General features: G+C 45.7%; 2 protein-coding genes and 1 long non-coding RNA gene across 10 annotated transcripts in view; 2 read left to right on the top strand and 1 right to left on the bottom strand.

Moving 5' to 3' along the window:
* The window catches only part of Dscam (DS cell adhesion molecule), a 578,367-nt gene extending 564,675 nt beyond the window's left edge, over positions 1-13,692 (top strand). For 5 of the 7 annotated variants that reach the window (XM_087575369.1, XM_087575370.1, XM_087575373.1 and 2 more), the window contains 2 exons: positions 2,376-2,438; positions 7,756-13,692. In XM_087575369.1, the coding sequence (XP_087431495.1) occupies positions 2,376-2,438; positions 7,756-8,111 (419 nt within the window). In that variant the 3' untranslated portion in view covers positions 8,112-13,692. 7 annotated transcript variants of the gene reach the window in all.
* Positions 13,693-73,568: 59,876 nt separating this feature from the next.
* Positions 73,569-134,584, bottom strand: Pcp4 (Purkinje cell protein 4). Of its 2 annotated transcripts, NM_001270538.2 has the most exons (4): positions 134,510-134,584; positions 105,445-105,496; positions 75,494-75,620; positions 73,569-74,012 (listed from the first exon to the last, which is right to left on the bottom strand). In NM_001270538.2, exons 2-4 carry the CDS (start codon positions 105,472-105,474, stop codon positions 73,885-73,887), a joined length of 285 nt encoding a protein of 94 aa, NP_001257467.1. In that variant the 5' UTR covers positions 105,475-105,496; positions 134,510-134,584; the 3' UTR covers positions 73,569-73,884. The 2 variants fall into 2 exon arrangements, with proteins under 2 accessions (NP_001257467.1, NP_037134.1); NM_013002.4 differs by lacking the exon at positions 75,494-75,620.
* Positions 83,614-87,273, top strand: LOC148002561 (uncharacterized). The gene is made up of 4 exons (XR_015633031.1): positions 83,614-83,713; positions 83,834-83,921; positions 85,650-85,804; positions 86,151-87,273. It is a non-coding gene; the product is annotated as an uncharacterized LOC148002561 (long non-coding RNA).
* Positions 134,585-144,179: the final 9,595 nt, after the last annotated feature.

The following is a 144,179-nucleotide window of genomic DNA, read 5'->3' as shown; positions in this document are numbered from 1 at the left end:
TGACTGACCTTCCCATGGTCTTCCAGGAAGGTCAAGCTCTTATGGGCTGGCACATCGTAAAAGGTAGTGCCCTACACAGGTTGAGTTTAGTATGTCCCATACCGAATTGGAAGGTAAGGAGGGCCTGCTTACAGTTTTGTGAACTTTTGCCATTCACACTGAGGACTCCTAACAGCAATGACATCAATACTTCAGGCAGGGTAGTTATCTGTGGTACTGGGGTATCCTGAACACCCCGTACACTTTGACCCATAGATGCTAGCAACATACCTCCCTGCTCCCCTCCCCCATAATAATAATGTCACATATCCCCAGGGGTGAGGTCAACCTCAGCGACTGGCCAAGATCAGCTACTGCTGACTGTGTGGTATATGACAACTGGTCATGAGGTCAGGGGACAGGGACGAAGTGGGTAGACCGATTCCCGCTCCAGGGTTTTGTAAGCATTCTAATGGATTTTGCCCTCCCCTTCCCAGAAATGACACACTAGTCTTTGTGCATGAGTCTGAATACATTGAGAAAGCTCAAGAAGTTTTTAGCTAAAACGAGGCAACATTTGCATACAGCAGCCTGCACACCATCAGGACACACAGGGCCTGGCTGGCCCCTTCCTTGGCGGAGGATGACAGGGCTCTGAGCCTTAGGTGCTGATGGATGAGAGGCTGTAGTAGCAGGATTCATGTCTAGGAAGGGTCAGGGAGGCAGTAATTACATCTGTATGCTGACTGGTTAGGGGAAGGGAGAAATCGATGCCAGTTTACTTAATCTGGACTTTCAGAAACATTACTGTCACTGAAGGTCCCCAGAGGGCTACGGCAGGGGATGAGAAATGAAACATTGTATCAGAAAATAACACATAGCACTGAGTTAATGGCTAAATTGCCCTCCTCCCTCGAGATGTGAGTCAAATCCAAGGCCTGGGCTCCTCCCAGAAGGGAGGTGGTAGGTGCCATTTGTCATCTGTAGCAAGACCCAGGGGAAAAGGCTAAGAAAGAATGCTTAGAACAAGTGTGTATCATTCCAGTGGGTCGCACAATATCTTTGAGACCGAGAAGGGAGTCTTCAGTGAGTGTAGTGCACAGGTCTATCATACTCACCTCCCTCATGTCCCCTGAGTCACAAGAGGCTTGTCTTCTCCACATCTATTCTCTACCTTTCATTTTCACCTCTCGATGGCTGCATTTCCTCTTCTTGCCCTCTGCTTCCACCTTCCTGCGTGTATCCATCTCTGATCTCTGACTTCCACTGTTCCTTCACTCCTTTGGCTGTCTCTCATCCCGTCCCCGCTGTCACCCCGCTTATCCCACCCTGCCCAGCCTCACGTGCCACCATATGCTCAGCATCTGTACCTGTGCCTCAGCGTCCTACTGTCCTGTGCTTTGCTGACACAGAGGCGTGGCCTCCAAGAGCAGGGAGCAGAGGGTCTTGATCAATTGGTGTGCAGATGCCTGCTTCAAAGTTGCCTGAGTCGATAGCAGACTGTGTTAAGGCCCAGATGAGAACTCTATCAAGCCTGCATTCCTGCTCGGCTTGGGAAGGAGGCATTCTCTGGGTTAAGGAAACTTAGGGGGAAGCTAAACAGGCAGGCAGTGGGGTGAGCAGAGAAAAGGGGATGGAGGATAGAGAACAGAATGCAGTCAGATGTTCCTCTTCACCTAGGCATGGGTGTTTTCCCACGTTCCTGATCTTTCTGTAAATGACTAACACCACTTACCCCAAAGCCACGCTGCAGACTACAGCCTGTCTCTCTGCAGATAGCGCTTTGACTCTAAGGTTTGTGCAGCACCAGATCCCACACACGGGCTGCCCAGGGTGTGTGTACCTGCCAAAGGTAGCCTCCGGGTATACAACCCCTGGTAAACATGGCGTTCAGAGCAAAGGGCTCTTGCACTGCTGACTGCTGGTGCTTTGAAGTATGGGCAACACAGAGGCTCCTGGCTGACCAGAGTGGGGTCCATTTCCTCTGTGGAGCGAGAGGAGCTGCAGGAAGTCAGATCCAGTAATCCTTCCCTGCCAAGCTCTGGGTTGTCTTTGGGGCCAGATCAACAAGGTCTGCTTCTGCAGGGTGCACGCAAGGGGCTGCGGCTCGGGTTTGGCAAAGGAGGAAGGAGGGATGGCAGATGGCACCAGCACCAGCTTCAGCCGAGCCTCTCTGGGCTCCTAGCATTCGAAAGAACTTTCTGTAGCTTCTTTAACCCTTTCTCTTCCCTTGGTTGGTGGAGGCAGAAATGACCAATGGGAAAGAAGGGGGCGTGCCTGCTGACGGGGAGACCCTAAGCCCGGCACAGACAATAAGGAAAGGTATCAGTTTCCCAGGCTTGCTGTGACAAGTCAACACAAACTTGGGAGCTTAAAACAGATTTATTCTCTCGCAGTTCTAGAGACCAGAAGTTCAAAGTCAAGACACCAGCTGACACATGTTCCTCTGAGGGCTCTAGGTAAGAGCACATTCACGGCCAACCCCGGCTCTGCTGACTCCAGGTTACCCCTGGGCTTATGGCCGCACCACTCTGGCTCTGCTTCTATCCCCTCATGGCTCTCCCTCGTGTCTCTGTGCCACCCACGTTCCTCTGCCTGGCTCTTTAAGAGACACACATCACCGGATTTAAAGCCCATATTAAATCCAAACGTTCATTTCTCAGGTAACTAACTTCATCCCATCCGCAAAGGCCACTTCTCTGGACGAAGCCACACTCAGAGCCCTGGACCCATGTCCACAGGGGCTGCTAATCTGCTCTCTCATTTAGAGCTCCACCTCTAAACTCCTGCTCTGTGGTGAAACTTGCATGTGAACTACTTAACGGTTGCCTTGCCACAGCCCCCCATAGTGGATACAGCATTCCTATCTTAGGGACAGGGCAACCTAGCCCAGATCTACACGAGTCATGTTCGGAATGTCCCCCCAAGCTCCAGGATACACTTAGTCCACTGGAGTCAAGAATGAGTGTCTCCCATATGATACAGACAGGTAGGGGGCAGGACAGGAAGTATGTCAGAGTCCAGTAGTCACCCCCTACCCCGAATTCTTCTCCCATCTCCCAATCGGTATTTAACTAGTGTGTGGGCTTAGATTTCAATCGACATAAAATGCTGACCATAAACACAGCTCAGTGTTTCCTTGCCCGGGTGCTTCCTTCCCCATAAACACATGCATTATTAAGTATGTCCGTTTTATGCACTCACACAGCTGAAAGAGTCGCTCTGACCACTGATTAGAAAACACACTCTACATTTAAGGGGGCAGGGGGAGCCAATGAGATGGTAACTCCTGTTCCTGAAGAGATATTAGATGTCCGGAGCTGCTTTACAGACCTTCAAGGAGACCTGGCTCTGAAGATCTTTACAGTTAATCATGAAAGATCTGCATTTCTAATATTTTTTAACCTATATATAAAAAAAAAAAAACCCTTTTTAGGTTACTATACCGAAAGAGAGAACTCTGATGCTACGGGCAGAAATCTCAGGCACCAAGTTTTTAAAATATTTATTTACATAATCATTGTGTGTGCATAAGTGTGCATGTGTAGAAGTCAGACAACAACTTGTGGAAATCCTTTCTCTCCCTCTGCCACATGGGTCCTGGGAATCCTACGCAGACCTCCAGGCCAGGTGGCAAGTGCTTTTACCTGCTAAGCCATCTTGCCAGCACGGGACATTGTGTCCTCACTTCAAACACATTTGTCTCCATCTTCTCAATCCCAAAATAAGAGCAACCTGTAATCTGCTTGGGACTGAGACACTACAAGCTTGTTAGGGTCCGTGACTGCCTGGGACTCTGATGCAGAGTGAATGGGTGAAGACCAAGACCCAAGTATGTCACAGCACATTAGAAATATCCCAGGCACACAAGATAGAGTCAGATCTCAGAAGCAGTCACAGATCATCTTAACCTGGCCCTTCAAACAACCCCGAATAAACACCCAATCTTAAACACTGGGACACCGGGGTAAAAATAACCACACAATTGAATAAAAGAGTAAATCAGTACAATTTGCTCACTGGACTCCTGGAATAAACATTCACTTTTGGGGAACTAGATAGGTAAGATTTTACACATATCAAAATTGGTCCAGTGGCATGTGTTGATTCATAAAGCAAGCATCCCTCACATTGAGAAATAATCTTCCATCTACTTCTGTGCATGCGTAGGTTTGCGCGGTTCGTGCATGTGTGCATGCTATGCTTTCACTCTCCTCCCTATTCATTAAGGCAGGATGGCTAACTCGACCCCAGAGCTTGCCAGTATGGCCTAGTCCTGCCAGCCAGCTTGCTCCAAAGAGCCTGTCTCCATTGTAAAAGACTCTGGAATTACAGGCAAGCAGTCGCACCCACCCAGCCCCAATCTGGATGCTAGAGATCAAAACTCCAGTCTTCATGCTGACAAGTGTAACAAACACTTTTTCCACTGGACCGATTTCCTAGCCATCTGTCTCACTTCTAAATGGCATGTCTGTTAATGGTTTTCTATTTGTTCCTACATAACTAGTCCTTTGACAGAGAAAGCTGAAGAACAGATACATTACCATAATGAAGAAATGAATCTAAGACCATAAGGTTTCCTTTTTTTAAGTTAAATTCTTGTATTTTTACAAATTTTAGCAAATTCTATCCTTTCACTTAGTGTCTGCAGAGGTCACCTCTGTCTGAAGCAAGTACCCAAAACCCTGTTTGGAAGGAGAGTAAAACTGTGTCATTTCACTCCACCAGAGGGTCATGGTCAGTTTACTGAGTGTTGGGACTAGACTTCCACAGGACTCAGTCTTATGTGTGAAGTCAGTACTGAACACTGAACTCTGTTGAATTCCATGAGCCAAACTCAGGGAGCTTGGCCAGGGCATTCAGGTGACTGACACATGGTGGTTCTCAATGATTCCATGTAATTCCTCCTCATCTGTCTCTCCACAGTCCTTACAGGGAGGGCAAAGACAGCCTGAGGGAACCAATGAGGGAATGGAATCTTCACACGGCCAATACCATGCCGTTGTGACACTCAAAGGAATCATTTGGCAAATTTCCGAAGAACAGGGTCACTCTTTCTCACATTCTAGGGCAATCTTAAAGAGAATGGTTCGTTTTGAGGAGAGGAAATGGTCCTCTAAGGTGCTTTTCAGTGCTTGCCTTGGGTTTACCTCTCCCTAGAAGCCTTATGCCATGGACTATGGTCCCTAACATCCTGCTGACTATTCAGAGAGGAAAGCAGAGAACTTTCTGGGGTGCCCAGTTTAACCCTGCTATAGACAACCTGGATGGGGACCTTGAATTTACGGAAGATGAGGAGCCCCAGAAATGCTTTGAAGCAAAATAAGTGGGAACTTTTCAGCCATTTTAGTCAGAAAGGAGAAGCTGAACTGTGCTAGGGTTGTTACGAGAGAAGCCCAATTCCTCCAGATTCAACATGTCTGGTCAACCCACCCTCTAACCTGCCATCTTTTCCCTGTACAGCATTTCGTGATCAGTGGTTTGTGTTTGTTCAATTCTGTTAATGCAACAAAATACCAAAGGTGGGTTAAATTTATGAAGAAAATAAGTTGTTTTAACTCAGTGTTGAAGGCCTAACCCACAAAAAACACAATGCCGGCCCATGGTGGACAGTGGAAATGTGACCAAAAGGTCACCTCTTACCACAGGAAGACAGTTCAAGGCTCAGATCCCTGTATCTCTTCCAAGGTCCTAAGACCCCACACTAGACCTGAGGCCCAAGCCTCCAGTGTATGAACACATACATACCACAGCGCATTGTTTAATACACATCTACTATCCACCCTCTCTTCTGAGCTTAAAACCTAGAGGGAGTTGCACTGGACTCACCCTTCCCCTGCCCCAGTGCTGCATCCTTCATATCTCAGTGCTACTGTTCTCTTACATGCCATAGCTGCTCCCACCCCAAGAGCAGGCCATCCTGCCTCTCCCATCAACACATTCTCCTCAGCTGGAGAACCGCATACACCCATCATACTCTCTGACTTGAGCTGCTCACCTAGTGTGTGAGCCAAGACACTGAGTTCCTGAGGCCTCAAGATAGGCAGGTGACTCTCGTAGGGTCCTCTCAACCTGCTGCACACAGTCCTAGTCTAGATGGGCCTTGAATGGAGAAAAGTAAGATGCGTAGATAGGCTAGAGAGTGATCAATGTGTCTTCCAGGATAACAGAGGCTAAATGCCAAGGTGAGTCCAGCTCAAGCTACAGAGCATGGCTACCTTCAGAAGCTTACCCTAGTGCACTGTTTGCAGGGGTTTGTGGGATGGACTAATGACTCTACCCAAGGTCATGGAGATGGAGGAAAAAAAATCAAAAGATACTATTAAAATAGAGTAACCAGGAAAGGAAAGTGTCACAAAAAGACAGATTTTAATGTCTGAAAAAAAAATGCTGACAACATTAGGCAATGTTGGCCACACAGGAAAAAAATGGGGGTATTTAGGGTCTGAGAGGCCCTGAGGACTGGTCTTCCTGACCTGGATTTGCAGACTGCAGTCTCTTATACTCAGGGGGGGATGTCTATGTGCACGAAGCTTCTCAAGTTTGTACCTGGGACTCAGGAGATCACAGACAGGAGGATTTATTGATAGCAGATGGCACACCTGGAACTCCCAAACGAGGCTGAGGAGAGTTCTGTGTTGTGAGGCAAAGGAGATACAGTAGAGGAGAGTTAAGAGTGGCAGCCAGAGTCACAGAGGTAGCTGGGAGAGAAACCACAGAGCTGAGGCAGAAGAGTGCGGATAGCATCGAACATTGCCAGGGTTGAAGCAATGACAACTGGAGGCTGGGGGTGACCTCCAGGACAATGGCTCCTGAACTTGAAAGCTGCAGATGTCATGTCGGACAGTTCAGAGTCAAAGGGAAATGGACGGCAAGGCAGATGAGGCACAAGGGGTTTCCTGGGAAATTCTCCAGGGGATTAAGAGAGAAGACCAAGGTAAAGGAAGGAAGGGTGCAGGGACCATGATACAGATCTAGAGGAGCAGAAGGAGGTAGAGAGAAACAGAGACCTCAGTATTTACCTCAGAAGGTAACCAGGTAACAAGACATCGTGGAATAGAAGGGGACTGTGAGGAAAAGGCCACCAGGCTAGCCTTGCCTGTTACAGTAGAAGGATACCAGAGGAAAGGAAGCCTCCACAAGTGGGGGTGTCAGTGAAGGCTAGCATCAGGTACCCCCTTTCCCTAAAGCCAGTTCCCTTGATGAAGAAAGGAAGGTGTGGTCTAAGCTGTTCTGATCTCCACCACAGCATGGCCAAGACAGAGGGGGAGAAGGAGACAGAAGCCTTGGTGAGAAGCTGGGGGCTGGACCATTTTCACCTCCATCCATCATGTGCAGTGGCCCAAGGTCACGTGGCTCCATACATAGTCACACAGTCAAGAGTAGAGCCAGTTGTCCCTTTCTTCAGCATCTTTGGCTCTGCCCTCCAGCCCCTGGACCCCACACTTTCAGTCACATGTGGGGTTTGGTCTGAAAGTTCATATCCAGCAGACATGTTGCCTCTGGTGTACACTGATCTTCTGGCGCGGGTGTCCAGACCCTGTTAGCTTCATGCCTCAGGCTCTCCTACTGCAGAACTAGTATTCTGTGACCAATGGGAATGAAGCCTGAAGACTATGGCCCGTGCCTCTCTGAAGTGCACTCGAAGGAGGTGTCTTAAGAAATGTCGCAACTCAGGGCGGACTTTTTGTCTAAAGTCCCCACCGTAGGTTTCCAAGGTGATCTGCCCTCTTAGGCAAAGGAGGAAACCATCTAACTGTCTGTGTTTGTCTCCAGGCGACCTCATACACCTGCCTCCATACCTGCGAATGGACTTCTTGTTAAACCGGGGCGCACCAGGCACCAGCAGGGACCTGAGCTTAGGACAAGCGTGCTTGGAACCCCAGAAAAGTCGGACCCTGAAGCGCCCCACGGTCCTTGAGCCCACCCCTATGGAGGCTTCCTCCTCCACCTCTTCCACGAGAGAAGGACAGCAGTCGTGGCAACAAGGGGCCGTGGCCACCTTACCTCAGCGAGAGGGTGCAGAGCTGGGACAGGCAGCTAAAATGAGCAGCTCCCAAGAGTCGCTGCTGGACTCTCGGGGCCACTTGAAAGGAAACAATCCCTACGCAAAATCCTACACCTTGGTATAACACATGGCGCGGCTGGACAGCGGTTGTAAATACAATTTAAACGATCCAATCAAAGCTACCTTTTTTTTACGGAATTCCAATATTTATAATTAAAGAAAATTGCCAAAATATATTAAAAAAAAAGAAAGAAAATACTGAAACCACAGACAGCGCAAAGACTACTCTGCTTTTTTTCCGTCTGAGTGTGGGCTCCATCTGCCTGGGCATCTGAGTTTTGGGGAAAGAAGTCCAGTTTTATGATTTTCACAGGCTATAGCATTTTTACCGATTTTCTACAAAGTGCATGGGGACTCATTAAACCTTCTGAACAGAAGAAGTTCTAGCACACAAGAGTCAAAAAAGGAAATGGGGGGAACTAGCCTATTTGTGAATCGAGGAGGGACGTTGACGTGGGGGCAGGGGACAGCTTCCGTCACCTCGCACACCTTTCCTTCCCACTAGGGACCTGGCCCTCGGTTTGATTTTTCTGTTGTTAATTAGGATGAGTGCTGTCAGTGAGGGGGTGGGGGTGGGAACCCATTCAGTTTTCTTTTCTGTTTATCTTTTAATTTGACGAGACACTCTTTGCATTTTGTCTAAGCGAAATAAAAGAGAAAAGGTGGTCTGCCTTTATTTGCATGTCTGCTGAAACCTCCTATCCATTGCTCGGGCCTCCTTCCTGCTCATACTGGTGTCTGTGAACAAAATGGCTGGACCTGGTGCCCAATCTAGGAAAAAAGATGCTAAGTTCTGAAGAGCTCAGGTGCCGCTGGGAAGAGACAAGAAGATACAACATGAACTCCATGGACGGAAACCAAACCAAAGGCAGCCTGGTCTCTGTCCAGTGTTCTAAGCCCTTCACAGGACTCGGGTCCTTGTCAGCTGCAGGACCCGCTCTAACTCGTTAGGGTCAGCAGACCGTTTCCAAATCCAGCGCACTGATCTTTGTCAATAAAGTTTTATTGGAAGAAGTCCAAAGGCCCTACGCTCCATGTGCATTATCTGTGGTTGCTTTCATGCTGTGATGTCAAGTTGAGTGACAGTGTGTCACGCAAAGCCAGTATTCTCTGGCTCTCCGCAGGAGATGCTTGCACAACCCTGAAGTTGCTTTAGTCCTGACTTGTCTGAGAAAGGAATGGATGCTGTGTCCCACCTTCCCTGCCCTGCCCTGCCTCCACTGTGACCGACAGATTCACAGCAGACTATCTTCAGATGTGGTGCCTCCGATCCTCTCCTTGGCACCCAGAGAAAAATCTGGGTCTGTATATACCCAGTCTGTGTACAAGGGTGTTCCTCCAAATCCCAGGTTTTTATTTTCCTTTCTCTGTGTCTAAATGCACTGTCATGGGGCTCACTCAAACATAGAGCCTACCAACAAACAGGAGGTACCATGTTCTACATCCCTTGGCTCTTCCACAGTGTGCCTTAGAAATAACCTGCCATCCTCTAAGGCAGAAAAACCCCATTCCAGACACCTTCCCTAAGAGGGAAGGAGAACCAGGCCTGTTGCTTTAGTTTTGGCACTGACTGGAAAAAAACTGAGCCCACTTCCATAGCTCTCCGCTTCTGATTAACGACACACACAAGTACCTCTTAAGACCTTCCCTACGTGTCCCCATGAAGGCCACCAGCCAGAACCCTGGTGTAGTCATTACTATCTAGAACTCACTTACAGCACTCCATCCCCCACTTCCTGCCTCTCTTTTTCATCCTTCCCTCCTCCTATCGTCCAGACAGACTTTATACCTCCTGAGCTTCAGATGCACAGAGCACAGGAAGGGCCAGTACAAGACTGCGTCACAGCCTCGAAACGGCTCTGACCTTAGGGTTATGTGACAGTGAGGTGTGTGTTGCCTGCCATGGTTTCAGAGCACAGTTTATTCTTGACGTCCTCATGGATGCAGAAGGATCAAGTTGCAACTTTCTAGAGACAGAAAAACCGTAGCATTCACGGGTCTGAAAGTTGTAGAGCTCCCACACTTGGAAGTTTATTCTTTTTCAGTTTTTTTTTCTCCCAAGATGTACAAAACAATAAAAGATTTGATGTGTTTGCCTCTGCAATGGATTGCTTGCAAGGTTTCTGCCTTAAAAATGCCCATTAAAGTGAGTTCCACATGCAAGCACTGTATCAACCCACCCCCACCCCAACCCCCCGCGCCTCAAGTAGGGTCTGACACTGTCTAAAAAGGGATTGTAGAGCTGTGAATTAAAAGACCATCACTACAACAATATCAGTGAGTTTTCCTCTGTACCCTCCTGTCTCTATTCTGGTTTGTTCGGGGGAGGTGAATGGATTATCTGTGTCCCCACATAGGACTGAGAAAAGAAAAGTACAGTTCCATCCTGGAAAGTTTTACTTTCCTTTTCTAAAGAGTTCGTCCCAGGGATTACTCCAGTTCTCAGACCAACAAAATTTCTCTTAGATTGACTCAGATTACTTCTTTAGCTGCTGCCTAACAGTTTGGGGGTAAATAGGGAAGAATTAGTGGCTCCGTAGGACTGGGTATTCTTTAATCCATCCAAATAGCCCCTCTATAACATAAGCAAGTAGAGGTACTTATGAACCTCATGGTGTTCTCTACCTCTGCAGTCTCCAGATCCTGGGGCTTAGCACCCATGTCTACCTGATGCTTTTCTTATAGTCATGTCCACGCAAGGCTAAGAAAAGAGGATGGAAGATCTGAACAGTGAAATAGCACGATGCTGGTCCCACGCAAGGCCGGCAAACTCTGAGGCCACCCTCTTAGATTGCTGAGAAGGCTCTTGAAACAAGCAAACGACTTCTCTCTTAAGGTCTTTCTGACCTGGTGCTATGATATATGAGCAACTGGATTCCATTTTAAAACAACCAGGACAGCATCCTGGGATGGAGAAGCCAGGCACTAGTTTGCCATACTCTAGTTTTAGAAAGGTCTAAAGGAATTGAACAGTGGGCCAAAACCGGAAAATCTTAGTTTAACTTTCTAAAGAATATGATCCAGAGGTGATTGTGGCTCTTAGATAAACACACTAATACTCAGGGCTCCAGGGACTACACAGCTCCTCTTCTCGATTATTGGTCCAAAGTGACCAGCAAAGCATGAGGCAAATGAAATGGAGGGAAAGGTTTCCCCTATTTTTCTCATAAATCAAGTAGTTGCCGCATTTAACAAGGGCTTAAATCAAGAAGGAATACAAAAGACTATTTTTGTCAAAATGCTGAAGGAGAAGCCACGAGATGATCAAGATGGTAGCTATAGATATAGGACCCTACTGACTGAAAGCAGGGTGGGTCACAGCTGATAGGATCATCCCAGGTTCATCAAGCAGGAGCTGGGATTATGTGCTAGAAGGCATACCTCAGTACCCTGTCCCATGGGCACCCAACAGTCAGGAATGTCTTCCCAGTAGGGGCTTTGGGTAACACTTATTGTTCAATGAAGTTTGCATAGAAAGTGACCTTGAAAGACAGGGTCAAGTGTGTCCTTGATTAGTGAGGGTGGGTTTTCCTGTAAATAATGAAAACAACTTCTCCCTCTGAGACCAAGCCCTGGCAGGGTCTCCAGATGCCCCATTCAGACTTAGCACTGCCTAGATAGTAGACAAAGTCTGAGTTCATCCCTTCACTGGTCTCCGAGATCCAGGAGGTCAGGGAGCATCCCCTACTTTCCAAATTCAGTCCCAGCTTACCTTCTCCACTGGACCCCTGGTGGCCCCATGTCACACCACAGTGTCCCAGTATCCCCGTCTACACATGCTTGTTATATCTTCTGACTCACTGTGCAATCTGTTACCTAAGATGTTATCAGTTCTCCTGCCTAAGCATATATGCTCCATTAGGAGAAAGATTTGTCTTCATTGCTTTTGTCCTCACTTTCTAGAAGGGAGTGTAGCAAGCACCCTAAATCCAGAGAGGCTCAGCTATAACATGAGCTCTCTGTCCACAGAGCATCACACAGACTGCTTGGCAAACTGGCAGCCCCAGCTCCTGCACCGTGCACCCTGTAGAGACAAGATGCAGCTCAGACCTACAAGGGACCTATCCATAAGTGTTTTGACTTTGGAGAAATTGTTAGTCAGTTTTGTTGTTGTTGTTGCCTTGGTTGTTCCCTCTCTCTTTTCGAACTCTAACTTCCAGTCAGAGCAAATTCTAAAACTTGGGGAAAGCGACTTTGAGCACCTGGCAGGGCGCTTGCTTCATCTCCCCAAGCAAAGCCTGCGAGCCTTTGTATCCTGGAGACTTCAAACAAACTGTAAGAAAGATGTGTTTTTCAGTCCTAGCTCTGTGTCCCTTGAGAGGATAGGATTCTGTCTCAAGGAGACAGCCCTTTTGTGGAGGAAAACTTGTGTATGGGGCACACAATTATGTGTGCATCAGTGGCTGGGCAGTGCTTAGGAGGGTCACTGGGCACAGCAGGGCCTGGATCCATTTGGTACCACAGAATCAAGACAGAGTCTCTAAGCACAGTATGTAAAGAAACTGGGTTGTACTTCCAGAATTGAATTATGCCGAGGGTCCCCTAGTGCTAACCTCTGTAAGAGGACCCACTCCTAAATACAAAATTAAACAAGTCTTCTGAAGTAACACTTCTTGAGTGGAATAACAATGGCTCTACATTGCGACCCAGGATTCAATGCCAGGCAGATGGAAGTCTGGCCTTACCTTACCTTGAGAAGGTCTAGTTCATACAGCCACCAACAAACTCAATCCAACCAAGCAGGTATGCATGCCTTCCACCACCACAGCCCTCCAACTATCCTCCATGTTGAGATGTCAGTGTGTTAAGCCAGCACTGACTGGACATGGGATAGGACAGCATCCCTTTCTGCTGGAACTAACCCCTCCAGTTGGTTCTCTGTGAGGCTCTTCCATGTCTCTTGGATTAGAGCACAGCACTTCACATGTGTAACAAGAGCTGACACTCAACGTCAAGGTGCTGATATTCTCAGTGAGAAGACACAGAGCTATGCTGTGAACTGAGAATCACGACAGCGCTTCCGTAAAGGCTTCTCAGAGCATTAGATTAGGGAACTTCACCACTGCTATGTCGCTCACTGTCCATGCTCATCAGAGACCTTTCTGGAGCTTTGTCTCTGCTTGCCTGCCTCTCGTGCCCACTCTTCAGAACACGGCAGTTGCATGGAGACTTTGAGCTTTCACAAGGTCCACCACATCACAGTAAAAGAGACCTGGTACACTTCTGGATACCCGGCTTTGACACCAGCACCAACTCTTCCAGAAGCTCATCATGGGATCTCAAGCAAAGTCAACCACTGGCTGTGGACACCTGTGCACAGGTGGCTAGACCAGATCTTCAAATTCTGCTGACTCCCAGGGCATTGGATCTCCTCAGTATCTATCTCCCACAGCGGATATGTGAAAGTCGTCACAGGGGCAATACTACTCCTCATTTGTTCTGTTTTTCTGTGGTTTGGAGTTCTTTTTTGTACTCCTTCTTACACTCTTCACAAGCAGCAGTACAAGCAGGCAAATGCTTTTAGGGTTCATTGTGAAATGAGGATGGGGTGCAGGAGAATTGTGGGATGTAAAATGGTAGTCTAAATGTCCATGAGCCTGGTGTAGAAAGCAGATTTTAATCTTTTTAATAAACTTGTAAACTCAGCTTGTCATCACGTTCATTTGTTTGCTGGAGACAGTGTAGACCCAGGCTGGCCTCAAACTTTTAGCAAACCCTTCTGCCTCAGCCTCTGGAATACTCAGATTATAGGTGCAAGTCACCAAACCCAACTTCCATGTTTGTTCTTTATTGGGGAGGGGACAGAAAGAAATAACAACAGCTTTGGCTTGCAAGCTAAAAGCTCTAGAGTCTATACTATGGGTTGCATGAAATCTCACATGCTGGTGCTGTGGCCACCTTCCCCAGGGCCTTGTAAATAAAGGCTGCTCTTTAGTCAGGGCTCTACTCAAACATTACCTTATCAGTTCTTGCTGGCCCTGTATGTGATCGTCAGTAGAAGAGATTGAAGTTCTTGCTGGCATAGTAAAAAGACACACGGTCTGTCCAGGACGGTGATGTCCCTGTTACTCCCTCAGTCCATGGCCCCTGTCAACAATTATTAATTCTCCAGTCTTGTTTAGTCTACTGAAACCTCTTTCTGAACCCCAGACACCTGTTCACATTCAGTATTTCCTAGTGACCAACACTAATGTTTGCTTTCTTATTCTAAATACTTTGTATATTTTAGGTCATATAATACATATAACATATAATATATACTATAGTATATTACATAACTATATAAATATTTCGCATATTATATAATATACAGTATATAACATATTACATATACTATAATATATTAATGTATAACATAGAGGAGATTTGATTTATTAGAGTGTCTTCCAGGATGTGGTCTGGTTAGTCCAACAGTGTTTATCTCCTAAGAGAAAGGCCATGAATCCAATAATTGTTCAGGTCATGAGCTGGGATGTCTAGGAGGCTCCAGTCTAGTGCTGTAGGATTTCTAGAGAGCTGCTGGTCTCGGTCTATCCTGGAATCCTGAGAAAGTGTATTCTAATAGCAGAGAAGGGATGGATGCCTCAGCAACAGGAGAGATGAACCTGCTGGCAAACAGGCAAAAAGCTTCGTTCTTCCGTGTCCTTTACGTGGGTTGCCACCAGAAGATGTGACTCAGATAGAAGGTAGATCTTCTTACCTCAAATGACCCAATCAAGAAAACCCCTTGGGTTTTGGTTGATTCCACAACTTGACAACCAACATTAGCCATCATTCGGCCATCATCCCTCATGTTTCAGTACCCAGATCCTCAAGCCCCATCTTACTTTTCCCAGTTTCTGCATACTTTTCCTCTGGCGTCACATCTACAGCTTCCTCTGGTAGACTATATGTCCTTATATATACATTCCTAAAATGCCTAAGAGCTAACATATCCCTGGAGAGATCATAGCCAATAACTGACATGTACAGGAACAAACATAGAAGCCCATCCCCTTTGCCTCAAGGTAGAGCAAAACCCAGGACTCTTTTTCAGGAGCCACCTGAAGTCATACACTTTTCAGACACTGTGCCTTTACTGAAGCCTTTGAACCGATCTCACCCTCCAGCTTTCTGCTGCACATTAGTAGTGCACACCTCACGCTGCATATCTGGAGAATTCTATATAAAGCAAATTCTTCATTGTATTCACCCTTGCAACCAACCTAGTGCCCAGAATGTGCCACATGTCCAATAAATATTGACAAGGAGCAAATCAGTAGTGGAATAGATGAGTAAGAAAGTATAGGTAGCCTCACAAAGGTCGATACCTCATTTCTTCTTTCTCCTCAGGTGCGATTTATTCAGAGAGATGTCTGAGATTCTCAATGCATGATGCAAATAAATCTTCACTAAGTGTAAGGAAGACATAGGGTCATCTCCTCTTTAAACCACAATCTCAGCTGTGTTTTAAAAATGGACTTGGAAAACTGCTCCAGTTACCCACAATGCCACGGGAAACACTAGAGAGGCCACTTGACTCTACAACCCAACAGTCAGGTGGAAACATTGCCCTGGGTTCAGATCATAGAGAAGGGGAACTGTCCTGTGCTGTCAAAGCAGACACTCAGCAAAGGGTTGTTTCTTTTTATCTCTGTGGTTGGGTTTGAGGGAAAGTAAACCAGAAAACAGCTTTGAAACACAAAGAAGGGCAGTCATTTGATTTCTTCGGCAGGGCTGGAATCAGCCAGGAAGCATCTGTTTTTAGCACTGTCTTTGATGACAAAAATCCATTTGGGGCTTACAACCTAATGAGGATTCACACTTGGGCGCTCAGAAAACGGGCTTTGAAAGACAGATCACAGTATTTATAGGCTGCCGCACCTGCAGAACCTTTAAGGCATTTCCAGAAACTCAAGTCTGACTTCCCCTTAAGGCCCTATTGTGCTGTTTGTCTTTGTTACTAGTCTGTGCTCCCAGCTCCCTGCTAAGCAGAGCCCACTGGCACCTGAAGCAAGGGCTTGTTGGTGAGAGCTGAGTTGTCTGAGCACAGCATTTCCAAAATGAGGGAGAAGTGGGAAAAGACATCTCATACAAAGCTGAAGTAAGCTAGTTTATGGCTCAAAATGAGAAGCTTAAGAACATGGTCTTCTTTCTCTTTTTGTCACCATTGCTTTCCAATGATTTGATTTTATTAGTACACACTCATCATACATATTACATATGGTGAGTTTCATTGGAACATTCTCATGCATGTGTATGATGTGTTTTGACCCTACTCATCCCATCACCCTCTCTTGCCCCCACTGACTTCCTGGCTAGTTCCCCTCCTACTTTGGTGTGACCTCATAAACTTAGGGTCAGGGCTGCGGGCAGGCTCACAGGTGAAGGGATATTGGCAGGAACATGGTCAACTCACCAGAGACTACGTACACCACTGAAGAAAATGCTTCTTCCTTCCCCAGCAACTTAGTTCCTCAGAGAGAGGTGGGGCTTCAGGAATCCCTCACTGCTCCCCACTCTCTGTGGAAAGCACCCTGAAGTGCTCTTGCATACCAAAGGAGGGGCTTTCTGTCTATAGACTTAATGAAGCAGCCCAAGCAGAGACTCTTTGCTTCTCTCTAGTCATCTCAAAGTCTCTTATGTTGACTTGGAGATATGCACCAGCCCTTTGGGAAATTTAACACAGTATATGCTGAGAACAGAAGGATCTACAGACTGGATCCAGACAGTCTGAAGTATGGATAAGCACATGATCTTGGGCTAAGTGTCTCTCACATTCCAATGTTCTCATCCATAAAGCACAGGAAATGTCTGTGTCCTTGATCCTTTTCCCATTTCTGCAACTTAAAGGAGAAAAGGGTCTATTTTCAGCTCAGTTTTAGGATCCCATTCATCAGGGAGGGGAATGCACGACTACAGGAGTCAGAAGCAGCTGGCTGTGTTACATCCACAGTCCAGAAACAAAGAAATGAATACTTGTGCTGAACCCCCTTTACCCTGGTAATAGAGTTTAGGATACCAGCCCAGGGAATGGTGCCACCCACAGCAGGCAGGGCTTCCCATCCAGTTTTTCACATGCACATCCAGAGGCCCATCTCCAGTGTGATTTTAGATCTATTCCTCCAAATTGATAAATGAGATCACAAGCTGTAATTCCTTTGAGGCCCTTTGTAAGCGCAGAATGAGTTAATACACCTAAAGGGCTCGGAATAGTACCTGGCACTAAATAAACTCTTGATAAATGTGAACAGTTATGATTTTTAACTCACACATATTCAGTAGCACCTGCCGATGGAGAATGTCCCAACAAACCTCCTACTCAGACACCCCAGCACTGCTTCAACATTTGGGCTGAACAGGGTCATTTTGTTATATTTGGACATAGAAGCATAAGGCAAACACTCCCACAGGACTTTGGGTTGGGCGAATGCCCATGAAAACCAAATTTAATTTCTAATGCAGTGACTCATGTGTATGCTGAACCACGTGCTCCTGTGGCTTATCATATACATCTATTCCCATCTGACATCACGTCTCCTGCTTCTTCTGGATAGTTCAGAACATAAAGTGAAGGATACTGGCATACCCTGAGGAGGAGGAGGAAGGAGAGGAAGAGGAGGGAGAAGATGGAGGAGACAAAGAAGGAAACAAATTACTAAGAATCTGTACCTCAAAAGTATAAATGACAGCATCTGTAGCTTAAACTTTCCCCAAAAATCTATTGTTTGCACTGTGAAAGAAACATGTTGAATATGCTAAGTCATCACTAACTCTGAGTAGCTGCATGTCTCATTTATCTATCTACCTACCTATCATCTATCTACCTACCTATCAATCATCATCTACCTATGTATTTATTTGACTTTAGAAAGTATTGAAACAGGTTCTTATTTCTAAAATGTTACATGTTTTTGAAATAAACAAATTGCTTTGAAACCTTTGTTAAATAAAGGAAACATCCCATCTGAGCCCAGAGGGTCCATATGACCACTATGCTACGTTAATCAGGAAACCTGATCCACCTTGATTCAAGACCCGAGATGGCCTCTGGATATCTCCAGCTTAACATTCCCCCTCTTCATGGCTGCTCTGCACTCACCCCCCATCTGAGGAAGTTTCCTTTGTCCTTACCCTAGCTCACAGGATTTCCAAACCTCTCTCTACTTTACTCTTGCCTCTATAGGGTGTGCACTCTGGTAGGGACCAGAATGGGGGTGGTTGACACTCCTCAGTGTCTGAGGCCTGCTTCATTAGTTCCCTCCTTAATGCCTTGCTTCTTGAATTCCTATTTTCTCTTTTGAGCTCTTGGAAACCTACCCCTGAGTCACAGTCTGTTTCCACTCCATCCTCAAATCCTTATGTCACACACTGTGCTCTGCCTTCTGCAGAAGCACTCAAATCCTTTTGTCTCTCGACAAAATCTAGTTCTTATCAGCTACAAATCCTCCGGCTCTTAGCCTGTTATCTTTACAGTGCGCTCCAAGAGCCTGTTTTGAAACTCAAAAGTCAAGGATCTAACCTCTCTTCTAGACATTACATCTCCTCTGAGAGCTGAGACAATTATAGCTGCCTAGAAGCTGGTAGAAAGGCAGGGGACAGAGGGACAGAAACAGCAAGTTGATTCTTTGCCATGAGGTCCCCACAAAAGATACACTGGAGTCCTTAACTGCAGTGCCTGGAGATGTGACATTCTGCAGAAATAGGCTCTTTGAGGACCAAAATTAAGATGAGGTCATATTTTACCAGCAAGGGTCCTAACTCAATAAACATAGGCACTTTATAAAAAGGTGGAAACACTGCCATAGACACACAGGGAGGTTGATTGTGTAGTGAAGAACATGGAGGCAGAAGTGATACATCTACAAGTTGAAGAAACCCAAGGACTAGTGGCCACACATACCCTAGGAAAAGGCAGAGGCCAGTGATTTCCCCATGGCCTTACCCAGGTCTCAATTTAGACTTCTGACCTCCAGCTGCTTTAAGTACCACACTTGGTATAACTTGACCTGGCAGCTACCCTAGGGACCTAATATAAAGCTCCAAGAGCACTTTGTGCTGCCCTGTGGTGGCACCCCCACCTTTCTTCTCCCACCAGACTCCTAGATATAACTATTGACGCATACTTTGTGCCTATGAACCATCAACCACTCCGGATTAAACAAGAGAATAAAAGATTCATTGTCTTAGCCAAAAGGGTGGAAATGGACCTCAGCAGTACCTATAAGCATGAACTCACAATTTCCTGTACCCCACATCTCCCTTTTTCCTTATCTTAGGGAGGTGAGTACTTATACACGGTCTATTGATAACGTGCTAGTTAGGCTCCTGTTGCTATGATGAACTCCATGGCCTAAAGAAGCATGAGAAAGAAAGGATTTATTTTAGCTCACAGATAACAGGCATCATGAAGGTAAGTCAGGGCAGGAACTCAATGCAGGCAACTAAAGGCAGGAACTGAAACAGAGGCCATAGAGGTATGCTGTTTATTGCTTGTCCCTGCTATCTTGGTTGACATGTCTTTTTTGTGCATTAAAGACCACCGCCTGGGGTGGCACTGCCCACAATGAACTGGGTACCCCCACATAAATTACTAAGCAAGAAAATAAACCCATCAAGTTGCTTCCAGGACAATTTGATGGAGGTGTTCCTCCATCAGTGTTCCTTCTTCACAGATGACTGTGGCTTATATCAAGCTGAGAAAAATAAAACAACAAAACAAAAATCAAAAACCAAAACACAGGCTTTCATACTTGTATTAGTCAGGGTGCTCTAGAGTCACAGAACACATGGGTAGTCTCTATATAGTAAGGGAATGTATTATGATGACTTACAGTCTGTAGTCCAACTCCCCAACAATGGTCAGCAGCAGCTGTGAATGAAAGTCCAATGATGTGGTAGTTGATCAGTCCCATAAGGCAAGCAGGCGAGCAAGTGTCTTCCTTCTTCCAGTGCCCTTATGTAGGTCTCCAGCAGAAGGTGTGGCCCAGATTAAAGGAGGGCACCACCACGCCCAGATCTGGGACTTGCTTTGTCCCAGATGACCTTGAACTCAGAGATCTCCTTGCCTTAGTCTCCTTGGATTCATAGCCACTATGCCTCAAGATCTGGGTCACAGGTGAGCCTTCCAATTCTGGATTGTAATTCATTCCAAATACAGTCACATTGCCCCCAGGAATAGCCATTACAATACCTTACTTGTGACATCTTCCCATCAGTGTGCTATCTTTCCTCATACAGTCAACCTTTATGTTAACTGCTCAGTGCTTATTCTGAAAGTCCACCCAGGCTGAAGAGGAACTGCAGGCATATTGGTTAAAATAAGAGACTGTCAAGTCCGTCTCCCTGCCACTTGCTATCTCCGTGTTCTCGAAGAGTTGTTCAAGCCACTTCCAGAAATTTACACTTTGTAGACTTGCCTGTTGGTTATTTAGCAGAACACTGGGGTAAGCTATGTGAAGCTGCAGACAGAACCTTTATAATTCCCATCCCACCTTTACTCCTTCATGTGGTTGAATTATTTCCACGACTTCCCACAAAACATCTCCACCAATCACCACTCGTAACTGAGAGTGCACCCCTATTTGGAAATTGGGTGGTCTCGCGTGTATAAAGCAGGGTCATGCCCAAGGTCAATAGCCTTTAATCCAATGTGACTGATGTGTCCTTAGGAAAGGGGTAGATCTGAAGACAGAGCATGGAGATAAGGAAAGATGTCTGGGTGTTATGGATGAAGGGAAAGCATGGTAAACATTGCCATGGGCCTCTAGAACCCGGAGAGAAGCCTAGAACAGATTTTCCTGTGGTCTCAGAAGAAACCAACCTGCCAGCTCCTTGATCTCAGACTCCCAACCTCCTGAGCTGTGTGATGTAAACCCCTGTGATTCAAGCTGTGCCATCTTTAATCTTTTGCTTAAACATCACTGGCAAAGGATGGAAAGCCATATACCAAAACAAGGAGCCCTCCATGTTCATGACGAACGAAAGGAAGAGAGTGGAGCTAAATGCAGGATAGACATCTTATTTGGAAAGGATAAAAAGTGACAGAGAGAAAAATGTAGGAGAGAAGAGAAGAGAAATGAAAAAAGAGAGGGGAAGGGATGCAAGATAGACCCTGAGAGGAGTGTGGGAGGAGAGGGAGGAGGATGTGAAGAGATATAATTCCCATGTGCTGTGCAACGTGCTTTGCTTTTTGTTTCCCTAAGAAGTAAGATACTGATCTTCAATGTTGACATGTATGTGCATGTGCTTGTAAGAGTGTGTGTGTGTGTCTGCATGTGTGTGTGTCTGCATGTGTGTGTGAGAGAGAGAGAATGTGTGTGTAAGTGAAAGATATGTGTGTGTTTGTGTGTGTGAGTGAGTGTGTGTGTGTGTGTGTGTGTGTGAGAGAGAGAGAGAGAGAGAGAGAGAGAGAGAGAGAGAGAGAGAGAAGCACTTACAGCTACCTGCCAAGAGCACAACTATACAAGTGTCTTCTGCCTCCTCCACAGCTCCTGTGTATAGCTTCCTGAACACCTGGCTTTCGTTAGCTACAAGAGTTTCAACAGCCAAGATATCTGTTTGAAAGGTGCTGGTGAGGTATACAGTTTAAACAGTGTTCCAGAGAGAACTTAAAAGGAATTGGATGCTTGATCATATGAAAGGCAAGGAGAGAGGAAACACTGAAAGCAACTCTCTTGTGCGTACTGAAGGGACAATAGCTCCATGGAACACATTGATGGAAGGAGAAGAGAATGTGTTTGGAGCCTTAGACATGGGCTGCTTAGGTGCCTCAAGAGGTCAATGAGAAATATTCCAAATGTGGCCCCACCACTCAGGTCCCTGTCACCATTGACCTAGGTAGACAAGCTGCCTCTCTCAGGACCTCATTTTTTTCTAACTTACAGGGTACAGATTTGAACCAGGACATCACTTCATTTCTTACCAACTCTATGAGTTATTTAAACTGGGTTTTAGCTAAAGCCTTGCAGGAGTTGAGTACCCTTGTAGAGGACTTCGGGGAGTGAGCCCCCTTATTCTCTGAAGCAAGCCCCTGTTAGTGTTGGTGGCTGATGAACTCCTAATCTGGTCTCCTGTAAAAGTGAGGGACCGGGCAGAGGTATTTAGTGCCCTCCACTGTTGCAGTATGAACCTGCAATGTCCCCCCAAAGAACCCTGCTTTGAGTTCTTGGATCCCCCTCTAGGAGAGCTGTTCTGGGAGGTTTGAGATATGGGACCTAGATAACAGATGTAGGTGCTAGAATTCTTTGTCATAACCATCCTGGTCCCAGACCACCTTTCTGCTTCTTGCTCCAGCCATGATGTGAGGAACTCTGCCACATGTTCCTACCACTATAGAACCTGTGCCTGGCTGTATCTTCCCTGCTGTGAATGTAGTGACTCCTGGAAACCTGCAAGCTCTCCCTCCCTGCAAACTTGCAAGCCCTTCCTCCCTACAACCCTGTAAATTCTCCCTCCTTGCAACCCTGCACCCTGCAAGCTCTCCCTCCTTGCAAACTTGCAAGGCCCCCTCTCTCTCTGCAACCCTGCAAGCTCTCCCTCCTTGCAACCCTTCAACCTGCCAGCCCTGCAACCCTGCAAACTCTCCCTCCCTGCAAACCTGCAGGCTCTCTCTCTCTCTCTCTCTCTCTCTCTCTCTCTCTCTCTCTCTCTCTCTCTCTCTCTCTCTCTCTGCAAAACTGCAAGCTCTTCTTCATTGCAACCCTGCACCCTGCAAGGCTTCCCTCCCTGCACCCTGCAAGTTTTCCCTCCCTGAAACCCTGCAAGCCCTCCTTCTCTACAAATTGGCAAGCCTTATTCCCTTAAATTGTTTCTGTCAAGGATTTTGTTACAGTGACAAACAAAAAAGTAACTAATGTGCCCACTGCCACCCAGGAGAAAGAGCAGCAGGCAAAGTTGACACTTAAGTGTTTGGGAATCTTGGTGATTCTTCTGCCTCAGCATGTTGAGAGAAAACCAAATCACCATCACTTCCCCATGAGTTAGAGTTCAAAGACTGCTGTACTGATCTCTGCCTGGACTTAGGAGAAAGAGGAGGATCCATGCGACAGTGTCAGGCACTGGGGTGGGAGCTCCCCAGATGTCTTCCAAACCTATACACACCCCTTTCTATAACTTCATCTCAGGAGGGAGTTCAGGAACTCCCAACAACCCTTCTTGCCACAGGGATGGTAGGGCTGGGGATCCACAACCCCTCCATCTATACATATTTCATTTAGCACCTCTTTCCACAAATCCTGACCCAAAACTCCCAGACCACTGAAAAGAGCTGGACTCTGTACAGACTCAGAAACTTCAGGGAGCAGGCCCCTGCCCCCAGTGGAGCAGTGATGCAGAGGCTGGGTCTAGGCTGTAAATGAACCTGCATGGGGAACGTCCACAAATGTGGTTACTGTGCCCAGTGTGTCAGGTGGCTACCACCTCACTGAACCAGTAACACCCCAGGCTTCTGGAAGTCAAACTTAGGAGAGTGTGCCATACACGTTTTGTATGTGTGTGCTGTTTTTATGTGTGGTGCTTACATAGAAGTGTGTGCGTGTGTGTGTGTGTGTGTGTGTGTGTGTGTGTGTGTGTGTGTGTGTGCTATATATGATGGCTTGTGGCTTGTGTGTATAGTGTATGTGAGTGTATGTAGGATGTATAGTCTATGTATGCCATTTGTATGTAGCATAGTATAGTTTGTATATTATATGTGTGTTTGTGTCAGTGTGTGTGTGTGTATGTGTCGGTGTGTATGTGTGTATGTGTGTGTGATATGAGGTAGGTGTGTTGTGTGAGCTATTTGTGTATATAATGGTTTGTGGTTTGTGTGTATAATGTATGTGAGTGTATGTAGGATGTATAGTATATGTGTGCCATTTGTACGTAGTGTAGTATAGTTTGTGTATTATACAGACGTAAGGTATGTGTGTCTGTGTATGTGTGTGTTGTCTGGTGGCATATGCATATGTGATGTGTGTTGCTGAAAATGGTGTTGTCTGGTGGTGTGTTTGTGTGTGGTATGTGTTGTATGTACTGCACACATTGTATCTGTTATATGGCCTGTGTATTGAAGTAGTTCACTGTTCAGTCTAGGAAGATCAGAGTGGACTTGATCATGAACATGTATCATCTTGCTAAAGGGATGGACTGTGCAAGGTGGACTCACAAGTGGCAGATCAAGACTTAGATCCAGAAGCTGCTTCACAAGGAGCAGGCAGATGACAGAAATAGAAAGAAAAGGCACTGGGGACCAGCATTGTTAATAACCACGTGTGTTTATACATGCATACATGTACATGCCTGTAGAAATGTTAAAACCAGCCACATGCATGTTCACATATGTGCACATACATGTTCATGCACATGTAGTGTACACGTGTGCTGGGACTTTTTCTGGAAACAGTTTGTAAATACTCATATTTCACAGAGTCCCACTCTGTCAATCATTCTGAATCCACAAAAGAGGCAAGAAGCTACCAGCATACCACCAGAAATCTTCTCTCTGTGGAATCCCAACAAATGGAGCTCAACAATGCATGTAAGGCGAACCAATACATGTGTGTCTTTAGCAAAGAATCCTTTATTATGCATCCTTTCACCTGTGTCCACTTCAGCCAAATGTTGCTTTAGCAAAAGGTCCTTTTACTTATGCCTTCTTCAGGGAATCACTCCTTCACATGTTTGCCCCAGCAAAACACCATCCAACACAACTGACTTTCCAAAGAAACCAGCAGCTTATATTTCACATGCCTGTTCACAGATGAAATCTTTCCCAAGTCCTGCTATCCAGTGGTCACCGTATCATAGAGGTCAACTACCTCACCTTGGGGTTTGTGGATCAGGAGAGGCTGCAAGAGGCTCATATTATAGGCATCTTGAAAGGTGAGGGGAAAGTATATCAGGCTGAGGTAGGAGTCTATAAGGCCAGTGGGATGGGACCAGCAAAGTTAAGAAGATTTCAAGAATAGACCAGGTTTTGCCTTGACCCACTCTTGACAAAACCCCAACCAGATAATCTCTAGGAGCACATGGATCCAACAAGAGCCTATGAGCATCACTTGAAGCCTCTGGGCTGCTCCCCAGCCTCAGAGTCTCCTTCTTATGTAGAGGCTGAGTCTTTTTCTCTAGTTTGTCTCACCAGCTGTTCATTTAAATTTGTCTCTCTGTGTCTTGTCTAAAAATCTGTGTTTCCCAAACGCAAACCATGCTGCATATTTAGAAATGTGATTATTTTTATAGCTTATGAATGAATTTATGAGAAGTTTTACAAGCATACAAAAGATAAATTATATATGTTTAACAAATTGACTTCATTGGGGAGAAAAGAACGGAACCGCAGGAATTCTGGGAAATCCCACGAGTGGGGGTGGGAGGTTTCCTCGGGTTTGGAGAGATTCCCGTGGGTGCTTCTGGTGGGCAGGGAGAATTGGCCCAGTATTTGTTGGTTCTTACTGTTTTAGGGCCTCAGTTTCAAATAGCAAAGAGGAGAGAGGAGAGAGAGGAAGAGTGGGGAAGGAAGGGAGTACGGAAGGAAGGAAGGAAGGAAGGAAGGAAGGAAGGAAGGAAGGAAGGAAGGAAGGAAGGGAAAGAGAGAGGGAAGGAAGAGACAGGAAAAGGGAGAGAAAGGGGAGAGGAGGAGGGAGAGAAGGGAGAAGAGAGAGGAAGAGGAAGGAAATGGAGGGGATCGGGAGGGAAGGGAAGAGGGAAGGGAGGAGTTAGAAGAATAAACAGAAGAATTATGGGGTGTTTTCTGATGAGCAGTGGCCCTGGCTTCTGACCCACCTAGATGTCTATTTCAGAGCTCCTCACCGAATTCCACAGTAGTTGTGTTATGTGGGTTTTAGGGGTCACACTAGCTGTCCAGGGTACTTGGTGGGTAATTTAAAGGGTTCCCTAAGCCATGCTGCTGCCTCCTTTGCTTGGTATCTTCCTCAACAAACTTACTAAGGATCATTTCATGGGCAGAAGCCAGAACAACCATCTCTGGGAAATTGTTCCTTGACATCCTGGGAAGAGCCACACTAAAACGTACAAAATCACAGACAATTGGCGATCTCTCTTCATAGAAGGTCAGTGTCACTGAGACCCAACTAAAAACCACAGGAGCAATTAGGAACAATGAGATATCTTCTGTCAATCTGAATCTGAAATTCAGAATGAACCCTTGGGCAGCCTGTGGGCTATGCAGCATCGTATTTTAAGACAACGGTAGGGGCAATGACCTCCTACCTAAATTGTGTTCCCCCTCATAAGGGAGAGTCCGTGACACATAGATGCATTCCCCAATTCTATCTATGAATGTAGCGTGCATGTGTATGCCACATATCATACACTTATGTGCCATCCAGAACACACGGAGGCCAGGAGACAACCTATGAAAGTCAGTTTTTTCCTTTTACCATGTGAGTCCCAGGGATCAAAGGTTGTCAGCTTGGTGACAAACTCCCTTACTCAGTGAACCATCTCGCCAGCCCCATGCATGCATTTTTAAATCTCAGCTACATCAAGAAATGATGCTACAAATTACATGCTCAATCAGTTGACTTCTGTAGCATGCTTGCCTGTTTCTCTCTCTGCCCTTTCTCCTCCCTGTCCTTCCCTCTCTGCATGCCTGTGTATGTGCCTGTGTGTGTGCCTCTCTGTGTGCCTCTCTGTGTGCCTCTTTGTGTGTGTCTGTGTGTGTATCTGTGTGTGTAGCTGTGTATATGCCTTTATGTATGTGTCTTTCTCTCTTTTGTAGATGTCGCTTTGTGTGTGCCTCCATGTCTATGTGTCTCCATGTATGTGTGTGCCTCCATGTATATGTGTGTGCCTCCATATATGTGTATGCCTCCATGTGTGTGTGTGCCTCCACGTGTATGTGTGTGCCTCCACGTGTATGTGTGTGCCTCCACGTGTATGCGTGTGCCTCCATGTATGTGTGTGCCTCCATGTATGGGTATGCCTCCATGTATGTGTATGCCTCCATGTATGTGTGTGCCTCCATGTATGGGTATGCCTCCATGTATGTGTGTGCCTCCATGTATGTGTGTGCCTCCATGTATGTGTGTGCCTCCATGTATGTGTGTGCCTCCATGTATATGTGTGTGTCTCCATGTATATGTGTGTGCCTCCACATATATGTGTGTGCCTCCATGTATATGTGTGTGCCTCCACATATATGTGTGTGCCTCCACGTATATGTGTGCCTCCATCTATATGTGTGTCTCTCAGTGAGTGAGTCTCCACATGTGTATGTCTCCCTGTCACTCTCTGTGTGTCCGTGTGTGTATATGTGTGCATCTCTGCCTCTACCTGCTGTCTCTGTCTGTTTCTCTCTCTCTCTCTCTCTCTCAGACACACACACACACACACACACACACACACACACACATTGCCTATAGAATTAGAAAACTAAAAATTAGGAACAAAGACAGAGACAGAAATTGTCTCTAAAATCCTCTCTGATGTTGACAGCAACAGTTGGGTCCTAAGATATGAAGTAAACAGATGAACATTTCCATGTCACACCCCATAACATGAATTCCTAGTAATAGGAATCCATGCTTAATATCTTATGCCAGGTGTGTGGCCTGCATGCAAATCATACTCACTAAATATGCATGTATGCTTACCAGATGCAGGCATAAAGAATGCAGCAGTGAGCGGTGGCTGTGGCCACAGCAGCTGTCATAGGACATGTGCAGCAGTGATCAATGGCCACAAGAGCTGTCATAGATACAGAGAACAAGTGAAGCAGTGAGTGGTGGCTACAGCCAAAGAAGCTGTCATAGGACATGTGCTGCAGTGAGCAGTGGCTGCAGCCACAGAAGCTGTCATAAATACAGAGGACATGTGTAAGAAGCAGAGCCTATGGCAGAGAGATGGCTCAGCACTTAAGAACACTGCCTGCTCTTACAGATCACCCAGGTTCAGTTCCCAGCACCACACAGAGGCTCACATCTGCCCTTAACTCAAGTCCCAGGGGATCTGGTATCCTATTCTGGTCTCTGAGGGTACAAGAGATCCGATTACAGGATTTGCATGAAGAGACTGAATTCTACACTGGGAGCATCTCCACGTTGAAGAATAGAAAATGTCGGAGAATAGAAAATAAACGTCAGGCTGGATGTCCTGCTTTCGTTAGACTCAGAGAACGTCTGCTTTTTCCTTGTTAGGGTATTTAAAATGCTTTTTAAGCTTGGTGCTTATGTTAATTTTCACTAAGAGAGAAATCAATAGAGATAGATTTGCAAATGGCACAGTCTAATATCTAACCGTTCCCAGAAGGACAGTTAAGGACCATGGTGCACAGTCAGAAAGGAAATTATTCTAAGGCTTATAAATGTTTTTATGAGATGTTTCATAAACAAACACTAGTGAGTTATGTATACTCAACAAACTGACTTCTTCAGGATGTAAGGGACCATGATTTGCTGAAGAATGATACCCCAGACTCAAGCAGTATATAAACACAAAAAGTGGGGAGTCCAGCACAGTGAGGTCTACCATCCATAAAGATGGAGACACCCAAGTAAGCGCTCAGGCTGATTTAAAACACATTAGGGGGATTCTGGGGCAGGGGTGGTGGGAGGGCAGGTGACCTCTAAATCTATTGCCTTACTCTCTGGGGACACTCCAGAACAATTACTGGAACCTGGAGACCTGGAAACTGTTGTGGGGAAGTCTGAAAACTGTTACTGGGGAAGTCTGGAAACTGTTGTGGGGAAGTCTGGAAACTGATACTGGGGAAGTCTGGAAACTGTTGCTGACCCATTGCCCTTGTCTCAGGCCCAGTGGCAGGATGACTTCTGATGGCAGGGCAGTTTCTGACTAGCTGCCTGAAGTCTGGGGTTTTCTTCACTTTTTAGCTTGCCCGGGCCCTTCCTGGACTTGCCCGGCTCTTGGAAACATAGATTTAGGCCTAGTCTCCTGAACCGCCAGTTTGAAGCCCATCATGGTGTCAGCCTAGCCTGACTCAGGGACAAAAACAAAATCAGGTAAAACAGGGATTCTAAAAAATTCTGTGCAAGGATCTTAGCCAAAGCCTGGCTCCTGACTCTGAGTCTGCCTGGTATTTATTTAACATCACGGCTCTTAGTTGAAGAAAATAATCAGAGAATTCCCATGGGACAATGTTCAGAAAGATGGCCATCTCCAGAAGGACTCCACTGGAGGCCACGAGAACTCACAGTTAACTCTGAGGGAAAGCTGTGGCCAGGTCAGCCTCTGCAAAGACTGGAAAACCACCCAGCTCCCCTTGCTTCCTGAACCCTTGTCCTTTCCTTCGGAAGAGCAGCCATGTGCCTACCCAGCTGTCCCTTTTCTGAAGTCTCCATCCTTAATTGAGTTTAAGGCCAACTGTTCCGGCTCCATGCCCTCAACACGTGCTGGGCCGTCTGCTCGGCCTCACTCGGACAGGAGAAACCTAGTCAAATGTGTGTTACACGTCCCATTCTTAATGCCCCTTCGATGGTCTCCATATTGGATTCCTTTATTATTAGCTTTTTAAAAAAAGTACACAGCAAACAGGGTGCTTAGCAGCTAGAATAATGGGGGATTCACTCGGGAGACATTTGGGTGCCACCGGATGGTACGGGCAGAGGAAAAAGATAACTTTCTTTAATTTCCTCATTGCTCCTTCTAGCCAAGAAGTCAACAAAAATTAGTTGCCCATAACAACGGCCAGCATTGGAATTAATTCTGGCTTACTGCATACTTGTTTCTGAAATGGGAAATACCTATTAGCATGCGAATTCAAATAGCACCACAGGCCATTAAAGCTCTAGTTTGTTCTACACAGAGAGCATAGAATGCTCTCAGCTTCTTTCAAGTGGCACCGAAGACAGGAACTTCTAGGTTCTCAGAGTCAGTTTTGAGTTCAAAACAAGAAAAAAATAAATAAATAAAAATGTATTCACTTGCTAGAGGAGTCACACTGGCCACAGAGCAGAAGTTTGGTCTGTTTCCCCTGGACTCCCAAGGAGCATCCCACTCCCAAACTGTAATAAATTCCCATTTCATCATAGCAGTTGTTAGAGTTGGGAAACTATTTCCTGGGATTTAATGAGTGGTCACTAGGAGCACTGGGGTGGGGGTGGGGGGGGCGCACTCAGGTGGGTCCGTGAGCTCTGCCTAGATTTTTATAGCTCAAAAAGAAAATTACCTCTGCCATCAGAATCTCTGTGGTATAGTCATCTTAAATGAAACGTCTTATGTGCAGGCAGGTAACAACAGGGAGCATGGGGCGTGGGGATGAGGGTGGGGTTATATAGGAGAATTTAATGGGGAGGCCATGGAGAAAGGACTCAGATTCTCCCATTGAACTATTTGGCCAGACATACTAAGGAGCAGGCTGCCAAGGAAAAGTGAGTAGAAGAGAAAGAGATTGTGTGCTGCATGCGTGCGTGCGTGTGTGTGTGTGTGTGTCTGCCCAATCATGGGACCTTTCTCCCCTGGGAACCCTGTAGGAAGGAGGTGCTGGCCTTGAGGGGTGAGGAGGGATGGTGTTGGAGTTAATAACACAGATGAAGAGAGTAACCACTCTGGTAGTTACAAAGGTGCCCATGATCCTGAAGGATTTTTCAGAGGACCCTTCCCCAAAGTTCAGAATACTGCCATGCTGTCCTCTTCCCAACTCCAGTGACCTCTGCTCTAGTTTCCTTTTTGTTGCTGTAACAAACTATTGTGACCAAAAGCAAGTTTTGGGAAGAGGGTTTCTTTCAACTTACAATTCCAGGGTACAGTCCATCCTTTATGGAAGACAGGAAGTCACACCAGAGAGAAAGGAATGCACCCATGTTGACTTCCTGCATAGACTCAGCTAGCCCTCTCTTCTCTTACACAGCCTAGGACCCCAGACCGGAGGATGGCCTGTCTATATCAATTAACAATCAAGGCGCCCCCAGAGACCAACCTGATCTAGGTAATTCTCCAGTTAAGCTCTCATCTCATGTGATTCGAAGTTGTATCAAGTTGACAGAACTACAAACCATCCCTTCCACCTTATAAAATGCACGAAGCTACCATGGGATGGTCTCAAGAAGAACCAGATGAGTATTTGTACTAAGATGATCCAAGCAAACTGTCCCTGTGGTCACAAGGATGACTCCTGGGTCATAACATGCCCCAGACTCTACCAGAGCATGTGCATGGTGTTTTCTCTCCTTTTTACGGCGTCCACACTTAGTGCAAAAGGAACTGGGGCTGACAGAAAGAAAGTGACTTACCAAGAAAATGACCCAGGTGATATTTGACTGGGATTCGCTCCAGACACATATCTCTGCTTGAGAGATGCATTTTGGTATCCTGGAAAGAGGGCAAATAACCATTGCACCATTCTTTGGTCATCTCTCACTAGGAAAGATGGCACCCACCTCTGTAAGCAGCTAAGACACAGACCTTGTTGTTACTTAACTACATAACACTGTGACTAGGATACCAGAGGGAAACTTAGAGAAGGAAGGATTTGTTTGAGCTCATGCCTTTGAAATGCTCAGCCCATTGCTGCTGGCCCCATGCCTGTAAGGAAAAATGTCATTGTGGCAAGAACTTTGAGCCAGCAAGAAGCAAACAAAAGGAATATAGAAAAGGACCCATGTAAAGCCCACTTCTTCCTGCTCCCTCTCACCCTCCCTAAGTCCCCACAACCTTACAACTAGCGTCACTACCTGGGTATCAATGTTTCAACAAGACTCTATGGGGCACACATTATACACAAACCCTAACATCCTCTACAAAGCTGGTGGAGGTGACCTTGCCTGCTCAGTGTCTCAGGAACATTCCCAGTGCTCCCTAACCAGCAGGGAACATCCTGAAGCTGCCCTCCCCCTCATCCTCCATTCTTCTCTTCTCCCCTCCTTATCTTCCTGCTCCCACACTGCTACAGCCATTTGTGCTGCAGAGCTCCTCTTTCTGGGCCTGTCAGCTCCTTGGCTCCCCTTTCACCCAACACTGCTGAGCTCTGCAGGTCCTGTCTCTTCGACAGAGAAGTCTCACACTCCTACTGAAGTGAGCTCAAAAGTCAATGTAAATATATTTACACCTATAAACATAAAAAGCAGAGAAACTCAGTATCAACAGCAATTTTATTCTCAAATCAGCAATCATTGGTTCCCTGGGTGATTTATTTTTACTTGCTTTTCACTGTTGGGAAGTTCCTCCCACCCTGCCTAGGTTCCACAGGCTGCCCCTGCCCTCATTCTGGTTCCCTAAAGATCCCTACCTCCTCCTACAGCTCATCCTCTGCCAAGTTGCTCAAGGACTTACCATCTGCAGACCAATGTCACCAACTTCTGTGAGGTACCATCTCTTAAGTGACCATGGGCAATGTGGTATTTTGGACCCAATTCCTGAGGACAGAAATGTCTCAGACTCTCCAAAGGCCTCCAGCCCTTTTCTAACCCACACACAGTCCCCATCCAAGGGAGGCAGCTACTTCTCATCTCCCTATGTCCCAAGAGGAGACTCTAAGGGTAAATGAACATCACTACTCTGCCACCTTTTCGATGAATTACTCCTGTAAAAAGATTTATATAAGCAACTTCTGCTTTCCAATTTTCAGAATCCAGTTCTTAAGACTACAGGGGAAGCAAGGTTATCTATCTGTGCTTGTGTTCATGTGAGTGGATCCCACATCACCTTCATCATCTCAGTCTGTGGCTGCACCTTTTGCTCATGACATCCCTCCCCAGTTTGTTCCCATCATCCTTCCCACCCTGTTCTTCCCCTATCCACTTGTGGGGCACCAATTTACCCTTTGCACAGCAGCCTCAAAATTCAATCTGTCCAAACCCTCCCCATGATGCCTCAGGACCTCACATGACTCAGTGACCCTCTATTACATAGCTTTACAAGTAGTTTTTCATACAACACACCCAATGAAATACCTACAGAAGTGACCTCACCAACACCATGCTGAGTATGCCAGGGCAGAAAGGAAAATACACCAGCCTTCCTGTGTGCACGCTTCCTGAGGAGCAGTCATGTCTCCATAGTTCCCATGGATTCTGAAATACCCTCAGCCCAGCAACCTGGAAATTCTCCTCATGTCTCAAAACTCTAGACGCAGACCCCAGGGGACAGTCACTAGACCAGAGATGTTACAAAGTCACCACTGCAGATTAAAACCTGTTAAGACCCTTCTATAACTTCGAACCCCCTGTATAAATGTGAGTCAGCAGCCAGCAGAAATAATTCAGTCAGTGGAAATTATCCTGATAGAGAGCAGACAGACTGCACACTGTAAGAGGGTGGCTGCTGTCTCAGGGACTCGGTTTTGTTGGCTGTTCCTTACACATGCCTTCTGCTCTGGTTAGCTTTAAATGTCAACTTGATTCAGCCTAGCCGTGTGAAAGGAAAGCCTCCATTGATGAATTTACCTAGATCAGACTATCCTATGGGCGTGTCTGTGGGGATGGCCTTATTACCTGATACAGGAGGCCCCAGTCTACTGTGGGCAGCAGAGTCATTTCCTAGGCCATGTAGGAAGGCTGACTAAATTGGTGAGCAAACTAGTACACAGCTTTCTCCTCTGTGGTTTCCATTCCTGCTTGAGCTCCTGTGATGATGGGGTTCTGACCTAGCAGTGGAAGTCAAACACACCCTCCCTTCTGCGGTGCTTCTGTCCAGAGTGCTTCATCATAGCAACAGAAAGGGAGCTGGAACATCTTCCTAAGGGGCTTGCACATCTTACTGTGCTGACACAAGGGGAAACTGAGACCTTGAGAAGTGAAATCTCACTTAGCTCCCCTTGGACTTATCAGACCCACATCCACAAATGGCCTATTCATGACAACACTTGCTAGAGCTCTGTGAATCCCGGGCAAGACTCAAGTGCCTTTTGTGTATCCACTTACTCCAGACAACATCCTGGGAAGTGGATGCTATTATTATCCTTCCTTAACAGGTAGGTAGAGGTGGAGGTACAGAGTCAACATCCATCATTTACTGAGTAGCCTGACCTCAACGCAATGCCTGGGGCTGCTCGCATAAACAGCTATGGATTAAAATTTTAATGAAACCTAAAATGAAATTGTTCTTGACTTGTAACAAAGGGGTTGGAGAATGGAAAGTCCCACACACAAACTCCCTCCCTGCTCTACTGCAGATAAAGACCCAGTCCCATAATCCTCCCATTCCTGTGCCCAGGAACCATTTCTGAGCTCATGAGCAGCAGGTGTATACTGGATCAGCCACCATCTATACCCTCCTATAGGGACTGTGAGACACTACACTCAATGGTTACAGAACAAACATGCCCCACGGCCTCTTGTTCCCTCTGTCATAAACATACCTGTGAAGCAAAGTCCGTGTGTGTGTGTGTGTGTGTGTGTGTTGCCCATGTGTGTATATGTATGTATGTGTGTGCATACATGTGCACATGTGTGCTCTGCAGTGTTGAACATACTGCTCTTGGCCACCATCACAGCCCGACAGAATGAAAGGAAATAGAAGGAAATGGACCTCTGACTAACGTCAAAATAATGTTTTGAAATTCTCTGCTTAATGTGCCCCTTTGAGTAGTGGGTTAGTATTTGTGTATAAAGGACTTGGAGTCAGACCCCAAGGAGAACCAGATGATCTAGGTCAAGGGAGAAGGAAGGGCTCTGCCTTGAAGGAAATATGCAAACACAGAGCCTGGAGGTTTCCCCAACATTCCTTAGTGACACCATTTCCACTCAGAAACCACAGGTCTAACAGAGGGGAGGGAAGCCAGGATTCCACAATGACCTGAAGGACCAGGACTCTGCCCTCCTACGCCTTCATTCAGGTGAGCTGTAAACAAGAGAACAGATACATGCCTTGAATTAAGGTCATACTGTACCTTTGTGGCTCTCTCTTGATAAAACTCAAGCTGTAATTAAAGATGAAAGACTGGGAAGCCTACCATTTGGGCCAAAATTTCTTGGAAATTTGGATCATCATTATTTGACATCAGGAATCTTGATTTTTTTTTATTTCTATAGTTTTCTATGTAACTGGGAAAATGCCTGGGTAGTGGTTAGGGTGTGAAAGTATCCTTCCTCAAAGGGAGTACTAGAAACTTAACACTCACCCCCAACCCTACCCTCATACCACACGGCTACCCCCATGCAACAAACTTTATGAGAGGCAAGGCCTAAAGGGAGACCTTTGGAGCTGGAAAGCTCCCCTGATGGAGGATAAACACCTTTGTCTCTTATGCATGCCCTCTGGCTATGGGATAAGGCATACTCAGGTCCAGTCCTTTATACACAAATACTAACCCACTACTCAAAGGGGCACATTAAGCAGAGAATTTCAAAACATTATTTTGACATTAGTCAGAGGTCCATTTCTATGACAAAATGCTTGATAAAGTCAAAGGGTAGGAAGGTTGGCTTAAGACTTACTTCCCTTAAGGAGGACGAACACCTTTGTCCCTTATGCATGCCCTCTAGCATGGGATGGCTTCTACTGTGTTACAGTGAACATGGGCATTGCCAGATGCACTCTTTCTATGTTGGACTTCTTGGCCTCCAGAAATAATAAGTGTCTACTGTTCACATAGACAGTGCTGTGATATTCTGTTCTAACAGTACCATGTGGACTAACAGAAGCACACATATACACTACTCCAAATGTATATGAAAATTCAAGGAATTACTCTAAGGTCCTGTCTTTTATACACAAATACTAACTCACCACACAAAGGGGCACATCAAGCAGAGAATTCCAAAACATTATCTTGATGTCAGTCAGGTGTCCAACTCTATGACAAAATGTTTGATAAACTCAAAGGGTGGAAAGGTTGACTGGAGACTTCTGAGCTTTCAGTCCACTGAGTATACAATAAAGGAAACCTAATCTCATAACAGCAAAGAAACGAAGAAAAATGGAGAGCTGTCAGAGGCCTTCAAGTGTCTACCCCAACACCTTAACTTCCTCCTACCAAGCCCCACTTCTTGAGGTATCCACCATCTCTCAAGAGCACCACAGGTTGGTGACCAAACTGTTAGTACATGGCCTTGGGGGACATTTGCAATCTAAACCATAATACTTGAGGGGGACCATGAGGTGGAGCCAACACAGATTGCTCCTTTCTTTGCCTGTGACAGACCGCCTCCCGTAAGACATGTGATTGCAATGTCATGACTCTTCCCTCTGCTGTCTACTGTGGTCTGAGAGAAGAGTGGGTTGAATAGTGTCCCTCCAAAAGATATGTCAACCTGAAATCTGGAGTGTGCCCACATTTGCAAAACTGATCTTTTCAAATACTAGGTAAGGAACTCAAGATCCCCTGTCTAGACCCTAGACAGGATCAGAATTCAGCATCATCTGCCCTTATAAGAGTGAGACAGAGGACAGAAGTGATACAAACACAGAAAACGTCATATAAAACAATGAGGGTAGAAGTTCCAGGGTCTCTGAAAACTAAGGCCCACTGAAGCTGTCACCCACGGCAGCTAAGAGAAAGGCGGGATTGTCGTGACCGTGAACTTTGACTGTGAGGGAAAAAGGCATATGTTTTAGGACATCCAGGTATGATCTGTGGCAATGGAGGCCCCAGGACACTCAACACTGGGAGAAGAAATTTTGACCCCACCTCACATCTCCTCATCTGTATGAAGCCTGGGGACCAGCACAGGGTCAGAATCCTTCTGAGTCTCCAGCCGCTTTGGTCTTCAGGCACTGCGTATCTAAGTGCAACATGTCCAATCATCAAAATGCTTGGTGGGGATTCCACTTGAGCTTCCAAACATGAAGCAGTAGGGACAGGAGCTCATTTGGGGACAGATGGAGAGGTGCAGCACACAGGCTGAGGTCAGGGATCCCTGGAAGGAAGTAGGAGGCAGCCACTGAGGCCCCTGCTGTGTATTTCCATGTCTCTCACATACGCTTAATAAAGCAAATTATTTTAAACCCAACACCGTGCCTTCCATTTTCCCCGGGAGCTGAACGTGTCTTTATGACTGTTCCAGGATTCTGAATGACTCGCACGAGCTATGAATCTTTAATATGCAGCTGAAGCCCTGACAGGGCTGCAGGCTCCCTGGGAGACATTTACAGAGGCTCTGTTAGGTTTGCCTAATTAGCCGCTCCAAAATGCAGATCCCTCACTTAACTACAAGCTTCCTTTATGTGAAACTACCCCACAAGTTCAACAGGCGCTTTTGTTTATCCACAGACCATCAACAGAAGTTGGCTGAGATAATTTAAAGAGGCAGTTGCATGTTTCTGGCGAAGGAAAAAAGAGCACAAAATAATAAATAACAAATAAATAAATAAAAAATAAATAACTGCTTTTTGTGGCTCTAAGCTGAGCCAAAAATATGCTGTGTTGATGAAATTTTTTCCTTCAGTCTGAGGTTGGCCAAGGATGCTTTGAAACACTGACAAAACCTAGAGCAGGCCTCCTGGGCAGAGGGAAAGGGTCCAGAGAATGTTCTGCCTTTGATCAGCCATTCCACTTGAGGAGAGAGACAAATTTGAGGCAGAGCTGACCCCTTCTTGAGGAAGAACCTTTGTGTGTCTGGAGTTTATTAAAATTAGTGACTCTAAAAACTGGGCATCTCTGAGTCTGGAGTATCCCAGAGCTGGGAAGCTTTAACCAAATATGGTATCGTCTAGATGTGCCAGGTCTTTCTAGACATGGAGGAAGGTAACAGACCCAAAAGTAAATGGGACGTTCTAGAATCCCCACGTAGACAGTGACTGTTGTATAAATCTCTGCTCCCATCCCGACAGAGCACACCAAGCCAACATGGTGTTTAATGAGAGAAGAAGAGAAGAAAGGGAAGGTGGGCCATGAGCATGTGGAGGGAAGGGAAGAATGAGGAGAGAAAGGACAGGGAAGAGGGGAGGAGCAGAGAAGCTAAGAACAAAGAGAACAAGAGGGAAAAGAGGGGGCAAGCAGCCCCTTTTATAGTCAGGCGCAGCTGGCTGTTGCCAGGCAACTGGGGGCGGGGCATACCTGGCTGTTCCCAGGTAGCTTGTGGGGGTGGAGCTTAGCCAGAATACCAACAGAGACTCTACAGGATAAACACACAGTAAACAAAAATAAATGTAGAGACTGGGGAGAAAGCTCAGTCAGTGTGGTGTTTAGTTCCACATAAAAAGCTGGGTGGGTGGTCCACACTCACAGTCCCCAGCATCCTGGGTTCCATGAGCCTTGCTCCAATGAGAGATGGTGTCTCAAAACCCAAAAAGTGGACTGCTGCTCGTGAAGGACACTGAAGGTTGACTTCTGTCCTCCACAGGCATGAACATACATGTACACATGCACTGCACATACAAGTCAATTTTTTTAAAAAAATGAGTGTTTTCACAGATGAGTGGGAGAGAAAATAAACATCAACATAAACACTTAAAAGCAGCTCTTGGGCAGGAGAGAATGTATGCAAGAGGTCTTGAGGGGGATATTTGCAACACAGAAGGTGAGTCAAGAGAGTTAAGAAGCTATATAGGGAGCATGCCAGAGTCAGTCCAGGGTCAGAAATACTGCAGACCTAGGCAGTAGGTCTCCTCTCTGTGTCTTACTCTGACTACAGGGCAAGGGCTTCCTCCCATGTTCCTGGCATTCCACAAAAACTCAATCCCAGAATTCCTCACAGCAGCCATGGCTCTACCACTATAGCATGGATTTTCAGCACCCAACTGTGCGGGACCACATCTATCCTTCTGCTTCTTCCTAAGGCTTTGGACATCTCATTCGCTAGAGATTTCCCCAGGGCAGAGTGTCTGAGCCACAGGAAATGTATTTGTGTAGCAAAACCACAAATGCTGAGCTGAAGGAACCAGACAGTTTCCTAATAAAGGTAAAGCCACTGTTGTTATTAAAAAGAGTGACATTGTGACATCCACTCCTTTAAATGAGGATTCTGTGACAAACGACTTTGAACTTGACTTATTGGAGGAGCTCCCATGTGCCTCCCATCAGTTAAAAAGTCATCAGCCCTGGGTCACTTTGTCATACTGCGGCCAGTGTACCCACTCCAATGGCCTCCTGAGTGTTCCCAACATTGTGTTTGTGCCACATCAAATCTGCCTTAGAGACAAGGCTGTAGTTTCTGTGATTTGTCTTTGAAAGAGGGCCATGCTGGGGCAGACTGGAAGTGGGCATCTCTTTCAATAGCCAGTGTAGGAATTGGCTTGGGGAGGCCTCTCTTCCTCTCTCACTCTGGGGCACAATCAGCAGAAAGCTGCCCTTGTGGGCTACAACCAGGAAAGGTGACTTGGCTTTTCATCTATCTTGAGTATAATATTATCCACCAATTACCATGGTCCCACTGTGTGCTGGGTACCTGTTTCTGCATACATTCTGTTCTTAAATATATACGTATTCTAAAATATATACGTATTTATGGGTTTCATTCCCAAGAAACCTGTGACCTAGAGACATTCATGTCCCTACTACAGTACCCGCAAGCCTTGAATCAGCCTTTAGGAACTCCTGCACACCAATTGGACACAAAATTCCTCCAGGAAGCAGCTGGGATTAACAATGTGCTGAAGCAGATTGAGCACTGGTTCAGGGAACCCAACCAGCCAGGCACTGACTATTAGCAAATAACAAATAAGGCCTTAAAACAAGTCGGAGTGATTATTTGAGCTCAAAGGGCTCAGTGCACACAAGAAGGTTAGGGCCCCTCAGTGCACCTCCCATTAGCTTTTTTCCCACCATCTGAGTAGGTGCTGTATCATGAACTAGCACTGGGAAATGGTGACCTGGGTCAGTAAGCGGTGACTGGTCAATGGTGCCTGGTAGGATCTGAGATGTCCTTCAGAGCAGGGCTCAAGCCTTGATGTAAATTTCCTATGTGTTGAATAAAGTTGACATGATGCTGGTGGCTGTCTCAGAAAGATGTACGGATTGAAGACTCTGATGCCAAGGACTCTGCATTTCTGGTGTTTATTGCAGTGCCCACATGTAAGAGCTGGTGGATGGATTTAGTTATTTATGTTACAGCTGACTCCTTTAAAGACACAGCTCACCAGTTTGCAGAAGTTCTCTGTGACTCCATCCTGTAGCAGGACAAACCCTTCTGATCCTTAACCCCTTCTTCAGCCCTAACGTCAACAAGCACTGGGTGTGCACCAGCAAAGGACAAGGCTCATTTGTACTCGATAAGGAATAGACAACTCCCAACAAGGAATGGAAAGAAGATGGATAGCACAGGAAATGAAGGATCTCAGTGGCCAATCTCGCCAGGAAGACTCTCTCTCCATCATCCTTTATGGAGTGTTAGAGTTTGCAACTGAAGTGTCCCTGAAAGGCCCGGTCTTCATCTTGTGGCCTTGGATAGGCACAGAGGAAGTTGGGTCATTGATGGTATGTTCTTGAAGGGGATTTTGAGAGCTCAGCCCCTTTTCACTATTGCTTCCCAGAGGCTGTGATGTGAATGACTCGGACCAGCTCACACTTACCACATCCCCTCAAATAGCAGGCTAACTAACCACAAACAAACCTCCAAAGTTATTAGTCAAAATAAACTTTCTTCCTTAGAAGTTGACCTATCGCATGCATTTTGCTACAGCAAGCCAAAGCCACATCCAAAGACTCTTAGTAAAAGACTCAGTGGAAGGGTCACCATCATGGCTACCATATGAATGTCTATGGCTTCCATTCAGCCAATAAGACCTTATGCCCTGAGAGTTAAGGTCATAGCAGGACTGTGGAGAAAATTGCTCATAGTGGCTCCACTCAGAGTTCAAGGAACCTGTGCCCCAGGTTGCATGAATGGCGTTAGGAATCCTGACTGGCCGGTCTGTGGCTCCATTTCTGGTGCCCTGGTCATTACTCTTTCTCTAAGTCGGGTTCTTCAGCCTTCCTTTTAGATCTAGAGGCTTCCACTGCATTTGGCTCTGCTTCTTTATTTACCCTAAAGTTTCTGACAGTGCCCTCGCCTACAAGATGGTCTCCAAGATTGTGGATTAAGTAGATCTGTTAACTCCTGGGTTAGTAACACCAAGGGGTTTAAACCACATGGGAATGGGTGAGCATACTCACTGAGGCTCATTAGCTATTTTATATTTTATGTAGGTATTTGTATCATCAACACATGTCTCTCTATCAAAAAAAAAAAAACAAAGGTGAGTCTCTTCTTTATGTTACTCATGCTGTATACCATTTAACAAAGAAAGGCAGCTTGGATTCATGTAAATCTTCATCAGCAATTTAAAGCTACGCCATAAGTGAGTAAGAACGTGGCTTTTCTCCCTCCTCATGTCTGGTTTGTTTCACTTGATTTATTGTGCGTTCTGCACATGCTGCTGCAATGAACAGGATTTCATTATTTTAACAGCTGAGTCATAGTCTCCTTGGTAATTGGACCACATTCTCTTTATCCATCCATCAGCTGAAGGACATCTGACTTGTTTCTATAACATAACATTGGTTAATGCGAATAGTTGTGTACCCAGTATAAGCATTGTTGGATCGTGTAAACACCCAATGGGTGTCTTCCATTCTTTTTGAGTAGTCCTACGCTAATTTCCATAGTGTTTTTTGTTTGTCATTAAAACCCCATTAGGAGGGAAAAGGCATTTCTTAGCCCCCTCTTCCTCAGAGAGAAAATTCCCACAACAGTTGGAATATTATAATTCAAAGGATGAATTTAAACAATGGAGCATATTTATTGACTTAGTTCTCATACTCCCAATAGTGTATGAGAACTCCCGAATTTCAGCAACTAGAAAGACAAATAAGACTGGTTCTCACCCACATGTAGAGATGAGAAGGTGAACTTTGTAGAAGTGTAGGGTGGAATAGAGGACACTAGAGAGGGACAAGGGTAAGGGAGGGGACAGAAAAATATTAAAGTGGATTTTTAGAGACTAAGAAGTGTGCTGGCAGGGAGAGAAAGTACAGAGTACATGACCAAGGCACAGTGTGCTCATAAGGAAATGCCACACTGAACCCTGTTAATTTACAAAGTTGATAAGCATTAAAATCAAATTGTAAAAGCAAGATGAACATGTTTCATAGAGTCAGCTTCTTGTGGAATGAATGGGAAGCCCATTCAAGGGCATAGAGTGCAGAAGCTGGGCAGTAACCCATGTCCGAACTTCAAATGCCTGGCTTTTCAAAACATCTTTTCAATAATTGATCCAAATGACAGAATAGATGAGTTTGGGGTTTACAGTTAAACCACAGGAAAGGGTTTATGGACAGAGATGCACAAAATGATTGACCCTTTGGCATTTAAGATCATGAAAATATCCAGCCACCTTCAAGAACAGTGCCAGCCAAAGATCACTAAATGATTTCCGTTCTTATTTGAATAAATTAAAACATTTTTCTAGTCTCAATCTTTTCTCAGTCATCAGATCTGAGGGAAAGGTGGTCATTTCCTTCAGGTAATTATATTCTGGATTTGTTTGTTTTAACAAAAACCAACCTTACAGCAGACATTGTCCCACTAGATGCTGTGGTTGAGTATCTGCTTCGCCCATTAAACTCATACCTTGAATTCTAACAGGTCACTGTTGAAGTTTTCTTTTTGAAGGAAGTGGGGACTAAGAAATGCCTTCTCCCTCCTCCCAAGATTCAATGACAAACCAAAGCCCACATCCACCAGAGAGGCCTCTGGTGACCCAATGAGCTTATTGATTTCACCAGGTAGAAATGTTCCATGCCCCCTTCCCCTACACACAGACACTTAGAGTAACAAGCACAGAAGTGAGATGTTCCTTTCTGCCCACATGGGACCCAACTCTGATGCATTCTGCCTGCCCTGGCAGCTGCAAACTCAAAGAGTAGACGTGACAGCTGGACTGGCCCCAGATGGCCCCCTAAATAGATCCTTGCCCTCACTGGGAATTTCACAGTGAATGAAGAAAGACTGATGGCTCCAGTTCAGATCTAGGTAAGTCTAGAAATATGCAGAACAATGGTGCTTCATTGAACAAGGTCATGGATGTCTAAGAAGCCTCCAAGGATGGGCCATGGCAGTTGCTCCAATTTGAATGTATCCCTCCAAATTGAATCCCCAGTATCATGTACTGATGGCATTTGGAGTGCAGTTTGTTGGAGATATTTAGGGTTAGATGAAGTAATCAGGACCAGTCCTGGGTAATAACATTAGTGACTTCAGAGAAGGATTGGTATGTGTTTCTGTTCCCTTGTTAGGCAGTCTTTCTCTGTGTAATCACACAATGATTCCATTACAGTGATATGATTATAGTATGACATCATTGCATATAGCACATATAGCATCATTATAATAAACAAACCCTGACCAGATGCCACCACTGCAGGACTGCTATGTGTTTCTGTTCTCTCGGCAAGTGGTATCTTCCTCGGTATAGTCACACAATGATACCATTACAGTGATATCATGGTAGTATGACATCATTGCATATGACATCATTATAATAAGGAAACCCTGATCAGATTGTCAGCACTTTTAACACTGGACTTCTTAGACTGCTGATTATAAGGAATAAACTTCTTTATATAGTAAGTTACCCAATCTAGAGCATTTTGTCGCAGCAGTAGAAGAAAGAATAAAACAAAATTGAAGAACAAGATAGACTCTCCTTCCCAGGCTGCTGTCACCCTTGATTTTGCACCTCAACACAAAAGAGAAGAAAAACATCTATCAGTGGAAGTCCTGAGTCATGATGCCAGTCCTGGACTCTCTAGGCTGGCTCAGCACTGGGTAGAGCCTTAGGACATAAACATAAGGGTGAGGCTGCATCTTGGGTTACCTGGATTCAAAGATAAAGACTTGAGTATCAAGATCATGAATTCCACACCTTTATTCGGGACAGTTATGAAGTCCTCTATCATAAACCATCTACTTACTCTGAAGTTTGCAAATTCACAGGAATCCCGAAATCTGGGTATAATGTGTATATGTCATCCTATAGGCTTTTGCATAAACATTAACCAGTAAAACACAGCAAGTTCTGAATGCCTCGATGTTTGTATTTGCCTTTGAATTTACACAATGGGACCATTTACTGTCATCTGGCATCTGGGTATGTTTCAAGTGTCCCCAAAGCCTCTTTAGGTATCTTATCCCTAACAAGGGATATTGTAATATTGGAGGCGCCTTCCTACTGTGCTCTTTAGAGATGGGACCTTTAGGGGATGGTACAGGTTAGACCTCATCAGGATGGAACCAACACAATTGGATCCTGGTGGCTTCATAAAGACCAGAACACACACATGAACATGAAGAGGAGCTCCCCACCTCTGCCACCACCAAGTGCAGCTCCTAAATCTTGCATGTCAAATCTATTTACATCTAGCCCAGTCTATGCAGCTGTATAATGTCCAGCAGTGCATAGGCCAGTAGGCAACACACGACTTTAGCATGTATCTCAGAGATCTGTGAGAAGTCTGGCTTGCTTTCAGCAGGTTCTATCCAGTGCCTGAGTTTAAGAACTACTTAGGAAGATAAAAGATAGAGTCAAAGACCTGGGCTGTATCCCAACTGGGCAGTTAGTTCATTCTGTAGCATGTGTATGGCAAAATTATAAGTTTTCCTAGAAATGTAGTGCACGTCACAAGTAATCCACGTGCTATGGACAGAGATGTTCTTAGTTGTCTTAATTATACTCTACACGATGTGTGGGTGTGCATACATTTTGAAAAGTAACACAAATCTCAAAGTGTACCAGGAGAGTCCCAACCATGGACACCCATGCCTTCTCTATAATAAAATCAACAACCAACATCTAGTCCATCCCCTGAGGGCCTATCAGATTGGATAAACTGGAATTGCTATTTCAGAAGAGATAACTCATTAACTTTGGGGCTGCAAAGGAAAATGAGTCCCCAACATCTGGTGGGGGCAGAGCAGGTGGAGCAGGGAAATCTATTATCATTCTTCCTCTGCAAAGAGCTGGATGGCTTTCTTACATGGGATGTTGACTCTGGCTCACAGCCTAGGGCAGTAAGCTTGTCATCACCACCAAGGGGCAGGAGGATAACTCTATTAAGCTGAGCACAAAGTCAATCAAAAGACATATCATCAAACTCAAGACACCACTTCTAAATGTCATTTAGCTCCCCGATGACAAGCTTGTGTCAGAACACAGAAAGGCTATTTAAAATGCCTGACATGTTGCTAACTCCTAGGCAGGGGCGGGATGGGCTAATCATTTAAAACAATGGCAAGCCTTAAGAGCCATATCACTGAAGACCCTTCAATGGAAGGAAGTTGATTGTTCTTTTCTATAAACTCCTGAAATCTCTGCCTGCAGAATGGGAGGGAACAGGGCCTTCTTCACCTGGTGTCTAAACAGTTTGGAACAACGTGTGAGGAGTGGGTAGATTGCTTCCCAAGCAGGCAGAAGGCCCTCGGTATAGTTGCTTTTATCTGTAACTGTATCATTCGTGAGTTATCATACTGGGCGACATGAGACCTTGTCTTTAAAATACAAAAGTATGAAGAAGAGAAAATGAAATGGACATAACTCAGTGATGATGAGCTTGTCACCTTGCAATTCCAGGTGCTAAACGCCAGTGAGAATGGCTCTCTGAACCTTTACAATCAAACCTAGAAATAAAATGCAAACAAATACCTATCGAGCGGCTACATACCTAGCAGAGACAGCCTGAGCCAACCCCTTTGCTCTCAGGTCTTATGTCTAACTGCTTTTAGAGCATTTCAAAGGTTCAAACCTAACACCAAGCAGTAATGGTGGACAGAAGCACACATCCATCTTTAGAAGAATTTCTATTTCCTACTATATGCCTACTACCCAGAGCCTCATAGCCACAAAGTTAATGGCCATTCTCTAAACTCCTTCATGATGCTTTGGGCTTTAAGCATGACCAGTAACACAGCTCTTTGGTTTCTCTCTTGTAAACCACTACAATCCATTTCTGCTGTTGTAACAAAATGCTAAAATCCAGTTGATTTACAAAGAACAGAGATACATGTCTCACAATTTCTGAGTCTGAGAAGTCCAAGATCAAGGTGCCAGCTTTGCTGAGGCCATGTCGCCACAAGGCCAAAGGCATTACATTGCCGAGGGGCAAAGGCAGGGAGTGGGAATGGGAGAACTAGGAATGAGAGAGAAGAAAAAGATGAGTTCCCTAACCCAGAAAATTCCTCACAGACACTCCCAGAAGTATGTCTCCCACATGTTTCTAAATCCAGTCAAGTTGAAGGTAAAGACTAACCATCATACTGAGTTTCAGACAGCATGGTAGCGTACAGAAGGGAGTTGGAAACCTGAGGGAAATAACGAAGAGGCATGCACATTAGCCATTACCCAGCTAAGAAATCAGCCAAGATAAATGCAGGATGGGGGCGTTCAACCATAAAGGACACTTCAGCTGAGATTATATAGAATACCTTCATAGTGAGAGAAACAGACACCGTAAAGTACATTTCTCCAGTAGCAGCTACAGGCTCAAGACTAGAATCTAAGGCATGTGCACACAGACACACAAGAAAGAAGCTCCCAGAGAAGGATCCAGCCAGTGTTTGGCAACATCAAGTAGGATGGCGAGATTCCAGCCGACACTGGAATCTTAGGAGGATAGCGAAAGGACAGTTGGAATGGCTGGTCACCCAGACCAAGTGGGACAACCGGAGGAGACCAAAGACTAGGAAAGGCAGAGAGGTGGCTAGCAGTTTTGATGGAGAAGAGTCCATAGTAGTGAGGGGTGGAACAGACCAAATGCTGTCGCTGTGACAAGGGATTTGCCTCCTGATAGATTAACTATTTGACTGTGAGATATGGAAAAGCCATAATGACAATAGAATTGCAAGTTATGGTGACTCTAGAAAGATTAAAAATGAACATCCCCCAACAGCTGCCATGTTCTCCTGGGTCTGAGAAGCCCCGGGCAGACCCATCCTCTTCCTCTGTTCAATCTCTTACCTTTGTACCCTATTCCAAGCAAAAGGAGAGTGTGTTACGGGAGCTTTTTAGTTAAATCCTAAGTTTTAAGAAAGGTTTTGTCATAAATGTTTCCTTGTTCACAGGCAGCAGCAATCTCCTAAAACTTCTATTCAAGCTGTTAAACATAAAAATATAGATATAACATTTTCTGAAAAGTCACTCCTCTAAGAATGCCTGCCCGTTTTCTTTTTGAGTCCCAGCTAAAAAGATCATACAAACTTAAAAAAGGAAAAGATTCCACCTGGCCCTTGAAATTTGAAGTGGAAAACATTGGGTCAGCATGTTTTGAAGGAAGCAGCAAGGAAGAATATCCAATTCATGTACCGTTCAGCTTATCTATAAAACATTAATATTTATGGAAGTACATTTCAGGGAAAGCTTAAAGAAAACATAACCAAGAAAGTGTAGCAAGAACAGTTCCGTGATGCTAGTGACCCCAGTACACCAAGTTAGCCTTTCCTCTAGGCCTCACCCAACAGTTACCTAGCAACGGCCAGGTACCAGCCAAAAGCCTGGCATATAAGGACTGCTCTGGCTTCTCCCCGTCTCCCTTTTCCTTTTTGCCTATAAACCTTCTTATATGAGGTCTGCCTCACGGCTTGATTTCTCAGAGGGAAAACTTTGGCATGCTCCCAGCCCAGGAGCTCCCTTCTCCCACACCACAACTGCTGTTTTATAAAACACATGATGCCATGACTCAGATTCGAACCAAGGTTGCTGCAGCCACAACACAGCAGAGTACTAACCACTATACAATCATGGTAAGCCACACACTGGACAGATACTAACACACCACGTATGTAGAGCCTGGAAGTCGGCATTGAGTGTCCTCCTCTATCACTGCCCTCCTGAGTTTTTGTGACAGGGTCTCTCTGACCCTGGGGCTCACCTTTTGGCTAGACTGGCTGGCCAGCAAGGTCAGGGAGTTCCTCTATTTGCCTCTGAAGCACTGACGTTACATGAACACCACTAAGCCCAGCTTTTAAAATGGGCGCCGAGGATCCAAATTCCATTCCACATGTTTGGCTGTGAAACACTTTTACCAACTGAGCCATCTGCCAGCCCAAACTCCCTTATGGTCTCAGTTAGGGTTAGTATCGCTATGATGAAACACCATGACCAAAGAAACTTAGCCAGAGAATACTTTCCCATCACTGTTCATCATCAAAGGAAGCAGGAACTCAAACAGGACAGGAATCTGGAGGCAGGAGCTGATGCAGAGGCCCTAAGGGGATACTGTTTATTGGCTTGCTCCACATGGCTTGCTCAGCCTGCTTTCTTATAAAACCTAAGACCACCAGCCCAGTGTTGACCCTACCCTCAAAAGACTAGGCACTCCCAGATCACTGGTCAAGAAAATGCTCTACACTGAGGCATTTTCTCAATTGGGGTCCCCTCCTTTCAGCTGACTCTGCCTTTGTCAAGGTGACATAAAATTAGCCAGTACAATGGGCCCTTTTGTCAACTTGCTATGCAATACTTTTTAAGCCATAATATTTTTAGTTCATCCCCAAGATCTCAGATCACTAAATGCCACACATATAAAATATATTACAACCCTAGAAGTCCAACTCTTTACTGATTCAAAAGCTTTTTGTCTGTTGCCAAGATCTAAGTTGATAAATACTACAACTACAAAACATACTACAAACCTGAAAGTCCCACTCTTTGTCAATTCAAATACTTAAAAAGTTCAGTCTCTGTAAAAACCAAAAGTCTCTCTTAAAATTCAAAATCTCTTTTAAAAACTGCAAGGCTGTGGATTCAAATAAAATCAAATATAAGCTTAAAAAACAAAACAAAAAAAACTTTCTTAGTTCAAGAGGTAAGAGGTGGGGCACAGACACAATCTGAACAAAGCAAAACGATACTCCAACAATGAAAATAATTCAATGTCTAATATTTGGGATCCACTCATGGTTTTCTGGGCTCCTTCAAGCGACATAGGTCACTTCCCCAGCTCTGCCCTCTGCTGCACACACAGCTTGTCCTCCAAGGCTCTGGCTGACTCCACTCCATTGCTGCTACTGTTCTTGGTGGTCATCCCAGGGTACTGGCATCTCCAAAATGCTACGGTCTTCTGCTGAAAATAGGCTGCACTTTTGCCAATAGTCTCTCCTCTTCATAGTGACATACCTCAACTTCTCTCCATGACTCCTTCAATCACTGGGACTTCAAATGCTACTGAGGCTGCACCCTTCCTGGCTTCTTATCGCACCAAACCCTGGCTGCTTTCCAAGGTTCCTTCATGCCTTCAAACCCAGCACCACCTGAGTGACTCTCACTCTACCAAGTTCGGATGACAACAGTACAACCTTAGCTGCTTCTGGGACACCCCAGGAGCCTTCACCTCAGTGATGCTGGTCTCTTTTTAATCACCTCTAATGTCCCAGCGCCAGCTGACCAGCATCAAGTGTCCCAGTCAAGCAAAGTTCTCAATTTATTGGTTATTAATCACAGCTGATTCTTCAGCCCCAGCTAACCAGAACCACATGATCTTAATCCAAAAAAAAAAAAAAAAAAAGCGAATGGCCTGGATAGAGTCTTTAAACTTCTTTTTGAAACTTCACAGGCCAGGCCTCCATCTTCTGCACTGCTCTCAACATTCTTATCCTCCAAGCTCCCACAGAACAGCTCACTGAGCTCTCAACTCCCAATGGCTTTTCTAGACCAAAGTTTCAAAGTCCTTCCACAAATCTCCCCAAAACATGGTCAGATCGGTCACAGCAATATTCCATATCTGGTACCAACTTGTCTCAACTAAGCTAATATTGCTGGTATGAAACACCATAGCCAAAGCAACTCAGGGAGAAAAGGCTGTGATTTACACTTCCACATCACTGTTTATCATCAAAGGAAGTCAAGACAGGAACTCAAACAGGACAGAACCTGAGTCAGAAGCCATGGAGGGTGCTGCTTACTAGCTTGCTCTCCGTGGTTTACTTATCCTGCTTTCTTATAGACCCCCAGGACCAGCAGCCCAGGAATGGCACCGCCCACAGTGGGCTGGGCCCTCCCACATCAATCACTAATTAAGAAAATGCTCTTCAGGCTTGCCTGGAGCCTGATCTCATAGAGATATTTTCTTCACTGTTCCCTCCTTTCAGATGACTCTAGCCTACGTCCAGTTGACATGGAATTAGACAGCACACTTATATAATTCCGAACGCCATATCTTTCACAGTGGCTAGTCTTTTGACCTTTGGGTTTCAGGTCCTAGAAGATGCCATCTACATTCCAAACAGAGAGTTAGCATGCTCACATGACTTTTTCAGATACTGTTTCTGTTCTACTACAAGCTACAGTTTCCCAAGATTACAGAGAGAGAGAGAGAAAGAGAGAGAGAGAGAGAGAGAGAGAGAGAGAGAGAGAGACTGTTGTGCAGTTTTTCTAGAAAGAAACTATTTTTTCATAAGATTAATCTCATCTGTATGACATTAGTTAGAGCCTCCACTATATGCTTCTAGAAATAGCTCTTTAGAACAATAGTTAAGAGGTCAGGACTCATGAGTGGGAAGTCCGACTGTCCTTGACCACGACATTTAGTTTGGCAAACTGGGATAATTTTCCTTTATAAGGTTGAGTTGGGGTAGGGGTTGGGGGAAGGACATTTTATAAATTTCAATCTTATACGACTTGAGTAACAAAAGTGGTAACAGATCCAGCTGGGCCTTTAGGGGAACCAACATCAAATGAGCCCAGGTTTTGCACCGAAGTTATTGGGAAAACATGATTAGTTGTTATCTGCACAAGACAGGATTTTTTCTAGATTCTTCTTCTTCTGATTCAGAGCCTTTGAGATCTCAATTTTTGGGAGGATCCCTCCAGAGTTACCCTCAGGGGGTGGGGACATGGGTCAGCTAATCAAAAACATGCTTAGCATGTGACAAACCATGGGTCCCATCACCACATCACTCTGATTGTACCCAATGTGGCATTCCTGTAACCTGGCACCCAGAAGGAGGATGCAGAAGGATCAGAAATTGAAAGTCATCCTCAGTTACATAGCAAGATTGCTGGGATTACACGAAATCCTTTCTTACAAAAAGTCACTCTCTTGTCTATGCTGCAAAGGCTAACGTGAGAGTCAGTACGTAAACCCTAGGATCCATCTCCTAGTTACTGAGAGCAAAGCACCGTTTATGTTAACTTCCCCAAATCAAAGGCACACCACACCCGAGTATTAAAATCCCACAGTGCCTTAGCTTACTAGTGCTCTGTTTTGGGGGAAAGGCTGAGCCTGCTGCCTCTTGACAGGTTGCTTCTATTTTCAGCGAGGAGATCATTAGGATTTCTCTAAGATGGTCCTCCACAGCCAGCTGTAAAGACAGCAGCAAGAGCTAAATGTGGCACCTCCTGTCTTTTGAATTTTAAAAGCGACACTGAGTACTCTTTAAAAAAAAAAAAAGAAAAGAAAAGAAAACAATGTTTTAACACGGTTCTTTACAGCTGTTCTCTGAGTGTGAGATCCTGTCCCCCAAGGAACCTGGTGGTAAAGGATGAACAATAAAGTTACAGAAAACATGACAGACATCCGCAAAGGTCTGGTGTGAAACCCACAGTATAATTCCTGGAGAATGGAATACACTGGCTCTGGGGATGGACACACACACACACACACACACACACACACACACACACACACACACACACAGAGAGAGGCAGAAAAAAGTGACCTTGTGAGATAAGAGACTAGCTCACTTACTTGACTTAATATGTGTATTAAAATATAATTGTATACCCTAAATGCACATATTAAAATATAATGTTGTATACCTTAAGTGTACATAGTAAAAATTTTAAAAGGAAAGACCTTTAAAATGTCTGAATAAAGTAAAGGTTTATATCAGGCACAGGGACATTTAAAAAAAGAAGAAAATTATGTAATAGATTATACATTAATTTTTGAGACAGGGTCTTACCATGTAGACCTAGTTGACGATGATCTCCCTTGGTAGAGCACGCTGGCCTTGAACTCACAGACAGACAGCTGCTTCTGCCCCCTAAGTACTGGGATTAACTATCACCCCTGGGGTACACACAATATTTTCCAGAAAGCTTGTGAGTATAAGAGGCCTGGTTGAGATCATTCATATAGCAGTACATTCAGAAGACCATCCAGACGTTGAAGATGAAGAGAAACCCTCACTCAAGACTCAACAAGGGAATGGGAGTTCTATCAGACATCTCCAATCACAGCCAGAAAAGCCAGAAGCAATGGAGAAGAAAGGTGCCAGCCAGGCCCCACACCCACCCGCACCTGGCTTTCCCCACAAGCCAGCTGAAGGTCCCCGCAGGGCTCTTGCTGTTTCTGGACCTTTCTATATACATCTTGCCTGTCCTCTTTCAAGTGTTTTGAATGTGGCCAGTCTTTTCAGCTGGGCACTGCTTCCAGGCTGAGGACTTCTGTGGACATCCTTCTTGGATGCAGAGACCTGCTTCCGTCTGACTCTGGGGCTGAGGGACTGCCCTATGGGTCTGAGCACTTGGCAGGGCCTCTCCAGGTTTCTCCCAATGGCCTTAATTTAGACTCAAAGTACAAATGGTCAACAACATTTTAACGTGTTACTCACAATTCTCAGGCAGCCATAGCTTGCAACACAAAACAACTTATCTGTTATTAATAGATTTTTCTGTGTATGCCATTTGCTGCCTAATGATCTAGTGTAGAGTATCCTCCACACTTTAATAAACCCAATTAGCTGGGCACTGGTGCCATCCAACTCTGGCATTTCCACAGACCCAGTCAGTTCACTGGCCTAGTCTTTGTTGAGGCAATATAGTTCCAGGGTCTCTGCCTGGAACAGCCATGGCTAGTGTGATCACAAGTCCTCTCTGTGACAGCTGTAACAGACTAACCTGGCATCTCCAAACAGCAGCCTGTGGGAGTCCTGAGGAAGCAGAAAATGAGGTGTCACCATGACTCTGCACTTTCTGACAGTCTCTTCTAGTTGACAGTGGATACGAGCACTTCTTAGCACGGGAGCACATTCTTCCATCCCCCCGTCTCTCTGATTTGCCTACCCACTTCCTCCTCCTCTAGTCTGTGAGTCTCCCTAATAAAGTTTAAATACAAGATGGCTCCATGGTTTTACTCTGTAAAACCTCTCCCCTCCCCCCAGCTGATAGTACTATTTAGGGCGTGCTGAAACTTTAAAACATGCAGTCTTGCTGAGGTGAATAGTTCACTGGGGTAGATCCTTGGAGATATATTGTTCCTGGGCCCCAGCTTGTCATGCTCTATGCCTCCTGACTGTTACGAAGGAAAGAACACCTTCTACCACACTCTCTTGCAACCATTCTGTCCAAGTGCTCAGGGCTAAGCAACCGTGGACAGAGCCCTCCAAGACCTTGAGCCGAACACAAACCCATACTCCCTCAAGCTGCCGCAGTGAGATTATGTGATCACCAGGAAAAGGAAAGTCACCAAAATGTGCCTTTTAGCTCCTTCTTGTAAAAGAGTACATGCCATTGGACATGGGACCCACCCAGATTCCAGGTAGTCCCAACTGCAGATTCTTATGGTAATTCTATCTACAAAGGTCTTTGTTTTAAGTACAATCACGCTTCCAACCACAGGGGTTTAGGAGTGAACAAATTGGGTAGCAAATTATCCCCAGTTTTCACAGGTTGGGGATGTTTGCGAAGACACGGGCTTTTAGAACCAATATGGAGACTGGTTACCCTAGATCTCAGAAGCAAATTGCAATAGGTTGCTAGTAGGCACAGTCAGGGGTGATTCTCCAGCTCAGGACCAGACCACCAGCAGCGCCAGGCAGAAACATGTCAGCAAAGTGAATGCCTAGGTCCTGCCCAGACTCTTGGTGTGAGAGACACCAAGGGCAAGCCTCCAAACTCTTTCTCCATGCAACTTTTAACATGCACTAAAATTACAGAGCCACCAAGAGTAGGATTTGAAACTGGGCCCAACAAGGACAAAAGCGTGATGAAAAACTCCCCAGCTGCAACGGTGGCCCTCAGGTCTGTCAACACAGCAGAACCACATGAAATGCTTTGGAAAAAATTTCTGTTGCCCGAGACCCATAATCAGGCTCGGGATGAACACAGGCAAAGCTCCTTTCACAGTCCTCCCCAGGAGATTACAGTTCGAGCCAGGACCAAGGAGGACAGGAGCCACCAGACTTCAGCCAGGGGCAGCATAATGAATAGGTAAGCCCTGTGCTTTCTGAAGAAGCGTGCCTGCCCCCCATGCGCTGAGAGGCAGAGCCAACGAAAGGCTTTTGTTTTGAGTTTACAAAGAATACAAGGTTACAAAAACGGTCTGTGGAATGTAATTTCAGGGTACTTTGGGAAACAGAAGTATGTGAATAGCTCAGAGGAATAAAAAAAGGTGCCAAATTATTAGAGAGTGAGGTATGGGTTTAATAAGGAAGAAAGGAGAGGGGTCGAATCCTTCTGCTTGAGCTGACAGGCAATTTCCTGGTATGAGCTCAGGGAGCTGCCACAGGTTGACAGGATGCTGGCTGGCCACAGCCTTCATGTAGGTGGCCACAGCAGCAACATTTTAGCTTCTATCTCCGTCCTCAGCTGCTTCAGCTGTGCCCGGGATTTGATTTGTAGAGGTGAGTGAGTGAAGGCACACAGACAAGGTGTTATTACTAACGGGTCTCAAGAGAGAAGAACACACTGTGCCAGGCAGGGCCACAGGAAGAGGAGGGCAAAGCTGACACCTACTGTGACTTCCATGGAAAGGAGTGAAGAAGCAGTGAAGCCCAGATAGAGAAAGCTAGGACCAGTGGTTTGCATTGTTTTGGGCCTGATCACAGGGTGGCCTTAGTTGTCAGGTGCTGGGCCTTGGGGTGTGTTGGGGTGGAGAAGCTGTGGGTTTGGGCTGTGGGTGTTAGGTTGACATTGGGAATAGAGGTTCAGGCTGGTTGGCTTGCCTGTGAGAGTGACGTTCTTGGAGAAACTGTTGGCTGTCTTTAGGAATAAGCTACTCCTGGGAAGAGCAGTCTCCCCAGACACCAGGACATGAGAGCACTGCATAACAGAGAATAAAGATGCGTTTCCTACCCATGCACAGCCTAAAGCAAGAGGACATTTGAGTGCTGAAGTGAAAGTTCAGTGGGTAAAGCCCTCATTGTTGAGGTAGAAATCTCAGTTCGTGTCCGGACAGACCACACCAAGCCAACATGGTTCCACGTGGAAAGGTTTAATGAGAGAAGAAAAGTAGAAGAGGAGAGTAAAGGTTGGCCATGAGCTCGTGGAGGGAAGAGGAGAGGGAGATGGGGAGAGAAGGGACAAAGGGGAAGAGCAGGGAAGAGGGCAAGAGCAAGAGAAGAGAGTGAGGAGGGGGCAAACAGCCCCCTTTATAGTGCCAGGCACAGCTGTTGCCAGGTAACTGTGGGGGTGGAGCTTAGACATAATGCTAACACTCATGCCATGCAAGCACAAGGCTCTAAATTTGACCCCAAAAATGCACATAAAGAAGGTAGGTGTGGTGTTCTACGCTTAAAATCTCACTGCCGAGGAAGCAGGGAGAGTTATCTTCTTCTACCTGGCTATGCAATAATGAGATCTCTGCCTTTCCCGAGATTGAGTGAATTAAGAGTTTGTTCCAGCATGCTCCCTGCTAGGTGGTCCAGTCTCTGTGAGCCCCCAAGGTCCCTGGTTAGCTGACTCTGTGGGTCTTCCTGTGGTGTCCTTGAGCCCTCTGGCTTGCTCACTTCTATTCCCCACTCTCCCACTAGACTCCCTGAGCTCCACCTTATTATGTCCTGCTCTGGATCTCTGTAGCTACTTCCATTCACTCGCGAACGAAGCTTCTATCTGCAAGCCTATCAGAGTGTAGTTAATAGCCAGTGTCGGGGGCGGGCTCTCTCACGTGGGATGGGGCACTCATTGGTTGGGTGTTTCCTGGTCTCTGCTCCTTCTTATCCAGGCAAGTCTTGCAGGCGGGGCAAATTTGGGGTTGAAGGATTTGTGGCTGGATTGATGTCCCCCTCCTTCCTCCGGAAATCCTGCCTGGCTACAGGTGGTGGCCATTTCAGTCTCTATATTCTTGTCTGGTGGAAATCTCAGCTAGGGTCACCCCCCACAGATTCCTGTATCCTACCCCATGCCAGGCCTCCTGCTAGTCACCAGAGATGCCCCCCACCGATTTCCATTCTCACTCCTAGGCCTCTCTCACCCCCTTCACCCCACACCTTTTGCCATCTCCATTCCTCTCCCTGCCCTCCCCCCTACCCAGTTCCCTCTCTCCATCCACTTCCAGTGACCCCTTCTGAGTAAGATTCATACAGCCTCCCTTGGGACCTCCATATTACCAATTTCTTTGTGTCTGTAGATTGTAGAATTGTCCTGCACTTTATGACTAATGTCCACTTATAAATGAGATACGCCATAACTGCCTTCGTGATACCTCACTAGGGATGACATTCTCAAGTTCCATTCATTTGCCTGCAAAACTCATGATGTCTTTGTTTCTAATAGCTGAATAGTACTCCAGGGTCTAAATACACCACATTTCCTTTATCCACTCTTCTGTTGAGGGACATCTAGGTTGTTTCCACTTTCTGGCTACTATGAATAAAGCTGCTATGAACATATTTGACCAAATGTCCCTGTGGTATAATGGGGCATCTTTTGGGTACATGCCCAGGAGTGGTATAGCTGGGTTTTGAGGTAGAACTATTCCCAGTTTTCTGAGAATCTGCCAAACTGATTTCCAAAGTAGTTGTACAAGTTTGCGTTCCCACCAGCAATGGAGGATAGTGTCTTAATAAAAAAGAAAAATTGAAGAAAAAAAAAAAACAACCTTCTAGCCAGTGAGACAAATTGGTTGAGGAATGAAAAATGGGAAGGGCAAATTACAAAGTGAAAGATTGTTCCAGGAAGCCGACATCCAAATAATAGATGTTCTAGAAAGTGAGCTCTGAGGAAAACAGAAGAGAAAAAATTACCAGACAAGTAATTTAGGGAAATTTCCAGGAACAGAAGCCATGAGCCTGCAGTGAAAAGCTCCTTTTAATACCCAGCACGGATAGATGGTAGAGACTGACTTGGCCACAATTATTGTACTTTTTTTTTTTAAATTGGAGGAGGTGAATCTTAACATTTCTGTAGCAAAACCAAGCCACAAAGGATTGAGGATCAAAATGAGGTTGAATTTTTCTCCAGCAAATGAGGTAGACCATGGCACAATGTAGAATACTTCCAAGGGTCTTGAGAAACAGAAACAAGCATCTCCAAGGATGGGTAGCTACTGGCTAGCCCATGTACTGCTGTCATGGTGCAAAATGGAATGGCTGCCTTAGAAAACGATTTGGCTTTTTATAATTGCCCATTAGGTGAGGAAACACACTGCAGTCTCTCCACAGTAAGAACGCTACCTAACCATGGGAGGGGAAGAAATGCTGACACCTAAAGCGCCGTGAGCAGCAAGGACATGGCTCCATCTGAGAAGGTAACCGTGAGTGTCTACATGCTGCACAATCCCACTAGCACAAAATCCTGGAAAAGGCAGGACTGTAGAGACACAAAGAAGAATAGTCATTTACTAAGGTTCTATTTTAGCTGAATAGGAAGAAATTCTTTAAGGGCCTAGAATAGAACCATCTATAGCTTGGTTGTAGAAGTCATGTCACAAATGAATGTGATTACCAAAATAATTAAATGTTTATTCTTTTTCAGACATGGTCTCACTCTTTAGCCCTGGTTGACTTGGAACTCACAGATATCATCTCCTTGTACCTCCCCAGTACTGAGATTAAAATCATGCATTACCATACCTGGCCAAGATATGTATGTTTTTAAATGAGTGAAAAATATCATCAGTATATCATGCATCAACAAAGCTGGGAGGGGAAAAAAAAAACAGGATATTTTTTTTTAGTGTTCATGGTCTAGAGTTTTATACCCACCCAAACTATCATTTCCTTATGAGAATTAACCCAAATAATCTTCAAAAAATGCAAACATTCAATACTCTCTAGATAGCTTTTCTTAGGAAGATTTCAAAGGAATATTCCATCAACATGAGGAACCAAGAAAGAAAAACAGGGTAATAAGAAGACAAAACACTTTAACCAGAAGAAATATCAAGTAAGTGTCTTAGGGGTAAAGAGCATACAGTACACGATGAAAGATGCACTGCATATTGTTTTAGAACAGGAAGAAGAGGGAATCGCCCAGAAAATTAAAAATCATAAATACACCTTGATAGAAACCCTAGCACTCAAATAATGGTAAATTCATGGAAAGTCTATGCATCAGTAAAATAAAAGTAAGAAATTCTTACCTCTAGAGGGAAAAAACATTTGCATTGAATGAGTCATCTGTGGATTATATTAAAGTTGACATAATAATGGGGGGGAGCAAAACATATGTTTTATTGAGAGAATGAGGTGAAGGGAAGATAGGCAAAGGAGGTCACCATGTAAGCCATTATACATTACCCAAAGCTGAAGTTTTTAGGGCAAGTCATATAAGCTTAGGGCAAGTCATATCTGAGAAATAGGGAGAGAGATGCTCAAAGGAACCGATGAAAGATGTTTTGGGGAAACAGGACTTGAAAGGGGATGGTTGAAAAGGTAGACGTTTTGTTGTAAATCTTCTTGAATAATGTAACCTTTAAAATTAGCAACAAAACCCAGCAGTGCATCAAGAGAAAAACGGAATCTGTTCTCTGGTAAAAATTAGACTGAGTTAGGAGTGGGTGCTCAAAAGTGAGGGAGGAAATAGGGCAGTTGGGAGGGATGGACACAAGGCAGGGACACATGCGTTAGGGCATGGTAGTGAGCTAGGCCAATGAATGGCATCAGTGCAGAGTCAGGAAGGAGATTAATAGAATCCAAAGCAGGATAGGCCTGGAACTCAGCACTCAGATCATCAAACTGTAAATACCCATCCTCATCAATGTTCTGTTACTCTATAGGTTGGGTCTTCAGGCACCAATTTAGTGTCTCAAGCAGAATGTTCCCTTTGTCCTATTCAAAATAATGTTCTTGATGGAGTGAGAACCATAACAACACACAGTAACAGAGACAGTCATTAAAGCTGTACATGTGGTCACACTTTGCTAGACTCTGGCTTTGTCTTTTCTTCGTTTTGCTTACCCACCATTCCATCCATGGTACTTGGGCTGTCCAGAGCTCATCTTGCATACTCTGATGAATACCTGTGGAAAAATTCCCTGACAAACTTGTAGTGCTTGTGCATACATAATGACTTCAGGAGGAGACTGCTGCAGCGGATAACACCCAGTGGATCTCAGGGATGCGCTGCAGGAGAGAAGTTCTGCCCTGGGCATACTTGAACACAGCTGCCCTTCGGTGTGATCATTGGAAGCTCAGATTTATCTCATCTCGGTCTCTTCACAATACTACAGAGTTTGTTTTGTTGGTTGGTTTTTTTGTTTTTGTTTTCTTCGAAGTGAGCTCAAAAGTGTCTCCCACAACACCTGCCCTGTGGTTTTGTTAGCCAGAGCTCACTCTCCTCTTTATCTTGCTGTCAGGAAGGTGACTGGGCTGTCTCCAAGATGAGGAGAGCACAGGCTGGTGAACTGTTGGCCAGTTCTCCACCATGAGCCATCTATAATTTGACCTGACTTAACTTTCAGGCTTAGATTCACCCACCTTCCTTCAGGCTCCCAAGACACTTTCTGGACTAGAAGATCAATCCCCCTTCCCTTTCATAGAATCGGCCATTCTTGCAATGCCTCGTTCCCCATATTGCAAGAGCTCAAACTCTTCATCAAATAAAACCTTCATCAGAATTGATTTCTCTGCTTCCCATTCTCCATCCGTCTGTCTACCTACCTATGATAATCCATCTCTCAAAGAATTTCTATTTTTCCTTGCCTATGGGCATGGCCATCACATCTAGTAGGGAGAAAACTCTGGGGATGGTCCCGTCTTAACATGGTGTATGCTAAAGCTCTCTCAGAAGAATGTCTGTACCTGTGGCATTCGCTGTTTCTGTGAACTTAGCACAGTGATTCTTGAAGAAGGTGCAAACACAACCGGCGCCAAGTTCACGTTCTCAGGTGGCCCCTGGAGCACCATGGACTGACTACAGCTATGCAGTGAAGGAAGCGTGTTCCTCTGAAGGGAGTTGGGGGTAAATTGACAGGGAACTGGGACAGACATGATAGGACAGCCATCCACAGTGTGGTGAAGAGCATCTTACCTCAGTACCAAGCCAGAGGTCTCTGTTTCTTTCCCACCCCTTAGTACATTGCTCCTGCTTCCCTCGCCAGCCTCTCTCCGTGCCCCTAACGCTCCCCTCTTCCATTCCTCCGGTCTCATCCTCCTCTTAGTCATCGTTTCTTTAAAAGAAAACTGCTGTTTTGTTGACTATGTGTACAATAAAGATATGAATCAATAAACAGGAGCAAAGTACAAAATTAACAAGCTTGGTTTTTCCTCTTCGGTCTTCTGCAAGGCAGCAGAAAATTTTCCAGAACAGAAGGGGCAGCTGGGGGAGGGAAATTAACCCAGGTCCCTTCCTCCCCACACACTGTGAAGCCAAGGCTTCTTGTTACAAATGCACTGTGTGGCTCTGTTTGGACAAGGTAGTTTGGATCCTCTTCAAACAAGCTGCCAATTGATGTCTTACTGCTGGATGAAGCTTGTGCTAGGGCTCTGAGATGCAGATCTGAGGCAGCCAAGATGGAAATGAGTTTGCAGTCTCCTCGCCCTCAAAAGTCAATAGCTGGGTTTAAGCTGACCACCCTGCCAGCTCCTCTCCTCTGGCAGATGAACTTACTAACATTTATTTCCATCAACTTAAAGAATCTTGCACCATCACTCCTGTGGGTCTGTGTCACCATTTTTGAATTACAAGAACTATGGCTGTGCCCTTGGTCTCAAGGTCATGAGGAAGGAGGGAAAGGGGAGACATTTTCTATGGTGAGAGAAAGAATATTCTAGAAGAAAGGCAGCATTTCACAAGCTTTTGGCTGAAACCTGCTCAGCCCCAAGATGAGAAAAGGAAGGTTTGAGTATAGGCATAGCTATCGTGGGGGAGATGATAGCTGTGTCTTGTAAGGACAAATGGCCAGGAGTTGATGCAGTAAGGGAAACCGATGAGAGACAGGAACAGAGAATTAGGTTTCATGTTTTGGAGCCAACAGAGGCTTCCTGGAAGGCAGGGAGCAAATTCTTCAATAATACAAGCCTTGCTAGTCTCTCAGTAAAGACCTCCAGCCTTTTGAAATGTCACAATAGCCTCTGGCTGGGGAGATGGGCAGGAGATGGCCACATAAGCATGAGGAGCAGAGATTATCCCCAGAACACACCTAAAGGGCCAGGTGCAATAGCATGAGCTTATAAGCCCAGCACGGGGGCTGGGGAGTTGGGGAGACCCCTGAGGCTCCCTGGACAGCTTGACCAGCATGATTCTTGAGATTCTTGACTTCCAGTGAAGGACTATCACAAACCAGAGAGAGACTAAGACATCTGGTGTCTGCCTCTGACTCCAGGAGTGAGATACACACTTCCTGTGCATTAACCCCCTGAAATGCAGTAACACCTCACACCAATGCCCCCCAAGCAACACACACATATGCATGTGCATGCTTGCTTGTACCTATGTGCTCCCGTACACACCGTACAGAGGAATATGCACACACATGTGTGCGCCCCAACTCCTGTGCAAAACTGTCCAGACACTGCCCCCTCCGTGCCTTCTCTGAGGCATACAGGGAGACTGTTTTCCTCTGCTGCCTCCCAGCTGGGGCAGAAATCAGATGATACTATCCAGGCTTAGGGTGAGCCTTAAATCCAAATGGCGGGTGTCATCGTAAGAGAGAAAAGTGAAAGCAAGGAGGCCCACACAGGGATGACATGGTACGTGAACATGGAGACAGAGAAGGAATCTGCCTTCCCACGTGCTGGGGAGTGACAAGAAGAACTGGCCTGCAGCAGGAGTCAGGAGAGAAGCAAGCAAGGCATCCTCCCCTGGGATTTACAGAAGGTACCAACCCTGCCAACCTCTTAGGGAAGACATTTGGACTCCGGAACTATCTGTTGTTCCAGCTACCCAATGCATAGCCTTGTGTGCTGATGGCCCTTGCTTAATCACCATGTGATTATCCGAGCTCTTTCTCTACGAAGCCTGTACCCAAAAGAGGTAGAGTCCCGGGAGCCTGACTGCCTGGGACTTTGCTTTCGGTAAAGTGTGATCTGTTCCTCCTTCGGCTTGAGAGGAGTGAGAAACCCACTTCCTGTGTGTTAACCCACCGAGGTGCAGTAACACTCACACCAAGGTCCCCAAGCAACACAACTGTGACACTAGGGGGTCTCCAGGAATCAGGAGGTGACAGAATAACAGAAAAGGTGAGCAGTCCCAGCCTAGATCCTCACCTTCTGGGATGTATCAAGTTCTGACCTTTTTTTTTTTTTTTTGTAAGTGTGAGTTCAGAAAAGCATTGTAGTCCCACAGTACCCTCACCTACTATAGGGATTACTGGTAGCTCCGAGACTAAGAAGAATTTCTATCGTAAGGCCTGGTGGTGGAGTCTGTGAAACCCAATGATAGACATTGAGAAGAAGTAAAAGTGCTGGGCAAGAAGAAGCCATGAGGCACAACACAGGTACTAGTCTAGACCAAGCCCCCACTTTATAGCAACATAAGAGGACATCTTTCCTAATTGGCTTTCTGTTACTGTGATAAACACCATGACCATTGTGACTTACACTTGTAGCCACAATCCATCATGGAGTGAAGTCAGGCAGGAACTTGGAGAGAAACCATGGAGGAGCAGGGCTTGCTGTTCACTTGCTTGTTTCTTACAGCTCACTTATGTACACAGCCCTGGACCACAAGGCTCTGGAATATGCTGCCCACAACAGAGTGGACCCTCCCACATCAATTAGAATCAAGAAAATTTCCCCCATAGATATGTTTTGGAGACAATCTGATCTAGAAGGTTCTTCAACTGAGGTTCCCCACAATGAACTGATTTCACAAGTCGACTAGCTTTCCATGATCTCAGAAAGCTGCAAGGCTGGACAGCAGCTCAGAGGCCTTTGGGCAGCAAAGTAGAGCACAAAGGGCTTTCTAGTAAATTTGTGCTCAGGAGAGCATGACCCTTCCACATCCTCTAGTCCAAGATTAGCCCTAAAGTCTTCTGAAATTATTTGGGGTTGGAGGACTGATATTCCTATGGAAAAACACAGTGGTGGAGTGTTAGGGTAGTATGGGTAAAAGGCTTAAGGGTTAAACTTCCCTGAAGGCTGAGAGGCTTGCAGGGGATAAGAATAACTACACACACACACACACACACACACACAGAGAGAGAGAGAGAGAGAGAGAGAGAGAGAGAGAGGCAGGCAGGCACAGAGAGACAGAGACAGAGAGAGATAGAGACAGGCAGAGACATATAGACAGATAAGGGAAGAAGGATTCTAAGAATAATTCAAAGGTAGAGGTAGCAGAATCTTCAATAATAATAATAATAATAATAATTGTTATTATTATTATTATTATTATTATTATTAGATAAATGTAGTCCTAGAAGAAGCAGAGAGAACTTGTGGCAAGAGAGAATGACCCTGTGTGCAGAGAAACGTCCTCCCCAGAGAGCAGAGTCTACCGGGAATGAAAGTAATGTTCCTAAAACACTGGAAGTTCACTCCTGCCAACCAGGAAGAAGATAGTCAATGTTCCAGGAGATTTCCAAGGAAGCAGGGGGGAGGGGTAATGGTTTAAGTCCCTTCAGCCAAGTAGTGAGGAATACGGGCACACATTTTCGTCATAGATGCTGCCTTTCTTCCCTGAGGGTTCTTTCTCCTCTTCCCTCTCCAGTTATCCCGAGATGCCTCCAGCTGTGCTCAGCCCACCCCTGAAGATCTCTCCACTTCTCAAGAGCATATTCGTATTTTCACAAGCTTGAGCCTCACAGTGACACATGGTGTGATTCCTTCCTGTTCTCTTCTACCTTCCTCAAAGATTCACATCTTCAGCTTCTTTCTCATTGGAATGCACCTTCTGGGAAAGTAGAACTCAGTGTCTCCATAGCCCAAAGACTTAGATCCGAGGAGGTAGGTTGGCTACACCGCCCTGACTCATCCTTGGCCCTTGTGGGGCTGCCTGCCCTTCAGAGTAGGGAAACAACTTTCAGTTGACTGAAAACGAAGTGTCCATTCTGGTCTTAAGAGATTGCTTTCTTCCAAGTTGTAAAAAACATGATGTAAACATAACATATGCTCTGAAGGCTCTAGAATTCTTGGAACCTCTGAGTGTTGGCTCAAAATGCCCACACATCTCCCTCGCCATATGTCTTGGGTTAATGTTGCCCAGAAGCAAACCTTGAGGCAAGGTTTTGGATGCAAGTGCTTTGCTTGAAAGACTGAGGGAGCATCTGGGGTGGGCAAAGTGTGGACATGAATCAGGGAAGGAAGAAAGGTTGGAGAAGACTGAATCTTTGAGCAAACAATTGTATGCAATAAGGGATGGCTCCTGCCAAGGATCTCTGGAGTTTCAGAGATGCTAAAGATCAAGAGATCTGGATATTCATCTTCTGAGTTGAACCAGGAACTGAGCTAGGCACCAGTAATACTGGTAACTTCCAGCTGCCCTGTGTGTGGGGCATGGGGAGCATTGGTACAGTTGGATACTCATGTTCTGGAGAGATTCGGACAGTTGTGAGAACATCTGCAGGAAACCTCACAGTACCAGTAAGAATGAACAGGAATCCATTGTCTGAGAAACTCACAGCATAGATATGCACCTATAAACATGGCCCATGAGACAGAGACTGCACCTTGTTCCTCTAGCTTCCTCCTCTTTTGTGTCCCTCACCTTGTCCTTCTGAACCTGGACCTGGACACAATGGCAATCCATCTAAACACAGGAGAAAGCCAGAACCCGAAGGATGGCTGAAGAAGACTATTCTGCCTCTGACCCACAACACTGCTGTAGCTGGCATCCCTTGAGGGTGTGGAAGTAAAGGGTCCTTCTTGGTGATGCCACTGTTACTCTGGGTTCTGGTTAATGTGCTGAGCTTAAATCTTAGCCACATACCTTTCAACACATGCGTTGGAGCTATGCCCTGGAGTACTAATGGGGTAAGCCATCTTCTGATCTTCCCTCTATTTCTGTTCCCAGGGAGTTTAAGCAAATGTTTTCAGGATCTCCCAGGAGCACGCCTAGAGTCTCCAACGGAAAGTCGTAGATGAGTCTCATCAGCCTGGCAGGTGAGTGAGACCTCAGCAGAAGAAGTATTGACCCTACTGGACATCACAATAGGGCTTAGCCTCGGTCATGGGCAAGCCATGTACCTGTCTGGCATCTTCATTAAGTGCAGGGGTTAACGGGGCTCTGGAGGTCATTTCAGGCCTACAAACATGAACCTTAGAAGGAGCTCAGTGAGGAGGATGGGGTGGCAGAGGGAAGGGGAGCTGGATTGAGTGCTGATCCTTCAGAAGGGAGCTTCCTGCTGCCTTTCCTCATCTTGACAATCACAGAAGCTGAGCCCTGCAATCCCAAGAACGGCTCCACAGAGCTCCTTCACTGCCGCATACTTACTAGGGTTATAAGTCAATGCTCCCCAAACATGCATCTTCTGCATCACTGCACCACTACCCTGGAGCCCAGAATCATAGGGAGGGCTGCACCCCTCCTCTAGGAGCTGGATTGTCCTGGGGAGGCAGGCGCTGCAAGAGCAGCAGCAGCATTTTAGGCAGAAACACACCCTGCATTCACTCTCCCCTCAGCCTCAGCTCTCAACTTTGCTGCAATGGCAAAGATATCTGTACCACAGCCCTGCTTATCAGTCCAGCTCAGCACCCTGATTATGTAGGGGCTGCTGACTTGGTGGCGGGCAAGTCACACAAAATAGGTTGAGCTCCATCGAGCAGGAGAAAATGAGTGTTGACAGCCAGGGTTGGCTACAGGCCGTCTCTGAAGCTCTTCTGCCACTATCTGGTCAAGCAGCTGCAGATGCCTCTGGCATGTTGTAGCCATCAGCACCTCCTGAAGGGTTCCCAGCAGACTGGGGTGGCAATGTGGCTGCAATCACCCTCCTCCAAGGTAAGGGCTACTAAGACATGGTCTGAAGCCACACTACTATGGCCAATTTTAATGTTAAGTAACAACCCTCCACCCCATGTAAACCATTTTGTTCATATGAATAACTCCTGTTCTCCCCTTTCAGGAGAATCCTCACTAGCTGAGCCGAAACATGATTAGGACTCATGTTAAAAGTTATCATTGCACCAAGAAACAAAGGACAGGACACAACACCACCATCCGTATCCCGTTACTGTTGTAAGGAAGTGACATACACCCAGTAGCTTCAAACAACACAAATTCACCACCACTATTCTAGGGGTTTAAACTCTTAGTTTAACTCTTCGCTTAACTCTTACAAAGCAAACTCCAAGTTTAAGCAGGGATGGTCCTCCCAGAGGCACTGACATGATCTATTTCCCAGCTCTCCCAGATTCTAGGCACCACCTGCATGCCTCGGCTCATGTCTCTTTCTACAATCTTAAAGCACATCCCATTAATGTCACTGTTATCATCCCAGCTCCTTTCCCAACATGTGTCTCCCTGGTTCCTCGTATAGAGTCCCTGTGATGCTATGGTGTCTTCTCACCTCAGAATCCTGGTTTCAGTCACATCCACAAAGTGTCCCCAACACAGATAGGAACATATTCATCCACCTTGGGGGTTAAGATGGCTAATTCCATTAACCACTAGCACTGAGATTCAGAGGCCGCAAGTCCCAAAGGATATCCGTTGTAGAAAGATACATCAAGGATACACCTGCCAGACACTGCAGAATTCAAAGAGTCTTCTGTGTGGACAGGAACCATCCACAGGAAGCCACACCCATGCTCAATGCCTCGTGGAGAGCCAAGAAGGGCGTTCAAAGGCTTTAGACTGAGAAATTAAACCTATGAAGGGGTCACCCTCGCCCTTCAAGCTGGGTGACCCAGTATATTCTTTATCATCTCTGAGCCTCTATTTTCTCACCAATAAAATGGGAGCACTGTATATTCCATGAGACAATCAATACTTGTCAAGTGTGTATTAGCTTACAACAATTTAACTTATAGAGATTATTCAACACAGATTTAGCGTCTGCCTCTGGGGGTCAGATCATGTCCATTTTACATGGGGAGAGAGAGACTAGGCCAGATGAAGCTGACAGCAGTTGTGGCTGAAGCCTGGCTCCACTGTTCACATGTTCTAGCCATCTGCAGTGAGGCTGATGAATGAGAGAAGGGGGGAACCTTGTTCTCATGAAAAGAATACATGCAGAAGGCAGTGTACAGGACCTCAGGTTTGGAGCACAGGGATCCCTGCCAAGGCAGCCATGACTTCCAGATAAGCTTAGTCTCTAGGGGGAAAACACGGGGAAGCCTAAACATGTCTCCAAGCTCTGTCGCCCATCCTGAATGTCTATGTTTATCCATTGCAAATAGAATATCAAGAAAATGCATACCGAAGGGGCTTTGCACAACCTTCTTTAGACAGAAGACAGAAGGATACAGGCTGCTGTGACCTCTGATGAGTCAAGGTTTTCCTTGGCTGATTCCTGAAGGATGTTTCCCTTTCATATATCTCTCCCATTAGATGTGGGGGAGGGAAGAGTATCAGCAGAGAGCTACCACACTCACTCACTCTCTCACTCTCTCACTCTCTCATTCACTCACTCATTACTGTTGGCAATGCTAGGGAAAAAAACAAAGCCTCGTGAAGACCAGGCAAGCTTGTTACCACTGAGCTACATATCCAGCCATCCTCATCTACTCTTGCTACAAAGTGTTTAAAGAGCATCCAAGCCAATAAAACCAATGTCCCTGACCTTGTGTGACTGAGTAGAAGACACAAGAATGAATCAAAGTATCACACCAACACTCGTGAAGCTACAATCAATGACATCAAGAGAAGCATCCCATGGATGGGGTCTAAAAAGAGGAGCTGGGGACAGATGTGAAGGGGACAGAGGTGAAAGAAACCTGTTTGGTCCGCCCCAGGTCATCCAGACAGATTACGTTTCCCAGCTGTCCCTTCAAGCTGGAAAGGCGTTCATTGGCTATTAGAACTGATGTGTGTTGTTGCAGATGTGACCCCTCACAAACCTTGCATGTGGAAAATAGAGTTGACCCAAGGTCCCTGGCATTATCTCTGCTTCAAACAAACCATAAATTTCTCCCATGAACAGGCACCCCAAGCTCAAAGTTTATCTCTCCCAGAAGTCAGTTTTACCTCATCCACTTCAGGAAGAAGCATATCAGGTCTGAACCAGAAAAGGCTATGAATTCCCCAGATGCAAAGACAGGCCAGGCAAAAACTGAGCCTACAGAGCCAAGCATCTAGGCAAGAGATGGGGGAGATTACCTGGAAAGAGGGAATGGTCCATCTCAATAATGAGGATAGTGTCCCCCAGCAGGTCTTCAAAAGCCATAAGAAGGACTTTGACTCCACCCCATCCTCACACTATAGCCAATAAGAGGCTGAGTCTGGGGACAGGGCAACATGGGAAGGGTAGTACAGACAGATGCATGTGTTGGCTGCCACAAGAGAAAGTACTGGAAGGAGCAAAATGGGCGTGGCATGGTAAGATCAGAGGGATAGTTTCCAAAACTGCCCAGTTACAGCATGGTGACACCTCTCACACATCAGCTTCGTGGGGACCCCTGGACCAGTTAATAATTTAAGACAGCCACAGGCTCCACTTGAGACCAGTCTTATGTTGGTTCCAAACACACTGATGGGTAGAGAGCCTGGAGACAAGTGGCTGGGCTACATGAGGGAGCTCCTGTGACAACACAGTAGGGAGTACAGGCTCCTCCCCTGTCACCCAAAGCCATGATGTCCCAAGTGTCTACATACTTCTGGGCAGGAATTCATCTGACTGACTAAGGCAAAAGCAAGCCAGGCCTCGAACAAGAACTCATCTACAGAAACTAACACAGCCGTCAGATCTCAGGCAGTCTGGGGGAGTGATCACACAGTCCAGGCCCACCAGAAGGTCCCAGTTGAAAGCCTGGAAAGTTCTCACAGAGAAGTGCCACCTTGGCCTTTCAACTCTCAGGCAGCTTTGAAATAAGCCTTGAGGCTGCAAGAGTCTCTTATTCTAATTGGCTTTACAATTTGCAGAGTGAATAGATTTGCTTTTAACCATCCTCAGTGGTATCCAAAGAATTCACAGGGTTCTGCCTCTGGTGGTACAGGTGTGTGTGTGTGTGTGTGTGTGTGTGTGTGTGTGTGTGTGTGTGTGTGTGTAGCCACCACTCTCCAGCTCTGCAGATCCCTGACTCCTGGATAGGTTACACACCCCAGACAGAGCAGGCTGTTCTCTCCCGATTCTTATTCAATTACACTCCTGTTAGCATAAGACCAAAGAGCCTTGCAAAGGGCAGTACAGTGGTGAGCAGAGGAGATTGTCTGGAAACCAATGCTGTGGCAACAACAGAAAGTGTACAGAGGCAGACTGTGAGCTTGCGCTTAAGCAAAGTCTGTGGAGAATCAACGGAGCAGTGAACGAAGACCAATGGCTCTGTGATCTGATCCCATTAGATAACGTGAAGCTCTAGAGTGAGCAGATGGTGCCGACCAGCAGGTGCTCCCAATCCTAAACGGATACTGTGTAGCCTTTACCCCAATACTAGGACAATAGGACGTGGGAGATTTGGTATATGACTAAGTTGAGATGAGGCCATGAAGCTAGGACTTCTTCCATGAGAGTACCATCCTACAAAAAGAGTAAAGGTGCTGGGCGGAGTGGCACACTCCTGAAACCTCAGTCCTTGGGAAACTGAGACCAAGAATGGTGAGTTCAAGCCTATGTTACAATATATAGCAAGGCTATATATTAAAAGTAAATTTAAAAAGGACACTTTCTTCTCTCTGTCTCCCTCTGTGTCTCTCTGTACATCTCTATGTCTCTCTCTCCCCCTTCTCTCTTCTCTTTCCTCCCTCCCTCTTTCCTTCTTTCCCTTCTCTGAAATAAATAGCAATAATTCAGTTGGCTGATAGCTAGCAACCAAGTCTGTCAGCATCTCAGCCTAGGACTTACAGTCTCCAGAGATGTGAGGGTGAATGCCAGAACTTGCGGTTGGAAAATCTGTGATATTTCGTCCCAGTGTCCCCAGCTGACTAAAACACTGAGCCTTATAGAGCAGTCCAGGAACTGTACCTTCACCATCCGTGACAGAGGCTGCATCTTCTAAACTCAACACTAGAATGAGTCTTCTCCTCAAACACAAACCCTAGGAAAACTTAATGCCAAACCCTCCCTCCTTCCCTCTCCAGTCAAGCCAATTTATCTAGGTAATTCTTTGAGGTTGATAAAATATATGCATTCAATAATACTCAAGAGGTTTATGACTTAAAAAAAGATGGCTATCTAAAGTTGAAACCATTCAACTTTATAGGCTTTCTTGGGAGATGTCTTGACACCATTTCCTTGATTCTAAAATGGTGCCCAAGCCTTCTGTAAGACAGGTATGGTGATGGATTATAATGAGGATGAGAGGGGTGGGGTGGAAGGAGTTCAAAGTCATAGGGAAGAAGAGACATTAGTGTTTGAAGTCCACGGGACTGTCTCCCTGCAAAGCCACAGGAAGTTACTAAAAATCATCACATCGCACAGCTCAATAGAATGAATATTCACAGAGCGAAATATTCAAAAATCAATCATTTTCTTAGAAAGCAGTAAAGACGGCTGTGGAACGCTTCGTGTAAAGGTTCCAAGTAGTCGGACGACAATGACTGGGCGACATTTAAAAATAGAATGAAAAGAAATGTTCAAGATATATTTAAAGAAAACTGTAAAACTTTATGGAAAGTCATAAAACGTTGCAAAGACAGTGATGTGAAAGATGTCGCTCCTTTCCCACTGTACCCGGGGATATTTATAAATCTCATGAAATTCTGCCTGCCTGTGGTGTTCTCTTTTTTTCCCCCCGTTGGATGTCTAGAATGTTCTATTTTTGGAGTTTCTCCTTTTTTAGCTAGTGTGAGTGGGTTCCTGTTCAGAGCAATCAAATGACTAACTCAGCCCGGGCTGCCCCTCCATCTCTCATGGGCTTGTATATCCTGAGTCTTGACTCTGCACCCATACCCCTTTCCAAATGGACTCTTGCAGATCCTTGCAAATAATAGTCATTTCATCAGCAATAATAATACTTTTATAGACTTGAATGCCGGTTTTTATTATTCCGCTTCATCGCACCACTGCATTGAGCCTCAAATCCACATCGAGCGTGTTAAGCGGCTCAAGTCCCATGAGCATGAGCTCTAATTCTCAGGAAAAAGAACCTGATTGGTCGAACCCACCTTGGGTCAGGATTCATTGGTCCAAAGGGATGTGGTCAGGAATGGCAGAGGCCCGCCTATGGTTTGATTTGGGACAGGACAAAGAGTCCTGAGAGGTATGCCATGGCCTTGCCAGTAGACATCTGCATTGATCCAGGCACATGTGTATTTCACTTATCTCATTTTAATTTACTAATGTTGTCTAAGCAGGTTTTTATCAACATATTAATGTCAAGAGACTACCTTCTTATGGCAGATTAAGTTCTCCGTGGAGGCCTGGCCAACTCACAGATCCAAGATGGGCCTGTTTTCAAACTAAGACACTTAGGGTCCTACCTAAGGTTCTGATAATCATACCACATCCACCATGGTCTCAGCCTAGAGCCTCTGTGCCAGCTGCCAGAGTTGTTTATTTAGGAACCTCCACCATCTTTAAGCTTGCTGCAGTGGGTCTCCATCCCTGGGTAAGGCCCATGTGAGTCTCCCAGTCACTGCTTTGCTGTTGTCACTCCATGCTCTACCTGTCTCCATCCTCCACATCCATGGTTCTCTATCCTTCCCACCAGCCTACCTGCAAGCACCCTGCCCTGCCTTGTAGCCACAGTCCAGCGGAGGGAACAAAATCCAGACAGCTCATGGCTCCAAGCTGCAGATACTTTGTTGCACATCCTGAGAGGGCTTCTTCTTCCTTTCATGATGAGCTCTATGAGAAGTCTCCTCAACCTAGGGCCACAAACTGCTTCCTCTGTTCTTCTGTTCTGGGAGACCTAGACCACAGATGCCACACACCCAACCCATAAGTTTGGTGGAAAACAAATGTCTCACCACACATTCACTACCCCACCAACATCTGGAGCTTTAGATCCATATGAATCTACCAAGAAGTGAAACGCTTAACGCCCTAGGGCTCAAAGGAAGTCAGTTGCACCCTTGCCCTATGACTGCAATGGAAAGCACACATTGAATATCTGAGGGAACCCCCTCCAAGCTTCCCCCACCAAGCTGAAAGAGAACTCCCAGATGCTTGGGATCATCTAAGGAGACATTAGCCTATGTTTCTTTACAGGAGACAATATCTTCCTCAGACCCTGGGTGGCCTCCAGCTACCACAGCCAGAACATACCCCATAAGAACAGGTCACACTTCCTTTAGACTGGGGGACAGAGAGGAGTGGTGGAGCTGGGACACATATCAGATAGGGAGATCACTACCTGTGCATACATTTGGATCATAGCATATTTCATATTAGCAGCCTTAGGGAGCCCTGAGCATAGCACCTTAAGCCATCTGATTTCTATACCCCTATCTGTCTTAGCAGCTCTTTCTGGGGTATCTTATCAACCTACTGTCTTCTCAATGGGGACCATCCCATCAGGAGCCTTGCTGGTTGTTACTCTAGAAGTGATCCTACTTAGTGGTCACTAGCTGAAGTCATCAGGAGTGTTCAGGCATAGCTCCCTGCCATTCCCAACCCACCCCAGTAGCCACAGGGAAGAGATAGCACTAGGGATTAGGGATGTCTTATACAAGGCAACAAGCACATTTTTAGATGGATTTTTTTTTCCTGTGGCAAGACATCCCCCATGGGTTCCAGTCTTTCTCAGCCTGTGCACCTAACACTTGCAGAAGGGCTTTATGAGAGAATGGTGTCCTCTCAAATATTTCCCCGACAAACCTCATTCCCACTACCTCATCCACCCACAGTCCAGAGACTCTGCCTCTCTTCTAACAAGTGTGTATGACTCACCCAGAGCCCCAGCTAAGAAACACACAGACGAGTGCACCACATACATGATGATTTCTCGGTTCCGGGAGAAGTGTCATTTCTCTTTCAGGTTCTCGAATGGCAAGGCTCAAGTGAGCAGCCATACAAACACAGGTTTGGTGCTCTTGGCACTTGTTACCCATGGCTAGCTCAATCACACCCATCCAACTTGTATTCGACTCCTGATTCTGTGGAGCCATGTTTCCTACAAAATGAACATCTTTGCTACCTATGGGAGCTCTCTGAGACATGTGAGGCCATGTGTCTGCAAGGTTTGCACTGGAAAAAAGCCAGGCAGCTTCTCCAAGCTGCAGATTGTGATGAACAAGCTAAGCAGGTAACAAACCACCACACTGAACACAGAGGAGCCCGGAGCCTGGACTCAGAGGAGCCTGGAGCCTGGGCTTGCTGCTTGGAGCTACACAGGTGCAAAGATGGCCCTGGTGAGGTGGGGCGACCTTTCAAAGATCTGAAATGCACTTGCCAAGCACACCTGGGTGACCTCCCAACCCCAGATGCAATGCACTCCCAGACCTCACGTTCTCCTGGATATGTTGGGACAGTCAAGGATACAGACTACATTTCCCAGGTAAGGAAACACAGCCACCACCTACTGGCAGCCCATACTCTGTAAATGAGATAGGAACTTCAGGGTCGAAGATGAATAGCTCCACCCTAACAAAAGTTCTAAAGTTTTAAGAATATAAGTGACACCTGACTTACAGTTTGTCTTTAACTGTATGACAGGAACCGTATGGTCCCGCCTAATGTGAGAAATGAAGGCAGACACTAGATTGGCTCCTCTTACCTCCTTTTTATTACAACATCGAGGAAAATCGTTGCAGAGGAATTGTAATGGAGACAGACAGATTAAGCTGCTCACAATTTTATTGTGGACACCTGCCTAGAGGGGCATAAATACTATGGGTTTCTGTTCATGCATTTCAGGTTAGCAGCGGAGTGTGTACTGGGTGTGGATGACTTTGCTCTAGGGTATTGTTCTTCTCATTTCTGGATGGACGGTGGTTGAACTTGGTGTCTTCGGGTGGACCAGGAAGCAGCTTCCCCACTAGGACTGTGATCCTGCCTTTTTCTTCTGGAATTTTCTGAACTGAGACTGAATGGCCACAGCTGCACGCTCTGTCTCTGGTGCATCCATGTCGATATCAAATTCTTCTTGGACCTTCTTCTGCCCATCTGTAGCAAAAACAACAACAACAACAAAACAGAAATATAATAAGGTGACCACCTGAAAATGGAAGAGCAGGGCCAGCCTAGATGCATGAGGCTAGGCGGCCACCCCAGTATGTGCTCAGGTACTCATTCACCCACCCCAACAGAAGCCTCATTTGTAAAGCAAAACCCAAGGGAATATGGTAGAAAGTTCCAGACGTTCAGAATCTACAGCTCTCTAGCTATCTGAACTTTACCATGAGCAGGATGACGGAAGTCACAGATAGTCCATGATGCTAGCTGTTGGTCACTGTGTTCAGAGCTGACTGGGAAATACTTTGGACATCTGTGTTTTGTTGCTAACAAGAGTTGCTCATTGTTTTCCAGGCCCTGGGTTATTTTTATAACCAAATGATACTATTTTACCATCACCCTAAGATCGCACTTCCATAAGTGATACATTGTAATACTGAAAAGCAAAAGTGGTGGGTCTACTTAGGCAGGGAGGCCAACTCATACTAACATGGGTGCTGAAGGCCAGTTATAAGCCAGCACCAAGTGAGGACTCAAGGTAATTGGGCCTTTGTACTAGGCACTTCTGAACTGTGACCAAAAAGTAAGAAAGCAAGTCCTCCAGTCAGAGAATGGACATCTTTTTACATCCTCCAACCCAGTGAAGGCTGAATACTGGAGTCACAAGAAGAATCATTTGTCTCTTTTGAATGCAGACACAGGCACCCCAGCCCTGACTTAGGGCAACTTCTTGTGCAGTTGAATGAAAGGTACCCATAGGGGCAAACCTGATCATTTGTTAAGCCCAGGGAGAAGTCAGATTGCCACCCTTGAATAGCATGCCACTGTGTAGAGGCTAGCTAGATAAAACAGAGAGTGGGGAGGGAGGAGGTGATAGAAATAATAGATGATAAAGATAATAGATAAATAATAGATGCATGGAAGATAGATAAGATAGACTATTGATAGAAAGATGACACTAGATAGGTGAAAGAGATGATAGATGACTGATAGAAAGGTAGAAAGAGAGTAGGTAGATAGACAATAGATAGGGTGATAGTAGACAGTAGGAAGATGATAGATAAATATTAGTCATAAACAGATAGTAATATATAGTTGATAGATGATAGGTAGATCAATACATACATACATACATCATACATACATACACAGGATGGTAGTAGACAATGTGTAGGTGACGGTAGAAGGCAGAGAGATGATAATGATAGATTAATAGATCGATGATGATTGATGATGAAGATAGTAGAAAGATGATACTAGTGGGTGGATGGTGGATGGTGGATAGTGGATAGATAGACAGACAGATAGGTGGGTGGATGGTGGATAGATGGATAGATGGATGGATGTATGGATGTATGGATGGATGGATAGATGGATGGATTGATTGACAGATGGAAGACAGACAGATGCAGACAGACACATGGTAAGTGGTAAATGGATGATAGGTGACAGGCATGCAGAAGGACCCCTACATATTTCAGGAGCCTCCAGCGAGGCATTTCCACTGCAGATCCTCTTGGCTTTCTTAGAGACCGAGCAGGTTCTGGCTGGATCGTGCCAGGCACTTCTCCATTCCTCCTCTGGCAGTGAGCACTTTGCCTGTGGCCGTGTGAGCCTTGTTAGTGTGGTGGGTTATGACCTGAATCACTTCCCTTTCTAAGTCACTTCCATGACTGCAGGGGCTGAGACTTGGAGTGCAGGGAATACTGAAGGCATCCTCCATGATCCCCGGGGCCCGACAGAGAGATAGGATGATCCAATGCTTACAGCTACATTCCTCCAGGCCAAGTAGCCCTTTGCTTATTGATCTATACAGCGATGGGTGCCACGGGGCCACAGGAAAGGATAGAAATCGCCTGCAACCTAAGTAGATGCTGAGAAATGAGAAGTTAATGTCATCCCACCCACTGGCCTGGAACTAAAAGGCAAGAACCCAGCAGATATACAGTGACCCGAGCTCTGTGCTAATGCCAACACTGTGTATGGCTCTATAGCTCTGTGAGTTCTCATTTGTCACTGGGGCTTTGTATTTCTGATCCTTCCCTCCCAGAGGAGACCCTGGATCCACTGTGAAGAGGGACCATGGGGAAATTAGTTGCAATTCAAGCGATCTTGGGAGAGGTTTACACAGACTTAAAAAAAAATGTTGCTGCAGCCCACACAGTTTTTGAAGGGCCCGATCCATCTTCTCCCTTTTGTAATAATGGGATAAAACAATAATTTTATGTTTCTGACAAGTGATAAATGAAGATGCAGGAAATTATGCATATTTAGGGAATCCGAGATGCAGTAGTAAAGATGGGTCATAAAAATCAATTTTACAATTACATCTTAAACTAATATCTTCCACCCAGAGGGATTTATTGATGCCACACTCATCTGAGAAATATTACAACGCTTTACAAAGCAACTTCTGATATTTAAGAACTTGCCATTTTCTGTTTACTTCGGAGTCTTGCCTCCCTTCAGGGCAGTCTACATTGTCATAGGAGAAGCAAAATCTCCATCTACCAAGCTGGCCAGGAATCAGAGTGGTAGAAAGAACAGGAGGAAGACAGACAGCTCATCAAATCTAACGGCGGAGACGGTCCCATGGGGGCCTGGAAGCCAGGATTGGCCAGATCTGAGTACCTTAGCTCAGCATCAGCAGTGGATGACTAGAGAGGAATCTGGGCAGCTTTGTAATCTCCCAAGGTCCTCTTTGAATGTCCCTAGTGATGATGACAGTTGATGATGGAGGTTGAGTCTGAAGAAAGTCGGCCTCCTCCTTCACTCTAGAGCAGAGCTTAGGACTCGCTAACGGCATTTGCTGTTGATATTGTAGAAGCTCTCAGCATTGTAGATAAGAAGGCCAGAGACCCAAGGGTTTGTTTCTATAAATATATTATACCCATTGAAAATACACTACACTACCCATCACACATACACACACACACACACACACACACACACACACACAAACACACATACACACACACAAACACACATACACACACAAACACACATACACACACACAAACACAGACATACAGAAACACACAGAGATACACACACACAGAAACACACACACACAGAAACACACACACAGAGAGAAACACACACACACATACACACACACACAGAGAAACACACACACACACACACACACACAAAGACCTAGACTGTGGTTCACTGTAGCCTTCATTATTCGTTAGTCTAATTCTTTCTTTTCATTCCTGGTTTGTTCACACTCCAAGTGTGAACCTGGGAAGGGAGGGGCTCTGTCTACCTTGTTCTAGAAGCTCTCCTAGGGCTTGACACCAATTGCGTGTTCAATTAGCAGCTGCTGGTTGGGAACAGCTCTGTCAAGCCAGCACACACTTTTGCCTGAGGTCTAAGACACTGCCATGCCCTGCAGTGTGTAATTTCTCTTGGCCAGTGGGTCCTTGTTCTCAGTCCCTCCACCTGTACTAAGGATTCACAACGACGGTCTAAGGAAGCATGGCTAGGAAGTGTGCAGCCAAAGCCACACCCGGGCCAGCTAGGGGTGCTTGGTTCATGAATGACAGAAGGTGTGAGGATTGAGCGCAGCTATAGAACTGAGGAGAGCACACGGACTATGCCACCAGACAGGCAAGGGATTGGTGAGGCAGGGCATGTACAAACCCTGGGAATCCCAGAGATTTGAGACAGCAGGGAGTAGAGCAGCTCCCTCCCTGCCTCTGTCCCTATTCTGGAACACTTAACCAGGACACGCAACTAAGGTGACCACCAGCAGTCAGTTGAGTAACACAGTACCTGGAACACCTCTTCCTGCTAATGAAGCACCTCAATAGCCTTAGCCTTCAGCTAATGACCTTCCCTTCCTGGATAGTCTTGTGCCTTCCCATAAAATTATATAATCCCTGGTTCACATCCACACCCAATAAAGACATATGAACAAGCTAAGATCATCTCAGAGAAATGCTTCATTAAAGATAGCCATGAGGAACAAAGTTGTAACAGTAAGACTCCCAAAGAAGGCCTTCTCTCTTCTGCCTCTCCAGCACTTGGAACTCGTTCTCAGCCAGACCAGGATCCTGTTCATCCCGGTCTTGCTCTTCCCTTCTGGCCTGGTGTACAGCAGCACTCCGACATCCGGTGGGAGACACAAACTGCAGACCCCAGACTTTGCCCTGTCCTCCCCAAGCTGGTATATTGGCAGCATCCCAGAGAACACAGGATCATCCTCATTTTCTCATATTCATATTCATTCTCTCTCTCTCTCTCTCTCTCTCTCTCTCTCTCTCTCTCTCTCTCTCTCTCTCTCCCTCTCTCTCTCTGCACCCCCTTCTCTCATTCTCTCTCCCTCCTCTAGCCCTGCCACCTTTCCCATAGCAACTTGCCTGGCCTTGGTCCTTGGGGCCAGTGAACTCCCCCACCAGACAGCAGCTTCCCAAAAAAAAAAAAAAACCTGCCTTTAATAATCTAATCTGGTTTAAACTGGCTCATTTTAGCGGCAGACAAATAACCTATCAGTGTGCAGCTAACATAGTTCTGGGTTTTCTTTTTTAAATGTGGAAGTCAAATTCCTTCCTTCCCTAGTCCCCAAGTGTGTATCTCAACACCTTACTGCAAGTTAAACTTCAATATGAACAGTAGTATCAGGTTATGCATGGCCAGGGCTACCGAGGCCAGTAGAAGGGGTGAAGGCAAGCATGAGGCACTCAAACCCTGGGCTCTCTGCACATGCTGATCCGTGGATGTGATTCACAGGTTACACCTGCCCTAATTCAGAGAAAGAACGACATGTATCATCATGGATGCTTCATGATCAGTCTAGGCAGCTAAGTAAGCCTGGCTTGTTGCAGAAATGGTCCCAGCTGTGTGATTCAAGCCATGGAAAACGTACTAAGGACCAACCATTCATGCCACCCAGTGCTGGGCACAACTCACAGGTCATGGAATAGAGGGAGACTCACTTCTGCAGAAGAGCCCACCCCAGTCTCTACAATTAGGAGGACCCTGAACACATGAGGGACCTCTATCTCTATCCCTGAGAGATAGGTGTGTCTGTACTGCCAGTAGGTAAGCTGCCATTGCCCTTCTGCCCTTCCCACCTGGCGACACAACCCTTTCATCTCTGTGGATTGCCTCATAGAGATGTTTGAAGGCTTGTCTCTGGACTGAGTGGGCTCAATCTGACACTTCCGTTTAGGATTCCATTGCCTGGACTGGACAAACCTACATCAGCCACCTCCGATGGTGGCTTTTATCACTGAGCAAGCAGTATTTTTCCATAACACTTGAGCTCAGACGTTATTTGCATCTGCCCGGAGTTCTAGAAGTCTGCCGCTTCCTTCCACACGGACAATAAAATGCTGAATCTGGTCACAGAGTGGTCAAGAGTAGGGACGAGTCCACGCTACTCAGCAGATTCTGTATAAAAGTTGGCAGCTCCCTTAGAGAACACAAACAACCCTGGCTTACTGACCATTTGCTAAGCAAACAACAGCTCTCGTATCCACAATGATGCTTGGTAACAGTATGCCTGACCTTGTCACGGTAGTGTTCAGGTAACCCTGCCGAAAGAACTCATTTTAACCAAAGTCTATCCTTATTGAGCATGAAATAGATCTTTCCCCATGTGCTTCCCTGAGTCTTCTTGTACAGATCATTTGATTGGCAAAGGGAATCTTAGGTACAAAGTTAAGGAACTGCCAACTGAAGAAAACCCCAAAGGACCACCCAGGCCTCTGGTAGCATCATGAAAACACAGCTTGGTTTGCACGTTAATGGATTCTGACAGGTATCAATTATGGTGTGATGGAGGTCCATAGGTTTGCCCACCTACTATCAATCAACAGGACTGAACAAGTGCCAGCCAGTCAGTCAGGTGAGGTCACTGTGGCAGAACACAGTGTAGACTATGTTTCCTCTTGTCTGGAGGAATTTCAAACAGAGGTATCAATCAGCAAGGCTGGTTTCTCCTGAGTCCTCTCCGTCAGTCTTCAGATAGCTGCCTTCCCACTGTGCCCCTATGTGGTGAAGACTATCCCAGTGGCTGCAAACTCGGAGACTCCCTTCCTAACAGGACCTCACCTCAGCCTTACTGGATTACCATTTGCCCTGATGTCTTCCGTGAGTGTGCTAGCCATCTCTTTGAAAATGCCAATCCCACATGCAGTCACATTTTGAGGTACAAGGGATTAGAGTTTTAAATCGAATCATGGGAGAGAGTCGTAACCTAGGCTATGATGACCCTTCACGTAACTCTGGGGTTTTGTGGGATTTCTGGGCCACTTTGCTTGGTTTCTGAGTCTCTATGTGCTACGGAATGTTTGTTCCCATGTTACAAAGGCCAGAAATAACGAAGTACCTCATCCAAGATCACCTGGTAAGTACTGGCCAGGGCCCAGTCTGCTGTGATGCTGTGCTATTTATGCTCCACAGATGTAAGCAGGAATGATGGACTCCTGTGTGCAGCAGTTAGCATAGCTCTGGGAGAGAGCAGACCTCAGTGCTCCCAGTCTAAACACCTGATTCGGTGAACTGGCATGTGAAAGCCCACCAGCTGACCAGGTTGGGTTCACCAGGACTTATTACCTCTAAGCAGTGGATCCACACTGAGCTATCCCTGTTCTGGGGGCTTGGGAATAGCAGAGAATACACTTAAGCTCCTGATTCCCAGAGGAGAGCAGAAAATGGATACATACACTCATTGAAAACTAGAACCTTAGAGATTTCCAAACCAGAGCAAGGTGCCAACATAGACAGGAAAGAGTGAGAGGGAGGGAGGGAGGGAGTGAGGGAGGGAGGGAGGGAGGGGGAGAGAGAGAGAGAGAGAGAGAGAGAGAGAGAGAGAGAGAGAGAGAGAGAGAGAGAGAATGAGAATGTTTCTGTGGTGGTTATCAAGTGAGCCACCAGAAGAGGCCAGCATGAAAGGGACAGGTCCAACCCACCTCCCAAGGGAGAGAAGAGACTCAAAAGTTCTCCAAGGCTTGGAAATGACAATTTGGTAAGCTGGAGTCACAGTCCAAGCAGCAGACCTCGAATAACTAACATTAACTCCTTAGAAATTAACAGCCGTGGAAAGTCACCGAGAGCGTGACAGAGCTATTCAGAGATCCCACCCCAGCCCGAGAGAGGATGAAATGAAGCAGAATTCAAATGTATAAGATATGGAGCGTGTAGCTCAGTGGCGGAGCAAAGCTTACTTAGTATGTACAAGACCCTAGGTTTGATCCCTAGCATGAGACAAAGACTCTGGGGTTTGTTTCCCTCCATGTATGATATTCATTGAAAACACACTGTATGTGCACATACACAGGCACACACACACTCATCCGCACATGCGCATGTACACATACATGCATGCACACATATGCACATCATATTTGACCCTGACCTTGAGAAAGGAACTCTTTAATACATTTGTTTCCAGACTTACGATAACGTGACATCCTTGTCTCATGGTACTAGCAATAAGTCATGAACACGGTTTTCAGCTTTAACACACCCTACAACTGCACACACCCCATGTAAGCACACACATGCAAAGGCCTCCATTTACATAATCACAGCTCTCCATAGTTTGAGCTTTATTTGACAGAAACTAATTACCTCCTAAGGCCTAATCCTGTAGATCAGAAACCGGTACATAACCAGTAAATTGGGATATAATTGTCCTGAGTGGGAGTTTCCCTTCGTTAGAAGTCGAAGCACATAGCGTACTATAAAAGGACTAAAATCTTAGCACTCCATAAGGAAATAACTGGAATTTAAACTTAAGCACGCCCTGCAAGTGGGGTATGTGAATGCCAAGGTTTGCGGGATGTCCTACCGCCTTTCAAAGTATAACGTTAACTCTAAAAGAATTGCCCTGTGACTTGTGTTGCCCTTGATACAATTAAGCCAGTCCACACAAAGCGCTTGGGGGACCTGAGCTGAATCCATACCTCTCTCTTATGAGAGCCATAGGGAGCCAGCGTGGGCTGTTTCTGAGGACCCAAACCTTGCCCTTGGAATTATAATGGTCAAAGTGACTGGCAAAGAAAACACGCAGGAATTGAGAGATTTTATTCCTTAAGCCTCAAAATGGATGAAGGTGTACTCAGACCATAAGGCAGCCAGTTTGGAGAAGACAAAGTCATCTTCTTCCCCAAACTAAAATTAATAATAAAAAGAACTTTATGCACATAAGCAGACTATACAGTGCTGACACTGAACACTGTGTTTTATGAAGTGCCCTTTAAAAAAAAAAAGACAAAGTGTTCTTAAAAACTGGAAACAGAGTACACAGAGGTCCAAAGTGTCCCCTCCTCAGCAAGGTGCTGCTGGGTGAGGAAGGGTCACTGGGAAGTGAGCAGGAGGTGTGATCACAGCAAGCCACAGAGCTCCTGCGGCAGCCTCTGCAGCTACTGCACAGGGCAGCTGGTGTGAACAATTGCAATTTTCCGGGCCTCTGCAAAGAAGCAGGGATTAATGTGTGAGGGTCAGGCATTAGCCACAGCATGCAAGTAGACTTCCTGCTTCGTGATGTCCCCTAAATCACACAAAAGCCTGGTCCCCTTTCCTACAAATCTCCCACTCACCGGGCTAGCCCCTTCTTTGGTTCACACAGCTTTTCCCAAGGGAGAGTAATTCTTTGTCCTAAAATAGAGGTACCCTGAGACCTGCTGTCCAGTGCTGTATGGCTTGGCTCTTGGAGGACAGAAAGCCTAATTTGGTCATCTGAAAAGAACGGTTTACTCTGTGCTTCCCGCAACCCAACCTTCGTCCCATCGCTAGTTCCGTGGAGCTGGGTTGGGCTTAAGTAAACCCTGCAGGCACCCCAGCTGTGAGTTCTTAACTAGTCAAGTATGTATAGACCTACAGGCACTGATTGTAAAGAAAGAGCCGTCATAGGGCCAAACGTCCCCCAAGTCCCTCCCCACAAAGGCCAATCTATACATCACTCGAAAAATAGTTTTGTACTGGAAAGACAAAACTCATTTCTAGCCATGTTCATTTTCCAAATCTGTGACAACTGAATAATACCAGGGGGAGTGGGGGGCTTAAGAAACAAACATTGATTGTCCCACACTCATCCAACCCCCTTGGGGCTGGGAGCCAAGGTCAAGGTTCAAGCAAAATGGGTTTCCCCTGAGTGTCTTCTTGGCTTACAGATGCCCTGCACCTTTTCTGGGTCCTAAAGGCCTTATGTCCAGACCTCCTCTTAAAAGTATACATCCCACCCAGCTTCATCTTGACTACTACTTTTAAAGAGCCTGTCCCTAGACACCCACCCTCTGAGGGGACAGAGGTTAAAGCTCCTGCCTTTATATTTAGGGCTCAGTATTAGTCAAAAATCCTTCCTTTGTTAAGAGGAAATCAAAGACTACAGTCAGGCGTGCACAGAGAGACAGCTTAACTAGGAAGAGCGAGTCTCTGAGACTTTACTCTGTTCCCTTCACGTCCCTCCCTATACTGGAAAATGACGCACACAGGAATCTAGGTTGGGGTCATATAGGGATAAGAACTGGGTGCACGCTGCTCTAACCAGGAGGTCTGGGTTACTACTGTTAAGGACCTGACAGCTGGCTAGCTGGCTGGCTCACCTGGCATGCACTGAGGAGGCTGAACTAGAGGAATTAATTCCCAGCTGGACTCATGGGAATGGAACTCTGTCGACCATGTCGGCTCTAACCAATGTATGGACTGCTAGGATCCAAGACGGAAGGAGGGAGCCCTAGGTAAGACCCAAACATAGGAGGACCTCACCTCCATGCACACTAGGACCCTGGTGTAGGGGGTTCTCTGGAGCAGCACAGGGATGCCTCACTTACTGCCCTTTGCCTGGTGCCCTGTGTTAGGATGCTGGAATGACTCATCAGGGGACAATCTCCTCCCTCGTCTTAGCAACGCCCAGCCTGGTTCTCTGCTCCCCTGAAGTCCTGTGAGGTATGTTTACCCTGTAACAAAGTATCCCTATGGGAAACTGCAATGCTGGCACCTGTGGCTTCTGCCCTTACCTCCTGAATCAGGGACAGGGGTAGAGAGGGACATTGTTACATAAAAAAAGTGATCTTATGCTTCTGCTGACAGGACAGCAAGGACTCTCCACCTTCTTTCTGAAGAACAGGTTGAAGGAAAGAATTTGCCAGAACCTTCAGGGGTAGTAAGGACAGCACACTGAAGGTCCCCTTCCCTCTGGGCATGTAGAATGAGCTGAAGTTCCTTCTCTACAGTCAGTGGTTAACTGCTAAGATGGAGAACCATGAGAGGGGGGTGTCTTCCTCCCCTCCTTCACCCTCCATCAAAGAGTCTCTGACAAGTTCCCTGCCCTGCACGGCTTTCCCCGTAAAACAGCAACTGGGACAAATGTGCTCAAGAAACTCCAGAGTCAGATGTGTGCTGCCATGTCTACTTGCTGCCTCTCTCCACCCTCCTCTTAGATAGAAAAGTCACCAAGTGAGCACATGCTTATCCTGAAGATAGCTGTCAGCTTCTCCACTGCTGGGTACGACTGCAGAACTAACTTCTGGCTGCTACCATGCTAGCAGGAAAATTTCTCCTCCTAACCTTTTCCCCACATGCCCTGCTTTCTTCTGGCTGAACTATGTGTGCAATGGCCAATGCTTAGGCAGCCGTGTTGGACCATAGAGGGAAGAGTTCTTATCCAGAGGAAGGAAGAATGGTTACTGGGACCCTCTGTGCTCCCTGGAAGATACTGACCTCCAGAATCCTTTTGATGAGAGAAGACCAATCTGGCTTATTGTTTAAGCTGTTGTTATTAGGGTTTCAACTTCCATCCATGACCCTCATCTGCTCACACATATGTCACAGCCAGTGCACACACGGAATTTAAGGTAACGGTGGATATCCAAAGGCATTCTACTGCCTAGCACGGCATTAGTGGGTTAGCATTTTATCCCCTTGACTTTTATTCTGCTGCACCCTTCTGTCAACTTTCTGATGTGGGTGGCCCTTTCTTCACAGTGTTTTATCTCTAACGACCTCAGGTCCTGGGAGGTCTGGAGGTACAGGCCTTTGATGCCAGCTACACTGGAGGCTGAGGCTCAGTTCAAGACTGGCTGAAGCAAGTTGGCTTTAAGACCTTGTCTCAAAATGAAAAGCTAACTTTAAAGGGGCTATGACTATATCTCAGGGGCAGCACATTTACCTGCCATGTATCAGGCTCTGGGTTCAACCCAGAGTGCTGGAGCATCTCCCATGATGCTTCACACAACACTTCCATTGCATCTGTACACTTTACCAGCTCCCCACTGCAGGCACCCCTGCTTTTTGTGATCTTTTCCCTTGCAGAGTATAGCATCTGCTTTCCATCTGTTGAAAAGGCATGGTTCTTCCAGGACTTGACAACACAAAACGTGGACAGGGCCAGCAACTAGGACAGGGCTTTCCCTACCCTGTCACCAACTACCTTCTCTCTGCTTTAGGTCTGGTTTCTATGGGGGAAGTGGGGGGAGTCTGGTTTTAAATTCTTTCCGCAGCTTTGGAATAACCAGTCTTTATTCTGTCTCTGACCTTGTCTGGGTCTCCAGGGCATGAAGTGTTCTTTGTTATCTGAACTTCACCTGTACCTTGAGCTTCCAAACATCCAGATGCAAGACTCAGAGAAGCAAACTATGAAAACTTAGTGCTCTCAAACATCTCGCCTGTTTTCAGGGGGAAGAATAGTGCAATGCCAGAAGAACTGTAAAATACCATAAGCCCCAAAAGGACATCAGTTAGCCTCACTAACGCAGAGACCTGGGTCCACCAAGTGTCTCTAACACTCCCCAATCTCAAAGTCCACAGAGAAGTTGACACGAAAGAGGAAGGTGAGAAATGAGAGAAATAGGACACACAGAAGGAAAGAGGCTAGCTGAGATGTTAGAGACTAACAGCAGTGTGATAGTTAAAACCACCTTCCACTCAGCTTTCCCCTCCCCACAGCCTCTCCCTTCACAGCTCTCTGGGTGAAATGCTTTCCTATCTATCAGTGTGCACTGCCTGGAGCCATCCTTAGCTGATAAGGCCTTGTTCTCTGTGGCCTTCACCGTAGCCAAGCCAGGCTCTATCTTCTAGAACACCTTTTTCCTGGCTTTTCACCTCAGTGCCTCCAATCCAGGGAGACAGCTATTTTCTTTTGCATGTTGTCAAAGATTACCATGCTGTTCCTTTTAGATGCAAACGGATGAGTCCATTGCCTATGGAATTGGACTTCTGGGAACAAATCTCTGAACAGAATTCTGAAAGAAGACACACAAAGTAGCCAGCGGAAAGCAAGCCCCTCGGAGTGGAATAGCTGATCAGAGGTGCATGCTCTACCTGGACCTTCACCAGCCTGTAAGCTCAGGCACTTGGCTTTGTATGTGCTATGAAGCACAGGGCAGAAGTCGGCATCACTATGACAATGTCTGCCTTCTCTGTGTATTTTCAGAGCATAAACATGGTTGGCTATTTGTGTGGTGATTCAGAAAGGACAGTGATTGAAGTCAGAGCAATAATTCACATTTCCATCAATGGAAAGATGTGTGTTGACTACCAGAAAGTATCCTTGGCAACCAAGCACCACGTTCTGGTCTCCGGGACCACAGCTGCACACTTCCACTACCCTACATGTCTCTGCTCATAGGGAAGGCTGTCTCCAGAGCCCAGACACTCACTAACTGGTTGGAAACCATTTCTAGAGATGGGTCACCTGAAGCTTAAGCTTTGCGCTAGTTACCAGGCACATGGGCCCAGATGTTATTAAAATGATGTAGAAAAGAAACCTGGGGTCTGGAGATGGCTCAGTCAGCGAAGAGCTCACCTCACAAGCATGGGCCCCTCTGCTGGATCCCCTAAACACACCTTGAAGACAAAAGTCGGGCAGGGAGTATGTGCCTGTGATCCTGGCATGTGAGGGCCACAGGCCAGCCAGCCTAGCTTATATTTTTTAAATTGGACATGGTATTTATTTACATTTCAAATGTTATCCCCTTTCCCCATTCTCCCCTCTTCTACCCCCCCCCACTTCTATGAGGGTGCTCCCTCTCCCATCTACCTACACCTACCTCAACACCCAGGCATTCCCCTACACTGGGGAAACGAGGCTTCACAGGACCAGTGTTATTCTTCAGCACTGTGTGCTGTCCACCTCTTTCTTTTTTTTGAGACAGGGTCTCTTTCACTGGCTTGTACCACCTCCCGTGTAAAATGTAGGCCAGAGTATGAGACTCTGTCTAAAAAAAAAAAAAAGAAAGAAAGAAAGAGAGAGGGAGAGAGAGAGAGAGAGAGAGAGAGAGAGAGAGAGAGAGAGAGAGAGAAAGAAAGAAAGAAAGAAAGAGAAAAAGAAAGAAAGCTAGACAATGCCACAGTGCTGAAGAATAACACTTAAGGTTATCTCCTGGCTTTCACGCACGCACGCACGCACGCACGCACGCACGCACGCACGCACGCACGCACGCACAGCACAGAGTTAATCTAAAACATAAGAAGAAATCAAATGCTAGTCTAGGCGAGGCAGCGCCCTGGGCTGGGGAAGGCTGACGGCGTGCAGTTTTAGAGTTAGCTTTAAGCCACACATAATGACATTCTGATAGCCAGTCCCAGAAAGACGTTCAATGGTGCCTTTCCTGGCCCGATGAGCTCTAGGCTTCTCTCCCTGCAGGTGGTTGAAGCAGGAGAACCAGCCACTTTACCCATCACTCAATGCGACCTGAGGATGGATGACTACAGCTTTTGCCGCCACCGAAGCGGCCTGATCATCCCTCTCATGGACCAAACAAAAGACATCATTTCAGAGCTTTCAACAATTCCAAAAGCAGAGACATTTCTACCATCGGCTGCCCGATAGAATTTTTTCTAAACCTGAAAAAGCCTAGAGTTCATGGGAAGAAGGAAACTTGGTTGCAGGATTGCCCATATCAGCCTGGACCGTGACTGTGAGACTCTGTCTCGATTGATGGTTAATGTGGAAGTCCAAGCCCACCGTGGTGACACCACACCTAGGCACATGGGATCAGTCATCGTCCTGTAGTCCCATCCTGTCCTGTTCCCCCACTCCCCACGCCCCTTCCCCTGCCTGATGGATTGTGCCTGGAAGTGATAATCAGAAATTAACCCTTTCCTTCCCTGGTTGCTCTGACTAGGGTATTTATCAGGACAACGGAAAATAGAACAATACACTGGGCATTGTGATGCAAAGATGTGCAGTTTAAACTGATTTAAACCTGTGTTTAGAGGTTGGAGAGATGGTCCAGAGGTGAAGAACACTGACTGTTCTTCCAGAGGACCTCGGTTCAGTTCCCAGCACCCAAATGGTAGTTAACAAACATCAATGGTCACTCCAGTTCCAACCTCTTCTGGCCTACACAAATAAAGCGTTCATGTGGTGCACAGACATGCACGCAAGCAAAACATATCTTTTAAAAAAGAAACAGGTTTTAAAAACGTAAACCCATATTTTTCAACAGACTGCTAAAACGCCATCCCTTGAAGCAATGGTGATTATCAGGAGAGGTAATAGGAGCCTTTCTGTCTTGATCAAAAGTAAGCAGTGATGGAGAACCCATTTGGACTTCAGGTGCCCACGGGGCAGTAACTGGAACTGGCAAGGGTTGCAATTTAGACAGAAGGCTTTGAAAAGCATCTGACATTAGTGTGGAAATATCTCCCAACAGCAGTTGCAGCCCACCTTTTGCAAGACTCATTTTAAGCGGAACCTAGGAAGGTACAGCGGGGAATTATATTTCACCGACTGGGAGTAACCAGGGTGACCTAATGGGCTATTTCAATCCCAGACACATCATTGGCAGGATTTCATGGGTTTGTTCAACTGTGCGGTGTGGGGATGGAATAAGGACTGTGTGTGGCTCACAGTGTCTTGTAAGACCCCATCCTAGTCTCCCACAAGCATATCTGGCTGCTCACTTCAAAATTACATTTCTGCTCTTTCATTCAGGGTCACAATTTAAGGTGTCAATGGAAGAGACAAATGATCGTCTAATTCTCACTTGGGACCAATGACCAGAACTGGAGCAGGCAGAGAGTGGCCACTTCATGCACATTCTCAATAAGGCTTAGAGCCAAGTGGCATCGCCTTGGCTGACAGTTAAAACAGTGATAGAACCATAAAAGGTAATCAAAATATTCTAGCTGTAAATTAATTAATGTTAATATTTAATTCATTGCAGGTGTCCCAGTCACTGGCACAGGAGGAGCTCGCCTCTCTGTGATGTCTGGGGCACTGCTGTCCACGTCTATGTTCACCTGAATGAACCGTCATATGTCCAGCAGCCACCTTGAAAACCTGCATGCGCACAGAGCAATGTTCAGAAGAAAAAAAAAATCCTTCCCACATCTACCAGTCGGCGAGTTGGAAATGCCATTTTTGAAGCTAAAAGATTGAATTCTCACCCATGCTGCCACAGTCTCTATGATTTCGCATGTATGTCGAGTCTGTTGCTGTATGAAAGGCAGCTTGGGAGTCATCCGTCACCTATGGCTCTTATAATCTTTCTCTTATAATCCTCTTCTACGTGGATCCCTGAACCCTGACAGGCGGGGTTTGATAAAGATATCCCATTTAGTGCCTAGTGCTCCCTCACTGTCCGCACATGGCCCGTGTGCGGGTCTCTGTGTTAATTCCCATCTGAGCAGTCTGTCTGATGAGGCCTGGCCAAATGTACTGATCTATGGGTGTTATTGGGAGCTGTTTTATTACAAGTTTGAGCCAGACGAAATCCAGCACAGAGAAGGGGAAATCAGCACAAGGTCCCACCCCTAGCCCAGAGGCTGCTCATGATTGAAGGCTGCCGGGGGAGGGAAAACCAATTTTCCTCAAAGGAGTGTTGCTGGGTATGTCAACATACTCCAGGGCAGGCCCCCATGCTCAGGAGTGGCTGGCAAACACAAAACCAATTGTGTGTGTGTGTGTGTGTGTGTGTGTGTGTGTGTGTGTGTGTGAGAGAGAGAGAGAGAGAGAGAGAGAGAGAGAGAGAGAGAGAGAGAGAGAGAGAGAGATTGCTTTGGGTTTTGGCTTCAGTTTTTTAGAAGAAAGAAATAGAGCATGAAGTTGGGTGGGGGATCTGAGGAGAGCTAGGGGAGGGAAAAGAATATGATTAAAATATATCGTATGCAACTCACAGACCAAGTTCTCCCATCTTCCCTCATTTTGTGGAAATACTTACAAAGTAGCTATTTGTTGTTGTGTGCTCATCCCCATTTGTTGTTGTGTGCTCCCCTCATCCCCACTTGTTGTTGAGTGCTCCCCTCATCCCCATTTGTTGTTGAGTGCTCCCCTCATCCCCATTTGTTGTTGAACACTCCCCCTCATCCCCATTTGTTGTTGAACACTCCCCCTCATCCCCATTTGTTGTTGAGTGCTCCCCGACATTCCTGCTCAGCATACATTCTCCCCCCTTCTTTCTCCTCCTTTGCCATCTCTTCTTTGGACTCGTACCTAACATTCTCTTGGTGCATAAAAAGAAAAATAAAGAGAATTCACAGACCAGGAGATGGCTCAGCAGCTAAAGTACTTGCCATACTGTGAGAGAACCAGAATCTGCATCACCAGAGTCCAGATAAAGTGACTTTTGGGTGCAGAGGCTCACCTGTAATCGCAGCCTTGGAAGTTAGAATTGGGATTTCCCCCCAAGGCAAGCTGGCAACAAGACCAGCTTTAGCACTGAGCTCTGAGCATGGCGGATTGATGAAGGAGGTGAAGGGGGACTGAGGAAGACTTCTGACATCAACCTTGAGCCTTCACATACCCAGGCATGCACAAGCGAGCGCGCACACACACACACACACACACACACACACACACACACACCGTCATACACATGAAAATAAGATCGGGAGAATTGTTCTGATTGTTCCGGGAAAGAGGAGAGCCAGTCATAGACTGTCAGAATGAGACAGGAGACAACATGGTCCCACTGTGGACAGTGGAGACTGAAAGGATCCAATGGGCTGTCTTAGGGGAGTCCAGAATAAGATACTGTAGCATGGGATGAGAGAAACAAAGTAAACTTTGGGATCATGGTGTATGATCCTTTGGATGCAAACAAAGAGTCGGATGTAGCAGTCTGGCCAGGCTGCAGAGGAGCAGACTCAGGCTGCTCTAGTGAGGGGATGACCGAAGAAAAGAGAGAGTTAGAGCCATCTGCTGAGATGTACTGGTAAGGAGGGGAGGGTATGCTGACAGCTAACCTTGCAGACAGACTAGAAAGGTCGAGGCCAACCATTTGCCTCTGAGAAAGTCTTAGGAAACGACTATAGAGCTCAGAGCAGCCAACGTTTCTGTCAGTGACCAGCAGGTGCCTGGTAATCAGCAAAAAACCGACTTCACACGCCATTTCTGGTATCCCAGCCCAGCATCAGAGCTCACTCTAAAAATCCTTTCTGTTTTATGGACTGGAGGGAAATTGCACTTTGCTGAGCATTTACCAATTCAATCTGCCAACGGGTTTATGTCTGCTCTGAAACATGGCAACCCTCAGTCCACACGAAGATAGAACAAAAAGAAATCACCAGCTAATTGTGGTCGAAACATTTGGTGATGCTTTGTGGTAGGGGGGGCGGGCTCTGTTGATACAGACAGCCTTCCTGGAGACACTTGGCTCTGTGAGCTGGCTGCAGGAGTGGGAAGCATCAGACCAAAAATCACACTGCTCTCATCAGCATTAGCTGCAGAAATATCCTGGTATCTGAGGGGACTGTTTCCTAAATGAATGCCAGGCCATGGCTCAATTTTCAGTTATCAGCAGGGTCTGCAGCGGTAGGGCAGTGTGGAGGGAAGAATGTACTCATAAAATGGAAGGATGCAGTCGCCGCACACAGAAATGACAGTGGGCACACACGCGGCGTAAACAGGGATTTTTCAGGAGTGTTTCCTAAACTCATGTGAACCAACATCTCTGCCCCTTGATCTGAATCCATCAAAGCGACGTGTACTTCCGATAACCCATCATCACACAGATCTCAGCAAGAAAGGGAAAGGGTCAGACCAATAGGGAGATGGCGCCCAGAACACCGTGGAACCTCAAGACTAACAAAGAAGCAGCTCATATTTAGTTAGTGGGAGAAAGATAACTTCCAAGGGAAACGCAATTGTGTGTGTATTCATGTGTGCATATACATGTGCGGGCGCATGTACATGCATGTGGAAGCCGGTGGATGGCTGTGCTTCCTTGGGTTCTGCCCATCTTGTTTCTTGGAGATGGGGGTCGTTCCTTGGCTCAGGGCTTACTGAGTAGGCTGTGGCAGCTCACCAGCGAATCCCTAAAATCCTCCAGTCTCCACCACCCAGTATAAGATTATAGGGAGTGCCACCATGTCTGCTTCGCTCCTTATCACATGGGTTCTGTGGATGGAAGTCAGGTCATGCATGCAAGGCAGCCCTTCTATTCACTGCACTGATGACTGGGAAATAGGATTTTTTAAACCCATTAGATGAAATCTAGCGGTGTGCAAATAATGAGTCACCTTGTGCACGGTGATAATTCCTCAAAAGATGTGATAGAAAAAAAAAGAGTCATCCCAAACAGAGTACCATAAACAGAAGGCTGTGAGGCGGGAGATGTTTGAAAACCTGCCTAGGGAAAGACAAAAGTATCGACCTACAATGTCTGAAACTACAACAACGATACTAATAAGCACCTTCAAAATAATGCTGGGGAAATCAAGTTTATGAACTGTTCACTTGCAATTCAGTGACCTTCTAAATCACTCTTTCTCTCTTCTTGAATATTCCAGAGATCATTTATAGTAAATGAGACCCTATTGCTTTTTTTTTCCCTCAACATGGTATGAGAAAAAAAGCAATTCTCTTAGCTACACAGTGAGGAGGGACGAGATTAAAAGAAGATATATTTGATTAACAGGAAAATGTGCCATTTATCATGCCTTTGAGCTGCAGATCCTTCGGTTTAATTAGAAGTTTAAATCAAGGTTCCAAAGCTCAGGCAGCTATGAAGGACCCAAAAGAGAGCAGATGGCTCCTTCGTTCTCTCCAACAAGGTCAAGGTCAATGTTAGCATCTCTTCCCGGAACAGCAAACTGGGAGAGATCGGTGCTGAATATACCTTAGATCAGCCCATGAACCATAGTTTCTGCCTACGAGGCACAGCAGGGGTCCCAGCAAGAGCCAATGGTGCACTTGTTCTCATCTTCCTTGTGGACCAGTGTAAGGTTGTGGGTCCCACGTCTATATCACCACTGGGCATGGCCGCTTGCAGAGGCGGAATTGGGCTTACCCCGCATCGCTGCTGGAGCGGATGTGGACTGTAGCAGGGAGTGACTTGCCCTGCCTTGCTGTGCCCACAACCCTACCAAGCAGCACAGCTTATCCATAATCACCTTCACTGGGAACAGGGTCCCCAGCTCGGTATCAGCCCACAGAAAGGCAGCTTTCCTATGGTATACTGACTGTGGGCTCCCGATGCAGCCCCTGTGCTCTGGATCACCAGGTTTGATCTCTGTGGTCCTCAGCTACAGAAGTCTAGAAGCTGCTCTGAGGAACCTGACCTGCCAGGGCAATGTTTTTCTCTGCCCTTCTCTCCATTTCCCAGCTGCCTGGGATCTACTATATAAATGCATGTGTACATGTACATGTACACATGTATATGTATATGTATATGTAATTTGTAATGAATTTGCCAATAAAAAACATCATACGGGGTTGGGGATTTGGCTCAGTGGTAGAGCGCTTGCCTAGGAAGCGCAAGGTCCTGGGTTCAATCTCAGCCCCGAAAAAAAGAAAAGGAAAAAAAATCATACAAAAAAAATAAAATAAAAAAAAAATCATACAGCACACACAAGATGCACATGCATACACTCAGGCACACACACACACACATACACATTAAATAAATTAATAATTTCACATCATGCAGCTAGAGTAACATAGCTTCTAAATAAACACTTGTCCAGTCCCAACCTCCACACACCTCCATAAAGTTCTGCAGAGTGCAAAAAGTCATTCAGAAACTGTGGAACTTCACCGGGACTTCATATTTTCAGTATCAAGTATATATTCATACACTTACCCACAAAAAAAAAAGCTGTGACAGACTTAAAACTAGAAAAGCAATTAGCTTTATGTCCCCTCCAGGACCACCTGTGCTTCCTGTCCTCATCGCCTGATACCACCCTTTGTTGTCTTTGTACCCCAGCCCCATGCCTATGCCTGTTTGCAAATATACACACAGGCCTTATCTGCTGGGATCCACATATGACAAAGACTGTGGATTTTTCTTCCTGAGGTGGGGTGACATCGCCATCCCTGCTTGGTCCCTGTGAGGCTGCATACGTTAATACAAATAGCTCCATCTTTAGTGGCCTGACCCAACACTGAGAGAGAGAGGTATAGTATGGGAAACATGGCCCTGGGCCCACACTGCTGTTCCTGTCCTCTCTAACCACTCTCCAGTGCTCTCGCTGCTCCTCCTGACAATGGCTCGGTGGCTTTGGTTGGGATTTTCCCAGTGGGTGGCCCTAGTTTTGGTCAGAAACAGTGTTTGATTGCTCATTTCCCGGGGCTGCCAGACACAACATGGAATGTCTAGTGAAAATTTAATTTCAGATGTAAAATGGGTTGGTAGAACCATTTCCCCAACACTGCGTGAGGTGTACCATTTTAAAAAAAAAAAAACATTTTTAAGCTCATCTGAAATGGAAATTTGAGTGAACATGCTGTACTTGAATTTACTAAATCTAACAGCCCCACGCATCTCTGCCATGTTGCTGCAAAGTCCAAATAACTGCCCTGACACCCCCTCGAGACTCCGGATTCTCGCCATGAGATCTCATGGTAAATCTCGGACACCACACTCTCTTCTTTGTGCTCCCCCAACTCTGTCACACACTTTTGCAGACGGTCCCTAAACAGTACAGGCTTTGCAAAGCATCCATTTAGAGAACTCTCAGTGTTTTCAAAAGACCATCTACCATTACAGATCACACACACACACACACACACACACACACACACACACACACACACACACACACACCACGAACAGGCACTTTAACACGACTTTCTTACAATATCCCATCATCAGGTCTGATTATAGAGTGTAATACACAGTAGATAAGGGCATATTGAATGAATGAATGAATGAATGAGTGAATGAATGAAAATAAAAGAAGAGAAAGATATGAGAGGGGAGAGTAAAGAGGGGAGGAAAAGGAAGAGAAAGGGAGAAGGGCAGAGAGGAATAGAAGGGAGGAGAGAGAAGAGATGAGCTGTCTGAGGAACTCTTTACCATGTCTCTTCACCAATGGGCAGAACCCATGGTCTCTATACCTGTGGTCACTCCATATGGACACCCTGGGTGTCCTCAAAGTCTGAGTCCAAGGTAGCTGTGTCTGATATGGTAACTGACTTTTTCCATAGATGACTTTAGAGCAAGAAATACATGCTGCTAACTCTGAGGCTGGGCCCAGAAACTAACATGCATCCATTTTGTTAGCTTCTCTTGGTCTGAGGACTCACCCAGATGCAAGCTTTGCCAGCCGTCAAGTAATTGGTAGCCACCTTTAATCTGCCACAAGGTGTGATCCAAGCAAGAAATCAAATAAAGCCACAACCAGCATCTACAGGGATCCAGGAGTCTCAGCCAAGCTCATTAAAATAAAAATAGCAGACGGGCTTTCTGCACCTCATTTGGGAAATTAATGAGAACCCAATTAATATCTCCTTCTATTTTCCTTGATCTGGCTTTTCCTATGCTGAATGTATTCGAGCTCTGTGAGCTCTTCAGTGTCTTCTGAAAGCTCTTGTCTGAGTAGCATTCGATTTTGGCTTAGGAGCCACTTGTACTTCGTCAGGGAGAGCACCCTTCGTGTGGCAGGGGGTGCTCATGTAGGGATCAACTTGACCCTGAGCTCTATAAGCAACAATGTATCGCGAGTGCCTTTTCTGTCTGGATGTGCTCAATGGCCAGAGAATCAGCATCCAAACTTGAAGTTCAGTGTTCTTTCTGCTTGCTTAAGCTCAGCGGCTGCAGCATTCTGTGCTCTTTCTAGTTGCCCAGCATTGCAAACGTCTGTGCACATTTGTGTGCAGATGCACATGATGTCCTCACAAGTGTGTGGCAGGTGAGCATGTATGTGCACATGCACGTACACGGAGGTAAAAGGTCAATGTCTGCTGTCTTCCCCACTTACTCTCCACCATACTTTTTGAGACAAGATTTCTCCATGAACCTGGAGTTCATCGATTTGGCTGTGCCAACAAACTTTAGGAATTTCTCTGTCTCTGCTTCAGCTACATACTGAGATACCCAGCTTATATGGATACTAGGGATCTGGACTCAGGTCTTCATGCATGTGTGGTAAGCATCTTACTGCCCAAGCCATCTCCCCAGTCTCTTTTATTGTTTGTTGAGACAGGATCTCATGTAACCCACTTGTGGATGTTTTGCATGGCCCAGGCATATTTCCAGGTCTCCAAAGTAAACCCCAGGGTTTAGTTTCAATGAGCTGTACACTTTGATGCAGGTCTCTGAGTCAAACAAATAATTTTTACCCATTTTTTACCACCCATTTCAAGTCCTCAAATTAATTGCTAATGCCGAGAAATCTTTAGTTATCTCTATGTTGACCCAAGATAGCAGCTTAGCAGTGATACAAAGAAAAATAGACTCTGAAATGAACATTGTGTGATTAATTACTTTTTTTAAAAATAAACTCTGGATATGATTACCAGCATGAGCTGGCCTCATGATCGGACAACGGGGGCTGCGTGAAGCACCTGCAGAGGGTGTGGTTTGATGTTCTGCTTAATCATTTAAACAAGGAACAAGTTTTCATCCTTCACTGAGACCTGTGGTGCATGCCACTGCCTCTGTCCTTTGTAAATAACAGAAAGGAAGAGAGAGGTGGTGAGGAAGAGAGAGGCGGTGAGACGGGCAAGCAGGACTAACCCGCTGGGGTTGTTCCTTCCAGAACTGGAGCTGGGGATGAAGTTTTCTGGACTCTCAAGACAAACCCTGCTGTGTGTTTCCCATGGCCCCTGCATTCTGTGTGGCCATGAGAGGTCTGCTGGACACTTGCCCACCCCTGCCAACAACAAGACAAAGCCATCATGCCGCAGCCCAGTACACAGGACTCGATTTTGGCACAGGGCCGAAGACACCACCATCTCGTTTAGAAGTAATTCTTAAAAACATGATTAACATGTGGTACATCTACACAATGGAATATTACTCAGCTATCAAAAACAACGAGTTTATGAAATTCGTAGGCAAATGGTTGGAACTGGAAAATATCATCCTGAGTGAGCTAACCCAATCACAGAAAGACATACATGGTATGCACTCATTGATAAGTGGCTATTAGCCCAAATGCTTGAATTACCCTAGATCCCTAGAACAAACGAAACTCAAGACGGATGATCAAAATGTGAATGCTTCACTCCTTCTTTAAATGAGGAAAAAGAATACCCTTGGCAGGGAAGGGAGAGGCAAAGATTAAAACAGAGACTGAAGGAACACCCATTCAGAGCCTGCCCCACATGTGGCCCATACATATACAGCCACCCAATTAGACAAGATGGATGAAGCAAAGAAGTGCAGACCGACAGGAGCCGGATGTAGATTGCTCCTGAGAGACACAGCCAGAATACAGCAAATACAGAGGCGAATGCCAGCAGCAAACCACTGAACTGAGAATAGGACCCCCGTTGAAGGAATCAGAGAAAGAACTGGAAGAGCTTGAAGGGGCTCGAGACCCCATGTGTACAACAATGCCAAGCAACCAGAGCTTCCAGGGACTAAGCCACTACCTAAAGACTATACATGGACTGACCCTGGACTCTGACCCCATAGGTAGCAATGAATATCCTAGTAAGAGCACCAGTGGAAGGGGAAGCCCTGGGTCCTGCTAAGACTGAACCCCCAGTGAACTAGACTATGGGGGGAGGGCGGCAATGGGGGGAGGGTTGGGAGGGGAACACCCATAAGGAAGGGGAGGGAGGAGGGGGATGTTTGCCCGGAAACCGGGAAAGGGAATAACACTTGAAATGTATATAAGAAATACTCAAGTTAATAAAAAAAAAAAAAAAAAAAAAAAAAAAAAAAAAAAACATGATTAACGGCCAACATAGTTCTCAGTCTGCCTAAAGCTAGTGAAAACCAGTCTTTTTCTGAGTCAGGGAGACCCCCTTGGAGGGGAGAATAAGATTGTAGAAGGGTGAAATATACCAATTCTTGATTGAATCGAGTAAAATATCGAGCCCAGTCTTCATGATTGGTTAATATTGATCAGAAGCTGACTTGTTACTCGTTATGAATGCTATGGAAGTCAGTCACTTAGTTCAGGGGAATTTACATAAGCTCCCAGCAGTCCCCAAGGGCTGTCACCAACGATGTATTTAGAGCTCCCTCTTAAAATTTCTGAACCTTTCTCCCTTGAGCCTGAAACTGGAGTGAACCAGCTTTCGTCTACCCACTGGAGACACTGAGGTAGCCAGGCTTCCATGCAATTCTACATAGCTCAGGACATAGATCCGGCTCAGGAGAGAGACCCACTCTAAGAACATCAGACTCTACCTGCTGGGAGCTGCCCTTGCAGGAGCTCCCCAGAATTCCCCTGCTAAGCCTCACTAGTGTGAAACTTACTCATTTAAATCACCTTATCACAAGCCCAGGCTGGAGAGCACAACCTGCTTCTCACCTCTGGGAAGCTGCTGCCTGCAAAAATCAATTCCCCAAATAAGATTAGGACTGCTTTACCAGAGAGAAGGGGAAGGGATTGCAAGCACACAGGAAATATGATTTCCATACAAATTGTAGGATCAGATGCAGAGGAGGCTCTGGTCTGCATAGTACCCACTCTAGAACAACATGCCACTGTGATTCCTGTTACAAGCAAAGCTAAGCTATCATCTTACTCTAAATGAGGAGAGGGACAGTGGCCAGGCTAGTTCTGGGTACAGAGCAAGGGGTCCCCTCTGTTTTGACCCTTATGAGAAAAGGAACATAAAACAACCAAGCTTCAGTGTTGTCTGCTTGTGTTAGCCTCTCGGTACTGATCTGCTCACCCAAAACATGTACTGTTTCATAGAGAGAGGTGGTGCCCAGCCCTGGCACTGCAAATGAAAGTTCATTAAGATGTCCAAATTATTGCATTTTTCTCATTGACAAGATAATCGATAAGCAGAACTTGGAGCTGCCCTGTCTTCTGTTTGAGAAAAGGATCTAAAGGGCAGAGGTTAATATTTTCCCAGATTGTGATTTTGTTTTTTCTTTTTGTGGCCTTAGAAAGATCTCCAACAGCATCATTTACTATTTCAGGGTTTTTTTTAAAGGCATATGAGGTGGGTTGTAGTTTCATATTCAGCTAGTCTTGTCTTCTTATTGAATGTCAAAAGGGAGAGACAAAAAGAGGAAAGGAAACAAGGAAAGAAATTGGGGAGGGAGGGAGGGAAGGAGGAAGACAGGAAAAGTAGAACAAAGACAGAGGAGGTAGGTAGAAAGAATGAAGGATGAGGGGTCATTGTGCTCCTCCACGTGGTAAAAACATGTCAAACACACGCATCATGTTCCTCCGAGATGCTCCCTGTGTATCAAAGTCACACATAAAGGGCAAAACAACTTTCTAAAAGCCATTCTGCTAACTCAGATTGATGGCAATAAATCCTGTCAGTACAAATCCCCGAGACAACCTTCACACAGAATCAGCCACTTGTTCAACAATACTACAAGTGAGGCAGGCTTATTTGTGGACCCTGATGGTTTAAAGGCCTTGGCTTAATAAGCAATTCCAATTTCATTCTTTCTCCATCTGGATCAATATTAGGAGCAACCTCGGGCATCCATCCCTTCCTCCTGGAATACAGACTACAGAATGTTCAGAGTCAACAACAGCACAAAGGACTGGTCCCTGAGTTTCAGACACTGGTGTGTGTGTGTGTGTGTGTGTGTGTGTGTGTGTGTGTGTGTGTGTGTGCTCGCGAAGTGATTGTTTCAAATAGAAAGAAGAAAATGCAACAAGAGAGCCTGGCTGGAGACCAGAGCATCCTGCTCTTTTACCCTGAGGGCTTGGTGTGTTTGCAGCATGCACAGCTGCACTCTCAGTCCACCTGCAGGGGCTCCCAGCTTCTGCAGCACAGGGCTTACTGCAGTAGCAGAGATAGAAAAGGCTCGATGCCCTAGGAGACGTCACACACTGGAAATTGATGAGTTTGTAGCCAGGTGCAGCCTGGGTTAGAAGCAACATGTTTCTGAGGTGTATCTCAGGTTGGTACTGCCCCTTTTGGAGAAGCTCGGATCTCAGTCCAGTATTGAGATGTTTGTGGAGTCTAATCCTTGGTGGGAACAAGCGATCCAATCACCATCAATCTTCCAAATGCTTGCCGTTGCTCCTAACACCAAAATGACATCCCAGGCAGCTTGTGCCTTTGTAAAGCCCAGTACAGCCACACTATTTATAGAAGCACCTGGGGTCACAGATATTTTGTAGCCTTTCCAGATCACGTCCCTTCTTCTAGCCTTCCTTGCCAGGTATCCTAGACACAAACGCAACATCAGCTGGGCAGCACCTCCCAACAATGGTCTTCTCTCCTAAGTATGGAAACAAGCCCTCTGTCACCTCTTGCCCACCCCTGTGCATGTGGCCTCACACCACATGCTTGTACAAAGGAAACCGTGATGGCTTGAACAGATCCCAGGCACAATCAGCCCACGTCAGTATGTGGGTCTTGATAACCTGTCATGCACCAAGAACAAAGAGAAGATTGTTGACGGCTAGTGGGCGACCCGAAGCCAAGGGAGGAGAGAGAGCAAGGGGCGCTAGGCGTGTACCTTTGAATTCTGTTTCTTATTTGAACTTATTCACACTCAATTTAATGGTAGTATATGTGTCTATGTGTGTGCATTAAGGTAGGTCCTCAGTCACTCTCTCCACCTACTTGGTAATGGAAAAATAAGAAAAGTACACCCTTGTGTACCAGTGGGTGGATTCCCTCAAAGCAAAGGTAAAATACATTTGAATTCCTATGATTTAGATTTTCTTTAAATGGGTAGAAGACAGAACCTGATATTATAGAGGGCTTCCCTTACTATCACTGCCCGTGCAAACATGTAAAATCTCACCTTCTCCCTTCATATCCTCACAGCTACTAGAAACTTCTCACTGGCAGCATCTACCCAAAAGAGGCACGCCTACAGGGCACAAGCCTGGGGTGGGGCTGCACTGCTCTCTCTCATTAAACAAACTAACAAACAAACAAAAATAAAAACAATTGCAACTTGAGAGAGACCCCAGAGTAAGCCGGCATCGCACTGCCCTTCAGAGCGGAAAACAGCTCCTGGCCTGAAAGATCTTTTTCTCCCATCAGGTGGGTTTATTTGCCTTTCATTCTCAAAGCAGAGTACTTAGAAACAATGCATCATGGCTCAGTGAGACAGGAGAATTCTGTCCCAGTTTTAGAAACTCAATTTAGCTTGGGCAAGCAGCAGAGCCTTTCAGAAGGGCCATTACTCATAAATCTCTCCCTTGGATGAGAAGGTTCCCCCACCCCCACCCCTACCCCCCTGCCCTGAAGCTGCTCTTCTCTTGCCATTTTTCTACTTCCGATACAAAAATTTAACCCAAGTCTCTCTAAGCGACTAATATCAGGTTACATACACATCAAACATCCAGAAAAGAGAGATTCTTCAGCAACAGTTAGCAGGTGATTCGTAATGAGCTTTGTGCGTCTGTATTTATAAACATGTTTGGATTTAATTTTGCTGTCTAGACTAAGAAGATCTGTCACTGGGGCCATGAACTATTGTTTCACTGAAGTGGAAAATTACATCAGGAGCAAAGTTTCCCAGCACCTGATTCAGCAGACAACCTAGGATCTCTTTTCCATAGAGCCTTGGAAATCTCTGGATAACCCACATTTTAATGCCCAGGATAAGGAGATGGCTCCTTTGGTAAAGGTCCTCACTGCAAATGTGTGAGGGGCTGAGTGCAAGCCCCAGGACCCATATGAAACTTTGGGGCTCGGTAGCGCAGTCTTGTGTACAAAGCTTTGGGGAGATGGAAATGAGTAGATCACCAGGGCTCCCTGGCCAGCTGGCCTAGCAAAATCAGTGAGCTCCAGGCCAGGTTTGGTGAAAGACTCTGTCTCAAGAAGAAAAAAAAAAAAGTTAAAGGAAGATACTCTCCCACACACATGTACACCTGTGCAAATGCACTTGCACACACAGGAAATCATAGCCCTATTGTTTAAAATAAAAGCTGCCCCCATGGGTTAGTAAAGCGGCTCCATGGTTAAGTTACTCCTCTTCCAGGGGAATCTGTGTTCAAGTCCTAACACCTCCATCAGGTGGCTCACAAACATCTGCAACTCCAGCTCCAGCTGGATCTGTTGCCTCAACCTCTGCAAGCACCTACCCATGTGTACAACCCCTAACACATACACACACACACACACACACACACACACACACACACACACACGAGAGAGAGAGAGAGAGAGAGAGAGAGAGAGAGAGAGAGAGAAAGAGAGAGAGAGAGAGAGAGAAAGAGAGAGAGAGAGAGAGAGAGAGAGAGAGAGAGAGAGCGCACAGGACTGGGCTTAACTGGACCTAAGAAGAATGAAGAGGACTTTGGGGGTGTTCAGGACAGTAAGAAATGGATAAGTATCATATTTTACATCAAAAGATGTTATGCTGTCAGCTACAAGGATTTCCAGCAACCTGATCTCTAGTCAATAACCCTCTGGAGACAGCCTTAAGTAACACAGCATCAGCAGAGCCCAGAAGGCTGACCCTTTCTTTGTTGCACTGTGTTTTGTGATAGAAACTGTTCCAAGACCTATAGATCACGTCTTCCATGGCTTTATATGTCAAATGGAGGCCACAACTAAATCCATACTTAGGACAATGGCATGTTGGCTCATAGGCACTAGCTGGGAAATCCTGTTTTTAACAATATTAAACAATATTAGAGACTGCCATGCAGTGTTCCTGGCCTTGTGCTGCTTCATGTTGCATGTGTCTGTTCTCAAGGGTCCTCGCTCCTTTAACACACGTAGGGAGCTTTACTGGATATTAACAGGAAACATACATTAACATGATAGATGTCCCTTGATAATTGCTCTGACAGAGTAAAATAACTTGAATTTTAATGTGATTTAATATTAAGCTAAAACAGAAATTCCAAGATCCGGGATCTTGTGAATAAGAAATTAAGTAACTTTGATTCTTTGGGGAAATGTGTTCTGATCCACGTCTAGAACATTTTAGCATGGTCTTTTCGGGGGTAGAGCTAGCCTTTGTCTTTGCTCGTTTTTAGAGATAAAAGCCCCAAGTGCTTATTAATATAGCAATGTATCATATACAAATGTACATAAGCAGCTTTTCCTCAAAGTAAGGTATACCTTGTTTATAATAATTTGGATTGACACCGTGCCATTATCCTATAATTATCTAATAATCTCTAATTTCTTTTTGCCACTCAGAAACAAATTTATTTGAATATCTAGGCTTACACAATGAAAAGCCTTATTCACAGCATCTTGAATTTTTCCATTCGATTAATTTTTATACCTCCAAAGGAGGCTCACTCCATGTCTATTGATGCGAACCAACTTCTAATTGGCCAAAATCCCAGCTTTTGAATGGCAGAGAGGTGCACTCTCCATATGAGCCTATCGTGTCCGTGGATACAAAGCCCAGGGCATCCAGACATGCTGCCCCCGCAAAGGACCAGGGGCATGGCAGGAGAAAGCCAGTGTGCAGCAGCATAGGTCAGAGGAGACCTGGCGCTAACTCAGCCTTCATCATGCCTCATCGACAGGCTCCCGGCTACTCAGGTATCCAGGGTTCATACCGGAACAGGAGACTTAAAGTGCGGGCCAGGGACAATCTCATAAAAGATATTATAAAAGATGTAGTAGGATCATAAAAAGTTTTATTCCCTTTTTCAAATCTTGTTCTCTCCCAGGTACATGGTGGAATTTTCCAGAAGCTACACATCATAGGACATTACTACAGACTGAATGCAGAAGCGGGCAGAAAAACCCAGCTGACCTCTGTTAGCCAAATGTTAGCAAGAAATATAAAACATCGCCCTTCTTTGCACTAAATATGCTGCATGCTTTGAAATAGGTTTTCATATATAAAAATCTCTCAAGTTAACAAGTAGGATGTTTATTGCTACTTACTAATAAGCAAACTTTAAGAACTTGCTCCATTTTTGATCCAGAAGAGGAACCATCACTAGACAAGCCAGAGTGCACTAGAGGCTTGCGAGGGTTTTCTAGCACCCTTGAGGTTACAGAAAAGTTCCGGTAACAAGTTGGGAAAGCTGAGGAGTCTTTCAACTGTAAAGGCCAAGGTCCTAAGACTGGGAGAGTTTGTGGATACAAGCTTCAGTTGGCAGGTGGCTAAGAGGAGGAAAAATCAGCGGGAGCCTCAATGAGAGATGGTCCTTCCTCACTTAGGACCAGTAGCTCTGACTTTTCCTCCTCCCTTTTAAACTCTATCTTGCTCTCTCCTCAGCTTTCTGACCTCCTTGACAGTCTCCCACATGCACAGGAGACAGAAATGTTCTGGACCTAATATGAGGCAACCTCAGGTTCGAGAAAGACCTATCATCTTCCTTCTCGTCCTGACTCCGATAAGGTCATTGTCCACACGGCAGTAAGATGACGTTTCTGCCTCAACAGCTTCAACCCTAACCAGGATGGCAGAGATTAGAGGGACGCTGTCCACTTGAGTCTGGTTTGTTATCTGCATCAGTTCTACCCGTTTAGAGAGGCGAGAGAGGTTTTCCACAAAAGGAGATCATGTTTTGTGATTCCCAGTTTTAGAACATCCAGAATCTTTTATCCCTCAGGGCTTGTGGGTAAAGGGGTCACCCCAACAGAGTGTCCTGTGTCCCAACCCAGTCTTCCAGACCACTCTTTAGTTTCCATAAAAATATGAAGCTTATTCCGGAAACTAAGGATAATAATGGAGCCTGGAAAAAATGGGAGACACATGTTCCAAGTAGCCTCTGGTTTTATTTGTGGGTGGCTGTCTGCAGTAAGAGTCCTGCCTCAGCAGCACCCAGAAAACAGTACTGGGTTCTGAGCTCTCCGAAGGGCAGAACCCAAGTGGGTTCCCGCTATCCCTCCAGGAGTTGAGCATTTCACAGTTTGCAAAGCACTTATCTCATTTGGTCTCACTTTTGCCTCACGACAACTCAGGGTGGATTCTCACCAACCCTAATGAAGGAAGCAGAGAACTATATTTGCACTGTAATTAACATGTTGCCCAAAATGAAAGTCCTCTTCTGGGAGGGAAACTGCTCTTAGAATTACATTTAGCTTGTTCAGTTTTTCCTTTAAAGCTGGACCATAGGGCTTACTGTGAGTTGCTAAAAGCCACTATAAACCAAAGCACAGGCATGAACCGCAAGCTGATGTGGGTAGAAGGCATCAGAAGACACGGGAGCCCAGGAAGATGCAGTTGGGAGAGGGGAGGCAGCAGGACCTTTCTGACCATCTTACCATTATCTCCTGATGTCTTGTCTTTTCCATTGGTCGCTCCAGCACTTTGTCTCTGAAAACATTTTAGGAAAAGAAAAAGAAACGGTCAGATGTATTTAGGACTGTTTTGTTTTGTTTTGTTTTGTTTTGCCTCTTTTGCTAATTCAAATATCTCTTTTTGCATTGGGGTCATAATAGCTTAGGGAGTTAGATCATAGTACTGGTGAGACCATGAAACTAACTCCCGACAAGGACATGCTGAAGTCACCTGCCACCTCCCTCGGAGCCCACTGATGCAACTCAGGAATTGCGCAGAAGGCCAGACAGCAAGGATTGTTGATTGAGCATACCCTCATCGAAACAGGAGACAAGTAGCCAAGGCTGTGTGCCAACCACAGGGCTGCCGAGGCTGCACTCACACCACTGTTCTCCTGACAGGCACAGGGGACTCCTGTGTTCACCATCCCATCCATCATTCCTCCTATGCTGATCCACTTTATCCGTCACTGTCTGAGCCTGTCCTGGGTGTTTCCCTTGTCCAGTTTGGCAAGAAGTACGAAGTGCACTATGAGTTATTTTGAAACATACTCTTTACTGTTGGACAGTTTGGTGCCGGTTTGTAGTAGATTTTAGTCATCCCTAACTAAACTCAGCATGAAGAAATACTTTTTAAGGTTAGATTTGCATCAATCTGGGAGATTCCATGAGGAATGTGTTAAAACGTAACACATGTGTAAGCAGAAGGCGTGTCCCTTCGAAGTTCACTGTGGTAGTTATCCTGATCCAGGGAGGGAGATGTATCCTGTCAACCCAAGTATTTGGCAATTGTCAGAATTATCAATTATCAGAGTTAACTATTATCAGAAGCATTGATTTGAAAACACAGGAGGAGACTGAAATGATTTCCAGAAGGAGAAGCATAATCTGTCCAAGGTCATAGTACCAATGAGTAGCAGTAACCTGGGTGCCTTTCCCAGAAAATGGTGCCCTGTGGAAATTATCACTGTGACATAACTACAGTAAAGGGGTCTTGGAAAGACAGACAGACAGCCACCAGAAAGGACAAACCACATTAAGTGACCCCTAAGAATTAATTGTAGCCTCAGAGTTTATACCTGGATCCAAGACTCCAGCCTCAAAACCATCTCCTAGGAGGGTAGAATCAGTATCCTTCAATGATCAATGTTGTCAAAAGAAATTTTTTGCATCATTAGTCAACGGTGACTCATGGAATACAGATCCAGGTTCTAATCAGTATAAACAGAGTCAATGATGCCTATGGATGTCAGTATAGTTAAATGTCCCCCAAATGCTTACTACCCTGAGCAAAGGATAACCCCAAGAGAGCACACCAAAGGGCACCTCCCTCATATTTTACCAGTACCCTCAATCTCACATCCCTGTCAAGCAGAAAACGGACATCCACCTGGTAAGGATGCTGTACTCCACTCAGTAAGGCAAGCACCTCTCTGGAAGGAATGGAGAGGAGAGGAGAGGTGACAAGAAAGATCACAGAATGGCTGGCCCCTTCTTCATATTGAATTTGGAACCTTTGAGCTTCCACAGTGAAAGACTCACCAGCATTCAATCTCCAGCCAGACATCAATTATCCCTGCCATGGTATCTTCCTCTACCTGGCAGAAGCTGTAACACAACTAGCTTAATTTAAACCAGATAGCACGTTCCTTGCCTAGAGCAGATGTACAGGCATCAAGGGCCATTTCTTTTCATCTGTCCTTAATCTGATGCTACCTCAGGTCCTCTGTCACACAAAGCTGGTAAATGTGTGGCTTCTGATGAAAATGAACTTCCCAAATCAGGGATGCAGCAGCCACCCTGGGTATGAACAAGCCCACTATCTAAGCCCTTCCCTGAATAATTCATAGATAGAAGATAAAAGGGAAACTGTGCAGCATGAAAGGTGAGATTTTTCCACGGCAGAATAAAGACAAATTAAATGAAATACAAGTGCAAAGTGGGTGCAGGCTCGGGCCCGTCTTCTTAAAATGCCTTAAACACCAATATCTTTCAGATACTGCAAATGCCACCTGGCTCCACAAAAGATCACTTTTTAGAAACCCCCAAGGAAGACCAAATGAGATTCAAAGAGGGAAGAGAAAGGAGTCATTCTCCGAGGATTGGTAAGACGGGGTCTTTGTGTCAGCTCTTATATGATGGAGCTGAGAGTTGTCAAAGGAGATGCTGTCTCGGATCAGAAAGTGATCCTGACAGAAAAAAATCACATGTCGTTGAAGCATCTTGCTTCAAGGACGCAGTGGCATTTTCAAAGGAAGACTGAGTTTGGTGGAGGGTGTCCAGAAGTTTCTATATCCTCAGAGTCTGGTCCTCACACATGTTCATTGTACTGTCCTACTGTATAGAATGACAGGTGTCCCTGAACTAAGGAGTGAAGGGTCTAGTCTAGGCCCTGGGGCTGTCAGACAACACCAACTTTGTGAATTGTGACAGTGTCTTTAATGAGGTATGTGTTCTCATCAGCCTTGCTTTACCCATTTTAGCCTAAGACACAGAGCAGAACGTTGCACAAGGCCACAAAGCTGAGAAGGGCTGAGCCAGGATTTTAACCCAAAGACTAGGTGCTCAGCTCCCTCTCCTAGCCACTGTGTGGGAGAATCCCTTCACACTATGGATCACATCTCTCCTGAGCCACCATTACAGTTAGGGAGACCAAAGAAGGGAATTCATATCTTAAGGCTAATGTGGCCTCATTAGCACCCACAGGTTAGAGGTATCAAGAACACTTGGATTATAAGAAGAAGTAGCCTGACCAATAGCAAAGATCTGAACAGTAGGATAGCTATAAGGTTGTTTTTAAGTTTATATATAGCACAAGAACCAGAGTTAAACTATGCTGAAATAAATGACTGTGTGTCTAGAAGAATGGGTAGATTGATCAATGGATGGACTGGTGGATGGATTAATGAATCAATGGGTCAATGGATAGATTAATGGCTGTGTTGTGAATGGATAGATGTATAGAATAATGGGTGGATGGATCAACAGATCAATGGATGTATCAATTAATAGGTAGATCAATGGACCAGTGGGTAAATGGCTGGATAGATTGGTGGATGGATAGATGGATCAATGGATGGGTCAATGGACAGATGGATGGATGGATAGATAGATGGATGGATGGATGGACTGGTGGATGGATATATGGATCAATGAATCAATAGGTGTGCTAATGAACCAACAGATAGATGGATGGATAGATGGATAGATGGATGGATAGATGGATCAACAAATCAATGGGTGGGTTAATAGCTGAACAGATGGATGGATAAATGGATGGATGATGGATTCATGGATAGATGGATTGATGAGTAGATAGATGAATGAGTGGGTAGATAGATTAATGGATAATAGATAGACAAATGGTTGGTAGATGAGTGGATAGATGGGTAGGCGAGTGAATAGATAAACAGACAAAGGTCATAAAGGAGAAGCAGAGAAAATTTTATTTTTCATGAAGGGATAGAAGTACTCATTGGGAAAGAGGCACCCTTTTCATTCCACCCCTACACTCATCCACCACCAGCTCCATGACACCATCATCCTGAGACTCCTCTACCTGCTGAACAAAACATCATGAGTATAACCTATTATAATCACATTTAGCAGTCAAGAAAATAAACACAGCGAACAGGCAAATCCCAGCTTCAGATTCGGGAATTCTGAGTCCTTTTCTAGGAAATCAGCAATAGCCTCATGATATCATGCATGTTCCCACTGTTATGCAGCTTGGATGGCCACATAACTTAATAGATTAGCATATGCAGAAGGCAGAGAAAGGTCACTCTAGCAAATATACCTAGCTACAATTTACCATTCCAATTGCCAAATTACCACAATTAAAATCAGATATTAAAAATATACTTTCAGAATATCCCAGAAACCCAAACACTAGTATGTCTGAGAGTTTTGAGGACATGTCCTTCCACAAGCAGAAATCTAATTGGGTGTTTTCTGGTGCCTCTAGAGAATTAGTCTGAGGCTGTGGAACCAAGAATGGGAGGGGACGACACACATGAGGATTTGCTCATTGTCTCTTCCGAAGGTAGGGGCAGTGCTCCTAGAAGCCAGAGTCCACCTCTACCCCAACCACAACAAAACCTGCGCCCTGGGACCTCATCGTCCCAGTCCCAGGAGACTCTGAGTCTAGTATCTGCTCCTTGTACTGAACCAGGCGTTCTCATTCAGGTCCTCTGTTCCTCACCACTTGCCTCATCCTATCCTAGCAAGTCTACGATCATAAAATAAGCCAAGTGGACCTGCTGGTGCGCTCCATCCCCACAGACACACTCCTGTTCCATAGGACAAACGTCTGAGAGAACGACAGCCTCTTCCTCCATCTCCCATCTGAAGCCAGCATCCATTCCTTGCTACAGAAGCCAGCTCTGTGACTGTCCTTGTCTAGTGCACAGTTTCCTCGTCACACACATTAAAGCCACGTCCCTGCTCTCATCTGCAGAAACCTTTTCTAGAATCACAGAGACCTCCCTCTGTGGGATGTGACATTCAACCCAGCTTTGCTGTCAACATACAAATGACCAGGCCACTGGGCTTCTTGGGCTATGGAGTCCTTGAAGCCACCAATTTTAATATTGACCTTAAGACACAATTAGAACGTGCTAAATACTCACATGACTTCAAAAGCACAATGGGGAAGTCCCCTTTTGCTCAGCCCCAGGTTAGTAGTGGGATGTGTCTAAGAAGTTTAATAAGGGATAGAAGAACAGAGAGGCCTAGATGGAGCCATTGCTCTAGGTTAGCCATCTGTAGATGCTTCCCAAAGCAACATGGAAATGAAGCTTTCCTTCCCCACCAATGCTCACTAATAAAAACAGAACAACTAAGAATTTAATGAAGACTCAATTAGAAAGAACCAAAGCAACAATTGCACATATAAAAGAGGCCTGTCCCTTTAAATGTTTCTTTTGATAGTTTAATGTATTTCTAGTATCCATTAAAAGGCAAGAGAAGTAGTCTTAAGATGCGACTTTTGAAGTAATTTTTCCTGACAGTCTCATTGTGGCAAGATCTTTGGGAAGTGTGTGCATGTGTGTGTTTGTGTGTGGCAGGGGGTATGTGAAAGTGACGTGTATGAGATGTGCATGTGTGTATAATGCATGTCTATGTGTGTATGATATGTGTGTATGTGAGAGAGATATGGATTGTGATGTGTGCGATATGTGTGTTATTACGTGTAGTGTGTGTGTGTGTGTCTGTCTGTCTGTGTTTGTGTGTGCAAAGGGGTGTGTGAGAGTGATGTGTATGACGTGTGTGCATGTGTGAGGGAAATGTGTGAGAGATGTGTATGTGCGTATGATGTGTGTCTCTGTGTGTATGAGATGGGTGTATGTGAGATAGATATGTGTGATGTGTGTGAGAGATGTGTGTGTGCATGTGTGTGATGTGTGTGATGTGTGTGTGAATGAGTGCAGTGTGTGTGTGTGTGTGTGTGTGTGTGTGTGTGTGTGTTAGCCTGGATTTCCCAGAAAGCAGACCCTGAGGTAAGTACCGTTTGAGCTATGAGTTTTAGTGAAGACAATGCTATGAATGAAGGGAAGGACAGTGGACAGAGGCACAAGCTATCAGGATGTTTTTCAAGTTGGCCATGATTAGGTCCAGGTCACCTTCAAGAACTGTGCAGGCTGTGAGTAGGGATGGGTGAGGGACAGAGAAGGCACAGGAGTGATCACCCAGTACTTCTGTCTCTCACTGATCCTAGATGCCCCACAGAGCACCAATTCCCAATGCCTTCGAACTGTACAGTCTCACCTGGCGTGGGCTGATGGGGGAAGCCTCAGGGGAAAGGGAGGTGGTAATGGAGGTGTTTGGAGAGGGCGGGAAATGATGAGCTGCTATCGTGCAAACGCCCAAGCCCACAGAGAACTGGTAGCTGCAGACATCCTCACAGGTAAGGTCTGCAGTGGCTCACGAGAGGCAAATGACTCAGCACACAAGCTTCAGTGGGTGAACCGTGGTGGCCACATCACAGAACCATGAATGCTTCACAAAGCTATTGAACAGATCATATCAGTTTCTAGGAAATAGTTGGCCCTGGGTTTGTTTGTCCGTGTACTTTGAGCTAATGATGAATATTGACATAGGTCTGACCACTTCTAAGCCGCAGTCAGGAGCACACACATTGATAATGCTGTCTCTCACAGAGTAGCAAGGCAAAGCATCTAAAACATCACTAAACCAGCCAGGAACATCCTGATGATCTCTCCTGAAAATCCCGATCATGCCTCATTTGAGCATGAAGAACTTGATAACATCTCTGTTATCAAGAGATGTTATCCCATTCTTCTCTCGATAGTCTTCTGCAAAACCACCTTGCTTATAGAATAACCACCCTGGGCAAGATGAATGGCCTGGGCTTTGTCTCAGGGACAAAATGCACAGGCACACCAAGAAGTCCAGTCATCAAGATAGATACTTTAATGCAGAGAAATACTTTAATGCAAGATAGAAACCTTAGTTCAAGAAAGCCAGTGACCCCAACAGTTCAGAAAATTACTCCAATGCCGTGCAGTGATTAAAACCTGATCTATTGCATCACGAACCACACAGGTACAGGTGAAGAGTGGCTGCTGCTGCCTCCTGAGTTTTGTTACATGATTTCTAGACTCCCAATGTCACAGGCCCATCTGCCACCTTGTTGTCCGTGCCTGTGACATCAGCGTTCCATTTGTTCTGCACACAAGAGGCCACATTAGCAAAAGTGGTGTCATTATTCATGCTAATTTGCAACTTGAGACACGGGGCTCACTTGGAAACTCATCTGTCTGAGTGCATACAGCTCCACCTCTAGCATGAGAAGCACACCCTCAGGAAATGGCACGTTTAATTCTGGAAGTCTGAAGAGTATGAAACATGATGTGAATTCCCACTGGTTGAATCTGGGGTGCAGCCTCCATGGGAGGACACAGCCCTATAAAGCCAGCACTTGGTAGACTGAGGTAGGAGGGTTATAAGTCCAAGGCTAGTCTGGTCTACACAGTGAGTTATAGACCATCTTGAGCTGCATGAGACCTTGTCTCAAAAAGAAACAATGGGAAGTGGAAGGATATCTTAGCAAGTAAAGGCACCTTCCAGGCCTGCAGACCTGACTGTGATCCCCAGAGCTCAGAGGAAGAAAGGAGAGAACCAACTCTTGGAAGTTGTCCTCTGACCTATACAGTATACCATCACACACACTGGGGGAGGGGGAGAGAAGAGGAGGAAAGGGGAGAAAAGAAGGAAGAGAAGGAGGAGGATGAGGAGGATGAGGATGAGGTGGATGAGGATGAGGATGGGGGGAAGAGGAGGAGGAGGAGGTGGATGAGGTGGATGAGGATGGGGAAGAGGAGAAGGAGAAGGAGGAGGAGAGAAGGAGAAGGAGGAGGAGAGAAGGAGAAGGAGAAGGAGAAGGAGGAGGAGAAGAAGAAGAAGAAGAAGAAGAAGAAGAAGAAGAAGAAGAAGAAGAAGAAGAAGAAGAAGAAGAAGAAGAAGGAGAAGAAGAAGAAGGAGAAGAAGAAGAAGGAGAAGAAGAAGAAGGAGAAGAAGGAGGAGAAGAAGGAGAAGAAGGAGAAGAAGGAGAAGAAGGAGAAGAAGGAGAAGAAGGAGAAGAAGGAGAAGAAGGAGAAGAAGGAGAAGAAGGAGAAGAAGGAGAAGATGTTGTTGTTGTTGTTGTTGTTGTTGTTGTTGTTGTTGTTGTTGTTGTTTTTTAAGAAAAAATAAGAATCCAAGTTGTAGTTCAGGGATACTGTCTGAAGGAAGGTCTACAACATTTGTGGGTAAATCTGAATTCTTTAGTTTGATATCTAATTTGGTGATACACCATTTACTTGAACAGTCATCCCTTTCAAACCTCACTTTGCTAAGGAAAAGGAGCCTCCTGGAGAGTTAAGTACACAGCTCATCCCTAAACTCCTCAGAACTCCACAGACCCAGGTCTCCTGCCTCCTCTTTAGCCACCAAACATTGGAAGGAGATTTTATCTGAGTTTGACTTTCAGAACTCTGGAAAAAGGCAAATGACTCTTATATCAGGGAACTGGGCTTATAGGGGAAAAGGAATGTGTAATACAGAGAAATTTCTTCTCAGCTGTGTTGCCAAGCTCCTCATGGGTGGAAGGAAATGGTTCCTCATGGGCATGGAACCAGCTTCCTCTGGCTGATTACTTAGAGAAATCCCCAGTCAGAGGACTTAGTGTCACACTGGCTCAGGAATTAAAGGTTCATTTTAAAGGTAAGTTATCAGGAGGCTGGAGAAGTGGCTCAGGGGTTAAGAACGAGTATGGCTTTTACAGAGGACCAGGCTTTCATTCCCAGCACCCATTCTGGGTGGCTCACAGCTGTCTGTGACTCCTGTTCTTAGCACCCTCTTCGGCCCTCCGCAGGCACCTGCACACACATGGCATACATTCATAAAGACATATATTTTTAGGAAAGCAAGCAAGCAGATAGGACAATCAAGAACACTCTGGCCTGCAAAGCCAAAGTCAGTCGCAGTAAGAGCCCACCCTGGGTAGTGACTCTTCCCAGATCAGTTGCTTTTACTTTAACTGAGCCAGGCCTGGGCTAGTAGGGCCTGGAGATTCCATTTTGGCTGACTCACAATCTGTCAGTCAAAGAGAGAAAAGCAACCAGCCTATCATGTAAGAATTCTGAGCCCAGAACACCTGAGGTCAAAGGTCTGGGCATAGGCTTATCACTCACAGGGGACACAGTCTCCTGTCTTCAGCAGATTGTAAGCAGAGAGCTACCCACCAGCTAACATTTCTGTCTCAGTCCCACCCACTAGGGATGAAAGATATTCACAGCTGGCCCCAGTGGGCCACATTTCAAAGACCCAGACCTTGAGTGTAGCTCTTCTCCCAATATCTGTAATGGTGGCTTCCCCATGCAAAGAGAATATGAGCCCTTGTTGCAAGAAACTCTTTAGTATTTTTGCCTTCCCTTCTTGATCTCTGGTCTCTATCGGTCTCTGTCTACCAGGGAGTTGTTTAGAGTCTAGGAAGGGAGAGAGGGAGGCAGGGGGGGAGGGAGGGAGGGAGGCGAGCAGAAAGACAGACAGACAGACAGACAGACAGGAAAGGAAAGGAAAGGAAAGGAAAGGAAAGGAAAGGAAAGGAAAGGAAAGGAAAGAGGGAAGGAAAGAGGGAAGGAAGGGAGAAGGAAAGAAAGAGAGAGGGAGAACAAATGGACAGAAGGAAGGCAGAAAGAAAGACAGACTGACAGACAGGCAGACAAACAGATGGACAACAGGAAGGAAGGAAGGAAGGAAGGAAGGAAGGAAGGAAGGAAGGAAGGAACCATTCACATTATTGTCCTAATTGAAAATTCTTGCTAGCCACTTTGTACCAGCCTGCATCCCCCACCAAGTGCACCACTCTGATGCACTTTCTCTTGTTATTTTTCCCTGTAGTACTGTCTTCCGTAATGTCAGAGTCTTGAGAGCCACATTTCTGAGAGCTTTACGGTCTCCAGATCCCTACCATAGCAGCATCTTCACAAGCCATCCCTCTCATGACTCATATATAAAGGGAGAAGCTCAAATCTGCATGCCATTATAGTGTGCTGCACACCGAGGCAATGACGGTTCGGATATTACAGCCTCTCTGCAGACTCAAAACCCCACACTGGAGAAAAATCAAACGAGAAGCCTCCCCAATTATCGCAGGGAGCCCTTCTAAGAGTCTCTTCCCTGCTCCCGCTTTTGATCGCCCTGTTTATAAGGAAACAAAAAGGCGTGTTTTCTTCAGCATTACACTTAATGTTTTATTGATGAAGGATCAGGAGCCTCTTATGTTCAGGGTCTAAACGACCTGAGGAGCAAAGCCTGCAGTGACCGAGATGAGAACCAGGGAGACAGCAGCTGGACTGGCCAGCAGGTTGCTGATGAGCGCTTTGGGACACTGGGATCATTAAGTGAGTGGCTTCTCGGGAACATCAAACGCATGTCATTAAAGGCACCTTTCCCTTCAAAGTCCCCGAGTTTGTGTGAAGAGCAGGAGAGACTTTTATGCCCACATTTTATGACAAGGAGAGAATAGCTTTAATTTCTTGCCGCTGATATTTTTAAGTCATAACTCCTCTAGTAACATTCCAAAAATTGAGCACTAAGAGCTCTGCTAATTTAATCCCTAAAGGAGTAGAAATTAATGTCAAACGAAAACTTTAGCTGGAAAGGTTTTGGGTTTTTTTTTAAAGAAAAAAAAAGGTTTTTAAAAATAAATGAAGAAATGATGAGGTGGGCATGCTCACCTTTGCTCTTTTTTATCTGTGTCCTGATTCTCAACTCGGAGAAGGCTGAAATTTGCCTGAAATACCAATTCTATTCCAAGCACTTGCGCCTGACCTTTGTGTGAGGGAATTAAATGTCACACCAGTAGTTCCAGCAAATGCCTTCAAAGAGACCCTCATTTACAGGTGCTCCTGAGTTATCACAATGGAGTTTGTCATGGCCTCTGTCTCACAGTTGCAGTTTTCACTTTACTGAGCACTTTCAGAGCTCCACACACTTTTAAAAACTAGTACTTTCACCACCACCGCCATCACCACTACCACCACCACCACCACCACCACCACCACCACCACCACCATCACCACCACCACCATCACCACCTCCACCACCACCATCACCACCACCACCATCATCACCTCGACGACCCCAGAACCTTTCATTCTGCCTGTCTTCTCTACTCTTTTCTATGTGTTAAAGTGGAATGGTCATCTAGAACTTCCTGGGGTCTGTGTTCAAGGAAGAAAGCAAAAATATCACTTACAACCCAAGTAAGCACAACCACAGTGAAGTTCCGGGGATATCTCAGGATATTTTATGGTGTCTTTTGTTCGTGGGCCCATGTATAGTCTCTCTTCTATAAAAGTAGCTGTATGCCATATAGATACAATGTTGCCACAGCTGTGCATTGCAATCTAAAAGAGCAGATATAAGTCAATGGTCTCTGGACCACGCTGCCAAGCTCATTTGGAGTGCATAGCCCTAAGCTGCAATGCCTATGTATCTTTTCTGTACCTATAAAGACACCTGGCTTTGTTTACTCAGCTTAGCTTGACAAAGATTCACAGCAGTGAGCATCACTGCTGCTATCTTCACCACAAAAAGGCAGCGTAGAAGGTTCTGGGTGGTCCTTCATGTTCCGTGAAGCTCACCATAAGTTTTGTTGCAATGAGTGTTCAATGCCGTGTACCTCAGAATGTGAGCTTTCCAGGGTGAAGGCCTTACAAGATCTACAGAGAGAGGATGTAATCCACCTAGAGCCAAGACCAGTGCCAGTCCCGAGTCGCATTCGGCGCCTGCTCTAAGGTGTCAGATGTTTCTCCAGATAGCTACAGAATGTTGTCACACAGACCTCTGGAGGAGGGGCCAGGCATGGTGGCATCTATGACCCCACTGCTCAAGAGGCTGAGGCAGGAAGATGAGCTCCTGACTAGAAGTAAAGCAAGGTAATCCATCAATAAAGAACAGAAAGCCTCTGCCCTGACTTGGATGGTCATTTGCAGTGAGCACAGTCAGGCTTTTGGCGTTCACCACATTTCTAATGCTTCCACTATTTCTTTTGCACAGGTGGGGTTCAGATGGCGTCTGACGTAGTCCAGGTTGACCCCAAACTTCCCTCATGGTCAAGGTTGGCCTTGAACTCTCATCCCCTGTCTGTGCTTCCTGAGTACTGGGGTTGCTGGTGTGTGCCTGGCTTGATTCCCAGTGGTCCTTATAAATCACCTTTTGGGAACCACCAAGTCACAGTCCCTTCCCTGAAGTTTACTTTGTGAGGATTCAGTCACCTCCCCCCACTCCAGTCAACTAAGGTCTGAAGACAACGTAGTCTAATGATAAAGGGACACAGACAAAGATAAACAGACAGAGAGACAGAGGGAAAGAGTGACATACACGCAGAGAAGAGCAGAGACACAGAGACAGGGAGAGAGACAAGAACAGAGAGACACAGAGACAAGAGGCAAGGAGATATGGAGACACAGGGAGACATGTACACAGAGAGACAAAGGGATACAAGACAAAGACACAGAGACAGAGGGAGACAGAAAGACAGAGACACACACAGAGAAGCAAAGATACAGAGACACACAGAGGGATGGAGGTAGAGAGAGACGATGACAGAGAGCATGCATTTACTCAGTCTATACTGATTATAATATATTAATATAATTGCTCTTTTGCATTAGTCTCTTAACTGTGCCTCATTGACAAATTCATACAAAGTATGAATATACAGAAAACATGCCATGCCTAGGGTCCAAGACATTGGTAATTTCAGCAATCTAAACATAGGCAAAAATGGCTGCCTAAGATTTACTCATCCCCAGGCTCTCGAGGTTGTCGGGTGATATTACAGGAACCATGGGCTTCTTTGGGTACACACTGGAGCCTACTCCATCCAGTGGTCACTGATGAAGGAAGCAGGTGCTAGACCTAAAGAACAGGGAAGCAAATGACCCGAAGAACACAAAGAGACTTCTCGGGAAGTCGAAAAAGCCAGTACCTCAGAGACAGCTCTGCAGACAAAACCCATTGGCCACACAGGGCAAAGGGGCCTATGCTACCATATATAAATTTTCCCTTTTAAAGGCCTGGCTTTAAAAGACAAACAAGCACAAAAAACATGAAACCTTTAAAACAAAAATGAAGTCATAGACAGCCTAGGGCATCCCAGCCACTCTCAGAGTCATGACCTTGCAAGGACAATGAACTTCACTGAGCCACAGTCTGTCTACAAAATGGGGATAAAAGGCAGCTCTCTTCTAGTAAGCTGTGAGAACTGGCTGCCCACCCTGCAGGAATCACTCTCTAAAAGGGCATAGATATGTTAAGCACAAGCCTGTACAGAAGTGGGACTGTTTCTCTTCCATTGCATACATACTACCAGATATTTACAGTCACAAAAAAAAGGGGTGCATTTGACTCGGCCACTAGAAGACTGAGAATGATGATGTAATGACTGAAAGGTGCTAAGTGTGTGCCTTAGCAGAGTGGTTTTCTTATCTAGTCAACTTCTTCAAGGAGAATTAAAAAGCATGAAACTCAGAATGTCCCTACAGCTACTGTGAGACTCTAAGGACAGAACACTATCTGTAAGCTCGACCTATCCCTGCATTGGTCAGCCAGTTGTTGATCCTGGCCTCTGGACCTCTGATTCTGCCACAAATGTGCTTTGCGATCTTGGTACAACTTACAGAAAATATTTTTTTCTAGAAAGAGACAATGCAGGAGGGAGATGTATTAATGGCCAGAATACAGTTATGGGTGAAACACTGGAAGAACTTAATGGTTTCATCACATTATGTCTGGCTCAACTGAGACTCAAGACTCAAGTCTGAGGTTGGAGGAAGGCCACATGAGCTAGTGGAGTAATCCACCCTTGGGTCTCTTTGAAAACCCCAAGGTTGTGTAATATCACACTTTGTGCATCCAAAGAAACCCTCCCCCTCCCACCCACTTCCCCCATTGATTGCCTGCTTTTGAGTCATTTCCTTAGATTACCCTCATGATGGAGGCTGCTGGAATGCTTGTCACAACAGTTTCTGTGCTTGACAAAGAAGACAGAGGCATGGATATCCAGAAGTTAACAAAATGTATTTTCGCAGAACATGCAGAAGGCACCCAACACTCACGGAGGAGAGACAGACTAGATTTGCTTGTTTTCCCTGCTCTGAGAGGTCATGGCTGACCAGACAGAGGGCAGGAGTAAGAAAGAGGGTAGTCGACCGACAGCATAAAGGCAGGAATGAGGCACACCTACAGCTGGTTCCTTTGAGACACCTTGTAAAGGTGATTAGAGCGGGGAAAGCCAACAGGCAGAGCCAGTTTCCAAGGGCTAAATGAAACCCACACTGTAAGGTGCTCAAGACAAGCATCCTGCCCTCCCGCCCCTCCTGTACAGGTGTGATGCCCCTCCATTCTTTTACATTCTGAAGACCCAAGGAGCCAAAAACTCACATGGGGCCAAACTCAGATTACAGAAAGTAGCCACAGAGGGAGAAATGCATCTCCTCTTTGCTGTCGGTAGTTAACACCACCATTCCCTTCTTTGCTATTCATCCCATAATATGCATGCTCTGTATACTCAAAGGACAGAGAATAGCCAGAGGCCAGAGCATTAGTTACCTTTCCTGTCGCTAACCTGAAGGAAGAAATTTAATTTGGCTCACAATTTTCAGGCTTGCAGTTTCAGGGCCCAGTTTACCTTCTCCTTTTTCGTTCATGGGTTTCACCAACCCATGGGAGAGTGCCACCAACACTGACAGTGAGTATCCCTGCCTTAGTTAACCCAGAAATCCCCTTCTGGATATGCCTAGAGTTCTGTTTCCATGGTGACTATAATGTCGTGAAGTTGAGAACCAAAATCAGCCACCGTAATTTCTGAATGAAAATGTCCACATAACTGGTAGAATCTTTCCCTGCCAGTCCCTCAGTGCCCACCAACCAGGTTGCTGGCAGCTTCACACAAGGCTATATCAGCCCTCCTATGGCCGAGCCAGCAGGCCCAACTGCTACGCTCAAACTTCTTCATCAGGAGAACAAACAAGGATATGGGAAAAGAAAGGCCACAAGCCAAATCCATTGCTACCCAGGAGAACCCCCATGTAAAGCTGAGTAAGGGAATAATTCTTCCAAGTTTGGCAAACACATTTTCAATTCTTCTACCCGACATTCTGTCCACAATTGCAAATCGCTATGTTTTCCCCCTTGCAAGAGCATCAGCTCAGCACTGCCAGGGAAGTCCCAGCTAACAGAGGCAGGGAAGCCGTTTGGAAGCACACCCAAGGGTGTTACTGTCAATATGATGATGGAACTTACGTAGACCAGCTTGGAAGTCCAACGCTTGGCCCTTAACCTTGCCTCTTTAGAAGGGAAAGCCTTGACTTAGAAGGTGAAGGGTCAGGCTTTGAGGACACCTTTCTACTTCCTCTGATGCAGATAACTCAATCTATCTACATGCAGACTGGGAGCCATGTTTGACCCTTATCTTAACAACAAAGCAACTGCATGGGAATTGCTGATGTTGCACACAGTTCCACATGGGGTAGTGTCTGAGACATTTTAGGCAACAAGATGGACTAGGCATATTCTGCGAGCTTGTCTTAGAACCTGGTGGTGAAACATCTGTGGGCAGAGTCAGTATAGTACCAGAGTTACAGGCCTTTGTCATGCACTTGTGAGAGCAGGGCTCAGCGACTGTGGAGAAAGGCCTTGGTGACTCATGACCTCTGGGCCACATGGCTGATGAACTTCATAACTCCCACATGAACACCATTCCTACAGAGCTGAAGCCTCCCGATCTCTTGCAGAATGCAGACACTTATTTAGCACCGTGTGGTGCTAAATGTGCTTCTCTCAGAAGGGTATGCCAAGCTTCCGAAGCAGGAAACTTTCTTTTTTGGTATTAAAGAAATTGCCAGATTTTTTTTTCTCCCCACTTAAATGAAAATAGCTTCATAAAATGGTAGAAGACTGAGGCTGTATACTTTTGTCCTAAATTAGCTGTCCACAGTTCAAGACTTAAAAATTAAGACAGATTAGAGGACGGGCCAAAAACTGTGAAGATGGTTCAGTTGGTAAAATGCTTGAGATGCAAGCAGGAGGTCACGAGCTCAAATCCCTGGAGCCCACATGGAGAAGCTAGGTGTGATGGTGTATTTATAACCCTGCTGGCTGGGGAGGCAGAGAAAGAAGGATTCCTGGAGCTCAGTGGTGAACCAGCCTAGCCTAATTGATGGGTTTCAGGTTGAATGAGATAGAGAGCTTGTCTTAAAGGAAGTTGACAGCATTCCTGAAGATGACACCCAAGGTTGTCTTCTAGCCTTCCCATGCACACATGCATGCACTCAAATACAGTGTTTTTAATCAATTTCATAATGTCATTGTTTGTTCAAACAATTCTCTGGGTCAGCCAAGTGACCCTGAACAAATGAGTTTCTCCTTTGAGCAATACACAGTAGGTTCCTCAGAGTTAACCCCAAAGCTTCTCCAGACTGGGAAGAAAGACTCTGTCTGCCTCCTTCTAGGGTCAGACATGGGCCATGTCAAAGGCCAGTTTACATGGAAATAACAGACCACATGCACAATTTCATGCTCATGCACATGCACACACACATCCACACCACACGCACATGCACATACATGTTCACATGCACACATGCACACCCACATATTCACTTGCACACACATACTTATACACATGCATATGTGCATGTTCATGCACGCTCCACACATGCAGACAAATATGCTCATGAACACACGTGTTTATGTATACACACATGCTCATGCACATGTGCATATATTAATGCACATGTGCACACACACATGCACACACATGCTCATGCACATGCACACGTATGCATGTGTGCCCTTACGCAGTCAGCATGATAGGATCACATTTCACCAGTGCAATTTCTTTCCTTTTTAATTTTTGTTTTGTTTTTGCAGTCATCAATATCCCACCAGGACTCCTGTGTGTACTTAGGGCTGTCCACAGGTAAAGTGTCTTAGTCAACTGTGTCTAAAAAGACCCCAAATTGGGTCTTGTTAAATGTCAAACCTGAGATAGATGGCTGAGGTGTTTATTTAACAAAGTGGACCTGGACTCCAAGTTCTCCCAGCATCCCTTAGGCCCTACTTGCCAGAGGGTATGATCAGCATACCCAGCCCTCTATCCCCAAACTCTCCAGCCCAGGGTTGGGATGCCCTTCCCTAAAGGTTTGTCCCTATAATCCAGCCACTTTAGTACCTTTGACATCCTGGCTGCTGCATCGTGGCCCAGCTCAGTCTGGTCATGCTGACTCTGGGCTCTCCCAGATGTCTGTGCCCCTGGCTGTGCTTCCCACATATCTACCATAAACCGTGTCCTCCAGCACTCCTAGGAGCAGCATTCCTATCCTTCCCTTTTCATTCAGGTCCTAATGTTCTGCTGTCAGCTGGCAACATTCTTAACAATGTTAACAAGTCTAATAAGTGCTTTTTTTTTATTTTTTTTTCAAATTGTTACTACTCTGATCCCAGTGCTCTTAGATCAGGCTCTCTAGATGTCCCTGGAGCTACATCTCAAAAGAACCATAAGAGGGAAAGAAGGGATAGGGGCGAGCTTTTAACAGTTGATGTTTTTAAGTAGTATCCTTTCTGTTGGATCCACTGGTCTCTCCCATCCACAGCCCAGGTCTCCAGTCCCCATTGTGAGTCTAAAGGGACCCAGCAAGCCAGAGCGAGCCCCCCCCACTCCCCACCGCCCACATCCCATTCCCCACCCCCCATTCCCCATCCCACCCCACCCCACCCCCAGCTACTCTCACAGCTCCAAAGTCAGGTTAGGCTGCCTCTACTTTTCTACCATGTGAAAATCCAAGGTCTTCATCCGGAAATCAACTGTAGAGAAATGCTGTTTGAATCTCTCCCAGAACTGACTCTCAGCAAGAACTCAGCAGAAAGACAATGACATGGGAATTTATAAAAAGGTAGCCTGGGAATGAAACAGGCCAGTTTGGAAGATGGGAGAGATTAAATCAAAATGTGTGTTGGGGAGGTGGGGGCAGCTATGAACTAGAAAGAGGTATTTGGCGGAGGTGTTTGAAAAAATTGCTACATCTATTTTAAGAAATTTATTTCAAAAAGAGAGGAAAAATAGCCTACATTTCTAACGTAAAGAAGGCCGCCAGAAAAAAAAAATTGAGATAGCCTTCTGTTGGCCTGAGATTTTCACAGGGCTAATGCAGATGTGGGATCTGAGTTATATATAGAAGCTGAGTCCATCCGAGGGCAAACTCTAAAGAGAAGAGAGATTACTAATGATGGTCGGGAAGCCACCTGGGGCCCTAAGACTGAAAAGAATGCAAACCATATGCCATCCTGAATCAACACTGGTGCTCCTGGAAGATAAATTGCAGACAAGTCTAAATTCACCAGATTTCTCACAATTAGAATGTGTAAAGTTTACAAAATAAGCAATGTGTAAAATCCCAAGAAAAATACCATTGACTTCGCTCTGGTGACCTATTTCCAATGTATCACAGGGGATTTTTTTTCCTTCTTCATGTTCCTTACGTGATATGGAAATCAATGGAGCCCCAACATGACTAGTAAGAAGGCCAGTATGTTCCACTTGAAAATGGGCACGGGATGGTCCATGCTAACTGTCTAGAATCTCTTGGCTAATGAGTCTCTGCATGTCCCTAGAGAATGCCATTTTACTATGTTAATTGATATGAGAAGACCCATCTCCAACATGGGTGAGACCATTCCCTAGACAAGGAGTCCTAGACAAGGATTATGTAAAAAGGAAGCGATCTCCCCCTCTCTTCCATGACTATAGATGTGATGTCACCAGCTCTCTTGAGCTTCCTTCACTATGACTCCTGAATCATGGTGGACTGTATCCAGAGATAAACCCTCCAGTCAGAATTCTGGAATTTTGGGTTCTTTAAAGAACACAGAAATGTTTTAAGAATGTGTCTTTGTTTTAATCCAAGGTGTAGGGATGTGGGGTGGGAAAAGACAATCCACAAGGAAGCAGAGGCCAGCGATGAACCCTTTCTCCCTTAAGTTGTTCTGTCAGAGCTCTGTATCTCAGCAATAGGGAAAGACACTAAAATAGGGAGCTTAAAAATAAGTACAGCCTGACAGCGGGTGTGTACCAACCACTCAGCGTGACTATTGATAACTTTCAATTGGCTCGGAAATGTTCCTCCTTTAAGATCTACTAACTGCTATCATGATCTTTATCAGGAATTGAGTCCTCCCTCCTTTGGTAGGCTCACCTGAACCTTGTCTCCCCTCTTCTTCACAGCCCTGCACAGTGATAAATTATCTACTACTTCCCTGACACATGCACTCTGTGTGGAAGCCATAGAAGAATTAATCTTACATTGGCTCCGCCTCTTCCATCAACACTCTGAGCGGCAGGGACCGTACCTTTCTGTCTCCTCAGCAGTGTCTGACAGGTAACTACATGTCCACCAGTGGGAGTTTCAACGCTTTGTGCTGGGGATTTAAAGGAGTAGAAGGCATGGCCACTTATAATGTCACCCTCATAGAGGACAGGAAGTTATATGACTTATCAAATGTGTAGCTGTTGATGATATATAGAATGGCTTTGATCAGGATGGGGACTCTTGTTCTCATCCTTTCTTATTCAGGTCCCTGGGAGCCAAGTGAGGCATGGAAATAGTTGGTCTAGAAAACCCAACAAGACTGAAGTAAATTTTGCCCAGTGTCTCCACAGACTACTCCATGGAAGAGTAACGATAACATGTGACTAGGACGTAAGGGTGAAGGAACAGATCAGAAATGAACCCTGGGAAGCCATCTAGAGACCTGGGAAGGAAGGTTGCTTTTGTCCATACTTCTGTGGGGACCCTTTTTGCTCTCGAATAAGAAAAAATAGCTAGGACTGTGGTATTTCCAATTATTTCTTGCAGAGATTCAAGTGGATGTGAGACTGGTATAAAAGGTAGTGGGTATCTTCCAGAATATGACAGAAAATGAGAAATTTAATAGAATGGGAAATGTGGAAGAGAAAACAAGCCTGGTTTTTGCTCAAGAGCACTGGGATTTTCAACAAGAATTTCAGGTCACTCAGCTCCCTAACGAAAAATGAATGCTTTCAAGCCTGTTAAAAGTGGCAATAAGACCCAGGTACTTGGAAGGCTGCAGTAGAGTAGTCATTTGTCCCCAGAGGTCTGAGGACAGTGATACTGAAAGCACCTGCCTTGAAGGTTGATGGATGAATGGATAGAAGATAGTAGACAGACAGACAGACAGACAGATATATAGGTTGATATAGATGACTCATAGATGCCAGATAAGACAGACAGACAGACAGACAGACAGACAGACAGACAGATGATAATAAAATGGGCAACCAATGAAAAATTAAAATGAGCACATTAAGGAGACTATGCTATTCACATCATTTAAGTCTTTGGCCTCTACGTATAACTGTAGTCTTAGCTCTTAAACTAGCATGAAGCCCATGGGAGCAGAGCTACCACATTCAACTGAACAGGTTGTACACAGCCAACTCTGGGGGCATCACAGATACAGACCACTGTACGGATACCTCTGGGGTGGTAAGGTGAGTCACCATCAGAATCACTCAGAGTAAAGAGAGTTGAGGTTTTATGTTTGTTATCTGCTTATGGTGAGGAGTATTAAAGATTGCACTTCATAAATAGCTAAAATCAGAACTTTTCCCTTTCTAGGGCTGTTGAGGACTCTTATAACTGCAAATTGCCTTGAAACCCTCCCTAACAGCATGCCTTGAAAGTATTACTCTGCCACGTCAGATGCCTCTCGCTCCGTGAAGTGGACTTTAGATCACACAATCTGTCTTGAATTAATTGCACCTCCCCACAGCAGGTAACTGGCTTTTAATACACATACGGTGCAGCTAAACCATCTTAGCACATAGGCATAATTTGGAAAGAAACAAATGTGTACGTGGTCTACATTCTTCAACAACAGGTTTAACCAGATAGAATATTAGAGACCCCAAGGTCCTGTGGATATTACTCTATTGTCCTGTTAGGACCTGCAAGCGGCCTGAGAAACCCAAACAGCTGTGGTGATGACAGCATCATTGTTAGGGCAATGACAGCTGAGTGTGGAAAGTCAGAGAAAGGAGGGGGAGACAGTGATGATAGCAACAGAGGGGTCCTTGGACACAGGACAGCATGGCGTCAAACCACCCCCCCCATCATAACAACTCTGAGGTGGTTCTGTTCCGCTTGGAGCTCTTTAAACTGTGGGGAAAAATCAGAATCCTTAAAGGAAGCCTCCATACTCTTGACCCAGATGGGTGTGCGAGGGTTTCTGTGCCTGCTCCTGTATTTTGAGCACTCAGTCCTCAGTAGTGCAAGCATCAGCACTGGACAAGGCTCAGGCTCCGAGTGTGACTAGTTCATGGACTCGGGAATGTCTCTGCATGTACAATCAGAACAAGAAAACCCCATGTACAATCAGCCTGTCTGCCAGGCCCAAGGAAACAGCCTCAAAGGAAACAGCATTACCTAACAAGAATTTAATATATGTAGACAGCTTCCTTGTTAGAGTAAGTGTAATTCCTTAATGTTTTGTTTGCTGGCCTCAGAGTTGCTATGTAAGCAGAGATGACCTCGAAGTCGTGATCCTTCTGCCTCCATCTGTCTATCTGAGGCTGGCAGTACAGACATGCACCGTCATGTCCCATTTACGTGTTTATGGCAAAGCCTGGTGTAGGATATCAAGCGCTCTACCAACTGACCTACACGACGAGCTCAATCCACTTTTCCATATTGGACTCTGGTCACCTGACAGACTTGTGCATTAGCTTTTGAAAATGGTCATAGGAAAATGGAAGATATGTTCTCTTATGGCATTTTTATTCCTGTTTTATTTAGATGAATGTTCATGCGTATTGTCATTCCCTGCAATTATATTAAAAAAAAATAATGTAGCTAGTCACCTCGCTAAGCATTTGGGGTCACATGACTGCTCTCTTTGGTCAGTCCTATCTAAGACAAGTTTGGATTTTAGTATCAGGAAGAGCTTTCTCTCAAGTCAGCTCAAACCCCAGCCCAGTTACTGGATAGTCAGAAACAGAAGAGTGGCTGGATGACTGAGGTGTGTCTGACACCTGACCCTTGTCATAGCCAGGACTGAAAGAGAAGGCAGAAACCATGTGTAGAGAGGTGCTCCTACGGACCAAGTCTCACAACGTTACACTGTGAAAATGGCTTTGTTTGTGTGTGAACGATCTACCCTGTTTCCCAACCAGATCTCTGTGCAGGGGTCCTGTTGTGCATGGGGGCTTGCTTCCATACCCTGTGATTCTAATTTGTCTCTGTTTTGTTTAGAAGGTGGCAGGTTAAGAACAAAATAGGAAATAGGGGAGTTTAGTGGGTGATTGATGTCCCCGCTGGCAAAGCCATAAATCTGGGCAACTGCTTTCCCTCTCAGAATGACAAGTCATGCTGTGAGATCCTGACACAGAGATTCGGAACTATTCGTGAGGCACAAACAGTAATGGGTAGATTAATGCCTAATGTGACACTTGGGTTGAATTGGTCATGTAAAATAGCCCAAGGGGTGTGGCAGGCTAGTTTTGTTCAAAGTACAAACTTTTATATTTAGACTCCATTGAAGGTAAATGTGTCTGTGGACATCACTTCATTTTGAAGACTGGTAACAGCGTAGCCAGAATACAAAGGTGAGATCAGCAGGGTAGGGGGTGACTATCACAGGGCTGTGGGTGTGGCAAGGTCACCCCAGGAAAGTGTGTTTAGGTTGGTCACCTTCCGTACATTAATCCAGTCCTGTTTAAGATAATTAAACATCCAAACATATTTTGGTACCTAAAGCAGCCAGATGTGGAGGCTGACGAGATGACTTAGCAAAATATTTTGTAAGCTAGGCAAATGGAGGGAACTGGAAAATATCATCCTGAGTGAGCTAACCCAATCACAGAAAAACACACATGGTATGCACTCATTGATAAGTGGCTATTAGCCCAAATGCTTGAATTACCCTAGATGCCTAGAACAAATGAAACTCAAGACGGATGATCAAAATGTGAATGCTTCACTCCTTCTTTAAAAGGAGAACAAGAATACCCTTGGCAGGGAATAGAGAGGCAAAGATTAAAACAGACACAGAAGGAACACCCATTCAAAGCCTGCCCCACATGTGGCCCATACATATACAGCCATCCAATTAGACAAGATGGATGAAAGCAAAGAAGTGCAGGCCGACAGGAGCCGATGTAGATCGCTCCTGAGAGACACAGCCAGAATACAGCAAACACAGAGGCGAATGCCAGCAGCAAACCACTGAACTGAGAACGGGACCCCCATTGAAGGAATCAGAGAAAGGACTGGAAGAGCTTGAAGCTCGAGACCCCATATGAACAACAATGCCAAGCAACCAGAGCTTCCAGGGACTAAGCCACTACCCAAAGACTATACATGGACTGACCCTGGGCTCCAACCTCATAAGTAGCAATGAATAGCCTAGTAAGAGCACCAGTGGAAGGGGAAGCCCTTGGTCCTGCTAAGACTGAACCCCCAGTGAATGTGATTATTGGGGGGAGGGTGGCAATGGGGGGAGGATGGGGAGGGGAACACCCATAAAGAAGGGGGGAGGGTTAGGGGGGATGTTGGCCTGGAAACCAGGAAAGGGAATAACATTCAAAATGTAAATAAGAAATACTCAAGTTAATAAAGAAAAAAAGGAAAAAAAAATATTTTGTAAGCAAGCATGAGGGCCTGAGTTCAAATCCCAGGCACTGACATAAAAAGTCAAGCATGACAGTGGGTGCCTGAAATCTGAGTTCTAGGAGGTAGAGACAGCCAGATCCCTGGGCTTATTGCACAGCCGGCATAGCTAAGGTGTATGCTCCAGGTCATTCACAGAAAGCTGGCAACTAAAAAACACAACCAGAAGTGGTCCTCTTCACCACATGCACACACAAGTACATGCACCCCCCACATGTGAAAACACACACACACACACACACACACATACACACACACACACAATTACTCATAAGGAAATATTAAGCAAACCCATCAAACGTCTTAATTTAAATACCTGTTTTCATTGTCTTAACGATATGATAATTATTGATAGTCAATTTTAAGTGTTGTTTAAAATATTTACATCTACAACCTGCCTTCCGTCTGTTTAGACATATTTTTCCTCCAACAATATGCTGTGATTTACATCTTGGCTGCCTGTCTCCATGCCAGAAGCCCTACTATGAAAGATCTGCGTAGACTTTCTCCTCTCACACAGCCAAACTACTTTCCTGTGTCAATACAACAGAGCTGACTTCCAGCTGGCCCCAGCTCTGCCTGTCTGTGTCCTTCTTGTTTAGATTCCATGCAGCAATTCTGAGGTGAGACAGCCTCAGGGGATATGAACAAAGATTCGGTCTGTCCTCGCCAACCCCCATCTCAGCTCTTATACCTTTCCTAGTGTTTCCCAAGTGCTCAGTGTTCTTCCTCTTGAAGATTTCCCCCACCTTTTCTCCTTCTCTCTTGCTTCTGTGGGAGCTTGCGTTCTGTGCGCCTGGCCATATCATAACCCCCATTTCCCACTTACAAAAAAATGTGAGTGGCGCACGCAGGTTTTAGACCAAGAGCAAAGAACAGAATGCAAACCCCATCCCCTGTTCACATATCCTACAGCAATAAGAATGTCCAGAGAACAGAGCTCCGAAACATCAGTCGTAACAGCTGGTCATCCACACTGGAATACCACTAATTCATTTATGTGCTGGACACAAACCAGGCTCCGCCCCTGGAGTCCAGTCTTCCTCATCAGCAAATCGATGGGCCAAGAAGAATGCTTCAGTTCGTACAGCGTGTATCTAGAGGTTGTTACCAGCATGCTGGCTCTAGCTGGACTTAAGGAGCTGGCACTTGAATAGAACACAAACCTATATACCCATAGCCTTAAAACTCCTTGCAGAAAAGTCATTTGAAATCAGTGAGAAACTTTGACCTGAAGCTGGTAATTCTGTGTGTTTAAATGGTTCCTACACCCATGGGACTGAGAACCGAGGAAGCACAAACAAATTTCACTATAGCAAGACCTCTCAGGGCACTGAGGGAAGAAATTAATCTAAACACTAGCGCAGGGACTGTGTCCATCACAGACTCGGGAGACTCGCCTGACACAAGCTTGGATCTTCTTTTCATGTTGATCATGCCACCTCCACTAAACATTTAATAAAATCGATGGTGAGTCATTTACTTAGCTTTTCTGTCTGGAAAAAAATAAATAAATGCCCCACTCTGCCTTCATTCAATCTTAGAACTCAAGAGAAGAAAACATTGGGTGCTGTAATCCTGAGCTTAGTTAATGAGATGCAGACTGGGAAGGCAAGTTTTATGACAATCCATTATGATTACCAGGCCTGAAAGCACGCTTTTGTGTTTAACCTCGGAACCTAAGTTGTAATCACAACCCAGCAAGTCTTAATATTCCCAGTTAGAGGAAGAATAATGTCCACCAGTGTGTGGCTTAACGTGAACAAAGTCCGCATTTGACAATGACAGTGCGAAATCTATTTCTTTATACAAATAAGGTGTGGTAATAAAAAATGTTCTAAGTGGGTCTCACTAGGTCATTCCTAGGTCATGTGCTCCCCTAAATGAGATTAGAATTACATAAGAAATCAAATTGCCATTTGGCCTTCCCCTGGAAACACCACAGTTGCCTGTAACTTTCAGAATCCATGCTTAACCACTGTCTGAGCTCTTCCACAGACCCAGCCATGCACACAGAGCACTAAGCTCCAGGTCACCACAGCAGTGGGGTCCTAGGAGCCCACTATAGCACTGGTTCTCACCTTGGTTCCTGTCATCTCTCTGATTCTCGCACACTGTGTGACGCCCAAACCTCTGTTACATGATATTTTTAAGCAGTATCTATGTCTGAATATAAAGTCCATGCGTCTTTTATCCATCTTCCCTAGTATGCAAGTGGGGAACGGTCAGTCCCAGCTTTCCTCTTTCCTATAAGACGACGACGGTCTTCAGGTGAGAGGCAATAGATCTATTTTGGTGCCTGGGACACATATGTGTGTGTGCACATAGGCTCTTGAACATCTTTTATCTTGATTCAACCAGGTGTTTACCTGGCATAGTCTTTTCACTGTGGCCAATGTCTACATGGACCAAAGATCCTCATTCCTGATGCTGGGCTAACCCATATCACCTAAGTCAAAACAAGCGGAGAGCCCAGGACAGAGTTCTGGGAAGGCTTAGGGTCTCGTGTTTAAGTCACAGCTGTTGCCCAATATATTATGTAGTCTGATTGCTTTCCCGTAACTTTCCAAACATGGCAATAGTTCATGTCGTGTTTTAATTCATGCTCCATTAAAATCTCATCTGTAGCTCTCCTGAGTTGGGGTTTTTGAAAAGCCACTTAGAAGCAACCTCCAGGCGAGGAACTAGGACAGACTTGCTCCCAGGAATCCTCCTCTTCTTTGCAAATGGCGCTTCAATACCTTGGGTCTTGCTGGGAGAATTTCAAATGTGGTTACTAGACTTAAGCCTACATTTTGATCCCAGTCCATCTCCTGGATTGCTCCAAGCACATCTGACATACTGTAATACGAGTGTGAAAATCAGATGTACCCAGACAGCCACGGCTCTCACACGGCCCTAAATTTGGACTTTATTTCCAACCAAACACTTACTGTACTTAAACTGCTCTATTTGACCATATGTCATTGCCCTGATGAAGAAGAAGAGGAAGAAGAAGAAGAAGAAGAAGAAGAAGAAGAAGAAGAAGAAGAAGAAGAAGAAGAAGAAGAAGAAGAAGGAAAGAAAGAAAGAAAGAAAGAAAGAAAGAAAGAAAGAAAGAAAGAAAGAAAGAAAGGAAGGAAGGAAGGTTGGTTCTGAGATATGAAAACCACATTGCATTAAGTTGTCCAGTTTAAAGCCAGCTTCAGGACTGGTTTCCTGTTCTCCTTTCCCCTTCAAGGCCAAAAGTCCCCAAAGTGCAGAGCTGACCCCAGGGACCCTTTGGCCTTTCAGGGTCTTTTCTGCCCTGCCCAAGTTTGTATTAACTCAAGGGAAAGCTAGATAACTCTGGAATTTCTACACACACACACACACACACACACACACACACACTTGCCCCAGCCCAGAATAACCCTGAGGACAGAGGGAAATCAATGTCTCTGCTTTGACCAACAGCTATTCATATAAGCCTATTATTGACTATGTGCTCCAATCCTGCCTAGGAGTTATTAACCCTGGAAGCCATTTGTAGTTCATCCAACTCAAGAAAACCTCCGGGACTTGGTGCCCTCCCCAGTACCTTGGCTGCTTGTCCCTTTTATTAAATGTTTAAAGCAGACCTAAGTTTTAGTCAAAGGAAAAATGTCTCTTTTCCAAAGAACAATGGCAGCCAGGGACTTGGAGATGGGCCAGCAGGGGGAGCTCAGGGCAGTGGTGTGAATGAGAAGCCAAGCTTGGTGCAAGGAGAAGTTGGAGTGTGGAAGGACGGGGGACACAGACGCAGGGTCTTCATCCTAGGGACTTTTACCCACAGGGTTTAGGGAATTCACACTCTGACTGTGACACTAAGTCATTGACAGTTGGGGGCAGGGTAGGGAGTGTGAGGCTGCCCTAGTTACAGGGTCAACAGAAAGGAGGTTGTGACCCTAATTGTGGGTTGAACTCTGGGACAAGGCTCTTCCCCGGAGACCCACACAGTCATCTGCTCAGCTGGGTGTCCAAGGAGAGGCACTGGAGGACTTCTCTATGCATGAGCCTCAGCACGGAATGAGTGACAAGACGCTGTCTCAGATCAATGACTGGACACAGGGGAGGGTCCCTGGTGTGAGGTCCGTCTGCAGAGCCTGCAGTTTCTAGGCCCCTTCTTGATGAGAATCCATTGAGTTCTGAATGGAAAAAGCTGTCCATACAGCCATTCCCTTCTTCCTGTAAGCAAGGCAAGGAGTCCATAAGCCTCCTGCTTCTAAAATCTTAGTGAACTCAGAAGAAAGCCCCTCCCCAACAGGCAAAAGAAAAGAGATCTTGTCCTCAATGCCCTTGGTCTTCAGAGCCCTGCTTCCTTTCCCTGGATTCTCTACCTCCTTCTGCCCCTCCCTCTCCAGCTGTTCAAGGAGCCCCACATGCATTCGAACAGCACCAGGAATCACCCGTATACCGACTACTTCAGTGTGACAAGGCTAGCCCCAGATCTGGATGGTGGTCTTGAATCAGTTGGTCTACTTCTCTGTGCCTCAGTTTCCTCCTCTGTCACTGGCTGCCCAGGGTATGAAGAGGCTCACAGAAGGGGACACGGGTGGGAGTGCTTGGCACTGCTCTCAACATTTACACCATGAGGCAACCAATGGCTGTCAGTGTGGCTTCTGTTCCCAGGGTTGCCAGGAGACTCCCATCTCGCAGCCCGTATCCACCCTCCTCCTCCCCCAAGCTCTTGGCTCTATCCCAAGTCCTGTGCCTGGGTGCTGCACCACCTTGCCCTTCTGCCTGTTGTTTGTATCCAAAGCCGTCCATAGAGGGAAGAGGAGCCGCCAGGAGGCATTTGATTTCCGAAGTTGTTAATTCTACTCTAGACTTCCAAAAAAAGATCACCCATCTGTCAAACATTTAAGAAAAAAAAACCAAAATACAAAGAAGACAACAGATCTCTCAAAGTAACTAAGTATCAACCAAGGGGAAATGAAAACAAGAGTTGACTGGGCTTCTCATTGAAGGGGGATAGCATTGTATAACCCCAAATCTTCTTGTGGGAGAGATTACAATCTCTTTTTAAAAGAAAAATATGTAAGCCACCAGTTTGCCCCAGCATAATATGTTCTATATACATTTAATCAGAAAAGGGTCTTGGGTTTGAAAATGAACCCTTCTGACAACACTCCCTGGTGCCTCAGAGGTAGCTCATGCTCTCGTTCTCTCTCTCTCTCTCTCTCTCTCTCTCTCTCTCTCTCTCTCTCTCTCTCACACACACACACACACACACACACACACACACACACACACACACACACACACTCAAGCTTGGACCCCACATGTTTCCCAGGACTCTGATTAACTGATTAACAGCAATCCCTGTCGCAAACAATGATTCTGCAGGTGCTGCACCCGGCATAAATCCTCACCCCTTTCCCCACCTCTCTTCTGAGACTGGATTTCCCAGGTGGCTAGCACTGTCTGCTAACATTCAGATTGTGTCCCAAGGAAACACATGAGGACACACTCCCTGGAAAAAGCACAAATGTTCGTGAGAGAATCAAATAACTGGCTTTCTCTTCAGAGGTACAAAACCCAAAGTCATAGATCAGAAACAATATACCTATATCCCTTTCTCTTCCTAAGACTAATTTCAGAAGTTGCAAACTTAGCAAATTTCTACACTGCATTCAAACCAAGCTATCAGGACAGTCTATGCTGAAAGCAAATTATAACAAGATCCATTTACCCCTCAGCCCCACTAGGTACCCTTTGGGTTTCTGAGAATCCCACAGGGACAGAGCCTTCTCACTCCACAGTTCCCCTGTGTGAAGGCAAGGATTGCTTACCTCACTCATGTTGGCCTGACTCCGCAGCTTGGTCCCACAGAACAGCTCAGAAGGCAATGCTCAGGGGTGGCTGCTTCTCTGGTCCTGGCTTTTCTCTTAAAAAGAGCTGCTGGGTGGCATCATGCCTCCCGCCAACCAATGAGATGCATTCACCTGTCTGAACGCCTGCAGACATCCGAGAGTGCAAAGAGCCACCTAGTGGAGCACAGTGGAACTGCGTGGCTGGGACCAAGGAATTTGCTGTACACCGGTGGATACCCTAAAAGGATTCTACACCCTACCGCAGAGATACTGCTCATTCCATTTTCACGGCTGCTCATGTCACAATAGCAAGGAAAGAATCATTCTAGATGTCCACCAGCAGTTAAAAGGATAATTAATTAAGCTGCAATATGGAAGATTTTAAGCCATGAGGGGGAAAAAATGAATCAGGACATTTGCAGCAGGTAGAAGAAAATGGAAAACATTACAGAAAGTGAGGTAAGCCAGACTCCCGAAGGACAAATGTCTCTGCTCATATGGAGGCCCTGACTTCCACTTGTTAAATGTTGAATGCTTATATGCTTATTCGAATGAGGGGGGAGGGGTCGAGGTATGGGGGTGGGGAAGGTAAAATAAGACCTGTGATATGAGATTGGACAGGGAATACTGGGGGTAGAAAGGCATAAATGAGGAAGAGGGGCAAAGAGATGGTCAAGAAGAAGGGGTGGGGATGGCCAACTGAAACCCAGGATGTCTGAAATGCCACAAGGAGACCTGTTGCTTTAGAAGGTTTCTTTTGTTTTTGTTTTTGTTTTTTTTTTAATTTAAAGGAAAGAGAAACAGAACAGTCACAGGCACACAGACTGCCACAGGACTGCCTCTGTTGATGGATTGAGAGGTGCAGGACTCACACCCTCTGGGACTAGATCTTGCGTGTCTGTAATTGACAGGTTCTGTTTCCCAATGAAGAGCAATGGGAAGCCTCGTGTGGAGTGGTTCTTGTCCCTCTGGGCTCCTAGCTGTTCCCCACTCACCTCTGGGTGCACCAGACTCAGACTTTAGAGTTGACCACCCTCTGTTTAGAGTCCACCCCATCTGTCTGTCTGCTTGGACCCTAGGGTGGAAGGACAAACATGAACAGTTTTGTGTTGTGACCTTTGGAGTTCAAAAGACTTGAATCCCACTTGGCAGCAACAAGAGGGAAAACCGCTTTTTTCACTTAGGGGTTGTGATAGCCCTACCTAGGGGCAGGACCCCATAAAAGGTCTCTTCTCCTTGCCCTGACTAGCCTTTGAGGAAAGCAGCTCTTTTTTTATCCCCCTCACTTCAGACCTTGCTCTTTTTTTCCCCTATCAGTCTGGACCTTGGGAGATGGGGAAGTGTGGCGTCTGCTAGACAAGAAGCATTCGCTTATGTCCTAGCTGGTCCTGGTGAACATCAACTTAACTAGCAAGACCATGTCAAGCCCCCCAACCTTTCCTAGTGCCCACAATACCTATCCTAGCACGTCCTGTACCCAGAATGACCTGCATGATAGCCCTGTCTACTGATTCCCTCTTCTCAGCTCAGCTGCATTCTCCTCCCCAAGTCGTCAGTCTTCTGTTCCCAGTCCTAACATCATGGCATCCTCTATGTGTCTCCAAATAGAACAGATAGGCCAGCAGCTCTAGTATAACATTTGCATGAGAACAGGAAGCAGAAGACCAGAGCCTACAGCACCTATGGGTGCCCAGCCTCTTAACCCAGAGCCACTGTCACAGACAACATGCCTTCTAAGTGGAAACACTGGATGTTCACCAGGATGCATATTTCACAGAGTGGACAGCACGGTATATATGTGCATACACATATGCCCCCATATCTATGTATTACATGTATACATTGTATAGCACATACATATTAGCTGCATGTCCCAACCATATACATAAAGACAGCATCCTCTTCATCCTCTCCTCCCTAATCCCTTCTGTGCTCCCAACTCGCCCTTATGAAGGCTCAACATCGTGATGTCCTAAGGTATCCCCAGGTCCTGGAAGTAGACCCAAGACCTTAGTGCTAACTGATGTGCAAACATCCCAGATAAACAGAAGCCTACTCATCCTCAGAGGAGAACAGTGTAGCTTCTGAGGATGCCACCGCTCCCTCCTCCCAGGAGATATCGGACTTGGAAAGCTGAGCCCCAGGCACCATATGGTAGAGGACATGACCCCTCCATGCAAATTTGAAAAAGTTCTATCTGGGTTTTTACAGCCTGGTCTCCTGCAGAGAAGAAAAGCAGAGACATCATCAAGAGCCAGCCTTTACCTGTTCACCAAATGTTGCAGCAGGTCTGAACTTCCTACTAACACACAAAAGAATGTATGTGTGCCTGCGGCTTCCTGGAGCTTGGGAAGAAGGAAACAGATGCTAGGATTTCAAGAGAAAGGGCTCGATTGAGCACTCCAGGCTGGGCTGCAGCTGTGATTACTCAAATGTACAATTGCTGGGGATTAATATGGGAGAGAAGGTGGGAGCTGTCATGGCCTGAATTCGGGCACTACTTCCCAATTCGCTAATCCCCAGGAGTTTGGATCGTGGCTGTTTGGGCACAGTCTTTCATAGAGCTTATCACGTTAAGATGGTCTAGCCCAAAATTTCTAATATACTCATGGGATTAAGACTTAAGCAGACAGAGAGCTACCTTGGGAGGACATAGGGAGAAGTTGCCATCTACAAAACAAGGAGGGACCACAGAGGGAGCCGTCAATGAAACACCTTGATCCCCAACATCCATCCTCAGTGTCTGTGATGTAAGCTTGCTGCTGTGGTAGTTTGAATAAGAATGGCCCCTGTAGGCTCATATATTTGAATACTTAGTCCCCAGTTAGTGGAACCAACTGGGAATTTATTAGGTGTGTGACCTTGTTGGAGGAGGTGTGTCACTGGGGTTTCAAAATCCCACACCATTCCCAGTGTCTCTGTCTCTGTCTCTCTGTCTCTCTCACTTTCTCTCGCTCTCTCGCTCTCACTTTCTCACTCTCTCTCACTCTCTCTTTCTCTTTTGCTCTCGCTTTCTTGTTCTCTCGTTCTCTCTCGTTCTCTCTCGTCCTCTCTCTCTCTCTCTCTCTCTCTCTCTCTCTCTCTCTCTCTCTCTCTCTCTCTCTCTCTCTTTCTGCCTTAGGTTTCTGTCTCAAGATGTGAGCTCTCTGACACTGCTCCAGGACCATCCCTGTCTGTCAGGTGCCACATTCCCTACCATGATGCTCACAGATTGTAACCTCCTGGAACCACGAGCTCCAAATAAACACTTCTTTTCTAAGTTGCCTTGGTCATGTTGTCTTATCACAATAAAGAATTACTATGACAGGCACTGTGTTTTGGCAGGCTCTCATACTCAATTTTGTGACATGGGCCCTGGAGGGACTTGTCAGAGAACAGAAGAGCTCCTTGTGGAGGAACGTCCTGCCTGTTTGCCACTTGGAGGGCGTCTTAGCCTCCCTCAGTCGGACAGCTGCCTCCTGTAAGTATGCAATTGCATATTGTCTTTGAGACATGGACACACACACACACACACACACACACACACACACACACACACCACGCAAAATCTGGCACCTGTGAAAGTGGAGGAACTTGCCTGTGAGTGAATGAGCATTGCGTGTACAGCTACCATCTTCTAAGGTGGCCAATGGGACTTTCTGGGCTGTGGGGCCCCTGGAAAACCACCCTTCAATCTGAGACTAAAAGAACCCTATAGCCAACATCTCAGAATCTCTGACGCTAGGGTTGAGGACTAAGCCTAACTAGGGCTAGGGCTAACCTTTCTGAGTGGCTCTCATAAGCAGTTAAATTTGAGAACCACTTGAAGCAGTGATAAGGGATAGACACAAACTCATGTGCACACACATGCACACATATATACACACATATATTCAAATATGAGAACACATACATAAACAGGTTTTCACATACACACATGTATACACATATCTATCCGCATGCACATACACACATACACCACATACACACACATACACACACATACACACACATACACACACATACACACACATACACACACATACACACACATACATACACACACACACACACACACACACACACCATTCCTTCCACACCATTCCTTCTACCCAAACCTTCTAGACTTTCTTTTACCACCCCTGCCTAGCCCCCACATCTCTTTTCGGGTCATTTTAGTTCTTGTTTGCTTTTTTATACTGATGTCCTTCAGTATCGGAGGAGAGGCATTTCAGGATTCCCAATGGATGTCAAAATCTACAGCTGTTCAAATTCCTTGTCTAAAATGGCAAAGTCTTTACAGAGGACTCTCTGTGACACTTCCACCATCCCTGGGTCCCCTTTACACTATGATAGCTGCACATAAAATAGAAAGAAGGAAAAAAGCCAGCCACCCCCTCAGGTGCAATGGTTCTTCAAACAACGCCATCTACCTCTGCAGATGGGGAGCCAATGGATGTTCAATCAGCTTTGACTTCTCCCCACACAGTTTCCCACAGATCACCCAGCACCACATCATACAGTAGATGTGACAGGAGCCAGGAACTTGAAACCTAAATTCATGGTGTGACAAATAGTTTTGTATATGACTTTGTCAAAGTATCCAATCCTCTACTAAAAACAGAAACATTAAAACTTTGTTTCTATTAACCTAAGATAAATAGATAGATAGATAGATAGATAGATAGATAGATAGATTCATAGATGATAGATATATGATAGATTGATAAACTGTAGATACATGATAGATAGATAAATGATTGATTGCTGATAGATTGATAAATTATAGATAGATGAGAGATAGATAGATAGATAGATAGATAGATAGATAGATAGATAGATAGATGATAGATAATTGATAGATGATAAACTATAGATAAGATAAATAGGTGATAGATTGATTGGTGATTGATAGATATAAATTATAGATAGATGATAGATTTATAGATAGATAGATGATAGATAGATAGAAGACAGACAGACAGACAGATAGATAGATACATATATGAACTAAGTATATTAAATTGACCTGGGAAATAAATGTCAAAAGAATTTCAGGAGAGTCAGATTTATAGCTACATGTATTACATCTTAGGTCATGTTTCGCCTTTGCTGTGTTAAATATAGTCAGCTTTTATAATATATAACTTATGAAAACTGTGTGTGTGTGCGTGTGTGTGTACTCATCAGTAAAGGCGTGCTCTCGCCTGAGGGAATGGGCCACGAAATTGATGGAACTATAAGCATACTCTATCTTCAAGTAGGCTTTTATGCCAAATGCATCATTCTTCAGAAACACAGCGGAGAAGGATTTTTAAGCCCATTTTAAGCCAGACCTCATGCAACCCTAGCTACCTGCAAGCCTGTTGTAATCCCAACTTCCTGGAAGGCTGAGGTAGGAGGCTGTCAATTTCAAAGCCAACTGGACAACTTAGTGAGCCTCTGTCTCAAAATAAAAAGGGGAAAGGGGGTCAAGGTGTAGCTCAACAGAGTAGATACCTTGCCTGATGTATGCAAGGCCCCAGGTTCAATCAGCAGAGAGAAAAGAAGGGAGGGAAAGAGGGAGGGAGGGGGGAAGGAAGGAATGAAGTTTCCTCCAGTCTCCCTCCTACTTCTGTCTGTTGCTTGGCGTCTTCACATTTTACAGCCCAGATACCACCATGTGCCCATACAGCACTCTTAACCCCTACACAGGAAGCTTTGGTACTGACAAAGAGTACAACATATCCTTCAAAAGGACTGCAGCAGGGTTTGGCTTGTGGCTTCCAGCTTCTATAATACCTCTTCTCCTTTTCCTGCCTTGGCTGCTCCCCAGTCACCTTCTGGAACAGTCCTGTGCATCTCTGCAACCTGTGAGCCCCAGCATCCCACCCTGACAGTAGTCCACGGGCTCCCAATTCTGCAGGATTCCATTGGGCCCCACGCCAGCAGTCTCCCTGGTTCTGAACCCCACAGTGTTCTCCTAGAAGCAGTGACAATGGTCATGACAAACTAATGGGGCCACAGCCTGTGAGTCTTGTCTGGGCTTTACACCATCTGAAAGAGTGAGAGGCCATGCTTCTACTGTTCTTATAAGTCACGTAGCCCAGCAAGAAACAGGCACCTAAAATGACTTCAGAACACATAAACATTCCAGCAGTCACCTAGTGTGAAGGCTAACACAAGAAAGAAAACTGGAGACACATCTTCCAAGGACATGTAAGAATTTTCTCTTTGCAAATGATAAACAGTGTCTTTCAAAAATCGCTATGCTGTTGATTTGAAGCCTGCTTTCCAAAACTTCTTTTTTAATTCTAGCAAAGCGAACTTTTTCAGACCATAGTTTATTGGGTTTTGCTGCCTTTATGAAGGAATCAGTTAGCAAAGTAGAAGGCTATGGCCTTGTGAGGAGTTAGCAGATGGTGTGGCCCAGCACACTGCTGTCCCGCTCAGTCCTCTGTCCCCACATATTATTGGTCTCATTTATGTGACTGTTCTGCATAATGTGTGCATGTGTGTGTGTGTGTGTGTTTCTGTGTCTGTGTGTCTGTGCGTCTGTGTGTTTGTGTGTGTGTCACTACAGTTACTAAGGGTTTGTTGTTTCTCTTTCTCAGTATCTTTTTCACCTTTTCTCTCCACTCCCCCATCCCTCCTTCCTCTGCTCTCTCTCTCTTCCTCTATGGCTCTCTTACTTAAAATCCTGGGTGTTTTATGCCCTCACACTTCCATCCCACTTTGATGCTAGGTGGAGTCATTCTTTCTTTCCTAAGCTACCAGGATCTCCTAAACTACCAGGATCAGGAGAGAAGGAACTGGAAGGGCAGCTGAGGGAGAAGACCATGGCTTCTCTTCCAAGCTCCCATACAGCAGACTTATCTGTCTCCCCTGTCTTCTTAAGCTTTGAATTATTATTCCATGTTTATAGAAGAAAAGGTCAGTTTATGACCTGCAGTCGAGTTCAGCCCAATTAGCTGAGCAAGCCTCTCCTGGAGACTAGGGCCGTCTGGGATGTTCACAGAACCAGCCTGTCACCCCTGTAGCCTTCTCTGGACACAAAGGTCAGTGGCATTTGCCAAAGGCTTCCCTGTGGGCTTGCTGGCAGGACTCCCAATCCCCAGCATCCCTGGAAGCTCACAAAACCATGCTTTGTTGAGTTTTAATTATTTGCCGTGTCTCAGTTGTGGGACAGGTAGAGCCTCCAGTCCACTCTTCATAGCCCACCAACCTGTCCGCCTGGTGCTGGGGACAGCGCCTGTTTGTATGCATTTCTCTGAAGTTCATATGTCAAATGAACCAGTTTTTAAAACCAGGACTTTAAAGAGATGAGCCAGATCAAGCAAGTCTTCAAGCTGGGTCCAATAATATGGCTGGTGTCTTTGTGCAAGAGGAGACTGAGATACAGACATGCCCAGAGTAACAAGGCTGGCATGGGAAGATGATGTCTGATGCCTTGACCTCAGCATCATAAGACAGTAAATTCCAGTTGTTTGTCCTCCTGACTGTAGTCTCCTATTGCAGCCTCCCAAACTGACAAGACCCTCTGACCCACAGCCAAGGCCGGGTTCTGCCATGGACTCTGTGGCAGATATTCCAATTCCCACCTCACATATCAAGGACATGTTCTCTCGGCTGCTGACAACACCAGCAATGGTTCTTAGTTCAGTGTCACAAGAGACTACGCTCAGCTACACATTGCTGCCTGCAAGATACTGTGCCATGTAGAGAAGGTGGCTCTCCCCTGAAAGCCTGGCTCTCTTGTCCCAGTTCAAGACAACTCTACCATTCAACTCCGCTCCAAAACCTTCACAGGAAATGAGAGGAAACTGCTCTTCAGGGTCAGGCCAACCTTCCACTTGCCCCATCCCACCCCATCATTTACCTGTGGCTGTGAGTCAACACCCTTGTCACATCGTTCTGCAGTCTACCCACACTTCATTTCTCTTTCCAGGCAAACACACCCACAAGGAGTAACAAGGGCTGAGAGATGAGGCAGATCCTGCATCTGGGATAGCAACCCAATGCAGGACACGGACCCACCCATGGTCATGGGCAGCACCCAGGCAGCAGAAGTGAGGTTGACATTCTCCTCAAGGGAGGAAAAAAGCACGAGGACAATGGGCACCTGAAGGGAGCCATTCCAAATCAACATAAAGGCAGAGGGCACACTGCTGTCATGGGTCAGTAAGTCTAGAAAACATGGTGAATGCATCCCCTTCAGCAGGATTGCAAGGGAAACCGTGGGTCGGAAGACCAAAGACAAAGACAGCTGCAGAGGGAGTTCCAGATATTTGCAAAGGGTTCCCTGGAGTCATTGACTGCATATCGATCTACACAAGAAAATTCCTAATGCCAAGGTTAAAGAAACCTCAGAAGGTAGGGGGAAGGTCCAGAATAAATCCCAGAGGTTCTAGAGAACTGGCAAACATTCTCTGTGGAGCAGACTCAAAAGTTTGCTGTAGGGTCTCCTCCAATGCCGTAGGAATGTGCTGGGAAAGAGCCATATTCTCAAGAGGCTCCCAGGGCTCTGTCCTCTGGAGTCAGGACTGGGATACAAGGGAAGGCCACTGCAGAGCTGGCTTCCTGATGGCAACAGGCATAAAAAGACTTGAGAATAACAAAGGCCAGGTGACAACAGTCAACCGTCAAAAATGAGCTGACGCACCCTTTCAAATAAGCGGAAGATCAAAGGCAGAGAGTGGCCTGAGATGGCCAACAGCTGTTCGTTAGACACTAACAGAGCACAGCACCCACGGAGTGAGATGTGTGAGTGGCCATCACAAAGAGCGAGGAGTCAAGACTAGTAGGTCTCAAGGGAGGAGCAAAGGGGACACTTCAATTGTTCATAGAGAAGATGATGTCAGTTGTCAAAACCTAAGGAGACCCGAGGTCGTACAGAGACCAGAGACACTATCAAACTATTCTGTGGTATTCAACAATGTCCTCACAATCAAGGGTTGCTTGGGGGCAGGGGGAAGTGGCTCAGCAATTAAGAGTATGGGCTGCTTTTACAGACCACATGGGCTTGATTTCCAGCACCAATAGGCCAACTTACAACCATTCATAACTCAATTTCAAGACATCTGAAGCTCTTTTTCTGGGCTCTGCGGGCACCAGGCACATACCCGATGCACATGTGTATTTGCAGATGCAATACTCATAAAATAAGAAGAGAGAGAGAGATAAAGGAACAGAAGAAGGACTGTCTGACTCAAAATGCCAACAGTACCAAGTTGGGGAACAACGATCTGTAAGAATATGCCTACAGAGATCCCCAGGAATTTATACAAGAAACCACAGGTGGGTGTCAAGAGACTGACCAAGCCATACAAATAAAAGGTAGACTTCCTGGCTTGGTGTTTTGGGGAACCCCTGACAGCGGGCATGAGTGTCTCTGACTCTTGCCTGCCCTTGAGACCCCTTTTCTCACTTCACCCAGTCTTGATGTGAGGGTTTGTGCCCCATTTGATGACTTATTGTATATTGTGCTGTGTTTGGTTGATGTCCCTGAGAAGCCTGCTCTTTTCTGAGGGGAAATGGAGGCGGGGCTGAGTGGATCTGTGGGAGAGGGGAAGTAGGGATGGGGAACTGGGAAGAGCAGAAGCAGTGATCAGGATGTGTTGTATGAGAGAAGAATAGAGGAAAAAAATTAAAACTCTTTTCCAAAGATTTTGTTTCCTCGGTGTGTTGTTAT

This window comes from Rattus norvegicus, chromosome 11, assembly GCF_021556685.1.
Source record: "Rattus norvegicus strain SHRSP/BbbUtx chromosome 11, alternate assembly SHRSP_T2T, whole genome shotgun sequence".
Classification (NCBI taxonomy): Eukaryota; Metazoa; Chordata; class Mammalia; order Rodentia; family Muridae; genus Rattus; species Rattus norvegicus.
The sequence above is the reverse complement of the archived record's forward strand: the minus strand, read 5'-3'. Positions and strand labels throughout refer to the sequence as shown.

Excerpts from the sequence above, each read along its gene's own strand:
- Pcp4 (NM_001270538.2), bottom strand. The coding sequence starts at position 105,474 with ATGGAAAAGACAAGACATCAGGAGATAATG. Across the intron at positions 75,621-105,444 it reads CAAGACATCAGGAGATAATG|GCAAAGTGCTCACTGCCAGA; the intron begins GTAAGATGGTCA and ends ACACGGCCACAG. Across the intron at positions 74,013-75,493 it reads GCTGGAGGCTCCTGAAATAT|ATGGGCAGAAGAAGGTCCAA; the intron begins GTAGGGGTCCTT and ends TTTTTGCTACAG.